The 115,863-nt window shown below is 36.2% G+C and overlaps 3 protein-coding genes across 4 annotated transcripts; 2 read left to right on the plus strand and 1 right to left on the minus strand.

Moving 5' to 3' along the window:
* Positions 1-715: 715 nt before the first annotated feature.
* LOC145691510 (D-aspartate oxidase-like) lies at positions 716-33,039 on the plus strand. The gene is made up of 7 exons (XM_081766919.1): positions 716-912; positions 10,929-11,123; positions 14,424-14,646; positions 19,200-19,267; positions 25,337-25,454; positions 27,220-27,318; positions 32,436-33,039. The coding sequence occupies exons 1-7, from the start codon at positions 716-718 to the stop codon at positions 32,565-32,567; spliced, it is 1,032 nt and encodes a 343-aa protein (XP_081623045.1). The 3' UTR covers positions 32,568-33,039.
* An 11,961-nt stretch (positions 33,040-45,000) lies between these two features.
* On the plus strand, positions 45,001-70,197 carry LOC145692627 (D-aspartate oxidase-like). The gene is made up of 7 exons (XM_081767960.1): positions 45,001-45,242; positions 49,541-49,738; positions 50,316-50,538; positions 50,930-50,997; positions 61,491-61,608; positions 66,601-66,702; positions 69,978-70,197. Exons 1-7 carry the CDS (start codon positions 45,055-45,057, stop codon positions 70,110-70,112), a joined length of 1,032 nt encoding a protein of 343 aa, XP_081624086.1. The 5' UTR covers positions 45,001-45,054; the 3' UTR covers positions 70,113-70,197.
* A 10,134-nt stretch (positions 70,198-80,331) lies between these two features.
* On the minus strand, positions 80,332-100,708 carry Gos28 (golgi SNAP receptor complex member Gos28). 2 transcript variants are annotated; one of them, XM_081767961.1, is made up of 7 exons: positions 100,555-100,708; positions 97,694-97,799; positions 91,294-91,323; positions 89,920-89,998; positions 87,292-87,482; positions 85,892-85,963; positions 80,332-81,287 (listed from the first exon to the last, which is right to left on the minus strand). In XM_081767961.1, the coding sequence occupies exons 1-7, from the start codon at positions 100,580-100,582 to the stop codon at positions 81,050-81,052; spliced, it is 744 nt and encodes a 247-aa protein (XP_081624087.1). In that variant the 5' UTR covers positions 100,583-100,708; the 3' UTR covers positions 80,332-81,049. The 2 variants fall into 2 exon arrangements, with proteins under 2 accessions (XP_081624087.1, XP_081624089.1); XM_081767963.1 differs by lacking the exon at positions 91,294-91,323 and having other exon boundaries at positions 100,555-100,707.
* Between the last annotated feature and the right edge of the window lie 15,155 nt (positions 100,709-115,863).

Below are 115,863 nucleotides of genomic sequence, written 5' to 3' on the forward strand. Positions count from 1 at the left end.
ACTCCCAGAAAACCCACAGACATGATATTTCCACCACAAATTTACTTGGCCGAAGATCGAACCAAGGACCATACACAACAGAATTAAGACATTGTACCCCCAGGATAAGATTAAGGAAATAATAATAATAATAATAATAATAATAATAATAATAATAATAATAATAATAATAATAATAATAATAATAATAATAATAATATAACAAAACTACTGTTACTAAAATTATAGAAATGTAAACGATTTTGAATATGATAGCAAATACTGTGTAAATAATAGGCGGACGATTGATCAAAATAACATTTTATGCTATACAGTGTAGTAGGCTATCACCTGCCCGATCGTCGTAACCGCAGACGGTCTAAGTGGACGAATACCTGTAGAAGCATATTGAAGAATGAAATGAAATCTTTAAGTTTTTCGTCCCACGGTTAGGCTAAAGGAGACGGTGATGATGAGAGATGAGTGAAATGGTGGAATGAAAAAAATGGGAGGAAACGGGAGAACCCCGAGGAAACCCACGAGCATGGTGTTTGTCCACCACAAAGTCAACATGGATCGAGCTGGGATCGAACTAAGGACCCCAAGCACCGGAGGTGAACGCTCTACCACTGAGCCACTGCGCATCCCTACAAGCATATTGATATGAGGTTTAATAATGAAATTACGGCATTCAAGTTTCACGTCTAAAGTATGATATTAATTTCCACAGGTTGCAATGGAACATTCTCGAGTGGCAATCGTCGGGGGAGGAATCATAGGCCTGACGACCGCAGTCACCATCCAGAAGTTGATTCCTGAGGCCACAGTGACTATTCTAACGAATCAATTGACTCCCTACACAACGAGTGACGGCGCTGGTGGAATCTGGGCACCTTCCTATGAACTGGGAGATACTCCACAAAAAGATATTATGTAAGCAATTTAACTCAGAAATCATGTTATTTATTTACATTTAATATACGCGTGGGTGTATATATATACAGATGATGATCAGAAAAATGGAAACACCTGCAGTTGGCTACACGTCAGATGTATGGGTTGGCAGTGGTGTCGTGGCGCCCGCCACGCCGGACCGCTGGTGGTGGTGTGTTAGGTCGGTCTCCATACTACGTCAGGCGTAATGGAACAGCAGTGTCCAGTGGCTGCAAAAGACGGAGGTAGTGTAAAATGGGAGACCTCTCAGATTTTCAAAGAGGGCAAATTGTTGGTGCGCGGTTATGTGGAGTGAGTGTGACGGCAGTGGCTACTGTGTTAAGTGTGTCGCGTGGGACAGTGTCGAAGGTGATGACGGCCTACACAACACACGGGAAAACCACATCGGCGAAGCGGAACAGTGGGCGGAAGAAAATCATGAGTGACAGGTCACGCCGAGTATTAAAGCGCAGTCACGCAGAACCGTCGTGCCACTGCGGAGCAAGTGACGGAGGAACTCAATCAGCACCTCCCCCACCTTGTTTCGACAATCACAGTCCGCCGCGAATTACATGACATGAACTTACGGGGTCGTGTTGCACGGGCCAAACCGCTCATCAGGGACCATAACGCTTTCGCATGCCGCAAATGGTGCCGCGACCATGCAACTTGGACCGTTGAGGACTGGAAACATGTGATATGGTCGGATGAGTCATCCTTCGCCCTATTCCAACCACGGGCCGTGTTTATGTGTGGAGAACGCCCAAAGAAGCTTATGATCTGCAGTGTCTCCGCCCAACTGTGAAACATGGCGGCGGCTCGGTGATGCTGTGGGCCGCCATATCATAGTTTACATTGGGTCCTGTGGTCACACTTAGCGGATGAATCACTGCCAACGATTATGTCGCAATTTTAGGATACCACTTGAATCCTATGGTCCGGATGTTGTTCACGGACAAAGACGCCATCTTCCAGGATGATAATGCACCCATTCACAGAGCTGGCGTTGTTGCAGCGTGGTTTGAGGAACATCGGGATGAAGTTCAACACATCCCCTGGCCCGCCCAATCCCCAGATCTCAACATAATTGAACATCTGTGGTCCGTCTTGGAAACACGACTCCGGCGACGATTTCCACCTCCATCCTCTCTCACAAAACTGGCCGATGTTCTGCACGAGGAATGGTGTAAAATTCCACTTGCTACCATTCACGACTTCTATGCCGCCATCCCACTTCGCATCAAGGCTGTTCTGAAGGCCAAAGGTGGCCCGACACCATATTAATCTGGTAAGTTGCAATTTCGTTCAGGTGTTTCCATTTTTCTGATCACCATCTGTATATATAATGAACTATATAGGGTGTTAATGAACTATACCGACAAACTAAGAGGTGATTCCTCACATCAAAATAAGAGAAAAAGTCCGTATGGACCTATGGCAAAAAGTGCATACTTTCAGAGCTAGGGCTGTCCAAAATCGCGAAAAAGCTAAATTTCAACAGGCCCTATTTTGAATTCGAGAAATTGTGGATGGTCGTCCTTATCAGCGTAAAGGAAGCCATGCATACACTATCCAAAAGTTCATATTTCATCAATTTTCAATAAGTATACAGGGTGTAATTCTCAGATATGTTCTCAATAGAGTTTTCAAATATACCCTGATTCCAAGGAAGGTTCAAAGTAGGCAGAAGGTAAGCCTTAACAACAATGGACACCCAATTCTTCGGAGGGAAGTCGGAAGTGTTAGGAACCGGCAGCTTCATTTGTGTGTGTGTGTTCAGAATAACGTGTGATGCGATGTATTTCGTCACGGTATATTTCACGTTTTCTTCACTTATAAGCGTGAAGAAAAGTATCGCAGCATACGTTTTCCCGAGTACGAAAGACCATGCTGCTGACCATCCTTAACACTTCCGACATCGTGCCAAAGGATTCCGTGTTCACTTTTATTAAGACTTATCGTTTGCCTACTTTGGACCAATCATAAGTCAGAGCATATCTAAAAATTCGGTTGATGGCATGTCTAGGAATTTCACCCTGCAGGGATATTCTGTATACTTATTGAACATTAATGAAATGTGCAGTTTTGGTCTGTTTGCATGACTTCCTTTGCACTGATAAGGACACCATCCACAGTCTCTCGAATTCGAAATAAGTCCTCTTGAAATTTGGCTTTTTCGCGATTTTGGACAGTCCTAGCTCTGAAACTATGCACTTTCCCCCACAGGTGCATCATATGAACTTTTTCTCTTATTTTGATATAAGGAATCACCTGTTACTGTTTGTCGGTTTAGTTCGTTAACACCCTATATTGTGAGACATTTTCATATATATATTCAGTATTATGAAAGAAATTCAAAACCATGAATAGTAGCACATGGTTGAATTTCTGAATACAGTGTATACTATAGCATGGTAGTATTTTCTATGCTTAGGCCTAATATTATTCAATTTTTTTCTGCAACTATTCTTCCAAACCTGCTATTCTCTCCGCCAAAAGATTATCCCAAAATTTCCTCCTCCCAGATATTTGAATGGAGGAAAATTTATAAATGAAATCTTGTAGTTTTACTCCCATGATTATGCTAGCTAGGCTAAAGGAGACGATGATGATGAGAAATGAATGAAATGATGGAATGAAGAAAGTAGGAGGAAACGGGAGAACCCCGAGAAAACTCACGCACACGTCCTCACCACAAAGTCCACTTGGCGCGAGCTGGGATCGAACCAGGGACCCCATACACTACAGGTGGGGGAAATTTATATCCGAAACATTTTGTTCCGAGAAAGACATTATCCATAATGTCCTGTTTTTGTTCGAAGGAGCAAAACATAATGTCTAGATTCCTATTCACATGTATGCAAAAGGTATGTGAACAATAGTATAATTAAAAAAAAAAGAATCGGACCGCAATTTTCATTGTCTTATACAATCATATTGAGCCTTAAGGCGGATTTTCATGCAAGCATTCGTTGCGTTCTTTTGCTTGCGATTTCGCTGAATAGCCAATTGAGAAAGTTGTTTAAGTACGGTTCTACATGTAACACAACTTTCTGTTGGCTACTTATACCAGACGCGTCCAGAAAGTAAGTTTACCACGCGTCCCATAGCTAGGAAACGGTATGTTGCGCGAAGCGCCTGCGTGTATGTGAGAGAGTAAGGTCCTAACATGGCGCATGCGCCAGCAGAACTTCCCTAATTCTCTCAGTAGCTTCGTGGCAGTGATTGAAGATTGGCGTTCCTATTCCAGCTCCCGCCGCGTGTGAAGTGCGAGTAGTGATAAATTTTTTGAATGCATAGGGCAAGTAAAAAATATTTATCCCAGAATCCTCCACAGGGTCCCAGACGGGGTCCTACTCAAAATTTTCAAATGTGAATAGAGGTCAAGTAGCATATTGTTGGAAAGCTGTTGGGAAATGAAAGAGGACGGAGCAAGTCTCGACTCTCTAAAATTACCTTGTGTAAAGTAACCTCTGGTCAAAATGTGCATCTTCATTTCGATTCTCCGAGCGCACTCATTTTCCATTATGCAATCGGCACTTGCTGTTATTGTGAGACATTTGCATGTATTCACTGTTCCTGGTGCAAGATTTTTGTTTGTTTGTTTGTTTGAATCATTTTATAATTGATAATCCAGACAACGAGCATAAGTACCACTATTGCACAGTCATAAACATAAATAAGTAGAGGTAAAAGTCTATTTCTTATGGCTCCAATCTCTACTTATTTATGTTCATGGTTGTACATTATATGTTAACTAGTCAGTTCTATACTCAAAGATGTCAAATGTTATGTCTCTTTTTTATTTCTTAATTTGCTTTTATTTTATTATATCTTTTATTTATTTAGATAATACTGGGCCCAAAGAGCAGAATTTCAAAGTAAGGGCATTTCCTTTTCGTTGATTACAAGAATTAAAGTGAAAATAAACTAAAGCCCGACTACAGAAAGAAGAACTAAAACTCAAAATGTATGCACAGTGTTATCGTAGAGCGTCCAGACTTGTTCCATCTGCTTTCATTTAACAACAGCTTTAAACGATATGCTACTTGACCCCCCTTGTAATTTGAAAATTTTGAGTAGGACCCCGTCTGGGACAAATATTTTTACTTTCAATCATTGTACTTTTGAAAAGATGGCACACATGTTTTCCTGCTTTGACATCTGTCTAACCGTTCCAGTTTTTTTTTTTGGGGGGGGGAGGTGACCATACACTTTACAATGACGTTTTTGCTGACATTTTGACCGGCCTCCATTTTGCACAGGGTAATTTTAGAGAGTCGAGACTTGTTCCGTCTTCTTTCAGTTCCCAGCAGGTTTCCAACGATATGGTACTTGACCCCCTTACCTTTTGCAATTTTTAAGTTGGACCCGCCTGGGACACTGCGAATGACCCTGGGACAACACTTTTCGCTTTGATACGTTGCTCTTTTAAAATGATCAAATACGTTTTTCCCTGTTTTGGCATTTGTCTCATCGTTTGCGATTTCTAGTGGAAATGGATTTTCTGGACACCCTGTATATTCATATAACTCGCGCAGTACATGCATTCTGAATTTTTTTATTAGTTTCGTAATAGGCGTCATTAGTGCTTTCCATTGGTATACAAACCATCTTTCACTTGGATATAAATTCTCCCTCTCTTCCCTCCTAAGGAGAGTGAGAGGAGTGACACGTAAAAGTGTACGAAAATGACCGATTTAGTATCGAATCCATAGTTATCGGGTTCGCTGAGACGAATAGTCTTTCTTCCCGTTTAAATCTAAGTTCAGTCCCCGTTATCACCTCTGGAAGGAGCAATGTTGACATGTATATTAATCAAAAACGACTTGTATTAGTGTTGAATCCACAACTTTCGGGTCCCCTAAGTTGATTTTTGACTGTTTCGATACCCTGTAAGTCCAAGTTCAGCCTCCAGAGGCGTAAGATTACCTGGCGCCCTTAGGGGTGGGTAGGAAACAGGGAACGTGTAAAGATATAAAAATGGCCTATATTATTATCGAATCCATAATTTGGGAGTCTCTGAAATGAATAATGACATTTCCATTGCCATTTAAGTCAACGTTTAGTCCCCATTACCACATCTAATAACTGGGGAGGAGATACTTGTAAAAATGATCGGAAAGGACTGATAATAATGCTGGATTGACACCTTCCGGTATCTCTGGGAGAAACGGTCACACTCCAGATATCGTTAAAGTCCCAGTTCATCAACAATCGGTATGGCGTAAGAAATAAAATGTCTTAAATGGCTGAGATTAGTGTCAATTCTATAGTTTTTTGGGTCACTAAGCTGTTAGCTGACAAGCTCTTTATCTTTCTCTTTCTTTCTCTCTCTCTTATATATATATATATATATATATATATATATATATATATATATATATATATATATATAAGACATATGACTTCCAATCTGCAGAAAGTAGGCCTACTTGGAAGTAAGACACCCCAAATTGAGGGAGTTGGAAGGGATGACGTGTAAAAATAATCAAAAACGGCCGACATTAGTGATTAGTGTGCAATCCATAGCTTACAGGGTTGTTCAAATCAAATTGTGGCGCTCCCAACAACGGCGCCGACCTTCCAAAATTTATGTGGGTTCATATAGATGGTAGGACGTGTTAACCTATATGTTTTTAGAGAAGTCGCGGTATTTGATTGATTTTTTTTAGTTATAATCTTATATGAACACTGTCATTAAGGGCTGTGCTGTGACAAAGTAAAATATATAGGTACTATAAGGATAAGTTGGGGCTGCCCAAGCTCAGTCGGTAATACGTCTGACTTAAACGCAAGAGAAACGGGTTCAAACCCGGGTGCAAACTAAAAATCTTGTGGGTGCTGCGCCTCGGCTCGGCTATTGGAGAAACGAATACATAGTCTAGTTTATATTAATAACCGCTAGATGTCAGTTGTCTTCTGTTTTGCTTGGTAACCGTCATATTTTTAAAATGGCCACTCCGCAGCAGAAATCATTTTGTGTTCTCGAGTTTGCGAAGTGCAATTCCGTGATTACAGTGCAAAGACGTTTCAGGTTGATGTACCAAATTGATCCTCCGAATGGGTGGAACATTCGCAGACGATATCGACAGTTTGTAGATACAGGATGTGTATATAAAGGAAAGAGTCCTGGCCGCCCTCGTGTTCCTGAAAAAAATGTTGCACGAATTCAAACTGCTTTCCAACGTAGTCCTTCAAAATCAACTGGTCGTGCCAGTCAGGAGTTACAAGTGCCTACAACAACAATTTGGCGTGTTTTGAGACGTCGCATCGGTTGGTTATGAAGCCGTACAAGTTACAGCGGTTACAAGCTCTGCGTCCTGATGACAAATTAGTCTGGAGGAAATCCATCGAAACTAAAAATTTCAGTATGTCTAATGTTTCTCGGTTTTCTTAACCTAATTTGAGGGTGCTGAATCTGAATCTGCCGGGTGTACAAATGTACACCTTGAGCGTTTTGAGTAATTCAAGATGGCGGCCAGGATGGCGGCTGTAAAATTGATAGGAATATTTTTGTATATTTTATCAAGATGGGTATCAAATTATATGTTTTTTAGGTTGCAGATTCTAATAATAATGTCAGAAATGTTATGAAATTGATACAAATCGAGGTATTCAATATGGCGCCCAATATGGCGGCCGTAAAACTGACAAGAATATTTTTGGAGTATTGTATCGACATGGGTGTCGAATTATATGTTTTTCGGGTTGCATATTTCAATAGTTACTTCAAAAACCTTATGAAATTGATATAAATCAATATATTCAATATGGAATATTCAGATTTGCGACCCTCGAGCTACGTACATGCTTAGAACAATATCTGATACACTGAAATTTTGGATTGGGTGTTGATGCTTTCTCCGTCACCGCAACTCACCTTGTTTGCACTCCAGAACATTTTTTCCACATTTTGGACTTTTCTATATTTATTTACAAAATCATTATTTTCTGTGTGCAAAAGAAAACAAACAACACAAGCTTAGGTTTGAAGATTTTCTTATTTTTTTTCCCGGACGTTTTCTTAATCAAAAATTATATTGCTGGCCACATTAATGCGAAATATGTACATTTACAATACAAAATGCCGATCTTTCTATGTTACTCCGCAACAAAATAATAAATATCACAGATCAGTCACTTGTCAGTCTTCGTCAGAAGAAGTATCCATGTTTTCGTCTTCTAGATTCCTAGTATTTTGACGTGTGAAGATATTCTGGCATCGTTTAGAGACTTCACAATTGCAGAAGTCAGTGCAGTTATTATGATTTGCCACACAACCACAACATCCTTTACACATGTTTTCAGAAGAAGAGCCGCAACTCACCGTCTTCAAGAGTCTTTCGGTGCCATCACAGTTCCCGGTGGTACAGTAGCTGGTTCCAATGTTTTGTTCAACTCATCACGATACCACCCAAAATGTGTCTGATCGATGTCTGGTGGGTCTGGTTTATCTGCTTGTTTCCAAATACAAGCCTGGAAATGAGCTCTTTTTACATTTTCAGAGAATGCCTCCGTAGTTGCTGGCAAGCTATTCAATTTCGGGATATGTACAGCAGACTTCTTTGACAATTTCTTCAGCCAGACATCTCTTCTGACATCAGACATTGTAGGGCCAGTTTCCTACTACCATAGCAAGAAGCTATACACTCAGTTGTCTCCTCAATCACATCTTCAAGTAGTGATGTCTTACTTCCAAGCTTTCCCCACTTTGTCGTACTTTCATTGCCTTCTGCTTTCCAATGCCATAAAGAGTAGGAACTGTATCGCAGCCAGAAAGGGAATGAAGTGCTAGTAAGTTTGAAACAATACCACGGTGTTTGGACACTGACAATCCAATGTCAATAACTCCTCTATGACTTTGAGTTGCCTCCATAAATATGTTACAAGTAAGTTTTTGTGTGTGGTAGTGGTGCATCAGGAGGAGAAGAACATCTGTGTCATCACTAATTACATTGATTGTACAATTTCTGTCCGGCTGATTGGCTACCGTCACTACTTGTGTGATAATTATGACATCAGCCTCTTCGTGAGTGTTTTTCATATTTTGAAGTTCCTTGATACAATCAGCAGTTATTTCTGTTGTAACATCTTCTGGTCCAGTGATGAATAGGCTTTTGGTGGAATCTGATGGCAACCCTTCTGTCATTAGATACTAGCAGATCAGCTGTACTAGTTGTACCTTATTCTTCGTAACATTTGGCACAACTTCTTGGGAGGGCAAGGACGTGTTGAAAGACAATTTATGATACCTGCTATATGTTGATCCTGTTCTGACGCTTCTTATTCCTCCTTTGGTGCTGTACTCCTTATATTAGTCAAATATCAGGTACACGTTGCATTTGTTCAATTGCTCAAGCACATATGACCGATACAATTTTATGAAGTCAAGAACAGTTCCGTTAGATGGCCAGTTGATCACCCACAAAACAGCACAACCAAGTATGATAGCATCTTCGTGCTTGTACGATCTCATAGACTTCGCTACCTGTAATATTTCTTTCAGTTTTGAATTACTTTTGCAGAACCTGGGAGTCCCATATTCATCAAACAAAGATGTGAGGACAGCGGCAAGCTCATATGAAATAATTCCTTTAGCTTCAATATCTCTTGTAGATGCGAGTCACATTGCACGCGTGTACAAGAGTTCTGTCAATGACACCAATACTAGCTGTTTTTTGTCGTCATCGCAGGAAACATTACGAACCGTTGTTTAGATTGGATCGTGAAAACCAGTTGGTAGTTTTTCTTCGTAAGAACACAACGCCTTCTCACCTATCTCAACAGCATTATTGACATTCACTTTCTGGCAACAAATTTTCCCTGTCACAATATTCACAATAGTTTTTGGGTGATCATCGGTCTTCAGAGGATCTATACAATGAGACAGCTTTTCCTTTAACTTAATTCGGTCTGAAGCATCTCCTTTTACTCAAGATGGCATTCCTTCCTTATGCTTAGTTATTTCCATATCTCGTCCAGCATCTCTCATGACATAAATGTCATTTACTAAACGACTGCAGGTGTGAAGGCTGAAAGCCCATCGCTTCACTGCTGACGGATTTAGTGTAAGTCCGACTATTCCTCCTGGTCCATGGCCATAACGCATAAATGTATTCTCAATGAACATCTCTGACCATATAGCATTCCAGATACCTGGTTTGTGACGCTGAACATGTTCGCATTTCATAAATCGTTCTAGTATTTCACTTGGAAATATCTCTTATTTTGTTTCTGAGATATTTTTCCTAAATTCTATGAAAATCCTGCCATCTGTGAGCACAAAATTAAGATTTTACGATTTATCATTACTCATGTCAGTAAATATTTTTTTCAAAAATAGATTTCAGAAATGACAACATAAACTTCTTTTGCAGCCGCCATATTGGGCGCCATATTGAATATCTCAATTTGTATCAATTTCATAACATTTTTGACTTTATTATTAGAATCTGCAACCCAAAAAACATATAATTTAATACCCATCTTGATAAAATATACAAAACTATTCCTATCACTTTTACAGCCGCCATATTGGCTGCCATCTTGAATTACTCAAAATGCTCAAGGTGTACATTTGTACACCCAGCAGATTCAGATTCAGCACCTTCAAATGAACTAAAAACCGCTGAAAAACATTAGACATACTGAAATTTTTGGTTTGGTCCAAAAATAGGGTTTTTCCTCCAGACTAAATTTTCTCCTCTCCACTTAAAGACGTTCGAGTCTTCAGGACTGATAATAAAATAACTGCAATGTATTAAAATATATGTTTTGTAATAGTACTTCTTATCTTATATCAATTTTGTGTGCCAATACGATCTAGATTCAAAAACTTGAAACTCTTTTTCCTTGTTTCCTTGTCCTACCTCCCATATGAACAGACAAGTGCTTAACCTGTGAGGCAATTTTCATTGTGTAGACTAATTTTGCTATATTAAACAAATTTATATGCCGAGTTAAAAATGCTTAATTTTAAACCTAATTTACTTATTTGTATTTTGCATGAACAGCCGCTGGGCAGAGATATCACACAGGAAATTCTCCGAAATATGGCGATCACCAGATGGCGGTGAAGCGGGAATTATTCTTCTGCCAATTTTCAGGTTTTCACTGGAGAAAAGGCCTGTGCTATGGAAGGACATTGTTTTTGGTTACCTCCCAATGTCCCGAGACAAATTCAAAGAAATTGGAAAGGAGAATTACAGGTAAATGTAACAGATACATTAAATTATTGTTGTACATTTTTGAGATACCGTACCATTCAATTTCAGTTTTGAACTTTTTGTTTAAAGCTACGTTTCTAGAAAGTAGTAGTATGACTTCAATCGATCACCAATACCAAGTTGTGGACAAACACTGTTTGCGTGGGTTTTCTCAGGGTTCTTCTGTTTCCTTCCACTTTTTTCATTCCACCATTTCATTAATTTCTCATTATCACTGTCTTCTTTAACCTACACGGCTAAACGTGGGACGTAAAGCTCAAAAATTTCATTTTATTTCATTTTGACCAATACCAAGTTACATTAAACACTTTAATGAGAAACTTCTATAACTCCCTATTATTATTAATATTCGCTGTCAGTGGCGTATTTTTTGAGCTATCGTGTCTAAGGGCGACACCCCTACTACATTACACTCGAAAGCTAATTCAAACATGAACACTATCTTATAATAATAAGTTTACAGTTTATTATCTTCTTATAATGGTACGAGTTTCTCTGAAGTTGTTTTTGCAAACATAAATAGTACTAATATAGCCTACAGAAATTAGCTTTATATGCAGGTCGCCTCGCTTTCTTAGGAGACTCATGACGTGGCAACGTTGTGGAAACCGGTTACTAGTGTTGGTAGGAAGAATCAAGGGCGCTGATTTCTCTAAATTTGGGAGGGTCCATTCAGATGCAGAAGGCATATATGAGGATTTTAAGACAAATTGCATTCAAATTATGCCAAATATTGTATAGCCATAAATAGAATGCTGGGAGCACACATGAGCTGCTGGGAGGGGGAGGACTGGGCTTCCGCGGACCCCAGTTCTACCCTTGGCAAGAATCATGTAACTTGAAAGCATTCACGTTGGCTTATTACTAACAGTGTACTAATGGCTTGGCAAGCTAGTCTATTTACCGCTGAACTTATCGCTTTGCATGGATATGAACAACAAAATAAAAGGATGTTATTCAAGGAATAATATAGCAGCCATTTTGTGGAAATTCTTTCGGACATCTTTTGTTAATCGGTATTTTACCTTCTTCACTGGCTATTCCATTCTTAATTTGAGAATGGGTTGTCATTATACATACAACTTACTTCAGTGACTTATCATCACTGGCGGACATAGATCGGGGCTGGGGGGCTACCTCCCCAGTTTTTTGAGTGGGGAAAAAATTTTAAGCAATTATTTATATATACATTTTAAAGTCCATACATAGGTAGTTAACTCATGATATATCTATCATAGTCTGGGTTCTGGCTGCTCGCCTCCCAGATTTACCTTCTAGATCTGCCACTGGTCATCATCAGCATCATCATAGTATTCTATCATTATTGCCAGGTCACTTGTCACAATTTAAAAGGTCACTTCCATGTTATTCTGCTAGCCTCTTCGTCTTCCACGTACGATTTTTCTGTTTTGATATCCTCCATCAATTGTAGCCTCCTTCGCCCTCTCCCTCTCTTTCCTACCGCCATACTCTCTAGCACGTCTCTTATGACACAGTTTCTTCTTATCCAATGTCCCAACCAGTTTCTCTTCCTCTTCTTAATAACTAAAATTGTTCTTTTCTCCCCCCCCATTTCTAACACCCTCTCATTTGTTTTCCACTCGACCTAATTCTCTCCGTTCATCTCCATACCCACATTTGGAAACGTTCCAGTCGTTTGTAATTATTTTTGCGTAGCATGTTTCTGCCCGATACAGTACAACACTCCACACGAATCATTTTATGAGTTTTTTTCTCAACTCTTTATTCAAGGTCACACAAAATAGTATTTTCTTTCTCCTAAAGGCTTCTTTCGCTATTCCTATCCTTGCTTTTATTTCACGTTTACACTTTATATCGTCGCTAACAATACTACCCAGGTATCGAAAACTAGTCACCTGTCCTATTTCTCCTCTCTTACTTCTATATTTGACACCAATGCTTCGTCCCAATCACCATGGCTTTTGTCTTTTTAACACTTATTTCCATCCTTTATTCTTTCATAGCCCTTCCTAAAGTTTTTTTAACATCTTCTGTTTAGATTCCGCCACAAGTGTCATATCATCTGCAAAACGTATACATTAATGTAATTACAATCCATTAGTCTCATGAGTGATGTATTGTAATTACATTAACCTGGGGAAGTAAAATATCAGGAGGAAAAATGTCAATATTTATTTTTGGGAACGTATCTTATGTATAGAAAAGAATGGCAAATAGAATGTTTGTTTATAAGCCTAAAAGTGAATACAATAACTGTGGATTTAAAGTTAATTAACGAAATCGGGACATATTTTTCAGTGTTAGAAACTGATGAAGGAAAAGTTTCTGATAGGTTGTTTCAGCACAGGGAAGATATTGCATGATACGTCATCAACAGAGGTGAGTCTTGAGGGAAGACACATCGGTAAATATTAACATTTTATCGCTGCAAACTACAAGTTATCTGCTCAGAATGGTTAATAGAAGGTTTGAGCCTGCTCAGAGATATGATGCCGCTTTAGTTAGGGCACTTAATGGCCTGAAAAGTAAAGTTAAATAGAAACATCCTAGCCACTATTTCTTCATTTTCCACATATGTTGTGTATTACTACTACTACTACTACTACTACTACTACTACTACTACTACTACTACTACTACAGTACAACCCCTCAAATCCGAACTAATTGGGGCTGAAGCCTGTTCGGATTTCGGGGAGTTCGGATTACCCGGGAAATAATAATACGTACTTATTTCGTCACTGAATTGGCGGTAAAACAACGACTGAGGTTAAACAGGGTGGCCCAGTGGTCGAAAGGGCAGTGACCTTGACTGGCAGGTGTACTCATGTCCAAAGTGATTGTAGCATATCTATAACTGTCTTCTTGTAAGAATATAATTAGATAATGATTTAGAATAAGCATTAAGTCTAAAAATGTTGAAACCTTAAAAAAACTAAATTTGTGTTATTAAATCTATTTTCTTTTCCATTTTCCAGCTGTAGTTATTTTTTTTTTCCTCCTGAGAACGTGTTCGGATTTGCCGGGTTTTCGGATTTCAGGGATTCGGATTTGAGGGGTTGTACTGTACTACTACTACTACTACTACTACTACTACTACTACTAATAATAATAATAATAATAATAATAATAATAATAATAATAATAATAATAATAATAATAATAATATAAATACTATATTATGAAGGTTAATGGTAGTCCATGCAGTCAAACAAGTAGCCGCTGCTATTATCACTATTATTTCATCATTTTTTGTGCTATTTTTATTATCTTATTATTATTAATAAATTGTATCCCTTCAGACACGGCGGAGAATTCGTGTCGTTTATCTGCGAGCCAACCAAGATGATGAGATATTTGATTCAAAAATTTCAACAAAATGGTGGATTGATTGAACGATATCATGTTACATCGTTGGAGGATCTAGGGAACCGTTTCGACGTCGTTGTCAACTGCACTGGACTTCAAGCTGGAGCCTTAGTGAAGGACAAGTCAGTGTTTCCGAAGAGAGGGCAACTGGCGAGAGTATGTAAAAAAAAAGAATTAGAAATTCTGTAAATAAAAACAAGTTATTTTCATTGTGAAATGAAACCAAAAATAAAGAACTAACGGTTATGGCATTAGTAAAAAGTACCTACTGTAAAATAATCTTGATAAGTGAGTAGGTGAGCAATTTAACACACGGGATTTAATTTTCTCTCACAACCTTTTTTGTGACTTTAAGTGTTGTTCGAAGACCAACACAAAGTCATCTAAGCTGTTTGGGTAAAAATAGGTGTTCCAAGGCCCAGGCACCCAAACGATGGATTCCACAGAGCTCCAGGCAAGCTAAGTGGATAAGGTTTAGAAATTTTCAGTGCTCCAGGCAAGCTAGGAGGTTGCAGTTAATATTCTCTCAGAGCTGCAGACAAGATAAACCGAAACTGATGTTGATGTAGACCTTACATGGTGTTAGGCCTATATACTCTCTTATGGACAGCGGTGGTGATAAACGGCGTGACAAACATCTTGGCATTTGAAGGCGGAGCTCCAAGTTCCCTTTAAATGCTGCTAGCAAATGAGAGGCTAGCGGTATTGCTACGTTTATCTTGCACACACCCACGTCTACCCTTTGCCACCTGATCATGCTGTAGTTCGTGTGCTTAGCCATAACCACACTCCTTATCACTTGGCAACATCGCGTCAGAGCTTGCGTTTTATTCGTTTAGGTAAAATGCCAAAATGTTTGTCACAGGCTTTAGTGTTCCTCGTTTATCACATGACGAGGATGCCTGTCGTCTGCTTGCTTGTAGTAGTTGTAATAAGAGATTTCGTGGTTTTATTTACAAATAAAAAGCAAAGCATGTGTTGCTGTTTAGAAATATAGAAACTTATATACGCTTCTAATTGCGCTGTTTATACTAACATCAGGATAGTGAATTCAATGGAACTATTTTAAAACATATCCGTCCATGGAGCCACGAGAAAAAAGTACTTCAAAGTTGGGATATTTGCATTTATTTATATTCCAAATTTGAGATATTCTCGTGACCCTGTGCGATGCATATATTTAAAAAAAATAGTTTCCTTGGGTTGAGAATCACGTAATTAGTATAAAAAACGCAATTGGAAATTCATGTAAGTGTGGGCACTTTGTACTAATGGGATGATCATTAGTTTTTTTGTACAGACCTATAGTGACCGCAACGACTCGTGAAGCCTGTTCTCTACACCAATCATAGAACTGCTTTGCTTCACGTGTGATGAATCCGAAGAATTCGGTACTATTCGTGAAGCTGACTTCTGAGCGCACACTTGAAAAAATGTGAAACAGCTTAGATGTACTAACAATGTTTCCAAACTTAGAGAACACTACGAATAAGCAACAACAACAACATGAAGGAAACAGCACTAAAAGGACTATTACACGAATATTAACACTAATTGGAACTAAATAGTAACAATAATAATAGGAAAAATATAAAACAAGACAAGAAAAAATAAAACGAGAGTTAGCGGTGATCTGACAAGACTCTATCATCGGAAGAAGTTCTCCGTATAGCGCAAGAGACGTCACTCGCAAAATTTCATGGATGGGGGTTGATGACAGGGACACAACCTTTCCGTTCTATTCTGTGGTCAAATTGATACATGTAGATCAAGCTTCACGACTCTGTGCGATCACTATAATATTGAAACACGGTACTAAATACTGGTGTTGTCATGTAGCTTGTTGAGTCAACTTATTATGGTTTAGTCTCCTTCCTTAAACAAGTAATACCATTGGAAGTTAAAATAATTTCAATTTACTAGCGAATATTTTGAATGTATTTATTTTTTTATTTCATTTTAGTTATCAAAATAGAAGGAATATAATATATATTTGAATTGAAAATAGAATTTATGTTCTCATTACAACTAGATCCTTTCGTACAAACATAAAATTAAATAATCTTTCTATACAGGCAATAACTTACTTGTTCTAACAAGTAATAAGGGAAACATTTTTTAAATTTTAATTTATTCATTAACAATTTTGTAAATTATCATTATATTCTTTCCTTTGCACGTAGTTTCGAAAATCTTTTGTACTTGTCTAATCGAGAGTTAAAGAAAACATTTTTTTTTTACTGCATGTTGTTGCAACGCAATTTTTATCACCTTAATGTAGAGACCTGCACGGGCCGGGGGCGGGCCGACACTGATTTCTCTTTAGGGCGGGCTAGGCTGGGGCCGATTAATTGCAATTCTTTAATAATTATTGACTTTCGTTAAACGATAATTAGAATAAAGGCAAACGTTGAAGAAGTGTACCCGTGAAAAATGTTACAAAATGAAACTTTTAAAATTTATCGGGCCCGGGCCGGGATTGGGCCAAGAATTTTAAAAACTTGCCGGGCCGGGCTCGGGCTGAACATTTCCAAAACTTTTCGGGCCCGGGCTGGGCCGGGCCTACGTACATTCGAGCTGGATTGGGCTTGGGCCGAAAAATTCGACCCGTGCAGGTCTCTACCTTAATGCCATGTAAAATCATGCCATGTCGATGCAAATGGGACAAAGTTCTACCGACTAGTTATTGAAATATTCTGTACTGGCCTGCTACCAGAGGGGGCTAAGGGCGCCAGGCTCCCCTCCAAACCACAATACAAAAAACACAATTTAGATATGTGTAAGAGAATTTTTTTAATGTCTTGCCCTCCCCCTAACATACTCATAGCCCGCCCCCAAACCTCTGTGGCTGGTTTCGGGCCTGATTCTGTATATTAGTATGTTTCAAACCTTTTCCTTAATGTAGTTTATATTGTCTGATGCACATTTAAAAATTCAGGCCACGCTAGTTTGCCTCAGACTATATCGTGTTGATGGGATTTTCTCGCGGTTCATCCGTTTCCTCCTACATTCTCATTCTACCAATTCAGTCATTAATTATACACATTCATTAATTATTCGTTTCCTTTAGCTTAAAAGGCACAACTGTTGATCTCTACACTACAAATTTCGTTTCATTTGATATTTCGTTTAAAAAATGTAGTTTATTTTACACGTGCTTTAATTTTCTTATTATCTCTAAAATATTTAGGGAACATGGTGGTTCAATAGTAGAGCGCTTACTCTGGAGTGAAGGGGCCACGGTTCGATCCATGGCCAAGTAAGTTAATATTGGACAGCATCGTGTCTGTGAGTTTTTTCGTTGTACTTCCGTTTCCTCCCACGCTCTCATTCCACCATCATTCATTTGCTTTAGTCATCGGTTCCCTTAGCATAAGGGAAATAATCATGGGACATTAACCAAGATTTCTAAAATATTTAACTTGTTATGTGGAGTCTTGAATTACTATAAATGGATAGAGAGGGAAGTGCTTTATTAATCTTCTATATATATCTATGATAATTTAAAATTTGTTGTTCCCTTGGATCCAGTATAGAAATGTATTGTTTGTAAGTTGTCCTCAGCGAGACATAGTATGCATCAAGACATTTCTTCCAAGTTTATTCTTTACATGTTTGGTTCCCGAACTATATAATACAGTGCGTTCAATTTAAAACCGACCCCCAAGGTACATATATGTGAGACAAAACAATATCTCTGTCCGTCCACCATCTCCTTCCCTTTTGTCCCAGCCATCTGCTACAAGTAATACTATACAACACTGACAAGAGAACACCGACACAACCAAGGATGTTATAAAATAGAAGATCTGCCCATACGTATCTTCATCATATGAACTCAATGAAGCCAAAAAGCAACCGAGCATCGTCTGAGCCGGCACGTCTGATTGGCTAATCTCATTTCCGCCATGATTGTTGGCTCGAAACATTGCGATCTTAGTGGCGCAGAGTGGGCAGAGTAGGTGTGGCGAAGCTGTGACGTATGGCTTCACGATTTTGTTGTATAGGCAGATCCTTTATTTTAGCCCATAAAACCCAAATATTGTTCAAGTAAGAATTTTTGAACAAAACTTTCATGATTCACTAAATAAGCGTCTTAGATAACAGAAATGTCCAAAAAAGTGTTTTCGAATGAATTGGAAACCCAATGTAACACTTGTGACTCAGCGAGGAACAGACGTAGTTTACAACTTTAATTTAGTACATGAACAATTACTATTTTACCAGAGTAATTATTGACCCATTTAGATACAGGAAAAATAAATTATTAGGGAGTTAAATACTTACTTATCATAGGAATAAATAAAATATATCCGGAAGCTGAAATGCGCTCGAGAACTCCATGAGGCACATCCAGCTACTGAGAACAAAAATTGAATAAAATTGCTAAAACCTGAAGAAAGGGAACGAAACAAAGCTTGCTACAAAGGTTTATGTGTTGCTTATAAAGTGCAATGGGTATTTGTGTAAAACGTTTGAAACTAACTTTATAAGGTCAACAGGAAATCAATGTGACACCTGTGATACACTGGGGATTTCTGGGTTATAACATCCTTGGACACAACAATCAAACAAAATGGAAATTACTTTTAAATTAAGTGCATCTGGGAGTTGGCTTTGCAATAAACTCACTAAATTTATTCCATGTGTGCTATTATCTTCACAACCTTCTTATAACTAACTCTACTGAAATTGTCTTATCCCGACAGGTGAAAGCTCCTTGGATATTCCATGGCCTGCTTGACGACAGCGGAGAAGCAGACAGTATCATCCCTAAGTATGTGCTCAGAATATCTTTAAACATTTTCTTGTCATTTACATATCATACACTACTCTTCCGCAAACCATCACCATTTTCTACTTACATAATGAACTGGGTTAGCATTTTAGGGGAAATTTTCATATTTAAAATGGGAACGGTTCACTTCCTTATTGACAAGGGGGGAAAAGAAACGTTCAAAACAAATTTCTTCAATTTTATGTGTAGTTTCATCTAGCATGTTTCCACATCATAATCTGACAGTTTAGGCGTAATTCTGTGTATGATTTCCCAGTTGACCGACCACAATACACAGGGGTGTAGCCAGCAGGTTTGTGTAGGGGGGGCCCGTCGTTTCTGAGGGGGGGGGGCAGCTACAATGTACAAAGCAAAAAAAGTGTTGCTGCTAGTGTTTTTGAGGCCTGAAAAAAAGGAAAATTTTGGTTTCCTTCTGGAAAGCAAAAAATACTATTTAGCTTCTTCTTCTTCTTCTTCTTTTATTATTATTATTATTATTATTATTATTATTATTATTATTATTATTATTATTATTATTATTATTATTATTATTATTATTATTATTATTATTTTCTCCGTAAATTATATTCAAGGTAGTTTTTATTATGCTTAATCAAGAACTACTGCCCGGGACCAAACGCTATACTTTTGTGCATAACTATAAAGGTAACCAAGAAAGTTCTGTCCCTTTTTGTGGAGGTCTGTGTTCAATCGGACCTGACACCGTGAGTTGAATGCGAGTGGAGATAAGGCGAACTTCAGTTATTGGTGTGGGTATATCCAACATACTACCTGGTTGTAGCAATTCAGACACATCGTGAACTTGCGTAAAGACAGAGGGAACATGGGACATCCACAGAGCGTCATAAGAGCATGTATGCTGAACGAGTTCAAATGGAGGTCAAACGCCGCTCTAGCGAGACAGAAGATATGCCAGGCCTTTGGTGAGGGTGTCGTGACGACGCGGACATTGCAGCGATGGTTTAACAAGTTAAGGACGATGACGAAACACCCGAAAACACCACATGCCAGAAGACCAACACATGTACGTACAAAGAGGAACTGGGACTACAATTCAGTGTGTGGGGAAACCATTCGGCAGCACATCCATCAACTTGTGAAGCACTACAAGTTGGGTCGATGGGTCTCTCATATTTTGACTCCGGGCCAGCGGCAGTCCCCTGTGTTTATTTACTGTTTCGGAGCCATTTCTGGACAGGGCGTTAACACGTGATAAAAAGTGTGTCCTATACGAAGCTCCACGGCGCCGTCATCATTGGTTAGCATCCCATGAACCGATTTCAAAACAGCCGAAACCAGCACTGCACCAGAAGAAGGTTCTTCTGTGTGTTTGGTGCATCGTGCATCGGGAACTGCTACCAGCTGGTCAGAGTATCAATGTAACTGTGTAGTGTCAGCAGTTGAGCTGTGCTCAACAAAAACTGAAAACTCTGGAGCCATCACTTCTGAATTGCAAATGGGCCCTCGTTTACGGAACAACGCTAAGTCCCACGTGGCTAGGATGGCTCAGGACACCATTCTACGCCTTGGATGGGAAACAATATTACAACCACTATATTCCCCGGGTATTGCACCGTCTGATTATCACCTGTTCCATTCTTTGGACAATCACCTTAGAGGACGCCAGTTCAAATCCCTAGTAAAAGTCCAAACTGCACCTGATACTTTCTTCGTTTTACGGCCCACCAAGTCCTACCGTGATGGATTCCATGGCCTTCCAGAACGTTTTCAGAAGGTCGTCGATGCTGATGGGGACTATTTTTGATCTTCCAGGTTAGGTGACATATCGATGTTCGAAGGTGGTGGATGAAAAAGCAACAAAACTTTTCTTGGTTACCTTTATATTTAAATGTAAGACCTTGTATACAGAACCTATCTACACAAGATTGATTTTCTTTGAAATTTCACTTAATTTCTTTACGGTTTCTTGACAAAAATATTTATTTATTATTCGTGACTAAAAAAAACATAATTATTTTATTACAGTGAGTAAAAATAAAAGAGAGAGCGAATGAAATCCAAATTGAAGAAAAGCATTGTTTCTCACCAAATTTTCCATCCTCTATGTCTTTTAAAACACCTGTTAAAGCATATAAAATATACTTTACTTACAAATCAGTTTAGTACCTTTGTTTTATGGCTGTATTTGTAGTATCTTGTTAAAACGTTTGTCTTCAACTGTCAAATATAAGTCGCAGTAAATTGTGTAATCTGCTGTCACAAAAAAGTATCCTATTTTTCGATCGGTATAAGAAAGAGATACTATACTATTTTTCGATCGGTATGGAAAAACAATATTTCTCCATACTATTTTACCGTAAATTATTAATTCTCAATAATCATTGTTACTTTTAAATGAATGAAGCAAGATAATTTTACTATGATGTTTTAAAACAGCGTTTCCCAACCTTTTTCAACTTGCGGCACACTACAGGTGTAACTTGAATTCTTGCGGCACACTCATATAGCTATTATTATTATTATTATTTGTAAATATAAAATACAGTGTTATTTTTTCTCTGTGATTACTGATCTCACAGAGAAGAAAGCTCGATCACTGGTTTTCCCCAGTGGTAAATTATTATGCTTATTTTCCATTCTAATTTAAAACTTGACAATAATTGCAATGAAATATATGACTCAGATTTCTAAAAATACAATTCCTTTTTCGAAAACTGTATCCAACCTTTCACAAAAAAGAAAAGATCACTAAATAATGAACGAACAAACAAATCTCTTTTACTTTTAAAACACAAATGTAGGTAATTTGTATGCATGTTTGCTTTGTCGAAATGATTGAATGATATTTTAAAATTTTAATATACGAAATTATCTGCAACAATAAAGAAGCAATAATGGTAATAACAATGATAACAAATACTTTTTCTCAACATTAAAAATGTACAGAAAAGTAACTCAGTATGAAACTTAAAATTGTAGATTCATAGTAGAGGCTCATAGTAATGTGAAATACAAATATACATTTTCCCCTGTGTCTTGCAATTTGATTGCTACAGAATTAATAATTTTGTCTCAATTTCCTCGCGGCACACCAGCGACTCACTCGCGGCACACCACTGTGCCGCGGCACACCGGTTGGGAAACGCTGTTTTAAAAGCTGGTCATTTGGGGGGGGGCCAGGAAACCATTTAGGGGGGCCTGGCCCCGATGGGCCCCCCCTTGGCTACACCCCTGACAATACATGACCTTGGTACCGTGGAAAAATGGAAAAGCACTAGTCTGGGATTTCACATGTTCCGATACGTTTGCTCCTTCCAACTGAATTAGTCCCAGAAGCGACAGTCCTATTAGCGACATGAACTGTTATCTGTCCTATGAGCGACCGATTCATTTACATTGAGATGATGGAAGATGATATGATTCCCTCTCGTGAAATATGTTTGCCTCTGGCGTTATTAGCGCCCGAACCACCTTGCTATGAAAGTACTGGTTCATGCTATGAAAATTGTACGTGCCAGTAATACAGTTCATCAAATATATTTTCCCTCTACAGTGAGTCCAAATAAAACTTATTTTAATTTTGAGTTAGATTTGACATAAAACATATCAAATAACTTAGCGAGACAACACGGACATTTCCATGAAAAGTATATTCCTATGTAATTATTGAAAATCCAATTGTAATACCCCCTTTCTTGAAAAGCTCTGTTTTCTGTACTTAATTTGATTCAAATCTAATTACTCACTAAGCACAGTAATATATTTTATTTTGAAAAACTTAAACGTGTAACAGTTTCGCCAACTATCTACCTTTTAGACTTCCAAAGACACTGAATAAAATGAAAAAAAGTCAATGATAAAATACAGCTTTTGAGATCCTTTACATCTGATTGGCTATTCTCAACCAATCTCACCAATTACAATGCAGTTCACTCTAAACAATCCAAAAGGTAAACAAACTCTTTAAACTACCTTCCTCCCTATTGTAAGCTACTAAAACGTAAACTAATTGCTTAATTTGCCTTCCTTCCTTGTTTTGACTTATACATAAAAGCTTGTCGTATACCAATCTGAAATAATCCCTTATAACTAGACGAACTGTTAAGTCCTGCGAGAGATTTGTAACTTGTGTAATAATTTCTTCGAATACATTTTTTTTTTTTTTAAGATTTCTTTGATATCCTCAAGTGGTGAACACCCTCTTTCCATGGGCGCCCGATGGGAAGGCAGGGATCACCCCCCAGGCTCACAAAAATGTATACGTAATATAGCAAACCACGTATATTAAATACCAGATATACCAGACATGGTACAGCAACCATGAAGATGCCCCTCCCTAGAAAATTTTCTTCGGGCGCCTTTACCTCTTTTTGATTTCTTTCTTATGCCATAAACATATTCAATCTAAACTTATGCTCCGCATCATTTTAACATGAAATTTTTAATTATATTAGAATCATAGACAAAGGCTCTAAATATTTAGTTAGTTTTCCCCTTGATATAGTCAGTGTATTCATAGAAAGTAATTCAAAAATATAATATTAGGAAAAACGTATAAAATATTGTTAGTGTAATGAGAGTAGTCTCACGTATTAAATTCAGGTAGAGCAAAATTTTTCATAGTACATTTTGTTAGGTTCTAAATAGCATGAGCAAGAAACAAGTTAAAGAAGAGAGAACCTTGTCTTCTTCCATTATCTTAGTATGAACGAATCGGTGACTCATAGAGCAGTTAACAGATCGAATCGGTCGCTCATAGGACAGTTAACAGTTCCTGTCGCTAATAGGAATGTCGCAAGTGGGACGACACCTTCCAACTTACCCCATTCTTCAATTCAGGCAGGTCTCGTCGCCGCTCACAGAGAATCAGACAAAAGACTAAAATACTCAAACCTATTGGACAAATATTGGTTTGTAACAGTAGCAATAGAAACCAGTGGGTCTTGGGGTCACGAAGGATCTAATTTCATTAATGAAGTTGGTCATCGAATAGCAATCAAAACTGGTGACCCCCGAGCGACTGCATTCCTTTTCCAACGTATCAGCATCGCCATCCAGCGCGGGAATGTGTCATCGATCTTAGGCACATTACCTCCTGGTAAAGAACTGGACGAGATTTTTCTTCTATAACACACAATAAGACGGAAGGAGACATATCCGAGGAGGCTGACAACCACTTTGACTATGTTCATGAAGAATGTTTTGAATCCAGTTTGGATAAATATAAATTCTTGGAAGTCATGGCTAATACCGGTAAATTTGGGAGTGGTAGCAACATTATCTACAGATTTTGCTTTGTTACTCAAAATCGTTAAAGACCCGAAGGATATTGTTGTCAAGCTGTCCGATGTTTATTTTGGAACAAATATGATGGCTACAGATAATCTACGCATTCTTACATGTGCTTATAAGGAAGAAATCAAAATTTTAATGTTTATATTTTAAATTTATACATATATTCATATACGTAAATAAAGTTGTTCATTTCTTCTTAAAATTGTGTGATCGGGTATTGACATTCGCATGATTTTTTAAAAAAATATTTGAGTGTTGGATGCTTTACGTTATTGAGATTAATTCCTGTCTGTAATAAATGGCACACAAATCATTAAATTCTTGTAAATTCTGTATCCTCAGAGAACACTATATTCTTTTTTTTTTTTAATGCTATGTTTGCTCTTCACTTGTTCTAGTGGTTGATACGTGTCCCTTTGGTCCACGGGGTTCCGGATTCGATTCCCATGTTGAGGTAAAAATGTGCCAGGAATGTGTATCGCTATTTTTTCTTCCAGAACGAATCTTGAATCTTTGGTGGTTTGACTAGGTGTTTTCTAAATTGTGAAGTTTAACATTTGCAAATACTATTAGCAGGTAAATACAGACTACATTACAATTTAGTACAAAGACATTTTTTAAACCATGAACTGATATGTAATAAAAACAAATTGAAAGTGAAAATAACAACACTCTAAGCCTACAAATGTATGAATTGATATTTTATTTATTTATTTATTTATTTAGAGTTATAAAACTCTTAAACCATGAGAAAAAATATTCTTAGATTATTTGTTATTCTTGTTATTCCAGTGAAGAACGAGTGGTGATGGGAGGAACTGTTAAAGTAGGCGATTGGTCTACCATTCCAACCTCTAGCGATGAAGAACTAATTCGTGGAAATTGTCTCAAGATGATCCCAGGACTCAAAGTAAGGATTTAATGAAATATTCTGTTTTCCTTATTCACACTGGAAAACATTACTCACTCAAAAAAAGGAAAAGCGAATATACTGCCTGCTCATTCGACTCTATTGTCCAATAATAAGAGTTATTTATTGTAATTGAACAAGATGTAGCAGTAGACAAAATCAAGCGTTAACTTCGTATGCTGACTACAATTACAATTGATTCAAAGAAACTTCCCTAGCAACACACTTGTTAGCCCGCTGGTCAAGATGGTTGGAAATTTGTAATGGCCCAACCTATTTGAAGTCCCTGTTGGCCAAACAACAATTGGCCGTCATTCATCCAACAGTTTGTACCTCTCAGTCCCAATCGTCATTTTCCTCCTTCATTGGGGTCGTTTCAGCTGGTTGGCAAATGCTCATCAGAGTAGAGGGTCAGTGTTGGCACTTTTCTAGCCTACCGTTTCCCACTGTTGGGCCTACAGTCTAAAGTAGGGGCTATAAAAGCACTTGATGCCAGAATTTTGCATTGGGTAAAATAGCAGTGATGTCATTTGATCACATTTGCAATGAGTAAAATTATGCATGGATCTATTTAGCCCTGCTATTATATTTACTGTATATTAATTTCATGACAAAAAGAGATTGGATAAAATGTTTTGTACGTGTGTCTAAATCCACAATATATCTTTTTATTATGGTGTCATCTGAGTATATTGTAGTAGGAAAGTACATAAATTATTACTGTGTAAGTCTACAAAAGTAAAAAAGTAAAGGGTTTAATTATGTTTTCTTGTGGAACTCTTATTAATATTCCAAGTATATCCAACCATTTATTTTCTAAATACTGCCTGTTTTCTATTTTTCTAAATAAAATATAATCAACGATGACAATTTAGCATCCTTAACTTCATAAAGTTGTCATTTATGTTACATCCTTTCAAATATCGTACATCTTCTTGTAGAATTTTGCTTTCCCAACAGATACTGAAATTCTCCTCGCTAGTATAGTGACTAAATCTAGTGTTTTTTGTTCATAAGGTTCTGGGTGGAAAGCATCGAATACACTACAGGGACCCAGCTCCCACTTTAAAGGCAAATATCCTACGTTTCTTATATAGCCTCGCTTCTGCAAAAGGACGTATATGCGTATCAATCAATCAATCAAGCAGCAGCCACTGTAATTGCTTTGTTTGAAACAGAAATCTCATATTGAAGATTTCTCTGTCAATCATTCGCAGCATCTTCGCAATTAATATCTAATAGCCTAGCCAATATATTACCTAACGCGGGTTTCTCAACATCGGGGTAGCGAAAGGAATACCTGAGGATCGTAAAAGGAGGAGAAAAAGATAAATATAATTAGAATTTAGCAGCGGAAAAAATATTTTTTAAAGATTATTTTAGTAGATATATTTTTATTTCTGCCAAATATATCGAGGAATATTGAAGAAAATTTTAAACGAGTAAAAAATCGTTTGATAATCAAAAGACTAACCGGAAATTATTATCAGTATCGTTGGCAGGAGGTCGTGGTATGAGATAGGTTGAAAATTCTAACCTAACGTATTCTATACAGTTGTTCATTTATTAGAATAATCTTTAGAACAAAACGTATTCTAGGTAGATCACGGCAATTGTTTTCAATATTTTAGAAACGTATCTTCAAGTATTAAGGTCTATCATTAAAATCTCAAATCAGGAACTTAAATATTGTGTAGTGTGACGATATACATACTAAATACTCTATATGTACGTGCAGCTAATCGTAAGTTTGTATTCTTCCAAGCACGCAGAATTATTGGATAGCTGGGCAGGATTACGACCTGGAAGGACTCGTGTGAGGCTCGAGGCGGAGATTCTGAAGTTGAAAACTGGAACATTTCAGGTTGGTTACATTCTTAACATTGATAAATACATTTCAGATTGTTAATATTGATAAATACATTTCAGGTTCGTAGTCACTAACGTTCTCGCCTTCGGTGCGAGTGGTCCCGCGTTCGATTCCCGGTGGGGGGCGCTCGGCCGAAAAAGTGCAACAAGCTTTTTCAGGCCAGTCATCCTGAATGAGTTTCCATGGTTTTCCTCATTCCCACCAGGCAAATGCTGGGGTGGTACCTAACTTATAGGTCGCCGGCCGTTTCCTTTCTTCCCCAATCCTTTCTTCCTTCCCTTTCCCCGGACAGTGTGCTCGTCGAGGGACGTCATCCTTCAAACATGACGGACTAGCATAGCCATAAATGGCGGAAGCACAGAAATCTTAAATCCTAAAATCTTAAATTTCAAATTGGTAACATTGTTAATATTGGTAAATGCATTTCAGCACAACATTTTAAGAAAATATATGGATCATGTATCCAAGGAATAATTTAAATTACTATTTTATAAAGCTGAAGAGAGGTCCTTAATTTGACAGGTAGCTCACGATCGCGGTTTCTGTTAGCAAGATTCTAAATTGTTGTCAAATGTAGGTAACTGACTCGCAGGTGCGCACCCAGAAATATACGTTGGAGATGTCCGAAGTTTGGGGAAGGTCCACCAGGGGTCGTCACTATGTCCAGATATTATTGAACTGGTATTATTCTACACCTAATAAAACGATAAGTAATTTTAAAGTACTGCCACCTAGACCCTATGTTCTCAGCAAAAATAATAAAACTGAATTGTTTTTATAAGAAAACAAACATTTCAGATGTATTATAAGATCAATTTTTTAAGTTACATCAACCATTTCTCTCCTAGAGCAACCACAGTTTTCTTAAGAAAGTCTAGAAATGTCTGTTGAGTGGCGAAGTTTGATTTAGGCTACGGACCCAATGCATCACACCGTGGGTGGCCCCTTACTTACTCGTATGAAAGCCGAAAGTCGGATCACACTTCAAGCAATAAATATTATTTCATATAGCCTTGACGATAAAAAGGGAGGTTAATTTTCAAAGAATAAACATGTAATTATGATGATAGAGTTTCTGCTGTTTTACATGATTTCCTATGTTTTAACTTACTCGCTTCCTAGAGCCTGTCTATCTCATCTATGCCCTCGGAAAATATGCGAATTATACTTCGGCCTCACCCGCGCCACCCTCTGACGGAGGAAACCCTCCCTTTGCTTACAGAAAAGAAGTGAATGACCTCAGCTGTGTTGCCAATTTGTCATTCAATCGTTTGGTCTTGACGAGTGAAGATCATAGGCTTCTTAGGATCGCTAGCAAGACAAGAGCACAGCGAAGTCCGTGAAATAACTCATTTTGGCAACGCTTCCATTTCTAACAATTGAAAGATCTCGGCCGCAACAACTAGTCTCTCCTCTTTCGAGGGAGGAACGGGAAAGCACACATCGACTGCAGCGCCAGAAGTGGCACAGATTAAATAGAAAGGCTCTAATTGTGACTATTCATCAAATGTCACAAATAGCGTCTAGGTCACTAGACTGGAGCCTGACATAGCATGCAACTAGATTCAGCATATTTGCCTCCCTTTTCCCTTCTCTATATGTATATATCAAAGAATAAATCAATTGATTGTACTACAAATTTCTCATTCCCATGGAGGTCCTTACTGCACTATAGATTATGATACGCTTTTCGAGTGCTCCTGACGTTCAAATGTGTGAATAACGAGACTTTTTGTGGCCGCTGGATTTATATATTTTATTTAGTCGTTGTAACTTAGAATAAAGCGTAAAAGGCTGATTAAAACATAACATTTATTTCATTCACTATACGAGAAATTATTACATTATTATGTATTTATTATGTTATTACAGTACAGGCAAATAATATTGATAGTTTTGCCTATTCATTCACTTCGCTAGGATGAACGTATAATAGTTCAATCGGTCGCTAGGAGATTGCCTTGGTGTAGCTTAAGCTCGCAAAGGACTGTCACGCCAGTCGTTAGGTTTAGTACTACTCGTACACTGCCAATATTTGTTTCTTCGTTCCCTTACCCTTTGCCCTATGCCCCTTTGCTCTGTGTGTTCTTTCTTTCTGTCTTTCTTCCAGTCGTAAACAAATGCTCCTACGTCACAGATTGGGCAGTTGGAAAGGACTGCACTATATCTTTCATTTCGCCTTGGTATTTAATTGACCAATATCACCAATCTAGAAAAGCATGCTACACATTAAAAAGAATAAACTTGGAAATGAACGTGCTGCATGTTTCCAGAATCATTTTGAGGGCCTCAAGAATGCCAGAAAACGTCAACACCAGTAATATGAGACAATGAATCCTTGTCCGAAAACGCCTCCCAAAGAAGTTATAATTAACATTTTGCAATGAAGGGTTGGGAAAATAAGAGAATTATGTCATGTGTAATTATGGCGATATCTGTGTATAGAATAACTCGTTATAATAAATGTTAATACTGACTTTTTTTGGTAATTTATCACAAAACATCCTAACATAATAAGTTCATTGAGCAGAATCAAGATTCCAATGCTGGTTAAGATTGCTACTTTCGATAGATTATTATTATTATTATTATTATTATTATTATTATTATTATTATTATTATTATTATTATTATTATTATTATTAGCTGAACCTGCGTTCTCTACACAGCGCATCATTCACACATGAGCATGAATCTCCTTCTCATTCCTCATATCTTACATGTCCCTTTACGGATACAAATGAAGTACGTCTTGATAAAAATCGGCAGGGGGTATCATAAAGGACAGATATTTTCGATTATTTCTTTTTCAATATCTCGCACATTTGCAAGATTTGAGCCAACTCCCGGTTGGAATTTCTAATTCATGTATGATCAGAGTTTTCTTTCTTCTTACATGCAGTATGTAATAAGCAAATACATTACACTCGCAATTAATTATAATGTCAGTGATATATGGTGTTCATTGGGCAAAACACTCCAAACAATAAAGATTCATCTTAGATTGGCGAAATGGTTATCCTTCGTTTTTCATTATTATTTGGCCATGAAACAAACGCCGGAGAGATATACAACCCCTGTATACAAATAGGAAGTGTTGGAATGTATAACTCGTAGGATATGGTGCTTTACTTCTTAAAATTTCAATACTTATAGTGTACCCCTAAAATGTAATAAAGAAATGGCGGTCATTTAAAAAAAAAATCAATTAGAACTGAACAATTTACACAAACTTTGCAATCAATCAGTAGAAACGGCATCTTTCTAGAGCTTGTGGTTCCCGAAATATCATTGTCAAAAGAATTGGCCACAAACGTATAAACGTCCACACACGTATAGTTTTAAAAACTCCAGAGATGGCAGCACAATTCATTTGCATTTATTTCGGAGAAGGCTTATTAAAATGCAAAGGCTTTGAACAATAATTTAAAAGGATAAACTTTGTGAAAAAGATCTCTTAAAGGAATTTATTTAAAGTACACCTTTTTAAAGATATTTGTCTTTGTTATAAACGTGAAATCGCAAATAACCGTAAATCAAAGGTTTGAAAGCTAAGGTTATAGGTTAGGGCCAGGTCGTTCTTAATCACCTCCGAACGTCTCTTTATTCCAATACGCCGATGATACTGCATTTCTTGCCCTCTGTCGCACAATAGCACAAATCAATCTTACTCTTCAGGAAGCAATTAATCGTTTCACGCACTGGTGCCACACTTGGCAACTGACCATCAATGCCGCCAAGACACAAGCCATCGTTTTCATTCCACCCCGAAAACGTACGAAGGTCCATCGAAATCCTACCAAGCTATCTTTACAAGTCAATGACGTACCGTTACATCCTACCAAAACAGTTACCTATCTAGGCATCACATTCGACCACCACCTCACCTGGACACCACATCTCAATTCAGTGAAGGCAAAAGCATATAACAGACTTAATCTTCTGAAACGTTTAACAGGTACCACATGGGGTCTCTCTTCGAATCTTGTTCTTAACACTTACAAAGTCTTTCTTAGACCAGTACTGACATATGGTTTTCCCGCCTGGATCTCTGCCCCAACCTCCTATTACGAAAAACTTGCCATTCTCGAACGTCATGCATTTAGAACTGCCTTTCGCATCTCATTGCCTAATCCTACCCAAGACCTCTATTCTCGTATTTCTTTTCCCATTCTCAAGTATCACCTAGAAGCCTTACGCTGCAAGTTCATTACTGACCGCTTCACTCATCACCAGCCACTTCTTTTTGATACCATTCATTATCTTACACTCCATCCCTACCGATCACGCTACACTTATACACCTCTACATTTACTATTCACCCTATACTATTACACATTACCACCTAATCATCCTGCTCATGCGCTCATAGAGGACTTTTGCATTCATGCTCATCTACCTCATATATTTCCATCTTATATCGCACAGTGATTTCCTCTGTTACTAACAGGGCTTCCCCATGTCTCCATCAGCCTAGAGTCGCCCCTAGGCAGAAGTTAACTGCATTCGTTTACTTAACACCTTCCTAGTGTTGTGACGTGTCTGCACCTCATGTCATCTATCATGCTCATAACATATTTTCCTTGCCGAATAAATAGAATCTTAACGCTTTTTTCTTCACTTTGCTTCACTCATTATTTTGCTCTTTCCATCAATATGCCTCTTTTCAACATTGTCCGTCAAAACCTTCTTATACCCTGCTTACATTATGTGTTAATTTTTTTGTACCGAACTATAATATTTGTATTGTATTTGTAATATGTCTGTTCCCAAATTCCTTCCACTACCGATGTCATAATGATTATGATCGCAAAGATCATAATGTCCATGTTATTTTGTTTTAATAAATAAATAAATAACTGTATATAACGAACACTATAACCCAGTATTCTAGCCTCCCTTAGACCATCCACAATTAACCCATGCAACAAACTTTTCCTTTAACTTCCCATCCCTGAAAGAGGGCGTACCCCTCTTAGAGGTAGCTAGCTTTCAAGCTAGCAATTAAAAAAAATCGTTCTTAATTGCTATTGTAGCATTTGAATAGATAGATAAACGTCCACAAACATAAAAATCCAGCATTTTAATATATAATTATTGTTATTTTACAGATAGTACACAACTATGGCCATGGAGGAAATGGCGTCACTCTCTCGTGGGGCTGCGCTCAAGAGTCTGCAAACTTAGTGAAGAGGTTCTTAGAAGACAAGAAGAACAACAGAAACCTCACATCCAAACTTTAAGCTACTCTCAAATATATACTAGTGTACTAGCAGCGTTCACCCCGCTTCGCTGCGGTCACCCCGGAACGCAATAAACTTTGTTACTTAGATAATTTTTACTTTTTCGCTTTCAAGTGATATGATAAAAACCATAGAAGATTGCAGTAAATCTTAACATTATATCGCCTGTCATTTATGTTAACCCGCCCCGCTTCGCTGCGGTCATCCCGGTGCTGGCATATTGTAAAAGTGTCTGTAAAAATAAGCAAATCAATTAAAAAATTTTAAACAGAAGATTCAAGCTATTTTCCGCTGTATATCGCCTGTCATTTATGTTAACCCGCCGAGTGACACGGTCATGCGGGTTGCATATAAATACGTTTATTTTTACCTATGATGAACTAATAACAAAGGATTTGTACGTTATGGACACTTGAATGGTCAATTATCTCAAGACACTGGTAATTAAAAATTAAAGTGATATGATAAAAACCATCTAGGGTCCAAATCCTAATAACCCCCCAAAAATGAAAGAAATTGGTTCAGCCGTATTAGCGTGATGAGCGGACAAAGGATTTTGTACGTTCTCTTTTATATATATAGATAACATAATAATAAAGTATTATTATTGTTAATAAAAAGATTGAGAATGGTTAAGATCAGATATAATTTTACTTCCAAAAGGTAATACCTTTTCTCATCTCTGCTTAATTAACCTATTATGTAAAGTTCTAAGTCAAAATTAAAGATCCGAAAAATCTATTTTGATCTATATAAGTCGTCAGCACTCGCTTTATGAGTACAGTTACTATTCAACAGTCTTTAAAGAAAGAGGGCATCTTTAGTTTTCACAATAAATATCTTACTTGATACAGTGGCGTATGCAAAGAAAGAGTTCCCTCTCCTCAACAAGAAATTATGGAAAAATAAATATTTACCGTATTATGGTGTGTATATAAAAATGTGTGTCCCAGAACGATATGAGTTCGGGTAATTGAAGCCTCTTTTTCATGGAAATCTGTGTACGCTACTGACTTGACAAATCTCTTACTTAACCCCTTAACCTACCGATTATTTCTGAAAGAGCGTTTCAATTTTCACCTATTTTTTTTATTGCTAAATTCTGATAATCACTGAGAAACACATCTAATGGCAACAATGAAATTGTTTTTAATGAAGGCAACAATGATATACGTATCTGTAAAATCTTCGTTTAATAAAACCTCGACTATACTCGCCAGAAACGTGGGCAAACGATCGTTTTCGAGTTTTTTGAACTTCGTACAGTTCAACAGTGATGATGTCTGAATATACTCGAAGTTTTATTTTATTTATTCATTTAAAATTTATGTTAAGGAGTTAATGGCATATCGATAAGAAAAATATCGATATCCATAATTTTTACAATACCGATTACGGATATATTGTCCCTTTTCGTTCTCTCAAAGCTAAACGTGTATTTCCTTGGATATTTATCATTGCAAGAATTAGCATTTACAATTATTTAGAAACAGATATACTCCAACATCTCGTTTAACGGAATCCCAATTATCCAAGTTTCCGGGTTAACAAACAGACGGATGGCATCTGAAAAGAATTCTTTAAGTATATTTAGATCATAAAATTTGTAAAGGAATTTCATGTTTATTATTTTGGTTTTATTTGTTTACTATCAGGATCACAAGAATCTTTACTGCTATGATCGTTTGAAATTAAAAACTCGCCCAACTTGTAAACTATAACTTCTGTTTTGTTTTTGAAAAGAAAACGTTATTCCATATTATAGAGTTGTTAATAAAATATTCGTACGAAATATGGCCACAATTGTCCGAGCATTTTCTCAGAAAATTGTCCAATAAAACTTGTCTCAAGAGAAAATTATCGTCTGTGATTTTATTTCAAGAGAAGTGATTTATTCCATAATATGAGCTTTTTTTGTTGAGAAAATTTTCCGAAAAAAAATATTCACCCCTCAAGTAAGCTATCCCTCCTCGATTTATCCACAAAAATGAGTTACATACATTTTAGAGTTCTTAAGAAATATAGGTTCATGAAATATTTCACCTTCCAATAAACTACCTTTATTTCTAGGAACAGGAAGAAAATTGCAACTCCCATCGCCCTGGAGCATCTTATACAGGGTGGTCCATTTATAAAGATTGTAGTGAATATCTCAGAAATCGTAGAAAGTACAGAAGTGAAATTTTGCACTAAGAAACTATAGGGAGGGAGGACAACACCCTAGATATTTGTAACATCACTGGATGAACAATGTTGCCAACCCAATATAAAATTAAGTTTTTTTTCAAATGGCACTACGTCAGATTATTACACTTACACTGCTGAATATGGCGAATTTGTGGAATTTGAAAGTACTACCACTATACTACTACTACCACGACCACTACTACTACTACTACTGCTACTACTACTACTACTACTACTACTACTAATAATAATAATAATAATAATAATAATAATAATAATAATAATAATAATAATAATAATAATAATAAACAAACGATGTTGCATAATATCAGAGATACTCAATGAGAAAAATTGTTCGAAAGAGATATAATGTAACAAGAAAGTCTTATAATTCAAACTTTATCTATAAGAACAGCTCATGATTTTTTTGAACATTTTTTTAAAAATTCTGACGGTAAACAATTCCGAAGGCAGTTAAACTGTAATGGTATGCTAATTCAGGACACTATTGAAATTGTTGAGATATTTAAGAATGTGTTTTATGAAGCTTTTAACTTAGATTTAGCTCAATTAAACATCATTGCAGATCCAAATAACAATTTCATATTATGTAATAAAAGCCTGTGCAACAGAATTTTCAATTAGTTTTGCAAATATATTTAACTCTTCACTACGTACTGATGTGTATCCTTCAGTATGGAAGAAAGTGTACGTTATACACACTCTTAAATCAGTTGATAGACAAAATACGAGAAAATATAGGTCAATAACTCCTGTCAATGCATTCTTGAAGATATTCGAGCTAGTTATATAAATTTTAATGTAAAAAATATTTTAAGTGAGTCGCAACGTGGTTTTTGTAAGGGTAAGTCAATTGTAACTAATCTAATCCATTTTGTAGGTTTTACCTACTATGTACTAGAAACTGCAATCGATGTAACGTACATGAATATTTCTAAAACTTTTGACTGAATATCTTACTAGCAAGTTATTGAATATTCCCAGACAGCACAATGCACGTACAGTACCCGTATAGTACATATACAATTGCACGGATGCAACATGTGCATCATCTGTATAAATGCACGCCTGTACATGTGATGCACATATACGTCACAAGCCCTATTCAACATCTTCACGTGCACAGGACATGTGCAATGCACACTTACACGTCCTGCACAAGTGAATTACACCTACTGCGCAGATGATTTACAAGTAGCATGTATTCGATTTACACGTAGCACACAGGTGATTTACACGCAGTAACCAGGTGATTTACATGTAGGACAGAGATCATTTACATTAGGATAGAGGTGATTTACACGTAACACATAGGTGATTTACACGCAGTACCCAGATGATTTACATGTACGACAGAGGTGATTTACACGTAGCACACAGGGGATTGACACGCAGTACCCAGGTGATTTACATGTTGGACAGAGATGATTTACACGCAGTAACCAGATGACTTACATGTAGGACACAGGTGATTTCCTCGTAGTGCAGAGGTGATGTAAAAGCATATTCATTCATATTCATATTCATATTTATTTGCCTGTTCATAGCTTACAAATGAGGACAATCCTCAATTAAGCATTACAGTTGTCAGATATGATTTACATTCTCTATATATTATCAGTAAGATAAGTTTCCACAGAGTAATAGCTTTTTTCTAACAATAATTCTAACAGAGTATTTCTGAATATCCGTTTTTCGTTAATGTCCTTATACTTTGTTGGTAATTTGTTATATAATTTTATACAATTCATATACACAGTTTTGCTAAAATTTGCATAATTCTATTGGATAATATACATATTACAATTCTGCCTAGTATTGTATGAGTGAATCGTATTAGCTAAAGTAAATAAATCTTTGTGCTCGATAATTGTGCGATAAACTAGGTAATGTCAATAATTTATATTTTTTTAAAATATTTTTACATGAGGATCGTTCAGGCATACTAAACATTATTCTAATAATTTTTTTCTGTATTCGGAATGTACTAGCACTTATTCTCGAATTCCCCCAAAATATAACACCATAGTTTATTATTGAAAAAACTTTGCTATAGTATAAGGACATGACAGCTTCCTTGCATAAACCACCTTGCAACCTACGGAATGCAAAGCAGAGTGAACTGAGTTTAGTATTAATGTATTCAACATGAGTATTCCATGTTAAATCTTCATTAACATATACTCCTAGAAATTTAATAGATGTTGTTTGACATAATTCTACAGTGTCTACAGTTATTGGTATAAGTTCATTTCTTTGGCCCGGGAATCAAAATTTGACAATGTTAGTTTTTCCTAAATTCATAGTTAATTTATTTATGTTTAACCAACTAATAATTTTTGTTAGCGTCTTTGTAGTGAGCCTTTCTGCTTCATTTACTGAGTCTCCACTGACAAGAACATTTATGTCATCAGCATACAATGTTGACTTCACACAGCCTAGACTGTTAACCAAATCATTAATATATACAACAAACAAAAGAGGACCCAATATTGATCCTTGTGGTACTCCTTTTGTTACTTTCATTAAAGATGATTTAAACGTTTTTCTTCTGCCATTTACCTCTTTACAGATGCCAACAGTTTGACTACGTTCAGGTAAATACGACTTTATCCAATTGTTTGCCACACCTCTGATGCCATAAGAATACAATTTTTCTAGCAAAATACCATGGTTTATAGAATCGAACGCCTTAGATAAATCAACAAAAATACCAATTACATGCTTCCCTTTATTTATATCCATTGCTACATCAGAGATGAAATTAAAGATTGTAGTGTTGGTTGACTTCTGGCTTTGAAACCCGTGGTGACTTGTGGATATTATATTATTTAAAAGGAAAAAGTTATTTAGCCGCGCTTTCATTGCTAACTCAAATATTTTAGAAAAGCACGACAAAACTGAAATAGGACGATAATTATTTAACTCCAATTTACTTCCCTTTTTTATACACAGGTGTAACTCTAGCTAACTTAAGCCGCGTAGGAAAAATTCCTGTCAAAAATGAATGATTTATTATATGACAGAGTTGATGTGCAATAAGAAGAGAACTTTCCTTTACAATCATGGATGGCACTTCATCCCAACCTGGAGAGCTGGAGCTTTTTAAGCTTTTTATTATTTGTAAGATTTTCTCTGGTGTAGCTGGTTTCAGGAAAAGCAACTTAGGTATTCCGCTCTGTAGCTTAGAGTTATTTTCTTGATGAGCTATTTTGATTGGGTTAAATGTTTCTAAAGTTAAGAAATATTTATTAAAATGATTTGCAATCTTATCTGGGTTACATACTACTTGAGAGTTTATTTTTATTGCATCAATTCCTGTGGTTTTTACCTTATTCATCTTACCATTGATTAACTTCCACATAGCTTTACTTTTGTTTCTCGCTGCTAAGATGTAATTTGTACTGTGTAAAAGTTTTGCTGTTCGTATGACTCTTTTGTATGTCTTTCTATAGTATTTTACATACTCAATAAATTCAGGTGTTAGATCTTTACACGTTTTTAGTTTTTTTTTTTTTGATAACTCAAGTAGTTTGAGTTTAGAAGTCCTAATTCCTATAGTGACCCATGGTTTCCCCATCCTAACCTTACTGTAGTTCTTTCTGGGAAACGCAATATTGAAGTGAAAGAGAAATGTATCTAGAAAAAAGTTAAATTTACCATCCGTATCACCAATTTCATATATTTTGTGATTCGAGGTGCAACGAAAAACAGAGTTTGTATATTTGGTGGCTTACGCAGTAACCATCTATAACACCATAGACATCACCTTTAAAGTATGTCACAAGTAACTAATAATTGTCATTGAGAATTTTACTTTTGGAGTTTATTATTTGCAACGAGCAAAGCTTTAGATAGTATATTTGACATGTTTGCCAAGTAACAAATAACACAACATATTCTGCTGTAATCGGTCACGAAAATAATTTTGTAAACCTATGAACTGTCTGACAGTAGTTACAACAGTATAGTGCTGTCACCTGTTGATCTTGTATCCTAGCTCAGCGGACGTTATGGAGTTTCTACAATCATTCAGCTGTCATTCGTCGAAAAGTTTATATAACACTGCCTGGAGGAAAAACGACACCTACCAAAATTGGAGGTTACTTTATATTGTTGATGAGAATGAGAGTAAAAGAATGAAAGTAAAAGTATACACTCGCACGGTATTATGGACGTCTCATACACACGTGCACTAGCCATGCAAATGCACATGTTTACACAACGGCTTAAGCACCGGTAATTTAAATGTGCTTCATCTTCGCAAATGCACATGTGCACATACACGGCTCAAGCATGGGTTATGTACGTGCGCTGCATCCACGCAAATGCACATGTGTACATAACGGCTTAATCACGGGTTATATAAATGTGTGCTTCATCCATGCAAATGCACATGTGTACATAACGGCTTAAGCACGGGTTATATAAATGTGTGCTTCATCCATGCAAATGCACATGTGCACATAATGGTTTAAGCACAGGTTACATACGAGCGCTGCATCCATGCAAATACACATGTGTACATAACGGCTTAAGCACGGGTTATATAAATGTGTGCTTCATCCATGCAAATGCACATGTGCATATAACGGCTTAAGCACGAGTTCTGTACGTGTGCTTCATCCACGCAAATACACATGTGCACGTAACGGCTTAGGTACGGGTTATATAAATGTGTGCTTTATCCGTACAAATGCACATGTGCACATGCACGACTTAGTCACTGGTTATATACGTGTGCATAACCCACGCAAATCCACACATGCACATACACGAGTTATGTATGTGTGCTTCATCCACGTAAATTCACGTGTACGGCTTATGCACGGGTTATGTATGGGTTCATCATCCACACAAATGCACATGTGCACATGTACGGCTTATGCATGGATAGAGCACATGTGCCGTACACGTACGTGTTGTCTGGGATTGGTTTATCATTCTTGTACATTCGCTGGTTTCCAAGTTATCTTTCAAGCAGAACATGTAAGTTAAAATTGAGTCTATATGTTCTCGTGCAAGGTATGTAAAAATTGGGATACCGCAAGGGTCGTTTTTGGGACCCTTTCATATTCATTATTTTTAAATATTATGCCAGTAAAAATGAAATACTATGACGTTCTCTTATACCTGTATGCTGATAACATGAAATTATTCAGATTAGTCAACAACGAGTAAGACAACTGTTTACTACCACAACAAGATTTAGATATAGTAAATGCGTAGTGTACAATAATTTTCTAAAAATCAATAGTGAGAAAACAAAATTTATGTCACACACAAAACTCAATATTATGTCAGGAAATAAGCCCTACAAATAGACAAAATTTACATTAATAAAGATCTGAATATTGCATTTGACAGTCAGTTACAGTTTCATAGTAGACTGCATTGTCCCATGTCTTCTGTTTTATCAAGAGGATGAAAGTCCCATGTCTTTACAAATGTGACTCCACAAAAAATATTTATATACCTCCTGCACTTGTGCACTATGGCGAAAGTTCGCATGAATGAGTTGATATAGCCCTATTAATGTATGTCAAATTAATTTAGACTAGAATATGCTTAATGAATATATTTAGTTCTTATTAGGTATACTTGTTACTACAATAAAACGGAGTGCCTTACTTCTTGCTATACACCTTTCCGACTGCCTGGTCAGTTTATTCTCATAACTTAGAGTGTATTCAACTGAAACATATCATCACTATTTCAGATACTTTTTCTTTCGTTTTTACATAGAAATTAAATTCTTACAAATCTTAAGAAATCTAAATCCTTACGAGACACTACAAGGTTTCAGTAAGCTTTGTTTTTAAATAGTGATCTATGTTCTAAAGAAGTATTTGTGCTTATATAAACTATTTGTAAGATCAGAACTAGAATTTAGGTCGGTAATATGAAACAGCGTTTGTAAAACTTTGACAAACAAGATAGAATCTGTGCAAATATATTTATTAGACTTCTTGTCGTATTAAAATGAAAATGTAAATGAATTCACTACGTTTGATTACTGGGGTTTAGAAAACCTTACACATAGAGGAAAAGATTTTTAACAAAATGGACGCAAAAGAGATACTAGTTGAACTCCCGTGTGTACAAATCAAATGTAAATTACGAACTGTTGTTTATACTGATAAAATGCCGTAAAACTTTGGACTGCTATGTGTACTGATAAAGTACTGTAAAACTTTGAATTGCTGTGTGTACTGATAAAATGTATAATGATGAAGTGAATACACTCGAATATACATTCGTGAATACTGTTTAGGAAACAGGTTTTAAAGCACCAAAACATAGTGCAAGAAACATTACGGTTTTAATTCATCTATACTGGAAACGCGAAATGTTAAAACGATTGACAAATTCTTTAAGTATACTAGCTCAACAGCGCTATTTATCCGGCGCATAGTTGTAATATAAGCGTGAATCTCCTTCCTACTTCTCACTATATCTGTTCAAGTCCTTTACAAACACAAGTAAAGGACAGGAAGACTCTCAAAGGGAGTGAATTGCTATAGACAAACATATAAAATGTAGTATTTTAATACATAGGATGTTGGGGGAAATTTGTGGAAAACTTGGATAAGTAGTACATGATACGAAATGGAAATATTTTTTTCTTATAATTCCATATTCGAGTACGCTTCATTGTGGGTCTACAATCCTTCGAAGTTGCTAGCTTGCAATAGGTTTTGTCACTCAGATTAAAGCAAAGCGCCTGAAATGTCCATCAACCCACTATACGTAGCTCCTCTACTGGTTGCCTTTCACAAGGGTATCAACCTTAACGTCCTAGTGATAACATTAAACTAATAGGGTCAAAACGACGTCTAAAATATGGAATAGAAAAATAAGGACAATTTTTTTTTTTTTTTTTTGAAAATTTGAATGAGAACTGGGAAATCTACACAAAATTTGGAATCGACCAGCGAATATGGCACGCTTCTAGCACTTGTGGTTTTCAAGAACTCATTGTCGAAAAAAATTGGCTACAAACATAAATTTTTCTAACATTTTAATATATAGACTAGCTGTACCTGTGCATCATTCACAATGATCATGAATCTCCTTGTCATTCCTCACAACATTTGCACATGTCCCTTGACGGATGCAAATAAAGTATGTCTTGCTAAAAATCGGCAAGGGGTATCATAAAGGGGAGATTTTTTTCGATTATTTTTTCAATATTTCGCATCGTTTGCAAGATTTGAGCTTATTTCCGGCTAGAGTTTCTAATTCATGTATGATCAGTGTTTTCTTTCTTCTTGCATGCATTGTGTAATTAATAAGCAAATACATTATATACACAATTAATTAGACCTATCATGTCAGTGATATGTGATGTTCGTTGGGCAAAACACTGCACACCATAAAGATTCATCTTAGACTGGAGAAATGGTTATCCGTCGTTTTTCATGATTTAAGCATGGAACAAACTCCTGAGAGATATACTACTCACGTATACAATTATGTGGTGTTAAAATGTATAACTCGTAGGATATGAGGCTTTACTTTTTAAAATTTCAATACTTCCGGTGTATCCCTGAAAATGTATTAAAGTAATAACAGCCATTTTTTTAAAGATTTAATTAGAACTGAACAATCTACAGAAGATTTGCAATCGATCTGTGAAAACGTCATCTTTTTATAGTTTCCGAGAACTCACTGTAGAAAGGATTGGTCATAAACATATAAACTTTTCTTGAGCACAAACATATAAATCTAGCATTGAGACGTAATTGATAGTTTTTAAGCAATAAATTTAGCAACATTAAGCTGAAATATAATTTTAAAACAGCTGTTCTTATATTATTTGTTTTAATTAGATCGAAAGCATGAAGATTTTAACAATATGGCAAGTACTTATTCTGCTTATGACTTGAGTTGAGTTTGGGTTTAACGTCCCGTTCAGCAGCGAGGCAATATGAGACGTGGACCTACTGACTAACATGGAATCCGAACCACATGAGCTCCCGCCGGGAATCGAACGCGGGTCTCCCACGCCAAAGGCGCGTACGCTAACCGATTAGACAGGGAGGAGCTCCTGCTTATGACTTATTTATATTGTTTTATATTAGTTATTCTCTTTTTACTGTTTTCTTGTTTATTATTATTATTATTATTATTATTATTATTATTATTATTATTATTATTATTATTATTATTATTATTATTATTATTATTATTATTATTATTATTATTATTATGTATATCGTAATATAGTACTCTGATACAACACAATGTGCTGTGTTTTTACTAACAAGCTGTTATAGGCTCTGAAATAAAGATCATTATTATTCAAGACGGAGAAGAAGAATACTAAAATTATTTATTGGAAACGAAATACGATTATCAACACTCGTTACATAATCACATGTTCTCTTATCATTTGACAAATTTTAAAGTTCATTCGCTTATCTTGTTTTCTGGTTAAAAAGAAAGAAAGAAACATAAGACTGTGAATTATACTCCTAAAACTAGAAACACAATTATGAACATAAGAGACTGAAGTTTACTATTGGTCAGTGGTGTATTTAGGGGAGGGCTATCGGGCTCAAGCCCTCCGAAATAAATTTGTTAGTTTTTTTGCATTTCATGTACAACAAGAATCCTTCTTACCATTTCTAAGAATTTCATTGACTTTCCATTTTCTTATGCTCTTTGTTCAGAAATAATACCGTATTTGTCAAATTTCATTTCATGTAAGAACTGCCTTCTTTTTTCTTTCTTTCGTCCATTCTACTCTTGTGTTTCTTTTTCTTAGTTGTTACTTTCTTTCGTTTCTCCTATCATACTTTCGACTGTTGTTAGTTGTGATTCAAGTTAGTTATCGTCAGTAACTCGAAAACTAAGCGAAACTGGTGTTCTACACCAATTTCCACGGATATCAACATAACGGAACTTCAGTTATTATAGCAAAGGAATATTTACATCGTTTAGTTATAAAGAAAGGTAAATGTTTGAACTAAAGAAAATCAAGAGGGGGGGGGGAATAAGTAGCCCGGAAAATTTGGTAGGCCAAGAGGATTTTTCGTTTTTCTTCTATGAATAGAATAAAAGGTTAGATTCACTGCTAATTTTTTGTGTGTATCATACCGGTATCACTTAAGATTCACCAGTCTGCAATTCTCACCATTAAAAGTTCAATTTATGCATAAATTAAAATGTATATAATTCTCAAACTCAGGTGTGTAATTTCCCCCCCCCCTGCTTCCTCGTGTTGTGCATAACCCCTCCCGAAACAAAATCCTAATTACGCCACTGGTATCGTTTATTACAAATAATTTTAAAATAGAGTTCAAGGAACATACCACATAAAATAAAATAAAAATAAATTAAATGTTCAGTTTAATCTCACGATCATGCCCATTAGGCTAAAGGAGACAGAAACCTAGTGAAAATAAATGATTGTGAAAGAATTGACATGTTATCCAGCATGAACTCACATGGCATGGAGTCGAACCAGTGACTTCTCGCATCAGAGTTGAGCACTCTACTACTAAGCCAGAACATGGCATATATTTAAGTCTTTTAATATATATATATATATATATATATATATATATATATATATATATATATATATATATATATATATATATATATATATCAGTTTTGGTTGGACTAAACAATGTAGCTAACTATTAACGATAAATTCCTTTTCTTAAGCTCATTATTTGTTAAATTTACTTTTCCAAATATAGTATTTACCAGTGATTGCTTATGATTTTTTTAAAATATTTTCTCCCTGACCCTAATCTGAAATCTTAAAATTCAAAATGAAAATGAAATCTTGAAGTTTTTATGTCACACGGTTATGCCGGCGAGGCTAAAGGAGACGGTGATGATGAGAAATGAATGAAATGGTGAAATGAAGAAAGTGGGAGGAAACTGGAAAACCCCGAGGAAACCCACGCACACGGTGTTTGTCCACCACAAAGTTCACTGGCGCGAGCTGGGATCGAACCAAGGATCTCATATACCAGATGTGAACGCTCTAACACTGAGCCACCGCGGCCCCAACAAAGGCAAGTGTTTGCTCAGTATGTTTATTTTATAAACTATAATCTTAACATAACCAGAATATTAACGTATTATGAACTGTCGATTATGAGAAAATTAAATGGATTTCATGTAAAAGTTCATCTTGCTGTGGTTAGCTTGTCTGTATATGTAAGGATTGCCCTTGGGCCAATAGACGCGTAAGACATCTAGCGGACAACTATTAAGTACAGAAATAAATTAGTCGCAGCGGAGGTGTTGCTAAGCGGACATGGCAAACGTAGCCGTTGTAGGAGGAGGAATAATTGGCCTCACATCTGCCGTGGTTATTCAGTCCAGATTCCCAAACGCTAACATCACAGTTATCACAGAGAAGTTGTCTCCAAACACAACAGCTGATGGATCAGCGGGATTCTGGGAGCCTTATCTCCTCTCTGAGACACCGGAAGAAGACATTCGGTGAGTATATTCAGTGGCGAATCTACTTTGCAGTGTTACCAAGGTCATAGATATTTTCCACTTGAAAAGTTTTACAAGAAAAATATACATTAGTCGTTTAAAAAAATGTTCATTTAATGTTTTATTTCCAAGAATGAGCTTTAACTCCCATTTAAAGAATATTTATTTATCTAAGACTGACTTTTAATTGCTAATTAAACAGTATTTATTATGTCTAATATATTGATTTAGAGTTTTGTACGAACTTAAGAACCAAAAGCCTGCACACACTATATTTTACACACTTGTATAGCAAGTCAAGGTCAACAATGATGCTAAGTTTAAATCCATTCGAATAAATTCAGTCTATGACTTCTTGTTTTCGAAAATCTGATTCAAAATTTGACCTTCCGCAACTCGGGAACCGAAATCCTACACAATGTAATATTTCACACCTTTATACAAGGGTTGTTACAAAAGTTGTAAGCCTATCTATGAACGGAGCCGTAGAGAGTTTATGGATGGTGTTACTTTTTAACATAGTCCCCTGACAAGTCAGCACACTTTGCCCATTGATGTTCAAGTGCGTCCTTGCCGCTGGCTAAAAAAAGTCGAAGGAGTGTAACATATCATCTACCACATGTATGATGTCATCATAAGTGTCAAAGTGAGTACTTTCCAACATCTCTTTGAGCTTTGGAAAGAGCTGGAAATTAGAAGGTGCAAAATTAGGCGAATAAGGTGGGTGGGAAACCAATCCGAGCCGCAATCATGAATTGTTGCCATTGTGGTTAGGAGCATTGTCTTGATGAAAAAGTACGCCTGCTGTCAGTTTCCCATGACGCTTCCGCCTAATATTATCACGCAGCTGTGGTAGAAGACCTACATAATACTCCCCAGTCACTGCTCGCCCCTTTGGAAGATAATCCACCATCACTATCCCTTTCGAATCTCAGAAAACTATAGCCATCACTTTTTTAGCTGAAGGCACTCACTTAGCCTTCTTCGGAGAGGGGATGAAGGGTGTTTCCACTGCTTGCAACTTTGTTTGGACTGTGCTTGATAGTGATGGATCCAGGTCTCATCTACTGTCATGAATCGAGTCTGAATCTGCATTTGTCTTGAAGAGATGAGCATTGTCTCTTGGAATGTTGTGTCTGCTGAGCTTCTGATCAGGTGTCAAAAGTTTTGGTGCCAATTTCGCGGAAACCTTGCTTATTTCCAGATGCTAGGTGATAATTCGGTCAATGCTTGAAGTAGGTAAGTTCACTTTAGCAATCTACGTAATGGTCATTCGCTGATCATTCATGATGATTGCATGTACTTTGTCAATGTTTTCCTGAGTTAGTGCTTCCACAGGCCTTCCTGATGGAGTGTCATCTTCAGTAGAGGTTCTCCCCCTCTTAAATTCAGCTGCCCATTTCTTCACTGTGGCATATGAAGGAGCACTATCATCTAGAGTAGTAACCATGTCACATGGATCCCCTGTAGCTCGAAACCTTTCTTGCGGAGATATTCAAGAACAGCTCTCGCATTTAATTTCTCCATTTGGTGTTTCTGGACCTGTAACAACAGAATAAAAGTCGATACTATCTAATACTAAATTTGGTATGACACCATAGGAAGGTTCAATAAATACAGTCTAGAAGTATTACATGTCAGCTCTAATATTTCTTGGTTAGGTTCATCAGGTGGGGCAAGGTGGGGCGCTCGCCCCCTAGAAGAAATTGAACTTCAAAACATCGAAAACCTAACAGAATTTTCACATTAATTACAGCAAAATTTGAACCTATATTTGAAACATCGCTTACACTTTACCCCCTGAAAACTACATGGGCGCCCTTGGTTAGACTTAGGATTTATGTAACAACCCTCGTATAGCAGGTCAAGGTTTCTCGTCATGCAAAGTTTGATCCCGATCGGATGAGTTCGGTTGAATTCTTATTATGATTAATGTCCTTGATATTCCAGAAAAAATTAAATTCAAACTGGCTCTGGATCGATTTGATATAGATTAAATTTAAAATCATTCCGTTAACAAGAGAAGAATATTTTTATTCGTTTCAATTAACTAAAAATAAGTAAGATGGCGATTAAACATAAAACTATTGTATGTTTATAGAAAGTAATTAACGTTTATTCATTAATTGTTAATAATTTAAGAAGTAAAGGGACATTCAACACTAGATCGCCCACAGCTACTAGATGGAAAAATTTTCAAGACACAGCAAAAGAAGCAGATTTCGTGAGGGAAACTATTAAATTGGCAAATCCAGTTTAGGCCATTAAAAAAGTTGGTGGGGTAGTTAGCGTAAAATTTTTTGGCGAGCTCTGTTTGATTGAATGTGTGAGGTCATGTCGATCTGATCCCACGTTAAACCTTAGGTCTACGTCTTACAAAGCTTTGCTGCCAAAAATGGACGGATGAACTCCAATCCAACCAACCTCAATAATTAGAAAGGAAAAATGAACAATATTTGGGGTTATTATTCGGCCGAGGTTTAGAGAACAAATCCAGAATCGATGAAAAGTACGTATTGCAATGTATTATGATAGAGCTTCCGATAACTAATTTCTTAGTAATAGACAATACCTCGCTAAGAGGAATAGCTTTATATTCGTAACCATGACTACTTTCCCAGAACAAAATATTTCACAGAACATTAGAAACAGAAATATACATTTCATGAATTCATTATCAATATTTTGAAGAAAGTACGACAATTGTTCCTTTAATTTTATTCCAGTGAATTACGAAATGAAAAATCTTGGCCAGATCGATCATAGTACGTTAGACATGGTAGAACGGAGAAGTGTGTCCAAGTGGGCAGACAGTGACTGCGGAATTGGCGACGGTAACTCAACCAGTATTAGAACAGCCTAATTGCAACTATCATAATCAGACGCGAATTGCATAACCTGATCAGCGCTCGAGTTTCAGTTTCATCACCAAAAATTCTTTAATGCGACGAATCCTGAGATTTCAACAAATATTGAACACCTGTGGTCAGTTACGGACTCAGCACACGAAGCAGATATTCTCCTTCATACTCCCTAATGTGACTGAATGCTGTGACCAGGCCGGTAGCCAGCCCAAAAATGTAGGGTTCCCGATCCAACCATATTATAGTTCATTTGCAAGCCTATTGTGAAAATTTTACCTATGACGAATAATACGAGTCTCTGAGAACATTTACTTATGTAACTCCATTGTACGACGAATCAGAGTTGTTCTGTAGGCTAACGGTGGCCCCATGTCGTATTATTGATGGCAGCATTCACTTAGGTGTTTCCATTTCATTCATAATAATCTGTTTGTGATAACTGGTATATGAAGTATACTCTAGTGGAGACGAAACGATATTTCGATTCAAACAAAATTCCTATGACAGTTTGTGTAAATGGACGCAGCAATTTGATCTTAGTGTCTCGGTATTCTATTAGTATGCTAGTAGTGAAGGCATGCCTACCATCACCTTGAAGATTTTTTTTTTTTAATATATAGCTATATATCAATGTATATTCATATCAGTGAACGTTTATTTTGCAATTCCGAGTGTGGGGTACCGTAGGACTGTGACAGACCAAGCTCTTCAACAGAATTGTCGGCCCTGGATCGTGATGTGCCCATGGTGCCAGAAAATGATCACAGTAGACGTGTTTCCGAACGTACGTGGAACTCCTGGATAGAAGGATCACTCGAGCCTCTCTGACAACAAGACAACTACCACTGCAATCATAGCTACCTGGCTCCTATGTAAGTGCAGAACACTAAACATTTCATTGTTGAAACCAGGTATATTTTGCGATATTTCCTTCCACAATTATTCCTGCTACTTGCTCATCACAGAGAAAATCATCGATAGCTTTGCAGAGACTTCAGTGACGAGGCGAGTGAAATACGTTCATATTCAACAATGAAAATTATTTCTGTCTTGGACACAGTAACGGTTGTCTGCGTATCCGTAGATATGCAGGTGACCAGGAAAGTTGAGCATGCGTTCGCATTCTCTATACAGAACCCATAGCTAGCATTTTTGTAAGGGAGCAGTGAGCTAAAAATCCGCTTACCTCTGGTCTTTATTAAGCAAATTATGGCTATCAGTACATTTGTGATGTTATCAATTCTCTCCTCCGACCTTATCTGTATATGTTTGTGGAGTCTAATTTTTTCAATAACATGACGCACGTTCCCATACAGCCTGGGTAACCCAATACATTCTACTGTGTATATGCTTTCTGACTGTGGCAAACTCTCAGGACAATCGCGAAATGTTTCTTAATTTTAATGTTTTGACTTCTCGTATTATGCGTTCTAGGCGATGGGCTGTAACAACATATAGACTTTTTCGAGATTTATGGAGGAGTCCAGACGGAGGAGAGTTAGGTCTCTCCCTGATTCCAGCCTCCCGATTCTCCAATGAGCCGCAACCAGATCCTCCATGGAATGATTTGATTCTCGGCTGCCACCGGATGAAGAAGGAGAAGCTTATCGACTTTGGACTTCCCAACCATTTGTAAGTACTTCTCACATCCTTTCATTCCATTGCGTTAAATACGTATAAATTAAAGGTAATGCTGTTTTCATAATATCTCGTTGCCAAGGTGGTATTTGCAGAAGAGATCAGCAGAAATTCCTCTTGATACTTTTTTATTTGTTCTTATATATTGTACCATGTAAGGTAAAAGCAACGTAACAAAGGAGGTATTGTATGAGCATATATTATACCTTGTTCCTCGTTCTATAATCCCAATTACTTCTTGTTTCTTGATGTCATATTTACCCGCAATTAGTTGAATTGAATCTGTTTTCAATCCTTTAGTTGAATTTAATCTTTGTTTTCAGTCCTTTAGTTGAATTTAATCTTTGTTTTCAGTCCTTTAGTAGAACTTAATCTTTGTTTTCAGTCCTTTAGTAGAATTTAATCTTTGTTTTCAATCCTTTAGTTGAATTTAATCTTTGTTTTCAGTCCTTTAGTAAAATTTAATCTTTGTTTTCAGTCCTTTAGTTGAATTTAATCCTTGCTTTCAGCCCTTTAGTTGAATTTAATCCTTGCTTTCAGTCCTTTAGTTGAATTTAATCTTTGTTTTCAGTCCTGGTAAGGAGTTTATAACTTTTTGCTGTGAACCAACCAAGTTCCTCCCCTATCTTCAGAAGCTGTTTGAGAGCAAAGGAGGGAAGGTGCGGATGGAGCGTGTGACGTCGTTGCATACTTTGACTGAAGATTTTGACGTCATCGTTAATTGTTGTGGCATCGATGCACGAAATGTTGTAGGAGATCAACTCGTTCATCCATTCAGAGGACAAGTCATGAGGGTAAGCTGTGATTTTTTAATCATTTAATGGCATTAGCAGAAGAATTATACTAAGTTAGAATCAAAACTCCAAATGTTAATAAGAAAATCTTTAAGTGTATCCATACAGAACCTCTTATTCAAAGTGATAATTAGTAGTGCTAGACAAGGGCGCCCATGTTGTGGTTTCCAAGGGGGGGCAAGTATAAGCGACATTTCAAATATAGTTTCAAATTTTGCAGTAACTAATGTAAAAATTCTATTGGGTTTTCGATATTCCCAAGTACAACTTCCTCTTAGGGGGGTGCGAGCGCCTCACTTTGCTTCCCCCCTGATGGGCGCCCTTGGTGCTAGAGCTTCAAAAGCTTTGAAATAAATTTTCTCTCATTATTTCGCTTCCCATGTTTTTGCAGGTGAAAGCTCCATGGATGTTCCATGCAATATTGGATGACAGCGAATTCGGAAACTATATTATACCTAAGTAGGTTCACAGTACTTTATTCTGATAATTAGGATTTAATACCTAATAATTAAATAAGTATGATTATACGTATTATGATATTCTACAGGGTTAGCATGAATGATTCATTCGTTTATATTTTCAAAAGTAGTACACGTACACACGTATATATAAAAAGACCCACAAACTCACCAAGTTTGTATTGTGTTGCAGCACGAGTCCATTACCTTTCCGATCGGGTGTGACAATCTGGCAGTACGAGATTAGTACCTGTCGAAAATGGAGGGAAAGCAAGAAAACAGACGTTGAGTATCGTTTAGACGTATGTCGTGTTACCAAAGGGGTATATATTGGTGAACGTTTGTAGAGGGTGTATACACTTGGTGAGTTTATGTTCTTTTTTTATGTAGTCTGAATATAAAATCCGTGCTAAGTACCAAAACGAAAATATTGAGCAAAAGCCCAGATGTTACTTCAAAACTGATGGGACATATAGGCACGCGCATTCTTCTAGGGGTTATTTCAACTAATACACAATAACACACTGAGCAAGGCTATGTGATAATATGTAAAAAAAAAAAAAAAAACTATCACGTGACAGTTTCAACACAATAACTGTGTCTTCATCAGACTTCCACTCCTTGTGGCTGCTTGGGAGTTGGTCATCACTTATATACTGTCCAGAGATCAACTTTTAATTAGGCTCTGCCCCTTCATTAAAAAGTAACACTTGTGTGGCTTTCACTTTCACTTTTTAGCTGCACACGTGTCCAATTAAAAGTTTACTTTTTTCGCTGGATACATTCTATCCTCTAATTATCCTTATTTTCTTTATTATTTTTTCTCTTTCTTTCTTCTTCCTTTTCATTTCTTTTTTAAGCAGAATCTTTTCCCACTCTTTATTTACCGAGAATCCTGCATTCCAATTCATCACCTTGTCTCCTGCATTCACAATCTCCCTGGCTTCCTTCCATTTTCTCACCAAAGTTCTGTTCTCTACTTCTATGACCTCTGCTCCTTTCCACCCTATCCTGTGGTTTGTCTCTTTCTGATGCTTGTATATCGCATTGCTGTCTTACATTATCCTGGTGCTGTTTAATCCTTTCTTGTATTTTCTTTTTTGTTTCTCCTATGTAAATTTTGTTACATTCCCCGCATCCTACTCTATATATTATCCCCCTTACTATTCCAAACAATGTTTTGTTCTTGTCTTCTTCCTCTTTCTTTCTCTCTCTTGCTATGTCTCTTGTGATCTTATCCTCTTCGTTGTATCCATTTCTCCTTAGCTGTGTCCAGAACTTCTTTAAATCGGTTTTCCTCTGTTCTTCATTTGTGTTTAGGTCTCCTATTCTTTCTTCCATGCTTTTTATGAAATTCTTCTTTGTCCCCTCATCCACATCACTTCGTTTGTGGAAATACATTCCCGCTGCACACTATTTTTGGTACCGAGATGTAATAAACTCTCCTCCTTCCGACTTCTTTATTTTCATATCTAAATAGTTTATGTTCTTGTCTACTTCTATTTCATTTTCTAGTCTAATCCCTTTCTTTTCATCTTCCATGTCCCTTATGAATTTCTCAGCTGCCTTTTCGTTTCCTTCCATATTCCTAAACAGTCGTCCACATAACGGAAAAAAAGAAGCAGTCTTTCTCCTCTTCTTTCTATCGTCTCCTTCTCCCATCGATTCATTATAATATCTGATAGTACTGGACTCAAACAAGATCCTATATTAAGTTCTTCCTTCATTTTAACAATCCTGTCACAGATTATACAGTATCCATTCTCCCGCAATGCCTCTAATCCTTTTCTTACCTTCTTACTGTCCCAATTTTCTATTCTCTTTTCACCCATTTCCTCTTCTATTACACTCAATATTTCTTCTCTCTTAAGGCTCGGGAACATACACTTAACATCCACACTAAATAGCACTGTGCTCTCATTTCTTCTTCCTAATTTATCTGTCATCCTCTTAACCTCTTGCGTATTCTCTACTCTCCTACTTTCTTGTCCTTCTCTCACTGCCTCGGCTATCCTCTTAAGCTTTTTCTCCAACAGTTCTAACATATTCCTGCAGTTAAGCACCGGCCTCAACTTCACTACTTCTTTATGGATTTTTGAAAATCCTTTCCTTCTAGGTAACTTTCCTTCTTCTCTCACTAACCTCTTGAACCCTTTCTTTTTGCAGTCCTCCATAATATTTTTCTTTATCTCTTCTTCTTTTCCTTTTTCCACCACATTTTTATATGTCTGGTCTTCCATATATCCAAGTTTTTCTTCATACCATACTTTATCCATCACAACTGTAGCTTCCCCTTTGTCTGCCTGTTCCACTACTATGTCCTTTCTCGTTCTTATCCTTTTCATTCCCATTTTCTCTTTGTCATTCGGATTGCCTCTTTGTGTTCTTGATTTGTTATTTACTATATTTACTAGTTTCCTCCGAATTCTGTTCCTATCTTCTTCATCTTTTATTTCCTGAAGTGCTTCGTCTATTCCATAAACCGCATCTTCCTTATCTACCTCTTCTTTTGCTACTCTGAATTTATAACCTATACTTAAAAACTGTTTCTCTTCTTCAGTAATCTCAATATCTCCTATGATTACCACTCTTTTCTCGTCTATTGTCTCTTCTTGTTCCCAGCCTATCCTTTTACCTTTCTCTCTTAATCTCTCTTCTTCTTTTCTTTTGAACTTTTCCTCCCACACTTTCATGTCCTTCATTGTGAATTCTCTTGTAAAAATGCTCAGACTTTCTTGTCTTTCTTCTCTTTTGCTCTTATTTCTTTCCTTTACCTTGTTTATTTCCCTCTTCTTCCTTCTTATCTTGTTTCAAATTAATTCTTTCTCCATTTTCTTGAGTAGCTTTCTCCATCTAGTGGTCCTACAACCTACCCCTTTCTTATTGACTCTTAATCCTTTGGGCGTTACGTCTTCTTGTAAGCAGATCCTAAAAAAATTAAGTTGTTCTTCTTTTTTGATCTCCTTCCTCTTAGTATCCTTCCAGTTGCCAATTTTCCTCCTCAGTTCCGGAAAATGTCCTATAACTATTCTATCAAGCAGCCAGAAGGAGTGGAAGTCTGATGAAAACACAGTTATTGTGTTGAAACTGTTGTGACAGTGTTTTTTTTTTTTTTTAACATATTATCACATAGCCTTGCTCAGTGTGTTATTGTGTATTAGTACAAAATGGAAACAAGGCCTGATAGAATAGTGTGTGTACGAGTAATACTTTTGAAAATATAGCCTATTCAAAACGAATGACTCATTTATACTAACCCTGTATTGTGGTACTACAAGTTTCATGTGATTCTACATAGTTTTGCTTTGGCAATTTTTCATCATCTAAAAGAAGTCACGAAATAGTTTCATATTCAAAGTGTACGAAAAGATTTACGGATAACAATAATTGGTTTCTTTACTCTATTAAACTCATTGTATATCTAATATCGTTTATGGCAACAGATCGTGACTTTATGACAAATCTTTTATTTCTATCAGATAAAAAAGTGTTGGCTAAAACATTTCACAAAGAGTATCAGAGCAATTAATATGCCACACGACAAACTTCTACATACGTTTTATGTTCGTTGATTAGAGTTTAGCGTTTCCTTCAGCAGTGAGGCTATACGAGACGTGCATCTACAACTTACTGGTCCAAACCATATGAAATCCCACGGGAATCGAACTGAGATCTCGCACACCAAAGACAGATATTCTATAATCATATAGCCATGACGGAGCTCTGAATATTTTATTTTTCCAGTCAGAAATAAATCAACAAATAAAATTACAGAACTTTTTTTTCAACGTGAAAAATTTATTTCCAACTGGAGTAAGTTTAACTGTCTGTGATTAAGCAAGAAAATTAATGAAGAGTGAAAGATGTAAAAAGTTCCGTACATTGCCACCAACAAAACAGAAAGGAAGACTTCTTTTCATTGTGCCATGAAGCTATGCCCATGAAAACGGTATGGTGCTGCCCAGAATATTTTTTTTAAGAAACACTATATTAGAACAAATATGATAAGAATTTGACTTGTTTGTTGCCCATTTCTGCTGCACTCAAAAATATTCGAATTTTCGCTATATCTCGTGTTACATCGTCAGAGAAAGTATCATTTTAATTAATTCAAGGGAAAAAGCAGGTTGGTCTACATGAGATATTAAGAGATTTATTAACACGAAATTATGCACAGTAAAATATGAACAAAGGTTCCCTGTTACCTAACGATGCTTTCACCAAATTTCAGTGGAGAGAAACATGAGTTTCAGATATGCAGATCAAATCTTTCTCTCCTGGTTTGAAGTTATGAAAAAGCGGAAATCATTCTTTTTCCAAATTGATCAAATCTTGATTTGATTTTGAATTCTTATTCGTGTTTAACAATGAATTGCTCAACAATATCAATTTTACTTTCAGATTTTTTTTTTTTTTTTTTTTTTTTTAATCTTTAAATTTTAGTTCTATGTGTGATATCCTTATAAGTGTTTAGATAAACCTGATACTAGATTATTATTGAGTTCAGAATCTCTAGTGAGTTTTTTGGTTTTTGTGCAAATATTTTTCTGATCATTCCAATATTGGATTCTAGGGATTCACTCCTTGTTTCGTACAAACCACAAAATGTTATCTAATCTGTAAAAAATTATTGACTTGTTTCTACACATGTTGAACCTTATGTAGAGGCAAGATCATCAAAAACTAACTTTAGAACAAAAAAAGAAACTGGAGTTGTATTCAGTTCTATTTAAGAGTAGCTATGAGGTAAAACTAATCTTTAAGATGGTTACCATACATTAAAAAAATTTAATAAGATTGAAGTTTTCCTCCACTGAGTTATGAGTCGATATCATCTTTTAATTTGCATGAAGCAATCTGTAAGTGTCAACAATTATATATTGGCATGACCCAGAAAAGAATGTTTGCACATGAATCAAAGAACCATTCCGAACTCCGAGTTAATGATAATTCAGGATCGGGTTTATCTGCACATTCATTCTCTCTTCATCCATTTCCCTACATAATCAGTCAGAGCCGAGTACACGGAAATTGGGATATAATATTGAAATATTTGAGTATAATGGGAATTAACATTAATTTTACCCAGTACCATTAATTTTACCCTAAAATCGAAACAGTTAATAACCATCATCATAGGTAGGCAAGTTCATTGCCGCAACTGAGAAGCTTTCATGCTACACGGTCTTCCGCTAACCTCTTCGTCTTCACGTACGATGTTTCAGTTTTGATATCGTCCATTAATTGTAGTCCTTCGCCCTCTCCCTCTCTTTCCTGCCACCATACCCTCTAGCACGTCTCTCACGATATATTTTCTTCTTAGCCAATATCCCAATCAGTTTCTCTTCCTTTTTTCAATTACATCTAAAATTTTTCTTTTTTCCCTACCCTTTCTAACGCCCTCTCATTCGTTTTCCGCTCGACCCACCTAATTCTCTCCATTCTTCTCCACACCCACATTTCGAAATCTTCCAGTAGTTTTCCATCATTTTTGCGTAATATCCATGCTTCTGCTCCGTACAGTACAGTACTGCTCCACGAAACAGTTAAAGATATCAAAAATTCAAAATCAGAAATAGACAAGTGAGTTTTAATTTTCCATTGTCAAACCACAATAGACTCCAGACAATGTGAATACAATATTAAAACTGGAAATAGTAGATCTGTAACTTCCAGTTGTAACAGAGATACAATGTCAGCGAAGGAACCGATTCTTTGGACGCTGAATCTGACCAAAATATTTTGTCACTATCTCTTATAGCTATTTAGAAACTATTTAGACACTAATATTAAACTGGAAGTTGTACTAATTTTCATTTCCTGAAGTTTCAATAATAATAATAATAATAATAATAATAATAATAATAATAATAATAATAATAATAATAATAATAATAATAATAATAATAAGAAGAAGAAGAAGAAGAAGAAGAAGAAGAAGAAGACCTGAAATGGAACTTATTCTCGGGACGCTAAATATGAAAAGATTGAAACCGGAAGGAGGAGCAATTTCTGGAACTTCAGGTTGTAAGACAGAAACAAAGTCGGAGATAGAATGTATCCATGCACTGGATTCATACCCAAAACTATTTCTTGCTTCCTATTGTAATAGCACCTCATATTTACAAACAACACCACGTGCTTCTAAATAAGGATCGCCAAGCAGCCGACAGATGCCGTCTACGAACAAATACGAGGAGGACACGAAAAGTCACGAAGAGGACCCCTACAGCCCCTCCACGGGCTCCGCCCCCAAAACTGGCTATAAAAGACAACATCAAGAGGCAAAAGACATCAACTCCAGCCGATCACATCCTATCTTTCTGTCTAAGCTGCTCTGGGCGGGAGAAACTCCCTAACCTCACGGCTGTACTGCTACGGGCAAGAGGTTCTTTACCAATCTCCGTGCTGCACTGGGTAGGAGATTTCTAACCAATGACCATAAGATCTACGCGCTGCTCTGGACATGAGTTCCAATTTATAGACAGAGAAGATTATTAGAGACATTACTTATTTGTAGGTCAGTGCACAAATCTTGTAAAGAAACTTTTGTAATAAAAGGTGAGAGGAAAATTCGTGTACCACTTCGCTACCATACATTACACTATTATCTTTTTTTTTTTTTTTTATGGTGATCGTAAATTTTTACCTCCTTTAGTTTGAACAAAGGGATAAAAATAGAGATTAAACTTATTTTTGGGATGCTGCAGCCATATTCTAAACCCATATCTCGCTTTCTCTTACTTCTTTTCCGTCAGAGACATCAGCATTGAAACCGGAAGTGGTATTAAATCCATATCGAATTTTGTTCCTGTTCTCTCTGATGTTCCCCAGGGTAGTGTTCTGGGCCCACTTCTTTTCCTTCTCTTCATAGATGATCTCCCGTCTTATCTTAAGTTATCTGATGCCAAAATTCTTCTCCTTGCTGACAACTGCAAATTATTTCGGGAAATTAGGACAGCTCAAGATGTGATTGAACTCAAAAAAAAAAAAAAAAAAAAAACTTTAAGATTTTCTGGATTGGTGTAGCATGTAGAATCTAAAAGTAAATCCCTTAAAATCTTGTACTATTACATTTTCATTAAAGAAAAACAAAATCCCTTCTACCTACTTCATTGGAGATGATCCTATTGCTAAGGTCTCATCTCAGAAGGATCTCGGGGTTGTGTTTGACGAAAGAATTTTGTTTACTGATCACATTGCTGCCATGACCAAGAGTGCTATGCGATTATTAGGTCTCCTGTACAGGTTTACAGAGATTAGGGATATTACAGCCTTAAGTATATTCTATAAAACGTTTATTTCAACCAAAATAGAGTACTGTTCCACCATTTGGAGTATGGCTAGCGTATCAAATCTCTCTTGCATTGACTCAGTTCTAAATTTCTTTCTTGCCATTGTCAGGAAAAGAATACCTTCTGTACGCTAAGTAAACCTGAATTGTTGACTGTTCTTGGCATCCGTACACCTTCTCGTCGCATGCTATTTGATATGATGTTTCTTCATAGAATTCTAAATTGGAAACTTAGAACTGAAGAACTAATCTCTAAATTTAATATTCGGGTACCTGCAAGAAGAATTAGAAATAGTGAACTAGTTCATTACAACACGCCTCGATTATCAATTATTCAGCGTTCTTTGTTCTATAGACTGGCTTCTGAATTTAACTCCATTGCTTCTGAAATGGATATTTTTAAATCTGAGAATGTATTCCGACGGGTAAATCTGAGAATTATTGCTACACTTATAGAACTGTTTTATTTCAATTTGTTATTGCTACACTTATGGACCTTTATATAGCTTTTTGTTTATACTTGTTATTGTTAATTTTATATTCTATGTTATATAGTTTCAGTGTAAAATGGCTGCCTTGCTATATCTGGAACTTTGGTAAATAAATAAATAAAAAAATAAATAAATAAATAACTATTAAAAACTTGCTTCTCGCTGTATATTATCGTTTTAGCTTTGATATTTTACTTCTTGACAGACATAGCCGTTCCGTTAAGTTTCTCATATTTTACGCATGGCATAGTTTGGAAATCTGAAATACATGATATTTGAATAATTTGACATTAAATATAAATAAGAATTTAAATTAAATTAAGACTTGGGTAATTGGGCAAACCTTATTTCAACTTGTTCATAACTTAACAGTTAGAAAAGAGAGAGAGAGAGAGAAAAGAAATTATCTAAATGTTTGATATGTCGTATGCTTTCCTCCACCATTATAACAGGTAATTTGATGGAAGGAAAATTAGCTTATGGACGCTTTTTTCGTATTTTATTGCACAATCACGTCCGTAAACATTGTCCACAGTACAAAATCACACTTCGATATCTTACATAGAGTTGAGTGATTTTTGGCTGTATTATAAATAATGCATTTCTCTACGCAATGTATTATCTATTAATACTGTTCTCAACCTAATTCCTATCACGATCCCCATTTTATCATATCCTCTTACCAGCAACTCCCTTATAATTTATGGTTTGTAATAAGCTTGTGTGGGATTTTTAATATACCTCTCACGATATCCATCCATTTCTATGATAGTAGAATCCATTACTTGTATATAGTGGGATACAGTAACTTCCCTAAAACCAAATTTGGTCAGTTCATTCGTATTACAAATATCCGATCTCCTGTCATACTGTTTCAAAAGTTTAAAACTTCATAAATCCCTTAATTTTGGGTCAAATGATAAAAACATAAAGTGATTTCTAATTTTGATTTTTTTTTTTTTTTAAACTTGGACAGTTGTTTAAAAATATTGAGTATTTCAAATGACTTGATAATGTGCGTCATGAAAATTGAACCGGCATTGCCGCACTAGTGAAATCACACCATGCTCAGGTACCTCATTAGCTTTCAATTTTAAATATATTTCAATATGCAGGTTTTGTTATATTTGTATTTTTCTGGTATTTCAATATGCAGTTCTCATTAGTTTCATATCGTACCTCTTTCATTTAAATTGATTTTTAAACAACTCTTCACCTGTTGAAAATGTTTAGTAAAGCTATTTTTTGTTGTTCTTAACAGTATGTATAAAAATAAAAATATGACTATCAGAACAGCATTCAAAATAATATTTAAAAATATTTTCCGGTATTACATTCTAATTATATTTATCTCTTCCGCTTATCTTTGCAACCTTCAGGTTGAAAACCCTATAATATATGCAACAGATATTTAATTCTATTTAGCGATACATTCTTTACAGACATGATTTGTGCACTGATCGACAAACGAAACTAGCATATTTCGTAATAATATTGAATATAAAGCATGTTATTTAGTGTTATCAAACCTCCATATCAACGTATATCTTACCTGTTCCCTTTCTTTGGCCTTTATTTTTTAGTTTTAACGATTTCTTTTCTCATGTAAAACAAAATGTTTTGAACAAGTTCCTAACACGTATCTTATGATAGGACCTCTGACTTTGATTTCAAAACTGCACTAGACGTTTGAAAAATGAATTGACACTTTTCTGATTATGAATATATTAAAATTATATGATAACAAGTGTTTAACACGGGCGTCTCTGGCGGGGGGACGAGGGGGACGCGTCCCTCCCCCAATATTTTGAAACACAAAATATTCAATATTTTATTCTAATTTAATTTATTTACTAACAACAGAATATCATAAAAATAATAATAATTATATTTATTTTTCATTTTACATTTAAAACAATAATCTCATTTAATTGTTAATAAAATGAAAAACAATAGAATTTATATATGCTTTATAAAAAGATTCATTTCACATGGCTTTCGAGAAAAAATAACAATTATGGATCATCTCAATATTGTTTTTGGTATAGCAGCAATAGCAGCAAATAATTATATTTATTTGGAATATAATATTCAGGCTGTGAAACGATTGTAATCGAAAAATGAAATTTTTGAGTTTTACGTCCCACGGGTATGCCGGTGAGGCTAAAGGAGACGGTGATGATGAGTAATGAATGAAATGGTGGAATGAAGAAAGTGTGAGGAAACGGACGAACCCGAGGAAACCCACGCACACGGTGTTTGTCCACCACATAGTTCACTTAGCGGGGGCTGAGATCGAACCCGAGACCTCAAGCACTAGAGGTGAACGCTCTACCATTGAGCTACCGCGGCCCCTACGATTGTAATCGAGTTCTTGATATACCTTAGGGGATCCGTGAAGGTAAACAGAAACGTAACAAATAGAATCGAAGTTAACAGGTTGGCCTAGGTAGTACCATTTAAATCACTTTCTTTGATGTCCCCCCAAATTTTACATGCCAGAGACGCCAGTGGTGTTTAATATTGCTGATTACACAAACATTCAAAATATAATATACTCTACTTACAGAAAACGAAACGCAAGACTCATTTTAATTCTGTTTCCCTGACTAGTTGACAGTTTTTAGAAAGATTCTAAAACGTATCTAGAAAAAAGAGTTTTTAAAGAAACATTTATTAAAATTATGTCATTTGTTCCACTCCATGCAGCCAAGAATCCGTAATCCTAGGTGGAACACACCAGAAGGACGATTGGACAACGACCCCGTATCCTAAGGATTCACAGTTCATACGCGAAGGATGTAATCAGCTTATTCCTGGTCTTAAAGTAAGTATTTATAACATTATTATTAACCAAGTATTTAAAATGTATCTCAATAACTGCATTTCTAAAATTCAAGGTATCAGTATCATCTAATTAAATTAATACTTAATTTAAAATGTACTTTATTAATCCCAACCATTTAAAATCAACCAGTTCCATAGATGTAAGATCGTTTGATTATTTTCTTGAATAATACATATTTCAAATCGTTCCAGCTCTTAATTTGTCTTATATAACATTAAACATTTATTACCGAATCACAGATACTGATCGCCAATCTGGTCTATGTTGTACAGTTCTAAATTTCTTTCTTATGCTGTCCAATTCGGAATTTTTATTTTACGTTTGATATCAAGTCATGAACTGACGTATATATTTAATATTCAATTGCCAGAGAGTCGATGCTTTATGGTTGACTTGTTTCACTCGTCTAAGATTGTGGGCGATAGATCATGTAGAAGTTTCTGGAATCTTAGCTGAATATTCGCCCCCCCCCCCCCTACCCGTTATATATATGTCTAGAATTTGTCCTCCCATGAGGATTGACACTCATGAGGGATGCCTTTACTTTATAAATTGTTTTAATTTCATTTTTTATATATACTAAATAATATAGCAAGATATTAATTTCATGACTTAAAGTCTTCTTTTTTCTTAAGAATATTCCAAAACTTTACACTGCCATATTAGTTATATACACAGACAAAACGCGTACTTAGTATACAGCACGAAATAATACAAATACTAAGAGTCTTGTCAAAGTTTTTGGAATCTCAAAGATATCACAGAGAGAGTTACAGAATCAGAGTCCAAGAGTGCTTTTGGTTATCAATTATTAGCTTTTATACTTTTTTGTCGGTCAAGCAATACGTATTAATTTCGTTCTAGCTAGATCACTGAAATGCACAAAGTTAACAGTTTTAGGTGTGTGGATCGCTGCATGACTATCGAAATAAGTAAACGTTTTAGTGAAAATGATTGTTTCACTGATGAAAGAATCCTTAATACAAAGTGTACAGAAAAGTCACGCAATTCGAACTTTGGAGCATCAGAACTTTTGAACCATAAGTGCGAATGAAATGAAACTGCCACCCAGCGAAGACCTGTTTTTGTAGGTATTTTTGAGATACAAATTATGGGGAGGGGATTCGACATTCATCCTCACAAATGCCAGAAATGTACGAAGGTGATGATAATATTTTTTACGAAACATAAAAAATCACGAATCGGAGGCTTTTTGGCATGGTTTGTGGACAAATGGGAATGTTAATGGGAAGATGGGTAGGAATGTATCATTCTGAAACAAAACAGACTAATAACAATGTTATAAGTTTCACAGAGTGATCCCAATAAATAAATAAGTACGTAAGTAAATAAGTAAATAAATAGAAACTTCGTTATGTACTACAGTACGTTATGAACACTTTCAACCATCAATAGAAATCACAATCAGAAGAAAAGAAGACTGGAAATACTCCACGAAACAATAAATACAACAAGCATTTCCAGGTTTTAATGATTTTATTCAACTTTGTTTCTCTGTCTATTTGCGCTATATTTTAGCAACAATTTTTCACGAACGTCCTATCAACCCGATTTTATAATTTCATACGCATGCTTATGCTCGATTAACTAACTCTATCGCCTATGGAACCCGGAGGTTCAATGTCGCGTTCACAAAAGCTATCCATTGACTTCTATCCTTGGCCAACTGGATCCAGTTTCTATTTTGTATTCTTATTTCTACGAAATCTATCTTAATATTATCCCGACATCTGCGCCTAGGTCTTCCTAATGGACGTTTTTCGATTGGGTTTCCAGCTAAAACTTTGAAAGCGTTCCTACTTTCTTCCATTCTGACTAGATATCCTGACCATCTGAGTCTCCTAGATTTAGTGACCTCTAACAATGTTTGGTAAATGGTAGAAATTACGAGTATGCAGTTCGTCGTTACGAAGTTTCCACCATTCCACATTCCCGTCCCTCTTGGGTTCGAATATTCGTCTCGGGATCTTGTTCAAAAATACTTTCAGTCTATGTTCTTCCCTTAGACTAAGCGACCATGTTTCGAAATTATGGAGCACAACAGGGATGATTATCGTTTTATATATTTGAAGCTTCAAATTATTCGACAGAATTCGCGAAGACAAAAGATTTGGAACTGAATAATAACACGAATTTCGTGCTTTCAGTCGACATTTAATTTCTTCGTGGATAGGATTTTGATCTATCATCATAATATTGATCCTAGATATTTGAAACTATCCACTTTCTCGAAACTATTGTTTGATATTCGATTACAGTACAATATTTCCTCAATCGTTACCCTCACTCTACATGAAAATTTAATTTAAGAAGCTAAATAAATCGCAAATTCAGACCGTGACCACGAACGCTTATTACTCAAACATCTCTTCTCTCTAACCCAAGTTATCACTATTTGTTCAACTTGCAGACTGTTCATAGTACTCGAGGGTACAGTGTCTCTTTGTCGTAGAGTGCTCACTTCAGATGCGAAGGGTCGCTGATTCGATTCCAGACCATGAGAGTTTGTGGTGGTGTCGGGTTTCCTCTGGGTTCTCCCGTTTGCTTATTCCACTAACACCTTCATAATCAGTTACTTATGTAATCTCTGTCTCCTTTAGTCCACAGGGCATAGACGTGGGACTTAGATCTGAGAAATTTTATCTTTTTTCATACTAGCTTTGTGTTTGTGCAACCAAGAATAAACAATAAAATCTGACCAAAGAACTAAATACATTTATAATCATTTGTATTACTGATAATATTTGTGATGAAGTCAATTATAGGTTGCCGAAATCGGATTTTATTATTTATTAATGTTTAACTTCAATAATTTTCATGACTGAGATTTGAAGTCTGTCCTATAATTCTGAGGGACAACTTAAGTGAGTTCTTACTCTGAATGACTTTCCGACCAGTGGCGTAACCAGTTCATTGGGGCTCCATCTCCTCACACAAGAAAATGAAATGAAATCTTTCAGTTTACGTCGAACGATTGTCGTGTAGACTAAAGGAGACGATGATGATGACAAATGAATGAAATGGTGGAATGAGAAAAGTGGAAACAAACGGGAGAATCCCGAGAAAACCCACGCACATGGCGTTTGTCCACCACAAAGTTCACTTGGCGTGAGCTTCTCCCACAAGATTAAAGATAATATTGAACTTGCTGAATTTTAGTAAATGACGTTTCCCGCAGACCTCACTGGTCGAGTGAAGCGTTTCCAATTTAAAGAAAACACCCTGCCAAACCAAAATTTAAGTAAGTAACCCCTTAGGAAAAGGATAATGAATTCTAAACCTTGATATTGAAAATCGCTATTTATTGTCAAACAAAATAGATCACTTTGTGAATATTAAAATATAGCAATAAATTTTAACTGAAACAGGGAGATGAACGGTTCATATAAATTTCAGACCTTTGTAAGGAAAAGCTTTAAAAACATAATACTGTATCTGTCGTTTGTTGGAACAACGTCAGTATTTTAAACTACAACTCCAGTTGAACACAATTTGCATTGTAGAATCTGTTGTCTCAGTAGATGTACTTTAATACACCGACGTTAAGAAAACAGACTTTCCTTTGTTTTTCCTATTTTACACATATTTTATCATACATATATAAGATTTTACTTATTATATTATTTTGTTCAAACCTATTTTACAAATTGTATTTCTGGGTTTAAATTCCACAGACTTCCTTCAAAATTAAGATAAGATTTGAATTCAGGGGTGGGGAACTTTGGATGTCTGGGAAGCTCAAAGACAGAATTTTCTTCAAGAAGGGACATAGGCGTTTGTCCTGTGACTACAATCCAATTAACGTCTTGAAAACTGATTTATGTTCAAAGAAATATATTAATCAGAGCTTTAAAACCTAAGTCAAGAAAATGTGAGAGTAAGATATATTATCTTTTACTTAATTATAAATGAGGAAGATATGCCAGATGTATCTAATGGCGTTCCGATGTTTATATATATGAGAAACAGAAAGATTAGATATTGATAATACTTTTCAAGTCCCCAAGAATAATTCTGATTCACAGAAGAAAATTTCCGAACTGAAAATCTTAAGGTATATTGATGCGAACTGTATACGCATTTCCTCAAAATCAGCATTATTAATATCAGAAGTGAATGAATTATACTTGTCATTTAGATATTTTTGATTCGTTTTGAGCTTAGCGTCCCTTTTCAGCAGCGAGACTATATGAGCCGTGGATCTACAGCTTAACGTGGGATCTAAACCACATGATCTTTCACCAAGCAACGAACCCGGATTTCACGCGTCAAAGACTCGTACGCTGATATATATCTTGATAGGAGAAAACGGCCTTTCTAGAACTAATTAACTAATATGTGTAATGTGAAACTACCACAGACGTTTCTGTCGCGATTTTTAGTGCCTTTCACTTGGCTACGCTACGGTCATTGGTACACCTCACCAGAGTTTATTCAACACTCGTCAGTTTGAAATGTCTGAGGGAAAATTAGGTTAGAGAAAACACTGTGTGTATTCTTAAAGACCATCACAAACTATCCTTAATCACATCTAAGGAGGGATCATGGCTTCATCTCAGAAACGTGGGAACCGTATATGAACTCTGAGTTTGTGGATGGTGGTGGAGATATTATTGTTGTTATGAGGTATATTTGGTGCAAATCTAAACTAACGAGTGAATGAAGTTATGCAATTTGGAAACTACCATAATGTATACTGTTAGTGAATATTGCACGGATTAAAAAGTTGGAGCGAAATATATGAAAGATCATTTGTTTGAGTCATGAAGATCTGCGCGAAATGTGAACCAGAATTTTCGGAGGTTGGAAACCAGAATTAGTGATTAAATTGGCCTGACATAAAATAGGATTAATAGAAAATCTTGTTTCTTTAGCGATGGAACTTCACGGTTATTGACTTACGCCGTATAAAATTAATAATATGAACGTGATTTTTTTTCTTTCTTGTAGCACGCCGAATTATTGAAAGAATGGGTTGGTTTGAGGCCTGGAAGGATTCGCGTCAGACTTGAGAAGGAGAGATTACCTTCCTCAAATGGAACCACAAAATATGTAAGTTACACTTTTAATGGTCTGTTCCACTCATTATGATCTGTTGCATTATTTCGACGCAACTGGCTTTAGAATTTTTTATTATGACAACCGTGTGCGTCGAAAATACCAATATAGGGTTAGCCTAAATGATTCATTGTGTTTCAAAGCACTGTTTAGTTACATGTATACGACGTACAAAGACGAGTGACACATGAAAAGATAGATACATCCACCAAGTTTCTGGTGCATTCTACAAATATTTAATGTGCACGCCCTTGGCCACCCGGCACACATCCAAACGGTAATCTACTTCCGTCCATACCGTCAGTAGTATATTTCCGTCAATGTGCATAGCACCAGTGATGCGTTCCTGCAGTTCTTGCAGTGTTCTTGGCACTTGGGGTACATAAACTTTGTCTTTAACACAACCCCACAGGAAAATATCACATAGCCTGAGATTTGGCGACCTGGGGGGGCACAGCAACAGAGAAACATCATCCAGATCAGCGCGCCCTATCCAGCGATATGGCAGTTCTGTGGTTCTTCCCTTTACACAGAAACCAATATTACGAAACTGGAAACCAACGGAAAATGCTCTGGTGACCAGGTGCAGCTTTTCCATATTCGCGTAGGAATGCACGCTGAACCCTCGTAAGCGACAAACACTTCGCATATTCTAACACACAAAAATTTTTCTTCTGCACTGCCACCATCTTTTAGAGCGCCGTCACAGGCGTCACCTAGCGTGCACGCGAGCCACGAGGCGGGCGTTTTAAACTTGGTGAGTGTATCTATTTTTTCATGTAGTACTAGTCTTTGCACGTCGTATATTTGTAAATAAAGTGTTTTGAAAACCCGATTGTAAATCATTTAGGCTACCATGTACTTTGGCTCTAAGTAAATATTTCAACTGTCAAAAGAAAATCTTCATTTGTTTGGTCTAATTCCAACTTAGAGTGAGAGTACACAGCTTTTCAATTCTTCGAACAAGACTATAAATAAGCATTGTTCCTTTCTTTCTACTTCATGACTAAATACTGTGTATTATTGTCACTACTTTTAGTTTTATGTCCCATATTTCTGACCTATAAGCTAACGAAATTAATTATAGTGATAATATATATATATACATCACAGTCGAAACTCGAACACGCAACTCCGACTGTCTTACGCTCGTTAGCGTAGCGTTTCCGATTTCTCGAATGCCAGTTAGCAAAAGAGAAGGCAACACATTTAGAAATTATGTTTCAATCATAAAAATACAATTAGAATCCATTTTAATACTCACTTTCTTCATGTTCCCTAAGGACAGATATTGTGAATAATCATCTGCTATCGTCCTTTATAATTTTAAATGTGCAGACATTTCGTTGTTGAAATAATCAAAAGGCGCATCTCAAAACTTGCGTTGTGACGTTAACAGCGGTACCTTATCTGATTTTACGAGATCTATCAATCACTGTAAGAATCACAAGCGACGAAGCTTTATTCCTGAGATTTCAAGTTGAGTAGAAGGCGCAGCGATTGGTGGATCACGTAAAATCATATCAGGTACGGGTGTTAACTTAAAATCGTCAATTTCGATATACATCTATTGGCTATTGCAATGTCAATATATATGAACGAAATCATTAAGCAGTTTAATCAATGCGTTTGTACATAATCGATTGTTTTCGTTGTATGGAAAGCTATTTATTAAGGTCCGCCTATCTCTGTTTACAAGCTACTAGCCGGCAACATCGATAATTGTAAGTCGACTTACACATTTTTTTTTTTTTTTTTCAAGTTTACAAGATTTTTTGCAAATTGTACAGAATAATTCGGAATTAATCAAAATATTAAGAACAGAAACATAAAATTCACAATCTGTTCCTGCCGGGAGGAGACCGGTCTTCGAAATACATAACAGATGATTTACAGTATGTCCTCGAGCATGGACCCGGGTAAACTCATAAATGTTTTCACGTTCTTTAAGTAAAATTAGAATACTTGTATACATATACATGTTACCAAAATAATAAAAAAACACATAATATGTCTGCGTTGGCAACGATCAAGCAGCGAACGTCGGATTGTTGGTGGTGCTGTGTTAGGGCAAACTCCGAACTGCGTAAGGAGCAGTGAACTGAACAGATGGTCATAGCGTAAAATGGGTGACCTCTTTCTAAAGAGGGCAAATTGCTGTGGTTATATGGTGCGAGCGTGACGCAAGTGGCAAGTGTCGTGAGGACAGTGTCCAGGGTAATGACGGCCTACAAATCCATATCGGTGAAGAGGAACAATGGTCGAAAAAAAAACTCCGTGACAGGTCGTTCCGACCATTAAAGCGGATTGTCACTCAGAACCATCATGCGACTGAGGTGCAAGTGACAGAGGAACTTTAGCAGCATCTCCCACAGCCTATGTCGACAATCAGAGTCCGCCGAGTTACGTAAGACGGACATACAGGGACGAGTTGCACGGTCAAAACCGCTGATAAGGGACCAGAATATTTTAGTACGACGCCAATGGTGCCGTGAACATGCAAGATGGGCTGCTGATGACTGAAAACGTAGGATGTGGTCGAATGTGCCATACAGTGTTACCACGGGCCGTGTTTGTATGTGGCGGACGCCCAAAGCAGCATATTATTCTTAATGTCTCAGCCCAACAGTGAAACGTGGCGACTGCTCTTTGATCCTGGATCCGAAATATCCTGGTTTTCAGTGGGTCCTGTGCTGACACCAGCCGAGTCACTGCCTATGATTATGTCACCATTTTAGGGAACATATGTATCGTATAAACCAGATGTGTTTTCGGGCAATGACCCCAATCACACAGCTAGAACTGTCGCGGCGTAGTTTGAGGATCATGGGGATTCAGTTGAATATCTCTTCTGGTCCGTCCAATCTCCGGACCTCAACATAATGAACAACTATAGTCCGGTTTGCTGCAACTTCAGCCTCGATCCTTACTTACGGGACTGAGTGGTGAACTGCACGCGGAATGGTAGATCCGTTTGCGTACCCATTCACGACCCATGTGACTTATTTTTTTCGCATCACAGCTGTTCTGAGGGCGAAAGATGACCCAATATGGTAAGTTGTCATGTTAATATGGTAAGTTGCACTTCTCTCAGGTATGTGTATATTTAATTTTATTTCGATCTCTTACGAGGCACGACCTTAGAAACACAACTTGGGCAGAAAAATACAAAAATACCGACTGAATACATGGCATATAGTAGTCTGAAGATGCTAACAAATTTTCATACGTAACTGCTGAAGAATAAAATAAAACATCTTGTTTTCTAGGTGGTTCACAATTATGGCCATGGAGGCAGTGGCGTAACCATGTGCTGGGGCTGTGCTCACGATGCTGCCCGTCTCGTTGAAGAATGTGTTCAAGAAATCAACAATGCCAATAAGAGACCAATGGCTAAGCTATAAATTCAAATGTTATACTGATAACTTGTATATCACTGTGTATCCATTCGTAATAATTAAATAAATAAACAGAACAATACTCCAGCTATTCCTATCTTCACTGTATTTTAATAGTAAAATAAGCTATCATGTAACGGCTATCTATATCTTTAACATTGATAAAGTCTGACAAATTTTTCTTCATTATTTCACTATTAACCTATTACATACTTGATTAAAACCGTGAAAAATAAATAAATAAAATTTTAGAAGCCAACATTCTTCAATTAGCGTCAGGCAGACGATGGCCACGGAATTGGTTGCTGAAATTATACGAAGAAAGTCATCAAGAGAATAGAAATACCAGGAACATGACAAAGGTTAATGGCTGTTAGTTCTATCTATGAACTTGCAATGTCAAGCTATTAATTTAATCTGCTTTACTCTGCACTAAAGCCAGAAAGACCTTATTATAACTAGCTGTAGTGACGCTCCTCCGACAGATATCAATTGATGAGGCCTGCCATTGAAAGACGAAGTTAGTAACTGGGCAACTACTGTGGGAAATATATGATTTGTTGTAAGAATAATCAGGGTGTCTACTAAAATTTCAATATGAAATTTCGTGACCTTTTCTTTACCAAACCATAAAATTTCGTAACATTTAAAAACTAATGACAATACCTATATTCTGCAGAACTTATCTTTACCTTATCTCTACTTTAAAAGGCTGTTCTCTGGAGCAATGAAAACTTGGTGTCTTCTCACATCACTTTCAGTACATTCACTGAATATAGGCTTGTTTTGTTTAGTAATTAACCAACAGCACACACACACAAATCCATTAATCTTAAAATTATATATCTAAATACACATTATATACATATATTGGTAAATCCTTTAAAAATGTCACACTGATTGTAAATAGTTGTACTGATGGATTCTACTCTCTTTTAAGTTGGCTAATATTGTTTTACCCTTTTTAGAGTTTTTTCGATCTCCTTCTAAAGTTCTCCAACTTCCTCTTCAGTCTATTGTAACAATGTCCTTTTCTTCTCATTCAACTCTTTAAGGTATTCTGCTTCCATCTTGATTTTTTGTTTTGTTTTTCGTGTTGCTTCATCTCGTTTTTTGCTTCAAAGCTTCCACTCGTTTCAGAGAGGCATTTCTCACAGCCATGATCACCGCCTTCGTTACCGATATCTTATGTAAACCTCCAATGGATAATACGGTACAATATACGGAACGTTGGGAAATCAAAGAATAGTCAGAGAGGTTCTTCACTTAACACTCTTTGTTAACAGAAAATTCTCTTTCTACAGGACTATTTCCATGGAACACTGTAAGTATACTTTTGGAAAATCTTATGTGTTTATCATGACTAAAAATTTTCATAAGAAATATATCTAATCTGTCTTTAAAGCACTAGTAATACAGATTCTCTCAAAGAACTATTTGTCACCACATACGGAGAAAGGCATGATGGTCCTCTCACCATATCCTTGCGCAATGGTGATTTCTGATTAACTAATGATTGTAAACAAATAAACGAGAAAATTTCTGCAATTTTTTCTGAAAGAAAGAATTCCAAGCTTTCGTATTCCTTTGCATGCTGCTGTTGCACCACAGCCAATATGCACTGATCTAGTATCCAGAAGATTCTGTCTTTGTCATATCCAAAGCTACTAGTTGCTTGGCTGTTTTAATATAAGACATTACACTCTTTTTCAAGAAGCGATTAGCAATATTGCGGACCACAGAATATAATTTGTCAAACATGAAGGTAAAAGAGGCTTGTCCGATTGCAAATATGTCAGATAGTGTACTAGTTCTAATGCTACTGATTTGCAAGAATAAACGTTTCGCTTGTAGCAGGTCGTCCGCTAAAAACTTCCAGGGCTTATAGTGGTCTGGTCTCTTGTAAATAGTTGAAAAGTGACCAAAAACACACGAAAAAGTGACCAAAATCTCATAATGCCTCTTTTTTTCTTTGTCAATTTCTCCATCACCCCTCTCTTTGTTTGTTGTTTTGTTTCATATTTTCTTCTTTATTTCTTCTTTTTGAACTTCATCCTTTCTTAGGGTTTCTAAGTACGCGTTGTAGTTACGGTAAGCAGACTTAGCAGATGTAAGAAACTTCTGAGTAAGTGGAACCAGTTTTGCTCTATTTCCGAATTTTTCATCCCAGACATTATATTTAACTTAGCATTGAGAGTTCTCAAAGCCATGAAATATTCAAATTCATCACCTACTCTTAAGAAGAACATACAAGAAGCATAACACAAGACGAACATGGAACATGATGAACCACACAAACACACACATACAACGTTGAGTGGAGCGTTAACTATCACGATAGAAAACTAAAAGATCATTATGATAGAAGAAAGAATACACAGAAGGGTTCTCAACATCACCTTGAGAGCTTAAGCATCCACTGTGCTTTAGAAAGAATAAAGCTGACTGTTTCACATGTGGCAACAAGTACTGAAGCTTTCGGAAGAGTAATGAGTAACAAGTTTCTGCCTTTTTCCATTATTTTTATATTTTTCTTAGAAACCTGTCAATGCAAAACATAAATCTCACGAAAACGTTACTTTACCTCTTAAAAAAGTAACTTTTAGTGACAAATTTGAAAAAAAAAAAAAAAAAAAAAAAGGAACTTTTAGTGACCAATTTAAAAAAAAAAAGTAACTTTTACCAGGGAAGCAAGAAAGTTCGTGCGCTTTTGAACCACTCCCGCTTCCATTTGGCTGCTGCGGCGACATCTGTCCCCGTAGCATGAAAGTTTTGACTGTTTGGGAAAGCTTATTCATTGACGCATCAGCCACGGTGAATATAACAACGGATTTGTCAGTGTAATGTGTAAAAATCGCTCGTGATCATGTCAGTGTCAAATGAAGTTTTTAGAGCTTGTTTACTTTACGAGTTTAAATTGGGGACAAATGGTGCAGAAGCAGCTAGAAAAATGTGTGTTGCGCTCGGAGAGGGTGTAATAAGTAAATGTACAGCACAAAAATGATTCCAGACCTTTTCAACTGGTGACGAGACCTTTCAAGATAAGCCTCGCTTTGGGAGGCCTAAATCAGTGGATATGGACCACCTGAAGGCCTCTATTGAAGATTATTCCAGTCAAACATGCGAGGAACTTGCTCACCGATTCGAGGTAAGCAGGAAAATTATTCGGGTAAGTCTGCATCAGTTGGGGAAGACCTGAAAACTGGGTCAGTGGGTCTCTCACGAGCTGACCGCTATGAGCCAAGTTCTAAGACTGAATATCTGTTCATTTTTGTTGACGAGACACAAAATCTGTCCAATTTTGGACCGTATAATAACTTGTGACGAGAAGTGGGTCATGTATGACAATAAAAAACGGTCATACCATGCTATCACCGAATGATCCGAAGCCTTTGACTGCAAAACCGAACATCCATCAACACAAGGTTTTGCTCTGTGTTTGGTGGACTACAAACGGTATCGTGCACTACGAATTCTTGGAACGTGGTAAGACAATTACCAAAGATGTGTACTCATCACAACTGAGAACGGTAGCCACCAAACTGACCCAGAAACAGCCAGCACTAGTAAACAAAAGAGGTGTGCTCTATAACCAGGACAACGCGCGCCCTCACACCGCAAAACAGGCGCTGGAAGTAATCTCAGAACTTGGTTGGGAGCTTGTATCTCATCCTCCCTACTCCCCAGATGTCGCCCCTTCGGATTGCCATTTATTCTTGGCCATAGACAACTTTATGCGTGGCAGGCAGTTCAAGACTGAACAAGACGTCAAAAATGCAGTTGCTGAGTTTTCCGAGTCTCGGGAACAAATATTCTACAAAACTGGCATTTACAAGCTTGCTGAGCGCTGGGAGAAGGTTGTAGAAGCAAATGGAGGCTATTTTGCCGAATAAACAAACCGTTAAAACCCTGTAATTGACAGTTTTCTTCCATAGTATAAAAGCGCACGAACTTTCTTGCTTCCCTGGTAGTTAAAAAAAGTGACTCGCTATGAGCTCTGAACTTATGTAGATAGTGGATATTTTGTATGTACGGAGGTTTTGAAGACACTTGATTGATATATTTTTTCAAGAAAGGCAACATCTCAATTGCTGTTTTGATTTGGGGTGCGAATTAGGCCGAATTTCCATGCATGCGATAGAAGCGTGCTTTGCTTGCGATTTGGTGACCATAAACATTTCTGGCGGTGAATTTTGACTTTTATAGAACACAATTTTCCAGTCTCTACTTATATTTGCACAAATAAAAAAAATTGTGACCCAAAAGCTAAATTTCGTGACTTTTCCTTGACTTTTCTGATTTCGTGACCGATAGACACCCTGATAATAATATATATTGCTGGTGCAAAGACCTTCTGGAGCAGGGACCACCAGCTGCCTCACGACACTCACGCCTTCGGGGCTGGGTGTTTAGCACGTCCACTCTCCTCGCTGTTAATGCTGGCTTTCTACACCGGAGTTCGCTATTCTTTCAAGGAGCTCCATAATTGTCTTCACGACGTCGGGTGGACGCCGCAATGCAATGTCACCCATCTTCACCTGACCTAACCCGGCACTACTTGGCTTCGCTGATGCCACTGCAGCTAGGCATTAGTTTCTTGTACGTAAGGATTAAAATTATAGGAATTAGATTTCTAGGCGTCCGACATCTATCAAGTCCCATAAAGTGGATAGATAAGGAACAAATAAGAAATACGGAAAGTAAGTAAGCGTAAGAATTTATCCTGTTAGTTTGTCCAAAAATTCTTTCTTATCTTTTGTTTTCGTCTCAAAATGAGTTTTTTTTTTTTTTTTTTTTTTTGTTTATATTTCAAGTTTTTATCTATAGAGTATGGCCTTACCGTTGATGAATAAGTCATTTCTACTCTTCTACGTACTAGTTTAGATTACTTACTTACAACTTATTTTCCACCTGATTACTTACAACTTATTTTCCACCTGATTACTTACTTACAACTTATTTTCCACCTAATCAGTTACAATTTATTTTTCACGTGATACAGGGAAATGTTTGACACATGCATAAAATAGAGTTATGTAAAATAATACATTTATTTTACAGTTACAGATATAATACATAAATAATTATAAATTTCTCTACATCCTTTGATTAACGTTTCTAAAACCTTTTAGCATTGTTCCCTTTTAAGGTGCATCTTTTTATATATAATATATACATATACACACACGGCTACAGTGCCTCTAATGATTGGACTCTCACTGAGTGGCCACTCCAAAATAATCTTCCTTAGGCAACGCTCTAAAAAAAAACTGACCATGTGAGTCCTTCAAATCCGAGTATGGAAAAACAAATTTTTATTTGTACAGGAAAAAGTAGTAGTCTTTTTCATTTCATTTTACGAAGACAATGCAGCACCATGGAATTAAACCTTTTTTTTTTAATTAAAAAAAGGGTAATCACGATGTTTCTTTAGTATCACAAGAATTTGACACTTTCATAAGGTTCTTTCATTTTCAATAACAGTCTTTCAAAGGTTAAGATTTCGTTCTCCATAATAGAGGAAAGAAATTGTTATTACAAGCAATGTTAACAGGAACGATATGTTTCCTTCTTACCCGATATTAACAGGATTCTATCCATTCAACACAATGCAACAGAATAAAGTGAAAGCTACAGGACCAGGAAAGAACGCGAGAGAGTTCTATTTCTCGTTCACCTCAAATTTTCGTTGTCATCCAAAATCTGAAAGTACAATCGACTCAAACTGTACACATGTGTCTTGGCAACTTTGTTATAAAGATTTCAAGCAGCTGCATGCTTACATCTGGTTTTAAACTCGTAATACTCTTCAACAAACACAACACGGAAAATAAGTCACCCTAAAACGCCTCTCTGTAGCCTTTTTCTTTCCAATCTGACAAAATATACTTAAGCGTCTTGATAGTATGCATTCTCCTTTGATATGACTTAATTAAAATAGCGATAGTTTTGACGCTTCTAGGAAGATAGATGGTTCAACAGTCATTCCAAGTCAAAATTCTGTCCATTTACATTTTACAACCGTAAAGCAAATTTTAAAATTTGCAGAACACAGGAAGTACTATAAAATAAAGTAATCTTATGGCTAAAGCATATGCTGTAGCAGATTCAAACTTAATTGACAGTACAATCCGTACTTTACAATTGAGAAAGACTGCACGACATATTCATTAAAAAAAAAAAAAAAAAAAAAAAAAAAAAAAAAAAAAAAAAAAAAAAAGTGATCTTTAATTAACATCCCATGTATATTTCTTTCGGCTGAAGGAGACAGGTGAATGATTCTTACATGGGTTGGTATCAACCCACGAACCTTAGCACCATACGGAAGCGCTCTACCAACGAGTTACCGCACCCCCAGCCACATTCACTTAGTTAAACTTTCCGACACTGCCTCCCAGGAGAACTAACAATGGGGTAGTACTAACAGGCATGTCAAGTAGTGGCAAGAGAGTGGAATCTATGTTTAAAGATACCAATAGGCATTAGTCTGTTGGAACAGGAGAAGTCTGGAAAAACTTCAGTCGATAATCAGCCTGGATTAGAAACCAGATTCTCCTATCTCCAAAGCAAGAACGCTAAGCACTCGTCTACGCACTTTTGATTTATGGCACCATAACAATCATTACTAAATGTGAAGTAAAGAACTTTTAAGTAATATAGTACCACTCTCATTAGTATTTTGGTGCTACGGAGTCACGTTATCCAAATTTTAATTTTACCCTTTAATTTACAAAAGTGTACTGTGAAAAATGTACGTATGGAGCCAATTTTACTTGGAATGACTTCATTATACGAGATGCACCTTTTGTTGTAAATAACTTTTATGGTTAGCGATGTAAAACTTCTTAATTTGCTTATAGCGTAACATCTCACAATTTTGCTCACGACTGCAAAAATCTCGAAAATGTCTTTTCCAGGTTAAAATGACCTCTCTGTGTCCATCCTCGCTCCTTTGTAGCTTTCAAAGATTGTTACATTAAGGAAATAGGTTGTCGCATCCTTTTAACTTCAATATATTACGTTAAGTTTTTTGTCTACAATACTCATCGTACTTTTCCTCACTTACGTGCTATGGATAACCCTCCATAATGAGATTGAAAGAAAAAAACACATTTTAATGAGCTGGCGTCAATGTAACATTCGCGCTATTGCAACTGTTCTTTTTGTCATAACTGTAAACAAAACATGGTAGACACCCGTTTTTCAGCTAACTAATATTCCGTGGCAAGGTTATGATGCCACTATCATGTCGTTTGGAAAATATCATTTCCAAATCTCTTCAGCATTTACTTCATACTTTTCAAGTTCTGCGATACAAGTTACCCAAAGCCTAAGACTATCTCTTGTTACATTCATTGATCAACTGATCGTGGTTTGATGTTCCTTTCCAACATTGGCCCTATTTGACACGGCCTCCACTGCTTATAATGGACAAAGTATTATTGTTTTGTACCCAAGGCGCAATCTAACCACGATCAGAAGCACAAACACAATATAGAACACCCAGCCAAGAAAGAGCATAATACTGTTTCTTGTTACCATGTGAAACAGCGAAAATCGTACTTCCAATACTTTTTTTAAGATTTTAAAAGAAATATGTTCAATTATTGAACCATGACAAAGACATTACAGGAAAAGTTGTGATTTGGTATGTAATAACAGGGATACTGTTTAGAAATTTTCTCTAGACAATTAAATATATATAGTAATAAATAGGGCCTGGGTTTTTAAAATATCAATATGCGCATACGCAAATGCATATTTTGAAGGATACTACATATTCTAACGGTATTCGCGTATTTCTGTGTATATATATATGTGTGTGTGTAAACACGCATTAGTGAAATTGCAGCTCTCTACGAGAGCGTTAACCCGTGTCGACTTAACGACAAAGTCATGAAATGACGTTTCCACATTATAATATAATTTAGAATGTCTAACCGTGATAACGGAGAAACTAAAAGAGACAGAGAACGAAACTTTGCACGAAGCAACTAGAGAAAGGAGCACACCTGGCTGTGTATTCATGAACATCACCGGTGTTTCCAAACCATTTGTATGTGTGTATGTAAATCGAATTACCCAAATTGGATATCATCATGAAAACCAACAATAAAAATAAAGACAAGAGAGATGATAAACGCAGATAAGTGTTGCAAACTTTTCGAAATAACGTGAAACATGTGTTAAATGCAAACCCCGTTGGCGCACACAGGGAGTGAGGTACTAACGTTTTGTCCACCTTAAATTAAATATTGACAAGAACTGTTTACGCTGACTCCAAGTCTTAAAAGTGTCCATTTAACAGTGTTGCCATCAACAGAACAGAAAAATTGAGTTTGGAAAAGGTACAATAACTCGGAAAATGTCATTAGTTCTGTATGGTTTCAAACCTATACTGCAAGGCGGTAGACCATGAGAAGCAGTACCGTGCTTATGTGAGATCCATAAGTCACATACTGACTGAGATATTCGGTACCTTGTTAAAGCTCAGAAGTATAGTTTTTAAAACATGGTGCGTGCGCCAACTGCGTTTGCATTTAACACATACTTCACGTTATTTCTCGAAAAGTTTGCACCATTGATCTGCACTTACCATCTCTTTTGTCTTTATTTCCATTGTTGCTTCTAATGATTATATCCAATTTAAGTCATTCGATTTACAAAAACACAATTTTCTCCTGGGTTGACAACACTGTTCATCCGGTGATGTTTGTCAATACACAGGCAAGTGTCCTCCTTTCTCTAGTTGCTTAGTGCAAACTTTCGTTTCTATGTCTCTTTTGGTTTTCCCCTGATCACGGTTGGACATTCTAAATTATATTATAATGTGGAAACGTCATTTCATGACACTGTCGTCAAGTCGGCACGGGTTAACGTTCTCATAGGGAGCTGCTATTTCACTAATGCATGTTTACAGTCACATAGAATACATCAAGGGACACTCTAACATATATATAAAGTTACAAATCATTTCAATATTCTTAACATCCTGAATTGGCAGTTTCGTGTATTTTGGACATCCGTTAAGAAAGTATTTTTCTTACCTCTAAATGTGAAGACTCTTTTCAAGCATGTCTTTCAAACAAGAGAACATTTTTACTGTTACAAGTGTAAGTAATGGAAATATGTCTTGAAACTTATTCTACAACTGTTGAAACTATTAAGCGTCTGAGCATTCTTAACTGGTTTGATCTCGCATAAAACGATTCGAAAACATTTCTTTCAATGAAGGATGAAGATTTGAGAAAACAGTTACTCCTTTAATCTTTTAGATAGGTCAGCTGTTATCTTTAATCTTTTAGATAGGTCAGCTGTTATCTTGATAGACGTGAAGCAGCTGTTTCTTCACTCTTGGCGTGTCTATTGTTGTTAGTGTTTACAATACCGTCATATTGTTAGTGTCCTTTACATCTGCAGTGCTTTCATACATAAACTGGCGTAAAAAAAATTCTAGACAAATAACCCTTTATCTAGAGGTCTTATTTCAATTTTAGAAGCCTTACACTAGAGGTATAAAACGTGTTAATAAAGCGATTCGATCTTCGTGTAAGCGTTTTAGCTGCGGAACTTAGATACTGAATATCTAACAATATAAATTGATGACCTGCCGCACGTAGTAATTTTAAGTTCAGTTTTCCATGCTATTCCGGTCTATGAACAACTTTGCTCCCGTGAAGCTTATTGTAACGAATTCTGCCTGCAAAGTTTCGTAAGTAGCTTATTCAATGATAAACAGTATCACGTTTTTCTGTACCAAAATCATGCACACTACGAAATCTTCCTGAATAAATTGAACAAAGAGACTGAAATAACCCCAAAGAACATGCAACACGGGTAAGGTTAAGCTCCTGAAATATACTTTGAAGTGTATGGAGACCATTTAAAATACACAATTAAGAAGATTGAAATTTCAATTCAAGATAAATCTGTCGTCTATGCAGAGCACTCAAAGTTAATTAGTATAAAAATTATAATTAAATTAATTTATTGGGAAATCTGATGTTATATAACATTGCTGTTTTAAAGATAATAAATATTTAACTAATCCTAACTTCTCAAATTCTGATTCGTCTGTTGGTTTGGGAATTATGTAGCAGTCAGTTAGCTTATTCCTTCCTTGTTGTACAATTCCAGCAGTGAGTGTGTGTTCATTCAAATTCATTCCTTGTTTGGAAGCCAATAGTCTCATAGATCTATTAAACATACCAGATCTAGTGAAATGTATTAGAGCAGATGTATACTCTGAATATGGAGCAGTAATTATATCTATTCTTCGGTACTTTGTTCCCATAATGTTCGGCAGGTAATACTAAATCTTCTGCTTTCAAAGTCTCTGACCTGTCATGTTATGTCACTGTCTTGTATTGCATGTAAAAATTATAACTGTATGCTAATATTCAATATTTATGATGAAAATGGAAATCAGTCTCTACCATTATTATGTCCAAATAAATAACAGAAAGCTAACATCACTATACAAAAACAGTTAAAAAACCAAACATTTTCCGAATTTTGGTCATACGTTGAGGATATATTTACGCTATGACCTACTCAAATTGATAATTAGTAACGAACGTGAATTAGTTTGATCAGAAGTACGAATTTTGTTTCACTCTTTTAACAGAAAGAAAAATTCAGATACCTGACAGACCTGTACAATACCAACAGCTTTTCTCATTCGTAGACAAATTATATGATGAACTATTTTTAAGGCTAGTTTGTCACAGATCTGTACTTTAACAATGGACTTTTTTTGAACAACGCTGTACAAGAATTAAAAAATAAGCAAAGAACATATTAATTCTACATAAGGATGGTGTAAGACGAAGTATTCATTCCAACGATTCTTTTGAGTAAATACGATGAGTATTGTAGACATATTTTAGTACAAAGCACAGATGTTCTTTGGTACATCTCTTCACTTCTTGTTGTTAGTCGTGCTAATGAAATGCATATAACAATAACAGTATAGTACAAGTCCCTATCACAACGCCTAGAATGATGGAGTCCCGTCTCTTGCGGAAATTGACTCGTTGAATGAGACTGTTGATCACAGGGAAACGATTCGACAAATCGTTAATCTTCGTCTGAAACTTCTTGAAAGCAAGGCGCTGGGAAACGAGATGTTCTCGAGTGTCAACGGCGATGCTTATTTGTTCGTCCATCAACCGATCAGAGCTGGAAAAATAGAAGAAATATTTTAGTTTTATATTCAACGACTGTCCTGCTAGCAAGCAGACACAACGAGACAATATTGGTAATAAAAGAAAACAGATAAAATTGTTTGCGCTATTGGGATTTATTGCCTTGCACGCACAGATTTCAAACTAACATTTTTTTTTTTATACCTAGTAAAATACTACTTTCAAAGAACATCTCTAGCGGGTCAACTGTTTCACAGCGTCTTCGAGTTGAAAATATGCATAATTACTGATCTTGCAAAAGGCGAAACAGAAATAATATAGCTTTATTATAATAGTCCTGCTATTTTCTCGGCGGTTATGGTAGTAATTTCATGAAATCTTAAGGTTGTTGGCATTATAAAGTACAAGCACATTTAATGTCATCAACAATTCTTTATTATACGAGGGGTTATCGTAAAGTCTTAATTATTACCAGGAAGTTATTAAGATATGAGAATGAAATTTTGTCAGTGTTGTTTGATTCTTATGTGCATGATGTTAAGGAAATTAGCTTCTAATAGTTGTTAGTTTTTTTACAGGCTGTGCCAAAAGTGACCAAAGTGCAAAATGGATAAGATTGAGGCTCGCAGTGTGATAAAGTTCCTGCATTTGAAGGATAATAATGCCAGACAAATTCATGACGAGATGAAGGCTGTGTATGGCGATGATTGTCCATATAGCAGTACGATCCAGAGACCAAAACCATGAGCATGCAGTGGAAGCATGCTGATTTCTCCCTCCCAAAAAAGGCAAAGATGAAAAAGTCAAGGGGGAAGATCGTGCTGTCCGCTTTTTATGATTCTCGTGATGTAATCCTCACAGATTACTTTGCAAAAGGAAAACCCGTCACTCGGAAGTACTACAGCAATCTTCTGTACAAATTGAGCGATGCTCTAAAAACGAAACGTCACGGCATGCTCTCGAAGGGCGTTCTTTCCCTAAATGACAAAGCAAAAGCATGTAGCTTCCAGGTATAGCAGCATCCGTCTTATTCTCCCGACCTCGCACCCAGTGACTTTTTTGTTGTTTCCCCAAATGAAGAATCTGTTGCGTGGTCGCCATTTTGACAACACAGATGACGTCATTCATGAAGTGGAAGAGTGGTTAAAAGCACAATGTGCAGGCTTCCACAATGACCGTATTCGAAAAGTGAAGGAATGCTGCAAGAAATGTGTTAAATCTGAGTGGTGACTACATAGAGAGGGGTTAAGAACTACAGATCACAACAATCCCTGCATCTTGATTTTTTTTACTATGATAATTAAGACATTACGGTACTTCCTCGTATATTATATATATATATATTTGTAACATCTACCTTATTAGGATCATGCTAGTAAGCTCTATAAGATTATACTATTAGTATCCTCGTACGTTTCTCCACATGATAACTCTTAAATGAAAGCGAAGTTTTGAATTCTGCTTCTTGTAAGAGATAGCTACAACGATTGTATCGATCGAACTCGTTAATAGTGTCAATCTGTTAATCTTCAAAAGTAACAGAGGCTTTAACTACGGCTATTAATAACGTTTTTAAAAAAAAAAAAAAAAGAAAGAAAGAAAATCATAAAAACGAAATACAGTGGGCAATAGTAAAAAGGTACATATTTATTTATTTTTGGTATCTCCACACTGATGAACAAATACATTAGTGGCGAGTCTGCTGGCATTAGACAACTACGCGGAATTCTCTCTACATAAATGAAGTAAACATGGATGGCATAATGTTCTTCAAACATCTACGTGTCCTGTGAATGTGTGTAACAACAGATTTTGGTTGATAATTACTTTGCAGTTTAAATTAGCCCAAAAATCTTCAATGGGCGCAGCTGACGAATCGAATCTTTTGATTAAAGCACAAAAGTAAATGAAATCTTTCACTTTAACGCCCTACAATTATATTCTTTAGGCAAGAAAGAGAGGTGATTAGGACAGTGAATGATGATGGAAGAATTGGTGGAATGGGAAGTATCCTTAAAAAACTATGCGAAAAAGTCAAGAGTGTTCCATGCCGCATTACTTTTAGCAGCTGGTGAGATCTCGCCAAAATACGAGATTGTCCCCACGATGGTAGCGTTCATAAACTGCTTAACCTTAGGCAGACAGTACTTCACATACTGTTCATTGCTGAGCGCAAGGCCGGCCGTGAAAACTGAGGCTGCGAGGGTCCCTTGGCTTTCATCGCCAGACACAGTGATATTTTCTGCGGAAATTTGGATTTGGCACGAAAACGCACTGTATCGGGTATGTCAGCAGTGGATCGCAGAAAGTTTGCAACTACCATTCGTTACCGTCTAATATAAAATAGGTCCAAGTACCTAAAATATGATATTATAAGTTTTTTTTTAAGGTACATTTAAATAACATGGAGAATTTCTTCATCCCTCCTTTAGACCCCTAAAACTTAAAAATATTCACTTTTGGCAATTTTTCTGTAGGTTAGTCCAGAAAGCTACATCATGCCAAATTTCAACTTTCCCCATGCAAATTCCAGCTTACCGGAAGTACTCCTTTTATTTTTATGTCAGTTCATATAGTTTTCTACATAGTTAGGATGCTCTTCTCAACCCGGAGGATATATAAGGCAATTTATTTATTTATATTTCTGGACATTACCAGCATTTATGTGAAAAACCTTAAGCGGAAAGGGGGGGGGGGGGAAGGACGAAGGACCTTTATGTTAGGTATCATTTTGCCAACTGCCTGGTGTACAGTGAGGAAAACCCACGAAAAACCTCGGTCAGGATGCCTGGCCTGAAAAACATGTTACATTTTCTCCTGATAACCTCCTGTTTAACGCATAGTCCAAGCCACAAAATCGAATCATGGCGCTACCTACTCAGACCCATATTTATTAGCGACTTTACTATTTGTATTTATTTTCCTGTTATTTTATCTCAAACACAGATTTTTAGAATGTAAATTAATTCGTTCTAAAGAAGGATATGACATTAAGAGATAGTGTAAGAAAGGGCTCTAAGATACATTTTATAACATGTATTAAATGATTTTTGTCAAAGTCACTCAGTAAGAATTCAGGCAGGAACTAGGGTCATGAACTAGAGCCTGCAAAAAGGTTGCGGTACCAGTCAGATGGCGTTACGCTGTTGAACAGACCCGTATGAAAGTGCAACATAATTGCGAGTGAATTAAAGTGGTCTTTACAAATTCAGACAGACATTTTGCACAGCCAACCGGCAGAAAACATTACCAACACATTAGGGCCGCGAATGCTGAATGAATGCGGCATTCGCCATTGGTTTATCAAAATACCGTTCCGGTGACACAGCATTGCAAACTAAGTCCCCTGGGCACCGACCAACATCACGAACGGATGAGCTCCTGAGAAACACAGTGCAAGCAGTTCCTTCGTGCCGCTGCAAACAGCTACACCATTGTAGTTCAGCGGATTCATACAATTGTTAAGGTGAAAAAATTGGACTTATGGATGCTACGTAAGTTGACACGGGCTAACAGGAATCGTAGTCTGAAAGTGTGCAATGTATAAAATAACTTGGGAGATGTTACTTCTCATGAAATATGGATTTGGTATGACAATTATGAATAATCAAGACAGTCTCGAACCACTCCTCTACTCGCTCTACTCTACTGCTGCTGTGATCTATCATGTCTTTCTCTGTCGAGGCAAAACTATCACTGCGGTTCGTTATACTCCTAAAATCCGTTATATGCACCCCAAACTTGTCCGTAAGCATCCATATCCTCATAATGGACGATAATTCAGGCCCATATGTTGCCCAAAGGACAGTAAACAATATAAAATCCTTGTTCACCCACCTCGTACTGCTGACGTCTCTCCCTCCGAATACCATCTCTTCCCAGTATCTCCATGACTTCTTGCGGAGGAAAACCTTCCCCGAGTATTGGGTGTGTAACGTGCGGCTGAAGACTTCTTCGTATCGCAGACTACATACTTTTTACGCAACGCACTCCAACTGTTGCGAAAATGCAGACAGCGACTGTTTCGATTAATCGTGAATTGTAGTTTTCTTTCCTTTCTTTTTTTTTTTTTTTTTTTTCACCCCTTTTAAAAATGATGCACCTGGGACTGATATTTCGTTCGCATCATTCTAGTATATGGCAGCCTATGCTTCGTCAGCCTGGTAGGTATGTTACTTAAAACCGTAATTCTAAGTTTTGGAATCGTACACTTGTGTCTACGACGAAAGTGATTAAATTATTTCACTTATTCATTGAGTTGTGTTGATTTTGAGTTTAACGTCCCTTTCAGCAGCGAGGCTATATGAGACGGGACCTACTGATTAACATTAAATCCGAACATGAGCCCCCGCCGGGAATCGAACACGGGTCTCCCACCAAAGGCGCGTACGCTAACCGCGCAGTCACGAAGGAGCTCGGACTCATTCATTGAATAAGTAGAATAAGTAATTCTAAGATTTTGCTTGCTTTAATTGAGAAGAGAACATGCGAGAAAACTTCTCGAAAGAACATGCGAAAATGACAATATCTGCTCCACTTCAATTAAGTGGACGACTTTAAGTTATTTCTGATCCAAAGCAGATAATTAAAAACTATCTTAAGTTACAACTATTGACAGATATCTTTAAATACACTTACTTGCGAATGTGTTCATTTTCCTTCATATATAGGTCTATTCTTCTGTTTAGACCAGAAGACGTTTTGAAATTGCTGAAAAGAAAAAAAGTATGCATTGAAAGTAACTCGATTTTATACAAACGCTCGTCGAAATATTTCTTCCAAAATTATCCAGAAAAAGTCAGTTAAACTAAACCCATGTGTGTATATATAATTAACATAAAAATGGTTTCAAACATGATCCTTATCACTACTGCCATAATATCGTCGATTTAACTTTTTAAAAATTATTCGAGATTCTATACTTCTTTTTACTATTGTTGTTTTTCGTTTGTTGAAACATGTAGTGTACTTAATAAGAAAAACGATTTTTAGTTACTCGACACACATTAGTAACTTGTTTTCTCCTTAACGGAATGAATTACTTAAGGAATGTTTGTCCCTTACAATACCCCTGCATTTTTGCCTTTACGAGCCATACATAAAATAAATTACACAACGTGTGTCTTAAAATGATTTGAAAGATTTCAATTCTTTATATTTGCTTTATTAATTGCGCAAATTACTTTGAATTTTAAGCATATTGCAAGGTTCCACGTGCTGGATGTAAACAAACATCAGACAACTACGAAAAAGACATCGCCAATCACCGTTGGCAAGTGACGAAGATTCAAGCAGTCAGCAACATTTCTGGATAAAAAGAGACAGAACACCACAGAAGGCTTCAATCTCCTCCGATTGATCAACTACCAATTCTCAATTCTGGTCACTGAGAGGCACGTGCCTACATCTTGGTCGCAAAAGCCTTGGTTTCTATCGCCCTAACACGCACGGTCATTGGGCTTCTACTAAATTCACCAGCAATCCACCAAGATATCTAGAGGAACTTATATTTTATTTGTAATATCTTTACTAAGAAGAAACTATAATAAAAAGTCCAAATTCCCGTGTACCACCATTTAGTTCCCCTAAAAGACATAATTTTACAATATCTACTATAACTGTCCAGGTTTTAGTGCTAAAGAAAATTATAATAGTGTACAGTAACTCACAAATGCTTAAAGTGAAAAACCCCCTTGGTTCTCCTGCACACATCAATTGGTTATCCAATTCTTCCCAGACCCATTTAAGCATGTTTTTATTAAGAGTTTTATCAAAAAAGAGAGAGTTGCAGTGGTAATGCTCTCTTGCAGTTTACTGACATCCTGGGGTAGAACTCCTTCGTACACAATGTATTTGACATGTCATTACGAAGAAAGAAAGAAAAAAAAAAAAAAAACCTGTATGCATGGTATCAGAGGGGGTTCCACGATGATGAAAACATTATAAGGAGTTGAAAAAGTGTTCAAATCATTTTAAAACACATTATACATATCTGTAAGAATAATCATAAGCAAATGTTTATGAAGTACAAAACTTACTCAATATCCCGGCGAACGTTCTTCAGTAAGTCTTCGCGCTCTCTTCTCGCTTGAAAATTTGACTTGGTTTTCCTAAATTCCTGACTGTAATCTTGTAAGATTTCTCGATGGCGCTGTAACGTATGCAGCAACGCTGCACTAGGAGTCTGCCCTGAGGAGAATTCGGCCATTTTTTCATTCACCGAGGATAACTGAAACAAGGAATAAATAAAATAAAATAAAAATTTGGCTAAACAAGATAAATGATCTTTGCACAAACTCTTGTGTGGATAACTCCAATATGGAGCAGGAGATTTCATTCAAGCTTTCTGTAACTGAGAGCGGTATTCTGTAAAAGACAAAGAAGTTCTGTCAAGTAAACTATTAGTTTATAAACAGCATCTTCGAGTTAGAAATATGCATAGTTAATGACCTTCTGAAAAGTGTAACACAAATAATGTAGTTTTATTATAGCAGCGGATGTTTTCACGCTGATTACAGTGGCAATTTTAGGAAATCTTAAGGGTATTACCAACAGAAAATACAACCAGACTTAACGTTCTAAATCTAGCTTATTTTATAGAAATTATAAGTCCATGCTACAGCCTTTAGTTTTTTTTTTTTTTTTTTTCTTCATAAATTTCAACACTCAGAAGTGAACAAAGAAACATATTTCTCTTCAGTTTAATTGTAAAATACAACACATTGAAGATAAAACCGTAATGTGAGAAGTACATTTAAGATTTGTCACCAAGAAAAGCAGGAATTTAGGATTTAGATTTCTGGGTTTTCGGCATCTAATGTCATTCACCCTATTACGTTTGAGGGATGACGTCCCTCGGCGAGCACACTATCTGGGGAAAGGGAAGGAACAAAGGATTGGAGAAGGAAGGAAGCGGCCTGGGGCCTATTAAGTTAGGTACCACCACGGCATTTGCCTGGTGTGAATGAGGAAAACCCAGGAAAACCTCATTTAGGGTGGCTGGCCTGAAAAAGCGTTTTACACTTTTTCGACCGAGTGCCCCCACCGGGAATCGAACCCGCGATCGCTCGTACAGATCAAGAAAAGCAGTTGGGATTTTCTTATAATAAAGAGTCCGCCTGAAAAATGTATACACTTTTTGTCATCCTATATTAGGATACTGGCATTGACAACTGTTCTAAAATTTAAGCATGATGTTTTACGGTTTTTCGCCCAACAGATGTCGGCATTCTTTTCAGTTAAAATTATATTGTAGTACTGTGTTTCGTTCAACAGATGTCGGTACTGTCGCCACGGTTAGTAAGATAAGAAAATGGCAGGAGCACGTTCGAGCAGCGTTAAGTACGTTTTGAATTGTTTTATGATGTTTGGAAATGCCATCGAAATGCAGCGTCAGTGGGGAGGGGAATTTGGTACTAAACCACCAACCCGCCTAACAATCAAACGAATTGTTGACAAGTTTGAGGCGCATTGAACGACGAGCGTTCGCTGCAGCTACAGCGGTCAATGTATCAATTAGGGATGGCCATAAAGTTCCGGTTCCGGAGGTACCGGTTCTCGGAGATCCGATTTTCAGAACCGGTTCCGACCTGAATCCGAAAGCCCCAAAGACCCATAAAGGAGGCACAAAGTTCAATTTCAAAACACTGCAAACAGGACCATGCACTTGTGCCCTCCCCGCCCAAACCCGCTTGTGCCCCCAGAAATTTTTTTTGGTCTACCAGTGGGTGTTTAGCCAAATGAGTTTGTTTAGCCTGGGCGCCTGCCAGCAGCTCGGGTTTAGCGTAGGGATGGATACAAAGTTCCGGTTCCAGCAGAACCGGTTCTTGGGAACCAGTTCCAGACCTTTATCCGAAAACCGGTTCCAGACCTAAATCCGAAAAACCGGTTGCGGAACCGGATCCGTTCAGACCCGAAAACCGGTTCCACCAGGAACCGGTTCTGGCCATCCGTAGTATCAATGGAGACCGATGCACATGCCACTGTAATCTGGCGGAGTTTCTCGAGTGTCCCAAGCAACAGTCAACATTTCAACTGAAAAACAATGCCGACATCTGTTGGTCCAAAAACCATACTACAACATACTTAAATTTCAGAAAAATTGTGAACGCCAGTATCATGATACAGGGTGACAAAGGGTGTATACATTTTTCTGGCGGACTCCGTAGAATTAACAACGATGAAGATTTCAGTAACAGTGGAAAATGAATTTATTGGTTAAGGAAAAAAATAATACAATCAATATGAAAACTTAATCATTTTATATTAAAATAAATCAAATTTCTGGATACCATCATGAACTTTTATTAGTTATTTGCAGTTTTAATTTTCGCCTAGGGAACCTCTATAAAACCTCTATAAATCAGGAAAAATTAACACTACGAGAACTAACATTCAGTTAAATGGATTAATTAAAAAGTACAAATGAAAAATATAATTTAATTTTTATACAAGTTATATTTGATTTTTTTAAAATTCATAACGCAAAAAATGAATTCCAAACGAAATACTGACGAATCATCCAGTCTCTCACATAATATTCGGTTCTCGTTCTAAATTAACGAATATGCGTTGAGAGTTGGATGTTAAACGTTCCAAAGGTGAGCGCTGAACCACTCGTATCATTGAAAGAATAAGTTTTTAAATATCGCCAGGAATATACACACCTTACTTAACAACTGCTCTATTTCGATCGCCATAGTTTCAAACATATGTTCTCCGCTGAGTAATGGGACAGCGTCCTCACTAAAAGACAAATATTTTAATTATACAAATTAATAAAAGCATGAAGTAAAAAAAAAAAATAAACCTTAAACAGAATATTATACAAACCTACGAACTAAATCATATTTCATTGATTCTTAAATACGAGAGGTGTTTCATACTGATTTACACTTTCCTTCTTTTAGGGTCTACCATTGAGCACGTCATTACAGTTGGAAGGAAGTAGTACGTTAGGTCTGCCTTCAGGTGGAAGAAGAATACAGAGAAGTGTAATCCCTGGAAACTTCAGCACATTTCACCAACAGCTGAAGTACGTGAGTAGACAACGTGGTTTCTGTGGAAAGAGGATGTACAGACTGCGGGAATTCATAGGCGATTGGTAGCGGTGTGTGGAGAGAGTACATCGTCACGCAAAACCGTACACAACTGGGTGGACGGCTTGAAGAGTGGCAGCACATTAACGAAGGGAACCAGTTGTGGAAGGAAGCAAGTGTGAGAACACCAGTGATCATTTTAAGAGTGGAGCGGCTAATTCAGGACAACAAGGCATCACGTTCACAGAACTGGAGGCGGCCACAAGACTTCACAGAATCACTCTGCATCGCATAGTGCACAAACACTTAAGATGGGTACCCAAATCCCTGAATGCAGCACAAAAACAAAAGCGCAAGGACGTGAGCTTCTGCAAAGCTACAGCCAGGATCCAAAAGACTTCATGACCAAACTCATTACTGACGACGAGACTTGGATGCACTACCATGAGCCAGAGACTAATTTCCACAGTCTGTACACCCTCCTTCCACAGAAACCACGTTGTCAAGCGCTGTCCTTGCTGATCACCTTCCACGGTGTCCACTCACGTACTTCAGTTGTTGATGAAATATGCTGTAGTTTCTAGGGGTTACATTCCTCTGTATTCTTCTTCCACCTGAGGGCAGACCTAACGTACTACTTTCTTCCAACTGTAATGACGAGCTCAATGGTGGACCCTGAAAGAAGAAAAAAAGGTAAGTGTGAATCAATATGGAACGCCCCTTGTACTAACTCAAACTGAATGACACTCATAACTATAATAACAACATTACACAAATGTAGTAAAAGAAATAGATGGCATTTCTTCTGCTAAACTCTCACTACCCATCAGGCACAACAGAAATAGGATTAATCTATTAGCCAAACTGTCACGCCCAAGATACATTTTATTTACATCACAAATTCGCTCTCTGGATTTGTTTTAAAATAGGAGAAAATATTGAGACATGACTTTCAGATAGATTTACAAGTGGAGGGGCAGATATAGGAGACAGGTGTCCTACCTTTCAGACGATCTTTCTGAGCCCAGCGGACTACGAGGAGAGAAAGATTAGGGTTTATTAGTTGTTATAGAAGGAAGTGAACTCATCACAAAGTATAATATTTATCAGTACGCTTAAATCGAAAGATGCTTTCGTAGTTTAACACTTATAGCGCCTTAACTGTGTATACTACTACTAGAATGTTACTTTTGGCATCAGCACTATGACCGTGTATACTCGGCTCTATATTTATCTTAGTCTCTAAAGCTCTGAGCTGCCAATCTGTCGCTGAATTTGTTCTGTAATTATTCCTTGATGCTTGTAGTTCAAACTGTTAACAACAGATGGTAAAGAGTGTATGAATTGCTCTCTGTGTTTTACCGGGAAATGCGTCACACACCAGTAGTGATAATGAGTGTCCCCAACCAAGTGTATCTTGGGAGATAGAACGCCTTCCCTGAGAAAATACCTCCAAAACCAGACAAAAAAAAAAAAAAAAAAAAGTGTTGTGTGTTTTGTGAGAAGGAATCAGACATGGTAAGAGAGCGAGGAAAGAAGCTGTTTATCAGTCACGGTTTGTGCGTTTCTCCATGTTTTCAAATTTACCATACTATTGTTAATTTTGTATCTTTACTGTAAATAATCCATATTGCAACCCGTCAACTTGTAATTTGCTCTACATTTTAAGTCAGGACGCAAAATTTAAAGTCAGACGCGCTCGCTAATCCAAAAATGATGGTCGCCAGTATCTCTCACATACAAGTTATGAGAGATCTCCCCACCCCTTCCACCCCCCACGGACTTTGGTTTGACAAAGAAAAAGATAACATCAGGTCATAAAATTTCAAAACCAGACAATTTGATTCAGGACAATCATTTTTGTATTGGAAAATTCATATACACGTTAAGACTTCACGTTTAAGCAATGCTCTCTCTCTCTCTCTCTCTCTCTCTCTCTGCACTGATGTTCCAGTTGTCGATTGCTGTTTTCGGATCAAAGTCCTTAAGTGAAGGGCCATTGATAGAAATTGTTAGCAAATCATCCTGTGTGTCAGTCTTAAGTGGATTCCTATAGGTAGTCTGAATTCTGTTGAGACTGCTGAAGCCTTTCACATGAAGCAGTACTCACAGGTAAAACTGCACAAAATGTGACAATTGGAAGCAAATTTGGGAATCTCGTAATGAAGTTTTCCCCTGTAAAGGAGGGTCGAATTACAACGTTCCCAAAACTTCACTTTCCATGTTCGTTGTAAAGATTTCACATTCCGTGTTTTCTTTCACCCAGTGACAATTATTCTCGTTCGAAACATAAACTGTGCAGCCGTGTGAGTTTAGGCAGAGACCCTTCTCACTGAACATTAGCGGCCAGCTCTAAATTTCTAGTCGCCAATGGCGACCTGGAGACCGGAAATTTTGCGCCCTGATTAAGTAAATAGAGACCTTTCATATATCTGAAGGACTTTATATAGGTATTTATTGTAGTAATATCAATCTATATTTTTTTGTAAGCTAGTACCACTGATTTTTTAAATATTATTGTACTATTCAAAATCACTCTAGATGTACCTCATCAGCACATATTTTATATGTATCATGTTTCTGCTTTATTTATTCAATTGCTGTTCAAATACTTGCTCTGAAATAATTATGTGGAAGTATAAGTAAAATAAAATAACGTTTTTCATTTTTTTGCAACCAACGAAGAAAAGGGTTTATTTATTTCACTACATAATACATTAAATATATCAGTCAAAAATAATTTATTTTCTCAAATTAGAAGGACCATAATTTGCGTCCATATACATATATTTATGATATTCAAACAACTTTTTATTTTATGAAAGGTCAAAATAACCCAAAATTGCCCCGCATTGTTAGTTAGGTCCTTATATCAAGGCTCGGCGCTGTAAGTGTTAAACAACAAAACATTTTAAAATGTAACTGATGTACATGGACAAGATTATTCTTAGAAATGAGTAGTCTTTGTCGGTACAAAAAAATCAATGTATCTTATTACTTCATTTCTATATATTATAAAATTCTGAGTCAGTAAGTGTCTTAGTGGGTACTCAGGATGTCTATTAAGTTTCATTTTCAAAATTCCAGTATATTTCCAGCATATTCAGTATAACTACCAGTAAAATTCCAATACATATTACAATGATTTTTTTTAAAGTTCTTTAGGAATAATCACACTCTTGATGGTTTCAGGTTTGTAATTGTTTTACCTTCAAAAGAATATTTAATAAATTTAGTTACACTGGATTTTTTTAAATTTTTTTTTAAATATGAATGATTTTTAAACATTTTTTTAAAGGGCTTTCCAACTCCCCTCACAGCCCTCTACTCCACCCATTGCTTTAAATGTCCAATTACAAAATTAATATAACTCGCTTTGGAAAAATTGAGAATCTCAATGAATACAAAATTGTTTCTAAGACTATTAAAACAATTACAAAAAAAAAAAAAAAAAAAGTATTGTTGACAAATTACCAGTTTCTTGATTTTTCCAGTATATTTCCAGTATCAGTAGACACCCTGGTACTTTACCCCGCATTCAAAACTTTCATTTATTGATTGTTTAAAATTAGAATTTCTGAACTATTCTTGAATTTGAGCTACTAAAAGTTGACAACACCTTTTGCGAATTATAACAATAAACTGAATTTCACACATACATAAAGAACCAGTAAGTAGAACAACTGAGCTATGCAAAAAATGTCAATACAGATACCGGTACCCTTCCACTACATTCAATGACTTCCAAGTCTAAAAGTATCTGTGCCCCTTTTAAAATAAAATACATAAATAAAACTGCATAATATTACTATTACAAAATTGCATGTTGAAATTCAGTGATATTTAGTAATACTTCAATATTCTTAATATTCATTTATATTCTCTAATTATATTCTTACTTTATATTCATTATTTCAAATTAATGCATTATTGCAAGAAAAGAAAACACTGTTATTTAGTCTAACGAAGTGCTATTCAACCGCATTTTACGTAATGCTGCTTCTGGGGGTATGCTGGAAATGTCTGTTGACAGTTCACTGCAAATGAAATTCGATAACTTGTCAATTTGTGACTTCTGTATTTATGCTGGAAAAGACTATAATGAAATTAGTGACTGTGCTATTTCACATCTTCTTCTCTTTCCATCAACATACTTGTGTGAACAGGGTTTCTTTTCATTAACATCAATAAAAACGAAGCACAGAAATTGCTTGAATCCAGAATCAACTCTGATTCTCGCACTCTCAGAAAAGAATCGAGGAGTTGGTGTCCTGGGAACGAGCTCAGTCATCTCATTAACAGGTTAGTTCTGAAGTTACTTTTAGTTTCTTAATTTTTAACATTGTCCTCAGTGTACGAATTATCAGGGAGGATGAGGGATAAATCTCCCTTAGTAGACCTGTTGAAACAGTTCCCTAAATGTTTTGAAATTTCCCATGTTAATTTTTTCGGACGTGCATTTTATCCTCCTGTAAATAGTCTTTTGATTGGCACACTGATTGTCTTTTGTTGAGTCTATATTTGCCCCCCCCCCCTTTTAAAAAAAAAATCAACAGAACATGTGTATTAAGTTTAATAAGTTCATTTCAATTTAATTTCTTTTAAACAGCTTCAGGGGTACACAATTGGATGGCGAACTGTTCTACGCGAGAAAAAAAGGTTGAATAGCCCTGGTCTAACCTTTCGAAACTTGGGGTCCACGTCCGAATTGGTTAAATTTCTCAAGATACAGTAATATAGAGTTCTTTTTTAAAAAAAGAAAATAAACTAAACCACCTTAACCGTAGATGTAATTTTAAAAATCAACCTCCTCATTGAAACTGTGTAGTTGTTGAGAGTTTCGGATATCTTGTGCTCAATAGTGATTAATTCGTAAATTTAAACAAATGAATCAAGTATTTTTCTAGTTGACTTTCATCTAAATTCAAAACATCATCTTGTTTCATCACATATAGTGACAGCTCACATAAGCTCTTAATGCCTCATCCGACGTTTCATAACACTTCTCTCTCAATGACATCCACAAAAATCCTTACAACTTTCAAAGACACTAAAGTGCCTTACGAGCAAAAGGTTGAGACTCATTGTTTTAGACATTATTGGATATATACGTATGTCTGAATATCTACGATATTTTCGTAATTTTTTCCACTATTAATATCCTCCGTAATTTTACAGTTTGCAATGACCACACGTTTACTCATTTTTGTATAGTTTAACAAATCAAGAAGGTAAACATTTTCCTCTGTATACCTAGATACAGTGTATCAAGATTCATTCATCTATTCCCTTTGTATATATATTTTTCCATTATGTTAGTTGGAGTTAACTACGCAATGTGATGGAATAAGTAGCTTTCATTTTCCAATCACACTAAGAAACTGGACAGCGATTCGATGAAGCTCTTTGTAGGTTTTTACAAACTTTTAGAATGTTTCTATATTTTTAACTATAAATACACATCTAATACTTTCTTCAAGCCCTATCTACAGTCACTTATGTTGAAGTGCTCTCTCCTTTATTTAATTGCTTATAATTTCTGCAACTCTGTCGCCTTCATAAAAACCATACGGAAGGATAGTGTTTTAATACGACTGGTGGAAAGTAAAGAACAAGGACAACAAACTGTCACGAAAGAAATAGGAACTTGACAACCGGTTGCTATCAAGTTATTTCTGATTGCGTACTTTTAGGCAAATGAGTCGAAACATGTTGACTGTGATTCAAGGCCTATCAAGCGGGCGTTCGTAAGTGAGGGTGTAACCAGAGTAATAAAGGCTCAGACAGTTTCATAAGATATATGAATGTGTCATTATTAAATTAATCAGTTACACATGACTAGTAAAGCAAGGTTACCGACAGACTCAACTAAGCAAATTTCACATTTTAACAAATGTTTAGTCTTAATTTCTATTTCATTTATATGTGTTTCATATATATATATATATATATATATATATATATATATATATATATATGAACAGAAATACACAGGGTGTTTCAAAAGTGAAATGAAAAGAAATTTTTGAGCTTCACGTCGAAACGGGAGAACCCAGAGAAAACCCACACACACGCCAGGGTGTTTCAAAACAACACCGACAACGTTTGCGAGGTGATTCCTGACACCAAGATAAGACAAAAAGTATAGATCAACCTGGGTCTACAATCCTTTCGGAGTTATGGGCTGCCGAAAACATGAACTTTAAAGGTCCACAGCTCCCATAATTTGGGACCTACCGTAGTCGGGTCAAGACTTCACTTGGGAACTGGTATGTGCCCTATTTAAATATCATGTTTCAGAATCATGCGGTACTTTCGCAACAATTTTTATAGAAGTTGTTGGAGAGTACTTTAAATTATATGCCCGTAATCAAACTTCAATGACATTGTTTGCTGTGTTATTAATTCAACTTGCCACTTAACATTTTTGCACTTCTGGTGGCAAAAATAACTGATGAAAACCACCAGGACACTTATGGCTATCTCTGTCTTCACTTCGCTCTAGAAGACAACTAACTTATTGTTCAGATAGCGAAGTCAAATTTCTATAAGCACTTCCACGGCTCCAAGGAATTGTGTGTGTGTGTGTGTGAGAGAGAGAGAAATTTCGGTGGAACAATAGGTAGGATTTTATCAATTCGAAATTTCCTGATCTTCATAGCTGGTCTATTGGCTGGCACGCGTGCCTTTGGTGCAAGTGACTTCGGGTTCGATTGTTGGTGGGAGAAGACTGAACGCAGTTCGGATTTCACCTCAACATTTTGGTCTACATCTCATACAATTTGAATATCGAAAAGGGACGTTTAACTTCAAAATACAAGTATAACATTTCCAGTTCACAAGAGTTTACTGGAAGATTGCTGTGAACATATAGAATTCAATTCTTCGAGCATTACGGAATTTCTAAATGTGTTCTAACTACTACATCGATAGTTGGAAACATTGTAGTGTACAATATCGCGTCTCTAGATTTTTCGATTCTTATCGCTCATAATATTTCCATCACAATTCATTTGTATTTGTTTTTGTCCCATTCAGTCTATAGGAATTACCATGGAACATTCAAATATTTTATTTCAATTTTTTACAATGAAATCTAAAATAAAAACTTCTTTTTGTTATTTCTTAACTGTCGAAAAACTTTGTATTTACGTAAAATCCAGATTTGGAATTAAATAATTTCTCTTCTAAATACTGCCGTACATTCAGTTAATCCTTCACATTGCTTACCTGATTAATAACGTCAAATTTTACACTTTTTCTTATACAAAGTAAATATGCTTCTCTGGATCTTATTCCAATAACTGCTCTGTTTTAGACCCGAATTAATATAAGTGAAGCATTATCACTAAAATTCATAACTACGTCACAAATTTCATTAAACAACCTTTGTTTTACTCACCTCTCTGCTTTATATCCGGACCCGCCATGTCCCGTACCTAACTTACTAAATGAAACCAGTTTCAGATCGATTTCATTTTCCAACTGTCTTGCCTGCTTTCGTAGATCTGTTGAAAGAACAGAAGTATGATACAATCCTTCAATTATTATCAAATAAACTCTTAGTTTAAAAGAGGTTTCTGTTATATAATTATAAAAGCTTTGAACAATCCAAACGTTTAACGAATAAGAAGTTAGGTAAAACTCATCCACGCTAAAAACTCTCCATACAGCAAATTAAGAAAACATGGACACAACAAAAGTTTATTAATGACCTTTGCTTTTACTGCGAGCATGTTCTAATATTTTAATGTAAATTGACAATAACGAATTAATAAAGCAAAATTAACTTAGCAAAGCCTTTAAGTGGCAATTCAAAGACGAAGACATTTCAACGATGAGCTTTTCGCTTTATTCATTGTGTATCCTTAAAACTTATTTACTGCTCCTGCTTTACTGATCTGCCCTGAACCAGATTACACGGAATTACTTGTACGAATTGAAACATATATTTTACGTTATTTCCTTGGATGGTTTGCATCAACGTAAAGTAAATTATGTGTTTATTTTGCGATGGTCGGTATACCACTTACAATTATTTCAGCTTTTGCGCTGCGGTTTACATAATTTTGCGAAGTCTGGCACGAAACGAGCCTAAGATGGCGGCTTAAGTTTACATTAGCATCGGCAACTTGTGTAGTTCCGCAGTAGAAAGCAGAGCTGCTGTGCTGTGCTCTCTATAACAGACATTAAATTTTAGGTCTGAATCAAGTAGCCAGATAAGAGTTTGGTCATCATTTTGCATTCAAAGAAAGGTAAATGTTTATTGCCAAACTAAAATCTCTGGTCTAGCCAATGGCGACATAACGATCGGAAAATTTCGCGCCCTGGCCTAAAGCCTGAGAAACACACACACGATCTTGCACTTGTTGCTCACTACAATCTACTATTTCATTAGTCTGCATCGAAACCAGAGTTGAGAGAAATCCAGTTTAAAAAAATAATAAAAAGCAGACTAATGAATTTTATTGGCCAAAATTGGGGTTTAACTGCTGTATCGCCGGACCAATTCTAGAATATTCATCAGAAGAATTGGAGAACTTATTTTGGTTTCAGAGGAAGAGTGACAAAGTCACGTGAGGGGAAAAAGTTAAAGTTAAGAATATGCTTGTTTTTAGTTGTTTTTGATCTTGCAAGCGGCACTATATGTGGGGGTGCAAGGGAATTGTAATTACGGGGGACTAGAATTATTTATTTAACAAAATATAGCTGAGCGGGCGAAGGGGTTAGAAGCTTCGCAGGGCTCGCTGTTTTGTACCTTTATCATAATTTAGACAAAACCAAGGCGTACAAGTTTACCTTTGGCGCACCACTGGAAAGAGTTGAAAAATTATAATTCTTTCACTAATTTACTTCTTATTGTTTCCTAAAAGGTTTCCACTGGGCGACATAAAAATATCTCGCTTGGCATAGAGAAAATTCAAGGGGTCACCAGAAATAATTATTGAAAAATTACAATCATTTTACGATTTGCATATAAGTACAACTTCCGGATGTGTGACTTAAAAACTAGTTCAAAAAACACAAACCAAACTGTGCTGGGTGGGCACCAAAAAGCGCGAATGCTACCTAACCGAGTCAGGATAGGGCGAAGCTGGTGGCCCCGCACGCAGTGTGAGAGGTGTGTCCGAATGGTGCAGGCGCGTCAGTGATGGTGGGTATACCCGCAAGCGAGGCCAGTGGAAAGAAGTGAGTTTTAGAAATGATAGGAGTTTCAATAGCACTCGTAAACATAAAATATATGTTCTGAACACTTTGCATACATATGCCGCCGATCGAAGACAGCATCCAATAGAGCCATCTTTTATATGCACTCACTTATTTTATCCGTCGTATAGCACCCGTAATAATTTTACACTAGAAGCCCTATACTTGTAAACTTAAAATACAGCTGTCGCTTGCAGAAATTTGTTTCTTATAAACATGCCTTTTCATGCAAAGTATTGAATTTTACCTGTAAATCTTCCAAAATATGGTGCGCCAACCAAGGTACTCGGTTTTGGAACCCGTACTTACCTTCATGGTTTATATTGGCCCCTCGCAATTAAAAGACAACTAGTTTTTATTATTTTCGTGTGGGCCGGCGATACAGCAGTAATACTTGCAGAAATCGCAACTTTTTTCGAACGTTTGATAGTGTCTTGCCTAACTACCCGTACAATCTATCCATAATGGGTTGGATGTATTCTCCCAAAACTGAAAAGCGGTAAGAAGATCTACAGTAATTTAATGTCATTTATGGTTTGGTAGTTCCCTAGCTAATCCACATCGAGTGGGCGCAATATTGCGCCATATACTAAAAGGCATTAGTGTGTGTACTGTAACTGAATACGGTAACAGGAATTCTTATATTATTAATAATTGGTCCTCTTACGCTATGGAGTTTCAGCGTAAGGATGGTATCCCAATTTTGTGAAATTATTCGACCTACCAGTAGGTGGAAACTAGATCAAATAGAAAGGGTAGAATATGTCACGCATTATATATGAACACGTCACATTCGTAATGGCGTAACATGTTATACTATAAAGACATTTCTAATTACAATCTTTTCCAAACTATAAATTCTTGTCGAAAGCTGCTGACTCAAAATAACATTTAAGTAAGAGGCACAAATAATCGCCTCTATAAATAACAATATTTTACACATTCTTAATTATAATTTTCACTTTATGTTCAGGATATTAGTCGTTAATATTAATTCCTTCTTCATAACATTAATATTTACTCCTAAATCGCTTTAAATTTTACATTAATACTAACCTTCCCATGCACTCATTCCCCCTGCCATTCTGCTGCGCCCTGATTGTGTTGTCAAATATGACGTTCAAGTGTTGCCAGTTCAAGAATATACACCTACAAAATGAACTGAGTTGAGTTGCAACACCGAGCTAATAAACAATGAGTTCTACTATTAATGGAAGCTCCGAACAACGACCAGGATTGAATCAGGTACACAGACCATTATATAAGAATAACCATCAGAATATAGTCTGTTCTACAGATCATCTGCTTTCAAAAGGCCTTTTCGCAGTGGGACCATGAGCGCCCGCAGGATATTTTCCAAGGGGGGCCAAGACACACACACACACACAATTGCTAGAATAAAACCGAACAAAAGAAAACTTCATTGCTATCAGCACCACGTCAGCAAAAGAAACAACAAAGAGCGAAATTATATTTTCAACTCAACTGACGGATACCATCATTCATAAAGAGAAATGAAAGTAGTTTTCTTTATGTTGACGATGTACATTCATACAACACACGACAAAAGAATAACATATTCACAGCATACCAAAACTATGCGTGCACCAAAAGAAGTGTTCTTCCTATGTCCGCTAAATTGTTTAATAAGCTCCCAAGTTATTTGAAGGATATCAAAAACATACGAAATTTCAAAAATGAACTATTTAATTTTTTGTGTAACAAAATGTATTATCATATTAATGAATACTTGGGTGATAGTTTGTAAAATAATGTAAATCAATTATATTGAAATGTCTTATTATTATTTAACAAATCCTATGCACTGGTCTCTGACCAATAATGTACGATATGGATGAATAAACAATGAATGAATGAATGAATGAATTCATAATACTTAGCATTGCATGCAGCATCAGGCTCAATATAATTATTACTGAAAAAAATATGAAACATCACATGGGGGATAGAAGTAGATTAAAATCTTGGGGATGGGTTTGACTAAATTTTGTTACTCTAATCATTTAGTGTATGTTGATTTTAAAGGTATACTATTGTCACCAGAAGAGCCTATAAATGTTCACCTTTTTCGAATCCAGGGAGGGGCAATTGTCCCCTCTTGTTCCCTTCTGTGGGCGCCCATGAGTAGGACTACTGCCCACGATGGCCAAACTACGTACACTTTTGTCAGTGCGATCCTTGGCGAAGATGGGCATAGTTTCCAGCTGTACAGCTGTTTGGACTCCAAACCGGTAAAGTGCACTATGTTCAACGAAAACCTCGCCAGATCAGCACACGCTTCACCCGGAGCCCTAACCATATCAATAAGACAATATTGTTAAGAAAATGATTCTAGATGTTCTAGCAGAGGTAGATCTAGAAGGCAAAAACTAGAAGAGCCAGCCAGAACCCAGACTATCATGAGCTTACTATAAACTTCAAAGATATATAAATAATAACTTAAATCATTGTCACTCAGAAAACTGGGGGGCCTACGATCCCGGCCCCGGGCTAGATCTGCCACTGTGTTCTAGGTTCTCTGATATAACAATGTGCACGTTCCTCTGACATTTGTGCGTGTCTTTACCAGTGGCAGATCTAGGCCAGGGCAGAGGGCCTAGGCCCCCAGTTTTTTAAGTGACAAAAATAATTTAAGCTACTATTTATATATTTTTGAAAGTTTATAGTAAACATGATATACCTATCACAGTCCGGGTTCTGACTGTCCCCTCCCCCAGTCTTTACCTTCTAGACCCGCCTCTGGCCTTTACATTCCGTTCGAACATAAGGGGCGGGACTTGGGTTTGTTTCAGAGCACTCTACCACTGAAATAATCATAAAGAAAGCGCTTAAACTTTTTGGAACAGTGTGAAATATTAAATTAATAAAACTTCGGTAATAATAATAATAATAATAATAATAATAATAATAATAATAATAATAATAATAATAATAATAATAATAATAATAATAATAATTTTGTTTGCCCTAAAATTAGGCAAAACTTACAGAAAAGTCGGGATTTCGAGGAGGGGATGTGAGTCTTCAGGACCCACCTCTGCGTACGTCCTTCCAAATACCTAAATATTAAAAGACAGCGTTCCACTAAAGTTTCATGTGGAAAGTTTTAAGGAAAAGCAACCGTAATAAAAATAACTGAATAGCACTGAAAAGTAACGTATATAATAAACTAATTTTTAGGATATGCAGAAAAAACTATAAGACCTTTACTACAAAAATACCTACACAGACCATAATTCGATGAGCTCCGAAATACAAAGTAACAAAATAACGTGTAAGATTCAGTCTATAGTGCAATTGTTAATTAAAGGATGGAGATACACTATTTCGAGAATCGAGATAAGACGATAAATTTTTACGATACTTTTCGTCTCGTCTCGATTCTCATCTCCAAAGCGAGAGTATAATTTGAGTTAACCTTGTTCCGTCTCGAATTGAAATTGTTAACTTTTGTATAGATTTTGTTTTGTTTTAGAAACGAGATGAAAAATTCCTCTTGTGGCAACACTAAGCAAAACGGCAATATTCTTGCCAAATGTCACGTTTCTGCTTGTAATGGTATGACCTATGCATGATGAGCTTGTAACTTTTCATCTTTTACGAGATATTATTATTATTATTATTATTATTATTATTATTATTACTAAAGATTTGATAATTCAAATATTTTGAAACATCTAAATAATCAAATATTTTAAGATAATAAAATGTCTGTCATCGCCGATTAACCGCCACGAAAAATTCTAAAGTAAAAAAAAAAAACTTGGTTCCGATTCGAGGACCTCCAGATTACTGGTCAAGCACCTTGACCACTGAACCAGCTCACTACGCGGTAAATAATCCTTCTTTAATATGTTTATGTTAGGTTTCTTTTCCTCCACTTACAAAGTTCTACGTTATTTTTCTTTGTTTTAAAACGTCTTTCTTATTTCTTTTATCATGCTATAAGTCAATAACCTTTGATATAGTTTATATTCAGGGCCGGCGCGAGGGGGGTCGAGCCGTGCCACCGCCCAGAGCGGCAAGTCTAATGGGCGGCAAAATTTGAAAAAGAAAAGAATATTATCAAAATATAATGCTTCGTAATAGCACATGGAAAATAAAATTGTCTTCACCTGGGAATGTAATTTAACTTACTTCACTCACATTCAGGAAAATACTCAGGAAATTCAGAGCATTCCCCCTTATTTTCAATTGTCAAACTACTAGCCACAGGTATCTCGTTCAATATTTTCCTTGCAGCGGCGTAGATAAGATTTTCAACTAGGGTGGATAAGATTATCAATTTGTCTTCCATATTTTTTTTCCTATTCAACAATGTTCTAATGCTTCACTCCAAGTATGCAAAAGGTACACTCCCACTTGAGACAGGCTATTCTAGCCTACAGCATCTAGAGACATTTAGGCTCTAGCAAAGAGTTTTTAACCAATTTACAAACTGTTCATTCCGAATATTAGAACCACCCTAATCAAAAAAGGTCCTCCAAGGCAATTAACCAAGTTTGACAACTGTCCTAGAGATAATTTCAACCGTCGGTTCGCAGATAACTGTCACAAGTACACATTATGTAATAGCGAACTTGTGTTTAGAAAGTGGTTAGTTTAATCAGAAAGTAAGAATGCTGTTTTCGGGTTTTGTTGCAAATTATTTTCCACAAGTAAAATATCTTTCATAGTTGATTAGATGACTATAACAATTGGCACCACATTTCTGAAGCTTTGGCTAGTCATAATAGGTTTCTATTCAGCTTGAAGCGCAAAGAAGGTGGATGGAGCTTTCGATAAGACTGAAGGGTGGTCTTACAATTGATGCAGAGCTCCTTGGTGACTAAGTGGTTAGCGTACGCGCCTCAGGCATGGGAGACTCGGGGTCGATTCCCAGCGGGAGCTCATGTGGTTCGAATTCCACGTTAATCAGTAGGTCCACGTCTCTAATAGCCCCGCTGCTGAACGGGACGTTAAGCTCAAAATCAACTCAATTGATGCAGAACACCAGAAAATGTTAAATTTCGAAGCACAACATTGAAAGAACGTAATAGAACGAGTAGCTGCACAGTTTTTAGGTGAGCAATGTCTACCGTTACGCGGAACATCAGGTAAACTTAGCACAAATAATAACGGTAATTTTCCGAAACTGGTAGAACCCTTTGCAAAGTTTGACAGCGTCATGGCCGAAGACATTAAAAGAACCATGGGAGGACAAAATAAATACCACTATTACTTAGGAAAAGATGTCCAAAACGAAATTATTCAAATTCTTAGTGAACAAATTAAAAGTAAAATCCTGTCTTTGTTGAGATATACAAAATATTATAGTATAATACTTGACTGCACACTAGATATTTCTGACACAGAGCAAATGACAATATTCGTTACTTTTGTACAAATTACATATAGTAATGGAAAATGCCTTGTAAAAATTTGCTAACATTTTCTTGGTTTCGTACCGGTAACAGACACCACTGGTCTAGGACTGACAGAAGTTATAATTAAACAGTTAAAGGAAATTAACATTCCTATTGAAGACATGAGAGGCCAAGGATAAGACAATGATTCCAGTATGAAAGGCATTCAGGTATTCAGAAGAGAATTTTAGAAAAATGTTCCCGAACCTTTTATGTTCCTTGAAGTAATGATTCACTAAACATTGTCGTTAACGAAGCAGCCACAGCATCTCAGAAGGCGGGTTTTTCTTTTCTTTCTTTTTTTCTTTGTATAGTTAATGACTTTTCTACGTCAGCTCAACGTTGGGCTGTACTAAAGGAACGTATTAGCAGTTTCACTCTAAAACCATAAAGCACAACAAGGTGGGAGAGCCGACTTGATGCTCTGACTTTACTTCGATATCAAATAGGGAAGGTTTATGATGCTTTACTTCAAATAAGTAACGACAATAGAACAGATAGAATGGTCGCCAAAGATGCTCTGTGTATAGCAAACCAGCTGTGTGACTTTCCTTTCCTTTGCTCACTCTTTATCTGGTTTACTTTACATAAACATAGTAAGTAAGTCTCCAAAGCATTGATTCTCATGTGTTGGATGCAATCGGATTTTTTGAAAATATATCTGAGTACTTTGACATTAATAGAAATGGTGCAAAGTTTTAATCTTACTTAGTAGATGTGATGGAGTTGGCATCAGCACTAGATAGAATTATCCACGAATAGGTAATACAGTGCAAGCTCGAAATCGAAAGAAGAAGAGACAGTTTCAGTACAAGGCTATTGACAGTTCAGTACAGAGAATGAAGCTATTGAAGATCAACAAACAAGATCGATTTTTATTACAAAATTCTAGCGGTGATTGTGTTAGCATTAAGAGAAAGGTTTGAGCAACATCACAGCGAGTATTTAGATTTTCTTTACAATATAAGTAATCTTAAAGATATGCCACCTGAACTTCTGTCTGAAAAGTGTACTAAACTTGCCAGCATTTTTACACTCAAAGAATCGGATGATATTAACTCTAGTGATTTGAAAGACAACCTGAAAGTGTTATCCGCTATAATTAAGCCTAAAAGTTCACCAAAAGAGAATTTAAAATTAAGGAACATGATTTTGCTTCCAATATCAGTGTTGAACTTAGGGTTCTGTTAACCTTACCGGATGTCTGAAACACACTTGAGTAATCTAGCGATATCAGTAGAACACGAATTTTCTGAAACATTGGACTATGCGAAATATGATAAAGGAATTTGCTCATATCAAAGCAAGAAAAGTTTCTTTCAATTAAGATATGTTAAATCTATGTATCTCTATTGTATTTTAGTACATTATAAGGCTTAGGCTAATCACTTAGTTTTTCCGTAATATCTTATTCACTACATTATCTTCATACTCCATTGGAAACACCTTTTGATATAAAGTAAGCTTAAAAATTAAAATTCTTAGTCGTGACTAAAACGTAAGGAGCCGTTTAAATATTACGTAAGCATTTGAGAGAGGCATTTTTTTTAAATTTTACTTTTCCATTTCATACATGGTTTTGAATGGGGCATCTTATTTTTACGTGACACTTGAACGTCTTTTGTCAAAAGACGATTTGTAGATTAAAGGGGCGGCATGTGAAAGTACCGCCCAGGGCGGTAAAACTGCTAGCGCCGGCCCTGTTTATATTAATAACTTGAGTTGTTCTTAAACCCTTGGTTCACAATTTTCTTTCTTCTATACACCAAACTACAGATATGACAAATTTAATTCTCATGCTCTGCATTTGGTTTCAATGCAGCCGCCATTAACTGGTAAAGCAATTTTGTTCCCTATGATACATGTCGGCTTTAAGTAAACATCAAAAGTAACTAATTTATATATTAATTTTAATTGTATCTTTCTAAGATAAAATTATGATTCTTCCGTTGAATAAATTCTTCTTCCTCTTCTTGGTATTATTTTCATTATTGTATTTCTCCTATTAATATGTATTATTATTATTATTATTATTATTATTATTATTATTATTATTATTATTATTATTAATAATAATAATAATAATAATAATAATAATAATAATAATCTTAAATAAACATAGCATACATGTCATTCCTTGAATTAATTTATTGATAATACTTATATATTATTCGTGCATACAGGTTCTTCCTCCACTTTTCCTATTCCTTAGAAAAATTGAGGTAAACGACGCTAACTTGGTGATTTCCTTGTGTTATTGTTTTTATACATACAACAAAACGCCTTCAATGACCCATACGTAGATACATACTACTAAACCCCTACCTTAAGTTTATGACCCTTTAAATATAAACAAGATATTAAAATCGGTTGGCAGAATGTTTTGAGAACATAATTGAAAACCTCTTCTGGTCTTCATCATGGTTCTCATGCATAGTTTGATTTTTAAAAAAAACTGTTTAATTGTGGAGTGAAATACCATATCCTTGCAAACATTCTAGAACAGTGGTTCCCATGTGGTTCAAATGAAGGGTGTGAAGAGTCACCAGAGCGAGCCAGCTATGACAGAAATAATCTGTTGAATTATTTTAAATATATCCTGAAAAATATATAATCAATATTTAAACAATTTATAACTGATTTACCAGTAGCGGTTCGTGGTCTGTAGAAGCACCGGTTGCAATGTTGCAATATCAAAGGTATATAGTTACGCGCAAGTGTTCCCCTCCCACCAGCATTCTTGAGTCTTATCCAAAAAATATTCAGGAAATATGAAGAGGAAAGTCCTTATAAGCTCTATTTGTATATTTATTGATTAAAGTGTATTCTCTAATATTGATTTAATATATGTTATTTCCTTTTTTTCAAACAACCACTATCAATATACGTTTATACACTATTTATATACAAAAACTTCTACGTTCATGTTATTGAACAAGAGATAAATCGAATATATAGCATGTGCTGTAAGCCATGAATGATATCGTTAACCCAGAAAGAAGAAAAAAGCAAGAAAATTGCATATATTCATGCACACAGTTAAACAAAATTATTTAATAAAGTAAACTATGCATTATTTTAGAATGAAAGGTCTTTGTTCGTTCTTTTCGAGTTTCAAATTCTTCTATGACTTCATTAAAATCTGAAATGTTGCTCGCCAAGTTTTTCTGAATAGAAAGCATCACTACTGGAAATATTTTCCGCTTTATTTTCTTTAAGGTACAGAAACACCTCTCTCCTCCGACAATATGCATTTTGTTGGCATTTCTTTGTGTGAATATAAGGAACAAAGAGTTCTTTTTCAGTAACTACGTATTTTTGTCTGCTGTTCTATTATAAAGAAGCATGAAATATAAGATTTTTTCCTTCAAAAATGAAAAAAAATAATAATAGTTTAACATTCCAGCAATTTAGGCTAAAGAAGACAGATGAGTATTGAAAGTGTATAATTTGAGATTAATTTTTTATGCTCTCCGCCGGAAATTGAACACGGGATCATGTGCACGAGCGACACACAACTAGGAATTAGACCAGTGGTAAGACATTCTCTTCTTCGAGTCTCGATCGCCCCCTTTCCCCCCCAGAATAGGATATTTTTTATTTTAAAAATAAAATCTATCCCAAGAATTTTTACCTTTGTATTATAAATGTAAAATAAAATCTATTGACTTCGAACGACTGCCCTCCCCCAAATATTCAGCTTGGATCCGCCCCTGCTACCACCAGACGCGTATTTGCTCTTTGCGAGTTTCTGTTTGGTGACTAACTTCTTTCTTCCAAGCGTCTATATCTCACTCAACCTATCAATTGAGTCAAGCGCTGCCAAACGGAGGAATTCGTAACTACTACAGAAGCTGACTATATACAAGTTGCAACAAAATAGCAACTGGAAACGCGTAATACGGGAGGATAGCAGCGATGCAAGAATAAATCCACTTCCTCTCTGCCATATGCTCAATGTTACTGCTTCCAGTGGCAACGCTTGCTGCCACTGGATTTGTATATCACTCTCTTTCTTTCAGTTTTCTTAAATTATTATTTTTTTTTTTTTTTAGAAATGCATCAATACTGTTTTGCGCTCAAGAGCAAATGTTTATTTTTTACTGATATACTACTTGAATACTTAAAAATATCTTTAGTATTAAAGAAATATCCGGTTGCACAACCATGCAACATATAGTACCAGCCGCCACTGTGATTTACAAGGAAACACGAATGGACACTAAATTAGCTACGGTGTTTCTTATCATTATTCAAGCTAAGAAATATTGCAAATGTTGTAACAAAGAGGTGTTAAATTCAACATCATACAAACACAATCACAAAATAATTATTAAGTACTGTTGTTTCAACAAAGCTAGTAGATACTTCTACTACTAATAATAATAATAATATATTATAATGGCATGCAGATATCTTGCTGGAAATAAATATAAATTATTAAGAATATGGTTATTCCTATTCCTATTATTATTATTATTATTATTATTATTATTATTATTATTATTATTATTATTATTATTATTATTATTATTATTATTATTATTATTATTATTGAAATTTGAGAATTCAACGCAGCATCCGAAATTGTTGAATGGGTCGAACATAAAGCAAGGATATACAACGATCGCGGAGGGCGGTGGGTGAAATATGCAAGATTTACGGAGAAGGCACCAGGTAAACTAAGTTGGGAACCATCGTTCTAGGAGTATGATTGACCAGCGAACGAGTAAAGGTAGCCGTTACAACGACGGTCTAATTTTATTTAATATATCACAGTTCTTATTGTGCTGCTCGTAATGAACCACTTTACACATATGTTCAAATTAAGACAAATACAGTTTCAAAAGTCTCGATAGTTACTTTGAGAACATTTCAAATCACTCTAAAAAATATATGCATTTGGTTACCAATTCTTTGCGAATACATTGATCTCAGTGTAGCATAAAGAATCAGATTCTCTCTACGCCAAAATAAAATAAATAAAAATAAAAATAAAATTGGTCGATTTAACTCATTCCGAAATCATTGACTAGACGACATGTAGGACATATGCTATCTCAAGACAAAATAGCCATTCCAGCAATTATTATTGAAAATAGTCTCAATCATCCATGCTACGTTTAGGTTGGATTGTGCTGTTCATATTTTCGCTTGTGCTATTAATTGGAATAAATAATAAATGGAATAAAGTAAGTATGCTTGATAGTCACCTTAAAATAGCCTCCAATCAAAATATTTCCAATCTAATTTTATTTTTATAGTTGTGCTGGATTGTGCCATTATAATTTGTCATTTTTTTCAACAATAAAATCAGAATGCTACTGAAAAATTTGGTAGCGATACTGGCTTGACGTCAACTGAAAATCGCCTTTACGTAAAACATATCTCAAACGTTTCAAAATTGTTTCAAAACAATTGTGTTACATTTGTGCTGAATGGCACTGTTAAAATTTTCGTTTGTGCTATCAACCGGAATAAATCATAATTGAAATGAACGGGCAGGTTTGGATTGATAACTAGTGAAAATTGCCACCAATGATCAAAATGTTTCCCAACTACAGATTACGCTTTAATAATTGTGTTATGTTTGTACTCAACTTTTCCGTTCAAAATTGTGTTTGTGCTATCAACCGGAATAAATAACATGCAAGAAACAGTGGCAGTGCTACTGGAATAAATATTAAATGAAATAAAGTGGCGATGATGGCTTGATAGTCACGTTAAAATCGCCTTTAATCAGAATATTTCCAATCTAACTTCGAATTACTTTTATCAGTTATGCTACGTTTGTGCAACATTTGTGCTGGATTGTGTCGTTGCAATTTTTATATGTGCTGTCAACTGGAATAAAAAAAAATTAAATGGAATGAAGTGGAGATACTGGCTTGATAGCCAAGGTTAAAATACACATCAATCAAAATATGTACAAACTAGTTCCAAATTACTTTTTATCAGTTGTGCTACGTTTACTTCTGGATAGTGCTACTAAAATTTCTCACCTTTCTTATCAATAATGAGAATAATAAGTTGGTGACGTGCTGGATTGATGGCAAGTGAAAATCATCGTTAGTAAAGACGTTTCAAAACTGTTTCAAAGCGATTGTGCTATTAAAATTTGTGTTTGTTCTATCAACCGGAATAATAATGGAAGTAACGTGGCGACTCTGGTTTGATATTCAATTAAAAATCGCCAGCAATCGAAATATTTCTAACTTGAAGCTAGTTTTTAACGATTGTTAATTGTTTGTGCTAGAATATGCCGTACAAAATTTCGTTTGTGCTATCAATTAAAATGTAGTGTTCGAATAATTGTTCGAAATGAAAAAAAAAAGCAGAGGCGGTATGTTTTATTACAATTTTCACTCGACATACCGGCTATTTAAACGTTGGAATACAGTGAGGGTATGTTGCCCAAAAGATTGCATTTCTATTTATATAATGATTCAAAATCATGGGAGAACTTCTTCGTAGTTACAGAGAAAGGTAGCATGGAGGGGCTTTGTCACCTGCCCCAACTTTCTGAGAAAAATAAAAACAAAATATTCCCTTATGTTGTATATAGATTCTTTGATTAATTGCTTAACATGCAGCCAAAAATTAATGTGCGTGGAGAAAGGGAAATACACACCACAGAAAGTACATCCCAGAACCTAACCGAATATAAGTAGAAATCGCTATAAAGAAATTAAAGAAACACAAATCTACGGGTGTAGAAGAAATTCCGGCTGAGTTAATTTTAGCTGGAGGCGAAGAATTGTAGCACAAGACAAACTCCTTCTCCTTATCTGGAACAAGGGAGAATTGCCACAAGAGTTGAAAGAATCAATCATTGTTCTAATTCACAAGAAAGGCGACAAAACTAACTGTAGGGGGCGCGGTGGCTCAGTGGTAGAGCATTCACCTCCGGTGCTTGTGTCCCTGGTTCAACCCCAGCTCGCGCCGTGTGGACTTTGTGGTGGACAAACACCGTGTTCGTGGGTTTTCTCGGGGTTCTCCCTTTTAATCCCACTTTCTTCATTCCACCATTTCACTCATTTCGCATTATAACCGTCTCTTTTAGTCTAACCGGCATAACCATGGGACGTAAAACTTAAAGATTTCATTTTCTATTCAAAACTAACTGTAATAATTCTCGAGGCATTTCCCTTCTGTCAACATCGTATAAAATTCTTTCAAACATTCTATTAGCAAGATTGACCTCATACGCAGATGAAAGATTATCACTATTGGAGATTATCAGTGCGGATTTAGACGAAATCAATCAACTATCGACCAAATAGTTACCATTTGACGAATACTCGAAAAGAAGTGCGAATATAATACCCCAGTACATCAACTATTTATTGATTTTAGAAAGGCTTACGACTCGGTTAGGAGAGAAGCATTGTACAATCTTCTGTGACGATGTGCAGGTCTCTTTCTGTTTACTTAGTTCGTTTTATTCCACCATAAAGATGAGATCTGCTCGCGCTATAAGTTAGCGGGTGTCACAAAAGTATTATAATTAAATTACACCATGATTTTCATGGGAAAAAGTGGTTTAATCTAGGGGAATGACAACATTATTTATAAAAGGTAAGTTTATTACATAACTGAATTTGAAATATACAACATTTAGTTGAATTATTCAACAAAAGTAATTTGATATCTGCTAGTTCATCGATAGTTAAGTACATTAATATAGATTGATTAACAGGTTGGGCATTCAAGTATTTAAGTTATTATAGATGGAAGATGAAATACGAATGTGCGACTTTCAGTTCTCAATCTTGGAAGCTTTACTATAGGCTGATGAATCATTTTATAGTACTGCATGACATCTCTTTTCTTGAAAGTAATATTGTAACAAGTGCGTGTACATACCTTGTATTAGAAGTCTTCTAACACTTTTCAACTTGGCGTCCCGAATGTCTGAATTTCGATGCTCCTAATCTTTGCGTTTAAGGGCGTCCGAATCCTTTTTATTATTTTACGAGGGACACGCCCTATCCTCATATCAGTCAGCATTTTCTTTTCGTCAGATCCACAAATATGGAAACTTGTTGCTCTTTTGCATTCTGATTGGCTATTAGCGAGGAACCGTGCCAATTTACATGGCGTGATTCAGCACACACGTGGATAGCGTGACTGTTACCACCGGAAGATTTCAATAACAGAATTTCTAGACTTATCCACATCTATCTATGACTTGTCCATAGATTCTTAATTATTAACCAAAATTTCCGCAAATGCGGGGTCACGTTGTCAAAATCGTGATGGTTTATTCTGTTAGTAACCAAGCATAACCTTCAACAAATAAACATTCTACAAATTTTGCGCAGTAAAAGCAACCATAGTCACCTTCGAGGTTTTGCGTATTTCCTCTCTCTGTTGCTAGCTTGTGACAAGCTAAAAGAGAAAATTGTCTTGTAAAATGCACATTAATCCAAAATAGCCTTTTTCAATTCCTTCAATAAAGAGCAATGTAACCATATTTTTGAATCCAGTGTCACACTTCTTACAGAATTTGGAATACCGAAAAAGCTAACTAGATTAATTAATTCATGTTTAAATAAATGAATCCCAAAGTAAAGTCCGGGTAGGAAAATTTCTGTCCACGAGTTTTCACGTCGAGAATGGCCTGAAACGACGAGATGCGTTGTCGCCATTATTATTCAACTTTGTCCTTTGATACAGTATAAGGAAAATCAAAGACCGGAAGCAGGGCCTAGAGTTGAAAGGGATTCACCAGCTTATGGCATATGCTGATAATGTAAATTTAATAGGGAATGACAGGAGAACAATAGAAAGAAATGCAGAGGTCTTATTAAACGCTTGCAGGAAAATGGGTTTAGAAGTAAATGCAGAGAAAACTAAATGCATGAAAGTTCGTCGGGATCGTAATACGGCAAATTAGGGATGCATTAAAATATTGAATAATTCCTTTGATAAAGTGGATACTTTCAAGTATCTAGGCTCAATATTAACAGATGAAAATCATATTCACGAAGAAATTAAATGTCGACTAAAAGCAGGGAATTCATGTTATTATTCAATTCAAAATCTCTTCTGTCGAGGAATTTGAAGCTTAAAATATATAAAACGATAATCATGCCTGTTGTTCTATATGGTTGCAAAACATGGTCGCGTACTCGGAAGGAAGAACATAGATTGAAAGTATTTGAGAACAAGGTCCTGAGACGAATATTCGGACCCATGAGGAACGGGAATGAGGAATGGCGGAAACTTCATAACGAGGAACTACATAATTTATATGGTTTACCAAACATTGTTAGGGTCATCAAGTCTAGGAGGCTTAGGTGGGCAGGTCATGTAGCCAGGAAGAAAGAAAGTAGGGACCCTTTCAAAGTTTTAATTTGAAATCCAATCGGAAAACGACCATTAGGAAGACCTAGACGCAGATGGGAAGACAATATTAAGATAGATCTCGCACAAATAATAATGCAAAGTAGAAATTGGATGCAGTTAGCTAAGGATAGAAGTCAGTGGAGAGCTTTTGTGAACGCGGCATTGAACCTCCGGGTACCATAGGCCATAGAGTTAGTAAGTTAGTTAGTTGTATATAGATAATTATACACAAAAATGTCAAAAGCCGATTTTTTATATGAACGATTTTTAAACAATTTCTCGCGGGACCACTCCGTGACCCCTACTCAACTCTGCGTATTTCAAATCCCCAGAAAGTTTGCCCGCCTCCATAGCAGGCAACCCCTAAATCCGCTCATTCTCAAATTTTCAGATTTTATGTTAGCCACGTATGTTCTTTAAATTTGTCCTCCCATTGTACTTTAGTAAAATAATAAAGAAATACAGCAATATTCATGTCATGAGAATTAAGTTCCTCATAAAGGAATTTATTGGGAAAGGATGTAAGGAACTAAGAAATTCTCCATATTGAAAATATTTAACTTCCATTCACTAACAGTTCAGATTGAATTAAAAGCAATCGCCACAAAGATATAAATATTAGAGATACTCATGTACACAGATATTTCTCTATCATTGTAGGTATAAAAGAAATACCGACCAGGACCAGTTGTACAGCATGTGTAACACGTGCATTTGCACGGGGCAGCAAAATCTGTCATAACTATATTATATAAAATAAGTATTTCTCGTTGAAAACAGACTTCATGATAATGGTAATTTACTAAGCTGACTTTCTATTTGAATATTACATTCGTAAATCATGTTTAGGTCGATTGAAGCTTGATATTGAATTTTGTAAAAAGGATTATCATCTTTCCTCTGCAGGCATGTTTGCTATATATTTCACTACATTATAGATTATTATTTAAAGAAAAGAAAACAAACACAATGAGATTGTATTTGTGGTGTTTAGGCCTTTCTGAGTGTGAGTGCCTCTCTCTCTCCTTCGTTGTTCATGACGGGGTAGCACACTTAAAATCGTGCCTTTTAAGATTTGTTCTTACCAAGGGCTCCGATTCTGGGGGGGCAAGGAGCCCGGGCTCCCTCAAAGTTCATGTGGGCCCCCTATTGTATTTGTGAATATACAATATTTGGCATAATTTGAGTGCAATTTGTCTTAAAATCTTCATATATATATATACCTTTTGCATCTGAATGCTCATATATATATATATATATATATATATATATATATATATATATATATATATATATATATATATATATATATATATATATACCTTTTGCATCTGAAGTTTACAGAGAAATCGGTGCCCTTGTTTCTTATTGTAGAAAGGGGGCGGCAAATGTTGCCATTTCACGAGGAGCCAAATTGCCTAATGCCGGCTCTGGTCCTTGTCCCGACGAATTCATAACAATCCTTTCCGATTTCCGTTTAAACGAGTTGCCTCAATACACTGCTTTTTGTTTGAATTAGGCCTAATGCATTCCTTTCTGTCATAACCCTTATCGGCAACCAACACGAATTCTTGTATATTCTTTGTAG

This window comes from Thermobia domestica, chromosome 8 (genome assembly GCF_964235325.1).
Source record: "Thermobia domestica chromosome 8, izTheDome1.hap1.1, whole genome shotgun sequence".
NCBI classification, from domain to species: domain Eukaryota; kingdom Metazoa; phylum Arthropoda; class Insecta; order Zygentoma; family Lepismatidae; genus Thermobia; species Thermobia domestica.

Excerpts from the sequence above, each read along its gene's own strand:
- LOC145691510 (XM_081766919.1), top strand. The coding sequence starts at position 716 with ATGGAACATTCTCGAGTGGCAATCGTCGGGGGAGGAATCATAGGCCTG. Across the intron at positions 913-10,928 it reads ACTCCACAAAAAGATATTAT|CCGCTGGGCAGAGATATCAC; the intron begins GTAAGCAATTTA and ends TTGCATGAACAG. Across the intron at positions 25,455-27,219 it reads AGATGATCCCAGGACTCAAA|CACGCAGAATTATTGGATAG; the intron begins GTAAGGATTTAA and ends TATTCTTCCAAG.
- Gos28 (XM_081767961.1), bottom strand. The coding sequence starts at position 100,582 with ATGGCAGGGGGAATGAGTGCATGGGAAG. Across the intron at positions 97,800-100,554 it reads GGGAATGAGTGCATGGGAAG|ATCTACGAAAGCAGGCAAGA; the intron begins GTTAGTATTAAT and ends TTCTTTCAACAG. Across the intron at positions 89,999-91,293 it reads TCAGAAAGATCGTCTGAAAG|TGAGGACGCTGTCCCATTAC; the intron begins GTAGGACACCTG and ends TTTGTCTTTTAG.
- LOC145692627 (XM_081767960.1), top strand. The coding sequence starts at position 45,055 with ATGGCAAACGTAGCCGTTGTAGGAGGAGGAATAATTGGCCTCACATCT. Across the intron at positions 50,998-61,490 it reads GGAAACTATATTATACCTAA|CCAAGAATCCGTAATCCTAG; the intron begins GTAGGTTCACAG and ends CACTCCATGCAG. Across the intron at positions 66,703-69,977 it reads CAAATGGAACCACAAAATAT|GTGGTTCACAATTATGGCCA; the intron begins GTAAGTTACACT and ends CTTGTTTTCTAG.